The sequence below is a fragment of the Gavia stellata genome, chromosome 18, assembly GCF_030936135.1.
Source record: "Gavia stellata isolate bGavSte3 chromosome 18, bGavSte3.hap2, whole genome shotgun sequence".
NCBI classification, from domain to species: domain Eukaryota; kingdom Metazoa; phylum Chordata; class Aves; order Gaviiformes; family Gaviidae; genus Gavia; species Gavia stellata.
The window spans coordinates 8,148,142-8,292,320 of record NC_082611.1 but is presented as its reverse complement, the minus strand read 5'-3'; the positions used below and the strand labels follow the sequence as shown (position 1 = coordinate 8,292,320).

General features: G+C 37.9%; 2 protein-coding genes and 1 non-coding gene across 5 annotated transcripts; 2 read left to right on the top strand and 1 right to left on the bottom strand.

Moving 5' to 3' along the window:
• Positions 1-18,513: 18,513 nt before the first annotated feature.
• Positions 18,514-29,996, bottom strand: TMEM130 (transmembrane protein 130). Its single transcript, XM_059826641.1, has 8 exons — positions 29,939-29,996; positions 26,756-27,046; positions 24,699-24,867; positions 23,414-23,583; positions 22,686-22,770; positions 20,561-20,763; positions 19,441-19,553; positions 18,514-18,690 (listed from the first exon to the last, which is right to left on the bottom strand). The coding sequence occupies exons 1-8, from the start codon at positions 29,994-29,996 to the stop codon at positions 18,514-18,516; spliced, it is 1,266 nt and encodes a 421-aa protein (XP_059682624.1).
• A 2,218-nt stretch (positions 29,997-32,214) lies between these two features.
• TRRAP (transformation/transcription domain associated protein) lies at positions 32,215-128,904 on the top strand. Of its 3 annotated transcripts, XM_059826697.1 has the most exons (72): positions 32,215-32,314; positions 32,664-32,713; positions 37,101-37,211; positions 37,795-37,899; positions 38,599-38,682; positions 39,422-39,478; positions 40,136-40,261; positions 40,590-40,667; positions 40,899-40,987; positions 41,932-42,028; positions 42,395-42,533; positions 44,573-44,651; positions 45,695-45,929; positions 47,875-48,202; positions 48,325-48,422; positions 49,071-49,265; positions 49,777-49,968; positions 51,710-51,875; positions 53,115-53,371; positions 54,265-54,465; positions 55,547-55,698; positions 56,786-56,985; positions 57,764-57,981; positions 58,114-58,311; positions 59,006-59,266; positions 60,270-60,431; positions 61,688-61,784; positions 62,233-62,354; positions 63,826-63,996; positions 64,756-64,824; positions 67,407-67,458; positions 67,588-67,610; positions 68,723-68,842; positions 69,171-69,290; positions 69,651-69,815; positions 70,215-70,396; positions 70,684-70,882; positions 71,303-71,431; positions 72,068-72,334; positions 72,922-73,128; positions 74,002-74,160; positions 74,245-74,379; positions 74,569-74,679; positions 75,958-76,104; positions 77,352-77,565; positions 78,230-78,355; positions 80,313-80,459; positions 81,520-81,719; positions 82,409-82,530; positions 83,419-83,632; positions 84,685-84,864; positions 85,222-85,368; positions 86,065-86,184; positions 86,487-86,774; positions 88,175-88,312; positions 88,705-88,817; positions 89,310-89,445; positions 95,424-95,615; positions 100,663-100,858; positions 101,177-101,442; positions 102,203-102,303; positions 105,068-105,269; positions 106,418-106,582; positions 109,096-109,186; positions 110,805-111,004; positions 111,772-112,033; positions 119,476-119,701; positions 120,278-120,495; positions 122,303-122,487; positions 124,157-124,360; positions 125,336-125,530; positions 127,729-128,904. In XM_059826697.1, the coding sequence occupies exons 1-72, from the start codon at positions 32,215-32,217 to the stop codon at positions 128,011-128,013; spliced, it is 11,586 nt and encodes a 3,861-aa protein (XP_059682680.1). In that variant the 3' UTR covers positions 128,014-128,904. The 3 variants fall into 3 exon arrangements, with proteins under 3 accessions (XP_059682680.1, XP_059682681.1, XP_059682682.1); XM_059826698.1 differs by lacking the exon at positions 67,588-67,610 and having other exon boundaries at positions 68,721-68,842; positions 100,663-100,891; positions 110,859-111,004; XM_059826699.1 differs by lacking the exons at positions 67,407-67,458; positions 67,588-67,610 and having other exon boundaries at positions 110,859-111,004.
• Positions 32,444-32,586, top strand: LOC132318670 (small nucleolar RNA ZL1). Its single transcript, XR_009484351.1, has one exon. It is a non-coding gene; the product is annotated as a small nucleolar RNA ZL1 (small nucleolar RNA).
• Positions 128,905-144,179: the final 15,275 nt, after the last annotated feature.

The window sequence follows — 144,179 nt, the reverse complement described above, 5'->3', positions numbered from 1 at the left end:
GGTGCTCATGACCAAAAGAAGGTGCAATCTTTTAGGTTTTCCCCAGGACACTTGAATGATTACATATTAATTGTGTTGCAGGAAAGCCTCAAAACAAATCCATGTGTCTGAACAAGGTGAAACATCACAGACTCTGAGGTTTAAAACCCAAAGGTGGGGCCAGTCCAAATGTTGCATGTGATACCAACACAGAAGCCTTTATTCGGGTGTTGCCAATCTTGGATGGGTCCAGAGTTTGGGACCAGATGAAACACTCTAAGTGTGTCTTCAGGCTGTTTATTACTTGCACTGCTGCGCTGTGTGTGTAAAGCCTGCCATGTGTAGCGGGATGTATAATGACGTACAGTTCAACTTTTTTTCTTTCCTTACATTTTAATAATATTTTCAGATTAGGACAATGAAAGAGAGGAAGATGTTACTGAAGACACAATAATCTAATGAGAACTGAGGGCATTTGTAACTCTGTAGTCAGTGTGCACATAGTCCTACTGCTTAACCATGGACTTGGGGGAGTATCCTGCAAAAGCACATGGTTTAAGGATCTAAACCCAGGTTTGAAATATAGATTTATCATGTCAATGTGGAGAGAGGCTCCCTGGAGTGGTCTCCTGAAATTGTGGGCTAATTGATGCACAACTCCATATCATGTATCACGTGAAGCTCATGCTCATGCCTTGGCTTCAGTGGCCTGACCCTGACATGCTAAAAAGCTATTGAGGTGTTTTATCATTTAACTCCTCTGAAATTCCAGCCAAACTTACTCTATGTGCAAGTACCAGACAGGTAGAGTGCTTGATCTCAAGGAATTACTTCTGCTCTGTCCTTTTCAAAAACCTGCCTTGAGTGTGCTTTTAGAGGTTAAACCTTTGATGATGGTTAAGGTGATGGGCTTGTTCTAAGCCACAATCACTTAGAAATATTTGATTTGAAATGACATCTAGCAAACTTTGGGATATTGCTGTCAGTTTTATTCCACTGTTTGGGATTGTAGTCCTTCTGCAGCAGCACAGTATTTCAGGTAATTTTATTTTGTGTAGCAATGGCTGGTTGGGGCTGTCTGGCTACTGCTAATTTAAGAAATGGATTGGGGAATTTTGTGCATGGAAAATAAAAAGCTACAAGTGGATCAGGTGGTGGAAGGAAAAGCGGGTTTGCGTTTGCAAATACCCACTTGGTCCTGAAGCACTGGCACCAGAGGTGTTTTTTTACAAATCCTGATTCTTATCCTCTATAAATCAGTGGCAATTAGGAGCAACTCCACTGAAGTGAATGGATTTATCCATGCAAATAGAGATGAGATCATATTTATGCTTCTGTGCAACCAGTCTTAGCAGGGAGTGGATCCTGAGCAAAACTGAAAGACTCAGGTTTGAATGCATTTTTAACTTTTATTTTTTTAAACTAGCCTTCCCATCACTCCTGCCTCTTTAAATCCAAAATAAAATAACACATGAAGCACTTCCATAAATAATTTACTTTCTGCCTGACACCAGTCAGGGAGGCATAAAGCTTCCTGTGTGTACATGCTGCTTCTAGAGCTCAGCAGTAACTAGATCTGAATTTAAAACAAAAAATCTGAAGTTTTTTTTTCTATGAGGATGGAAGAGGTTCAGGGACTCTGAAAGAGTCAATTCAGGCCCCACCACATCAAACGCTCTCTGTGGTATTTGCAAAGGCACCGTTCATTCATCCTGACCCCTCCAGAGGGAAGAGGGATGACGTGGGGAGGACTGCCCTTGTGGTTAAGGAACTGGGTGGAACTCATGGGATTTTGGCTCAAGTCTCTTCCCTGGTCTAGGTGACGTTGGCCAGGTACAATGCAGTCCTGTGCTGAGATTTCCAGGCTACCTCCAAACAGGCTGGGAAGCAGAATAGTTGCATTGATATGTTACATCCAGGCAAAGATACCTGCTGCCCACTGGGGTTAGCTAACACAATAGGTGTGTCTAGTTTTCCCAAATGACCTTGCAAAATTTCTAAATTTCCATCCTTCACAGGGAGAGCAATTATTGAGCAAGCTGTGGAGTTTGGAGCTGTTTTTCCAAAAGTCCTGCATGCCTTTGGGCAAATCACTTAGGCAGAAATTTAGTGAAGTATTAAAGCATTTCAGTCCTATGGAGGGCTTATCTCCGGTTCATTTCAATGGGATTTAGGCTTCCACTTTCTGCTTAAGTACCTAAATCTCTTTGTGATCCATACAAATCTTAAAGTTTCTCTTTGAAAAAAGGGGACCATAAAATGTCTTGTCTCACAGGGATACTTTGAGGAGAAATTAAAGATTGTGGAAAAAAATAAAACGTTTGACTATGAGGCTATGTAGACATGATAGAGAGAATGATCATGCATTCCCTAAAACAAAATCTGGAGTACATGCTTGGCATGAGTGTTGCACAAGTGTTTCCAAGCTGGCAAGAGCACCCAGTGTCCATGTTGCACAAAGATCATTCTGTCATTTACAGCAAACCTCTAGAAAATATTTCTTTCACTTAAAACAAAAGTACAAAAAAATTCTGCCTGTGGCATGGCATCTGTAACATGCTTAGCAAGCAGCATGAGCTCTTTATAATTCATCAAAAAGGCCACACAGATAATGAAACAAGGCTCTTTGCTGTAGCTAAATATTTCTTCCCAATGCTGCTTCAAAGCGAAAAGTACTGAGATGACGGGCGAAGGGGAGCCTTGCTCCAGCACCGGGGCCCGGTGCATCCCAGGAACGAGCAGCGCACAGAGCGGCACCTGTGTCTGGGGGCACCATTTGTTGCCCTGCTCCAGGGATGCTCCAGCCCAAAGTACCAAACCATAAACCTCTCCTGCCCACCTCTGGCACAGAATTTGGGCTAAAATGTCCAAGCTGAGGCTAAATGAGTTTCAAAAAGCTGTCAGAGCTGCCTTGGTGGCTGTGCTACTGCCCTCTGCCACCACTGTGCCTTCAGCTGGGGCTGGGATGGGAGAGTTTTCTGGCTCCAGACAGACCCAGAAAATATTTCTGGAAGAGAGGGAGAGCTGGGGTTCAGGCTTGTTTTGTTTCTAGATGGCATTGTGAGCAGGGCTGAGCTGAGCCTGCTTGTGGCCCTGGGGAAAGAAAATGTCCGTGGGAAATGATTCCTTTGCTTGGCACCATTTCCAGTGGGAATCAGTGAGGATTTCAAAGATGTTCCCCGTGATGTGCTAAAGCTTGGCTTAAAAAACATGGAGATGAAAGGGCAGCCTCCTCTGGCGTGCGATGAGATGTGACAGGGTGAGCGGCTGCTGTTGCAATGAGCTGTAATGAGTTCCTAAAAGGGGACTTACAAGCGCTAAAAAGTCAAATGAACAGAAATGGCTGTGTGCAGAGTGATTTCAGCGATGCCTGTGCTGCCTGTACACATGGTGCATTCAGTCCTGCTCCTTTTCACAGCTGTGTAATTCCTTGGGGCTTTGGGGGGACCTCTGAGGTGTCTGGAAAGAGAGAGAAAGAGAGGGAGAATTGCTGCACCACATAGGTTTGCTCTGCGTGCTGGCCACCTCCCTAGCCCACTGTTTTTTCCTTCTTTGTCTTTGAAATGTAAACTGCAGAGACTTTGATACTATAACAGAAGAGGAGAGTTAGGTGACTGTACTCTACTGAAAAGCTGTTAGGTTATTTCCTAGTCTTACAGCAGTCTTTTCCAGTCTACTGTAACTATAGCTGAAGCTGTAATGCAGAGATATGGGATTTTCCATCATGTTGCATGAATTTAGCAGGGTTGTCAGGCTCTGTAATTATGCAAACTTCTAAAAGCACAATCTCTTTGCGGAGTTTGGAGTCTGTGTTCTCCCACATGCATTGTGGCAGACTTGTAGGTTTAATGTGAGTGTTTTTATCAATGAATCCATGGTTTCCTTCTCCCTTTTCTCACGTTTAGTTTCATGAATCTTCCAGAAATTAGTAAGGGAGACTAGGAAATGATGCCCCCATCCCTCTGGCTGTGGGATACAAAGTCAAACAGAAGAGGGCATTGAAGGAGAAAACACAACAGCGAAGAGCGTGACAGGATGGAAATGCTTCCACCTGCGCTACCTTCCCTGCATAAGCTCTGCATTTAATTGCAAACTAAAGAAAGGGAGAAGCAAGATCAGAGAGAGGTGTATGAAAGATTTGCTAATAGTTACAAGCAGAGTTCTGCCTTCCCTCTCCTCTCCTTGAGTTTGGAGTACGCCCTATGGTCTCAGTAACACTCTGAGCAATGTGCGGTTCTGTCTAGTGGATGATAAATGGCACAGAGTGATTAGCAGTGACTAGGAATGGTGCTACCTACCTCTGCTTCCTAAGTGGGGTAAGCAACCAAGCTAACTCTGTACACAGTGGAGATGTAGGAGTTATTGTGGCAATAACCTGTTGAGTCACTGTTTTTTATTATACAATTATTTGTGTTCAGATCTGATGCCTAAATAATGTGCAATACTGAAACACTGCAGAAAAGGAAATGAATGCAGAGAATGTTGCTCCACACGGCAGAATGTCCCTGCTGAATGAAATCTATAGCTATTTCCCTTCAGCTCTAGTTAATAAGGTTCTAAAAATGATGGGTGAACTCCTTAGGGGCTGGCGTCCCAGTGCAGTTCAGAAGAGTAAGCTGAAGTTCAGACACTTCTCTAAAGCTTTCCTCATCCATTTGAATGTCATGAGTCTTCAAACCTGGGCTGAAACCCCTGTGAGGACCCACTTCTTGGCAGTATTTCAACTTCTCAGGCTCCCACTGGAGAACAGAACTACAAAAGCACACAAAACTCACACCATTTCAAGCTTAAAAACAAAAGTTGGTGGTGTACTGGAAACAGGCAGAGATTTAGGGTGGAGGAGCATCTTTATGACTGGTTTCAAACAATGGAAAATCTCATCTTTGTTTAATGTAGGGAGTGTGGGAAGCCTCTGGATAACAAACAGGGGAGGGCTTTGCAACCTGTCCCTATTTACCCGATGTTAATCTTGCTTACGGAATATCCTGTCTAGTGCAAGACAGGTTAACACAGCCCAGCCCACTGTTACGGTCTTAATGCAAAGGCAAAACACACTCCCACGTTTGAGCTGCTGGGATTCCTCTTGTAGCTCAAGTAGCACAGGCAGATCCTTTCACACATACAGCCCCAGGGCTCAGTCCTTTTACATGGACTGAGAAACGGGCAGGTCCCTCTTCCAGGGCAGCAATCTGTAGCCAGCTCCCATCAGCACCACTTGGGTGTGGTGCACATATCCCTGCATGATGTGACCTGATCACATACAGATTTAGGCCGTGGCTTTCCATAAGGCAGCACCCTTAGGAGGGACGGCAGGTTTCCATAACAGATACAGTTTCAGTAGGAACCTTCTATTCTTAAGAGAAATACTCTTTTTTTTGTGAGAGAGAGAGCAAGCCACACAGAGCCTAGCAACTCTGGATTTGCGGGATTGCATCCCTCAACACAAGAGCTGGCAACCTGTCAAGGACAGTCTTTCAGAATACATACATAGTTTTGCAAATTGGACATTAAGCATGTCAGCGGAAACCTGGTATAAATGGGAGATGTTTCCAGTCAAAAGTCCACATGCTGCTGATCCAGGTTATCACAGTATCTTGCCCCTGGGGAGGCAGCAGGTTGCGGTTCCTGGCTCACATGAGACGAAAGGTAAGGGAACCAGGGGTTAGGGATCACTACTTCTTCTTGGCACATGTGCCTCTCAAGGTGGTGTGGAACCTTGCTGGGGCCTAGCACCAGCCTGGCAGCTTGCTGTTCAAAATACCAGCTTTATCCTCTTTGCCACCCCTGGTTTACCTTGCTGGCCAGCAGCCTCCTCTCTCTTGAGTCTTTTGACATCAGTGTGAGTTCTGAAAATCTAATTTTGTCTCAACCACACAAGACCATTTAGAAATTGTGTGACTACAATGATGTGTCAAATCCGTGAATGTTGTCTGTTTTGGGCTTTGAAGGAAAGTACATATGAAGGAGCGAGGAGGAAGAGAATGAAAATCCCCGACTTGGGTTTAAACAATGATGACTAAGGGTTGTCTCCACAGGAGTTTCCCATACGATGAGGTAGGTTTTGAAGTGAAGTGCTTTACTTAGCTGCCATTTCCATCTGCAATGTCTGGATCCGTCGTATCCCTCCTACAGGTTTCTGAGGTATTAGCATAGCTGAGTTAGCCAGGGACAAGAGACAGAGGGAACTAAGGTGACTACTTTTAAGGGAGACTTTGCACAGAGTGTGTAGAAAGCTGGAAATTCATATTCTTGCTTAGAGAATTTACAATATTGCAGAAAAATTTCTGTGTTCCTTTGAACGTTAGAACAGAGACTGGGAGAGTTCATCTGCGGTCCTTATGGAGTAGTCAGAGATAGGTGGAACATGTCCTTTATCATACGCCTATAAATGTTTGGATGCACATATATGTTTACTATATGTCTGTAGAGCTTTGAGGTACTGGCAGACCTGCAGTGCTTCCAAATGCCTGAAAAGATACAGCTAACATGGTATTCTGGCAACCTTTTTTTATAACAGAGTTGTTATAAAAGTCCCAATAAGGACAAAGAACTGCAAACGTGCATTAAAGATAAGTGAAATTCTGGGAGTGATGCAGTCCAGGGTTACTCACTTCATAAAAGCCATCTTGATAAGCGGGAACCTAGAAGGACAACTTTCAAAAGCAAAGCTAGGATTGGTCCTAGCAGGACCCCTCCTGCTTCAGTGGCTTTCGGTAGCACCCATAGCCTTGCTTGCTCTCTGGGCTTCTGAAAATGTCCAGGCATTATTGGCACAGTTTTGCAAGAAAAGCTAGAAATGCTATATTATGTGCATTTTCCCCTTAAGCCACTTACTTATTTTCTTGTCAGATTGTCTGTGTGGCAGTCGTCTTTTAGGCTATGACAGTGAGCCTAGCATTAAATGCTGTATTAAAGTATTAGAGAGAGCAGAATAATGTAAACTGTAGTTATCAGTGCTTTAGCTTTCAGAATGTTTTGCAGGTTTGCAGACAAACTGACTTCAGGGTGTTGAAACGTGAGGACCCTTGTTCTCCTCCCTCCCTTGTGGTGTCTCTGACTCCTCCAGAGCACCAAAGCTCATCCTCCTTGAATCCGCAGAGGGAAGCCGAGGAGTAGTTTCACTGCAGCTTACTGGATCCTTCATGCACTCTTGAAGGCTTTTTGATTGCAATGTTATTTCCTCTCAGAGCCAGTATGATTCCCTTTGTGCCACAATAAAACCACTTAACAATCTTTCTTCCCTTTCAGGAGAAAGGAAGCAATTTAAAAAAATATATATCTCCAGCATTTCTAGGCTAAAAAATATATCACATTTAAAATGTTGTGGCTGTGGCTTTGTAGGCTCTCCCACATCCAAACAATGCAATGTCATGCTCCAAAACTTCATGGCTTGTGAGATTCAATGCTGGGCTGGTAACATATAAATTGCATTTTTTTCAAAGTTACATTGCTGCATATCATTAGAAAGAGAAAATACTTATTTGTCCTCTGATACTGAGCACTGATTAGTAGCCATGTCAAATCTGAATTAGAAATATTCAAAATTGTGGCACTCACCAGCAAGTAAAAGGCGTATTAGATTATTTTAGAATGTTTTTATGGCTCCATGTGAGTAATTCGACAGATGGTACTAAGGCACTTGGTTATAATGCTAAAGGAATATAAAAAATGGTCTTGCTTAAAATAAGAAAGTAAATTCTCAAAAAGTTCTACAACAGTTTTACAGAAGTGTGGCACGCACAGCATAGATAAAGAATTGAATGTGACTCCGTTATGGCATAGCCTGCCTTAAAACCCCAAGTAAAATCTCATGCAAGCAGTAATGCACATTGATGAAACATCTGCATTCCATGGGTCTGTATCCCTCTTGAAGACAGATGTGTGTATATAGGTACAGGCTGTGTTTGTGTAGTGTACGAGTTAGTGAAACAGATCCAGCTGCTGTGAAATCATGCTAACTTTGAGGCATAAATTAGGTGGAAATTTTCCAGATTTGTATTTAAAAATGACATACTCAAGAGCTTTGGAACTAAACAAGCCCCATCTGTTTTCAAAATTATACAGCACTAAGAACATGCCCCAGTATACATCAAAATTCGGGATGTCGTATAAGAAACAGCAACTTCTAGGGTAACAGGAAGATTTCCAAAAAATGATTTTGTATGTCTCCTCTTGAAGCAGTTGGTTAAATGCACTCATTGCCTAATCTACTGTTTTTAGCGCTGATCATGAACTATTTTCAAGTTTTATTTTCTGATGGAAGTGTTTCATCACATCTTATGACTGAACTGTATTAGTTGGTAGGTCCTGCTTAGCTATGAGAGGGCTCACTCTGGCACCAGCCAACCCATGGCCCATCTGCTGCATAATATCTATCTTTAAAACAAATATGCTTTGGCTGTAGATGCTTCTAAACTTGTTGTGGTTGGTGCTGCTGAGTGGGAATATCTGATGATGTCTGAATTTTCCATAGCCTTTGCATCGAGTGACAGTTCCTCTTGGGATACACTTGTGAGCACAGGGAGGAGAAGGTCACTGGAAGCACTCAGCACGGGTTGACCAAGAGGAAACATTCCTGACCAATCTGATTGCCTTCAATAGTAAAACAAAAGGATTTGGGGATGAGGGAAGAACAGTGTGTGTCATTTACCTTGACTTCAGCAAGGCTTTCAACAGTCTCCCAGAATACTCCTCTATCTAGTGTGGGATATTACATTCTGGATGGACAGCCAACTCAGTGGATTAAAAAACTGATTGGCTCATCAATCCTGGTCACAGTCAATGCATGTAACAAGTGCAGTACTCCAGGGTCTGTCCTGGGACCTGTCCAGTTTATGACCTCTACCCGTGACCTGGAGCAGGTGATGGAGCATGCTTTTGTCAAGTTTGCAGGTGACACCAAATTCTGGGTGCTACCTGTCTGTAGCTTGAGGGCAGACCTGCCATTCAGAGGGTCCTTGATAGACTGAAAGGCCAGTGGGAACCATTTGAAATTCAGTAAGGACAAATACAAAGTCTTGCACCTGGAAAGAAAAAGCCTTGTGACCGTAAAGGCTCCAGAAGACAGAGCCAGACTCTTCACCAGGGTGTGTGGTGGGAGGAGAAGAGCCAGCAGGCATAAGTAGACACACGAGAGGTTCAGGCTGAGTATAAGGAAAACCATTTTCCCCATGGGGACCCTCAGCAGTGGAGCAGGCTGGCCAGAAAGCCTGAGCCACCTGGTCTGACCTCAGACTGACGCTCTTTGAGCAGCAGGTTGGACTAGAGACCTCCCGGGCTCCCCTCCAGCCTGATCTATCCTGTGACTGTGATCCTCTAAGTGTTCAACATTTTTGGGTTGAACATTTTTTAGACTTGTGGGTGGTGTAAACCAGAGTTGACCACAGCAGTCAGATCAACATATATTAGCTCAGGATTTGGTATTTCAAGTCTCCCAAAGAGTCTGGGATAGAACAGAGGAGAGCTGCAGCTCTCTAAAATGGCAAACCTGCCGTACATTTGTTGACTGAGTCTAACAGAGCTGCTCAGCTCTGCTTTCTTTCAAGTTTCTCTGCTGGCTCAAACACTGCAACATGTTACTGTTAATAAACAGCAGAACAGCGGCCACATATCTGGGGTCTGCAATAGGACGTCTGTATGTTCATTGTACCCAGGAGACACTATATTGCCTGAATTACTGATAGTAAAGTTGCTGTTCTAGGGAGAGAGGGAAGAAAACAGAAAGGTTGGCTCAAAGCTCGTGTAAACAATTAGTAGCAAGTAAACCAGGCTGTGAACTGACAGCACATCAGCTAATGCCCTGAATTCCTTTGTGTGAAGCAGCTTACTTTACTCAGAAAGCAGAGTGAGGCCCTGGACAGATGCCCTTTTGCAGGTCCGGCTGAGCCAATGGAAAATGCTATTGATCCAGATGCTCCTGAATGCTTCTCTGCCAGAGGCTGCTGCCCGTTCCTATTTGCTGGCAGAAGGGGTTCGCATGAGCATATACGCCTTTGGTTCAGGCAGCATCAGTAGGGCTGCTGCAAACTGGCAGTTTGAGTTTGAGTTTAGAGTGGTTGGTGTGAGCTGGCCCCAGGGATTTGGCTGATGTGAATTAGGAAATTCCCATGCTCAATGTGGCAGATCCAATGCAGGGACAGGGACAAGCACTGGTGAGTGCTCCCACGGCACAGCTGGGGCGGGAGGAGGACAGCCCTCTGAGGCTAATGGCACCTTGCATGGAAGAGCCTCTACCTGTGCAGAGGAACTAATGAGCTGTGAGCTCACACCCCTCTCGCGGTGCATTAGCTTTCTCACTTTAAGAGGGTGATGAGATCGCTGAGTGTCACTGCCAGTGAATGACAATACCCACCTTTTCTGAAAACTCCCTGTAATGTTGTACACAGGCCTTGATTACTGTTGTTTTTCTCCTTGGCTCTCAGGAGTACATTTTACAGAAGCACAGATGTTACCCAGAAAATTCGAAAACCATAGAATTGCCTCATACTTTTTATGCTTTTTGCTTCACTTTAATATTTCCCCGAAGGATGCTATGCCTTCTTCCGTCTCTTTCTGGACAGAAAATCCCTTTGTAATGTCCTGATACTGCTGGTGGTTTTTTCTTTTTTTAATTTAAAAGCTTGCTTTGGAGTTATGTCTCCTTCCATGACAGGCAATCCCCAGAAATTATTTTGTTTTTACATAATTTGCACGTCTGTGTTCTGTCTGTGGTGTGAAAACCAGCAGAATGCTGGTTGTTAATAATACCAACCATATATTCGTTGCTTTCCTGTTGCCACTGTGACCCTCCCAAAGTCATTGACGATTCATCATCTTGTAGCAACTCAAAATGAGCAGTGCGCAAGGGGTGAATTCCTGCTGGTTTAGCGTGGCTAGTAAGCGTCCTCATTGTGTCTTGCACCCTGACGAGTTCTTGACACTGGTGGACAGTTTCAGTTGTCTTGTCACTGAACTATGGCCACCTCTGCAATGGGCATGGCAAGTTTTGAACAGGCTCCATTTGATCCAAACTAAGCTCTCCGGAGAAGGGTAGGATCTGTTGATGATTATTTGTGACAGACGTTTGCCTGTCCTGTAATGACGTGGGAGAACAGCTCTTTAAATCACAGGACTGTCAGCAGCTGCAAATATCTGCGGATATGGGATCTGTAATCTCTCCTCTCAGACCTTGCACTGGTGTTTAATCTCTGCTATTTGTGACTGCAATTGGTCTTTTTTATAGGAGTCATGTAAAATCCACTGCAGTAAGGAATCACTGCGCATTTCTCATTTGAATGGCAGGGAATATTGCACAAATACACGTATATGTCTGTATGTGTGTGTGTATACACACACACACACACACATATAAAAATAAAAACACAGGGAGCTCTAGTGCAAACATTACCACGTACTCCAGAAAGCCAAACAGAGGCCGCAGTTAGTACATGGGATGGAGCTGTTGAGTTTTCAGGTGGTACAATAATGAAAAGTAGACGTGCCTCGGAGTCCTGGGCAGCCCCGACAGTGACACCCATGAGAGCCCAATATGTGCCTCAAGGACAGTACACCTGGAGAGATGTAATCGTTCCCTATTAAAATGCTCATTGTTTTGGAGCTGAGGACTTTCTTTACTGATCAAAGAGCTGCCTTTGATTAATCAGTTTTGAAATGAATGAATTTCTAAGTTCTCATTTTTTGCTTTTCTTAGGGGACATATTTCAAAAGCCTTTTGATCTTTGGTGATAGGTATTTAGTAAAAGGCAGGTACACTTTTACAAAAAGAACCATGGAAGTCTTCTTGTAAAGGGTGACGTGTTTAAAGCCCTGATCAGAAAACATTCAGAACACGTGTTCAGCAGGTCCATTGACTTCAGTGGGCCTGTGCACACTCATAGGGTTGCTCTTGTGCTCATTCTTCAGCAGGATCAATGGTTTTAAAAAGTAAAGTCAGGCTGCTAGTCTGTGGGGAAAAAAAAAAAGATAGCATCTACTGCAAAGGTCAGAAAATATTTGTGTGGCATCTTACACTAACAGAGTACAGGCAGCACAAATCTTTACAAATAGGCGTCCTGCTGGTACCAATTGAAATGTAGGAGGCAGTTACTGCCTCTCAGTTGTAAGTGTCATTTGATCCCCAGGGAGGCATTTAATGGATGGTATTTCCCTACTGAGAGTCCTGTCTTTTCTTTCTGTACTTCATTAGTAATAGTTGAGGGCCCTCCTCTTCATAAAAAATGTATGCACTGCTTACCTGATTTTTCACGTACTGTATTATGAAAAAGGATGTTGTTCCTACAGAACTAAATAGAACACTTTACCTTTAATTATACAGTATCTTCCTGTCTGCAAGCAGGTTTTCCCCACTACTTATTACCAAGCCAAAGAGAAGGAAAGAACAAAACAGAAAAGAGAATAAACCCCAAATAAAACAATGGCTATTTGCAAATCCACTTGCCTCTGAGCATTTCCCCCCTCCCCGTCCAAGCTGTGGGGCCTGGATCAGTCTTAAGGATACTTCAGAATGCAACTCCTATCTGCGGTGAGATCTCTATGGGCAATGGATGCCTCACTCCTTCTGCGGAGGTGGACCTGTGATATGAAACACTCATCTTACCGAGTATGAATAATTTTATCCACAAGTGAAATCTTGCAGTTGTTTGACAGGGTAGAGCATTACTATCCTACTGCTGTTAGAGGGAGAAAAAAAATCACGAGAAAGAACTCAAAATATCACAAGTAGATCTACCGGGAATAATTTCAGATTCAAAACTCAAGCTGTAACAAAACCCAAGTCTTTCCCTGGTGGCTCAGGGGGACTGTATTGACCCGTCTCTCTCCCCCAGGATCAGGGGCTGCCATTCACTCTCTGATACTGCCTTGGTTAACAACTCTCCTATTTTCCTGCAATGTTTTCACTAAAATTTACTTTCTAATAACCTTCATCAACTCCACAAGCATATAGATTATTTAATAACAGAAATACCTTACTTTAATGGTCTAATTAAATATGGTAAAACACTTTAACGTGCAAATACGGAGCCTCCCAGGAACTGCTCTGAGTGTTGTTGGGGATAGCTCAGAAGCGCAGATCTGCCTTTATGGCTGCAGGGTTCCTGCACAGGGCACTCGCCTGTGGCGGCAGAGAACATGCTGCGCTGCCTGTCATAAAGCAGTCCTGTTTGTCCCCTGTGACCCCTGAAAATGCTCTGGATTCATTGCAAATGTGAATTGCAAGTAAATTCATTACACAAGGAAAAAATCCAATGGTGGGTTAAGAAATGGGTTTTGCATTAGACACCCCCTCTCCAGATGCAGGTGCTCGCTGTAGGCCTTTTGGTGTGGTCCTGAGAACTGGGCTTTCCCACTGAAGTGAGACTGCTTACCTTTCCTTCGGACCCTTTCCACCACCCCGAGGAGCTGCTCCGCCAAGTCTGCTCCTGTGTTTGCACTTAAGCACGTGTTTGAGTGCTTTGCTGAAGCAGAATCAAACTGGCCAGTTTCAATATTGGCTTTTTTTTTCTTAAATTGAGCATGTTGTGTTTTGTTACATAGCTTGGGGTGGTGAGAAAAATCCCTTAAACTTGAAGTTAATTAGTATGGGAAGACTGTAAATTATCGAGATTGCCTGAATAAAAGTAAGGGCATTGCTATTTAATTAGCGAGTGCATTTGGATTTTTTAGATTATTTTTTCCTTTTTGATTTAATTCAAAATATTGTAAGTACTTTGCATATAATGAAAGAAGAATAGATTAAGGACAGGAAACTGAAAAGGCATTAAAAACCTATGGCATAATATTTTTTTTGCTAGTAAGTACATGCTGTTGATCAGATAAGAGAGCTTTTATTGCTGTGGTCTGTTCTCATTTTGTATCTAAACTGTAGCTGAAAAGAAGCTTTAAATGACTAATTTATATTACCAGGAAGGACTGAGCTTATAGAGCTATTAAACAAGCATGTGCCTGTTTGTTGCTTTGTCTGCTTCCCTGTTTCTGAGACCTTCCACTGAAGCAATGGGGACCTCCAGGTGATTTCAAGAAATGTTTACACTCAGCTGTGTTTTACAGTGTGGGCTGCTTTCTTCTTCATTTTCCTTAATTTAAGGTAAGTCATTGTAGATTGAAACTTCACAGTTACTCTCTTTATGGAAAATGATACCGCTTTCATTCACAGGAATGGGCCCGATCCCACCAGTTTCTAATCACGCAGCATGTGTCCCACTAACATACGGAACTATGGAACCGGGTGTCGTAGTGTCAAGTGCATTGACTAACGTACAGAGAGCTCTCTCCCAGGAGCATTACTGCCTGCACAACTTGCTCAGTCTGTCCATCCATCACCTTCCAGCGAGAGATGCAGGGCTCACAGCGCGCTGGGCAAGCGTTTCTGTGCGTAGTCATCGACACTGAGTCATTTCTCATAGCTGCTTGGGGTGGTGCCCAAAACTATGTACTTGTATTGTGAATAATATGCATCTTTTATTGAATCTGGTTGCGCATTTAGCTTACATGCTACAGCATTCCCTGAAAGCCTCCCCGGAGGCTCACGTCTGCCACCGTGGGGGTGGGACGGCGGTGGAAAGATTCCCGTGCCTTGGGAGACACCTGCTGTGCGGTCCACAAATCGCAGCTCCAGGCTGCAGGTGCTGTGCCCAGGCTCCTCTCACAGCTGGGGTAGGTAGGCGTGATAATCTAAGTTGGCGTCTGTAAAAGGCAACCTGAATGTAGTGCTTACCTCGCCCCATGGACTATAAAAAGAACCAAGATTAGGTAGATGGTTTGCATGGTTCCTTAACCTCTTTAATCTTGAATTTTATGCAGGCATCTCCATCTGCCTCTGCACGAGCAAGCTCCATATCTCTCTATGGCTCCCTTTTGCCTCTTGTGAATGGTGATAGTATCACTTCCCTGCCTCCCAGGACCTCTGTAAGTAAATGCATTAGAAATTTATTTGGCTGGGGTAGTTGTGGGAGCAGAGAAGTCTTTCACTCGTGCTCTAGTATAATTTGGTCCTGTAGTTGTGTCAGTTGTTGCGCAACTATGGTATTTTGTACAAAACCTACTATATACCGTGATTGCTCTCCTTACGCACGCTGCTGTAGGAATTACGCACACTGGTGATGAGCATACCCAGCTCTGAAAGATGAGGTCCAAGAAGTTTCTGGAACTTCTGCATTCCCCACGTTAGTGGCTGCAATTCAAAAATCCCCATTTGTAGTGCTCAGTGGGCTGTCAAAGCTGAGATCTGCAGGGTTTAAACAATTTTGTGACAGCTGCAGGATAGCACTTCAGTTTCCACGGAAACTGGCACTGGCTCTCCAAAATCAAGGTGAAGTGTTGGCTGATTATCTAATAATAATGATGAACATGTAAATATGAAGTTCTTCACCTTCCTCTTGCTGAACCAATTTCCATTCCTACAGCATCCAGCAAATGCAATAGAGGTCTTGTGAATTCAAACTGTTGTCACAGCTTGGGCTGCATAGTCTACTTTGCAGAGAAGAAAGACAGAATTCAGCCTTGAGCTGTTCAGACACTGAGCCTTATGCTCTGCTGTTAAGATAAAGGACTAATTTGTCCGCACACCTACTGCACAAACTGGTACCATTGTTTATATGAGAAATTCCTGAATAACAGAAGTTCTTTTGCTTTACTGTGTGTTTTTATACTATGCCTTTCCAGAATATTTTTGTCCTCAAATGCATTTCCTTGTAAATAATTCTCATTGCATAAACTTCTTATCTGCTCACACTCTTGCTTATCACCTGAATTTAATCGCTCTTTGGCTTTGCACTCACTGGACTCTTGTTTTGAATCAGTGAGTTTCATCGTTTTGCTGAACATTCCTTTTTCCAGGTCATTGATTTCTAAGGTTAACAAAATGAATCCTCCTGCTGATCCTTGTTACGTCCCACTAATCTCCTTGCTATGTCCTGAACCGCTCAATTACCTTTTGTCTTCAATTTCAGAGGCATTTATTGAACCCACAGATCAGTCTTCTGTGCAGGAAGCAGTTTCATATTGGATTCAGGAACATGTTCATGTGAATATTTCTCATACCCCAATTTGTTAAGGCTGTTTAAATTTTCTTGGTTAATTTGCTTCTTGACATGCCCTTTTAAGTGTACTTTCTCCACTGCTTATTTTTTGTAAGAGATGTCTTTCTAACCTCTATTCTATTCCATCTGCTCTTGAATAATATCTTCCACTATTTGATAGTGTTGACTTTCCACTTTGCAGCACTTTATCGTTTCTACCTTTCTGAATCATTTGACTCCTTCGCCACCCTTTGTTCATTTTAGGAAGAGAATAAGAGCCAATGTTCTTCTGAAGGGCATTTGCTCTCTTTTCTTCAATAGGAAATTGGGGATTTTCTTAGGCCTGTCTTTCATATCACTAACTCCATGTCCCTCTTTTTTTTTGGCTGGGGGTTGATATCCACTTTAGCCAGGTTTAGCATGATCAGTTTTATCTCAGCTCGGACATACTGGGGAGAGCACGGAGGTGCAAAACCAAAGAAGCAAAGTTCGTGGCCTAAGGCCCTGTTGACACCCTTTGAATCAGCTGGGTATTAAAGGAAAATGGGGCAGAGCGTAAGTCTTGTTCCTTTGATATGATCTTCTTCCAGCCCAAATGACCCCAGTTTTAGGTACCTATAACTGAGTCTGCTCTGTCATAGTTATTGTCTTTGCTAGGAGTGCAATATGGAGAAGAAAGGGCTTTTTACACATTCATTAGTGTGCCAAGGGGTTGTCTTTAGGTGTATTATAGCAGCAAGGGTCACATGTCTGTCAGAAACGTAATAAAAGAAGAAAGCCCAAACTAAACTTCTGGCTGCAGAGAGCCACTGTGCAGTCTGTCTAGGGCCACCATCACTCTGAGTTGCATTTTTCACATCAGAAATCTGTTATTTCCAGTGCCCAAGGACCGTGTAGCCATTTACAGAACACACTGACATCCCAGAACAAGTCACATACCTTTGGCAGTGGCTCAGATGGCTGGGATCTCAGGAATAAGCAGTAATACTGAAGCTCTCGAGACAATAGCTTCTTTGCTGAGGAGAGGCACATTTTTATCAGTGACTGAATATGACTGAAGGTAAGAGTTTGACACCAGGGCACTGAGAAGAAATACAAAGGACACCACTCCTAATCAACAAGCTTATTTATAAATACAATTTCTCTTTAGAAAAAAAGCCAAAGGAAGTTCTGCCTTGGAAAGTACTTTTTGACAAAAACTTGGTTTTACTGGATCATTTGTTATCTTAGATGACCCTATTCTATTTTGAATGTGTGAAGTTAATTAATAAAGCCCTTCTGAGGTCATGTAATTTCGTTCACAGAGGAACTGAAGCTCTGGGCTTCGCTGAGGAAACATCGAAGTTGAATGTGTGAGACGAGCACCCCGAAAACCTCATGGTAAATCCCCTCACATTCAGACAATTATCTCCGAATCCGTGCATCTCAGAAATTATGACATACTTGAAAAACCCCAAGCCCACGATACCCATAGGCTTTAAATCAGAGGTGGGGAAGGTGTGTCACGTTTAGAAAAAGAAATGGCCACAAAGGCACTTTTGTTTAAAAGCCTCCAGGGTACTCTGACATGCCTTGTAGCAGGGGGCAAAGCCTGGCTGAGCAGGAAGCTGATAATAGAAGATAGTCTGCAACAGGCATGGAGTTTACACAGCCTTGAACACTGACTATGAATTTCAATTTCATATGTTTTGCTGAGCAGCTTTGAGCTATTGGTTGTTGCTTTTTGGAAGAGGAGCTTTGGTGACTAGCTGGGTAGTAATATAAGAAAGAAAAGAAGAATGAACAGCCTGGAAAAAAAAAAAAAGGAAGCTACTTATACAGATTGGAGTGGTGTACCACTTCACAAAGTGTTGGAGATGTGGAGTCTTCTGCAGCACATGCTGCGATCCCACCAAAATACCACTAGCAGCTAGCTCTCCATGAGCAGGTCACCAGCCACTACAGTCCCACAGAAGCCCAGAAGCCCATTAATTTTAAAAAGGGGTCTTTTAAGACAGGAGGAAAAAGGACAACATAATTAGGCAGTCTGGTTCATTGGAAGCACCTAGGCCGTTCTCAACCTGGACAACTCAGTTCCTTTTTAGAACAAATACACATTCAACAGCATTTTGGGTGACTTCCATTTCCAGTAATATTGTTGTAACATAGGAAAGAAAGGTATGTTTGTCTTAAGCATTTTCTTCTTTGAAACAGACAGCAGCAGGAACAGAGAAATTACAAGAGGTAGTGAGTTTAGCAAACCTGCACTTAAAACAATCTTTCATAAGAATAAAATGCTGCATTTACAGCTGTAAATGTATACACCCGTATAATTTTAAAATACAAAGATACTTTTACTGTGTTTCAGGGCTTGCTCTTTTTTAGTTCAAAGAATGGAACGCTCAAGTGCTGAACTTAAAGTGGTTAACCTCATTGCATTGGCAGAACCAAACCATTCATGCAGCACTGGGCTTTTAACTCATCGTAAGTGAGAAAGTTAAACCCGGCAGTTGGTGTAACCAAAGTGCAATTGTGTTCTTCACACCGTGTACGTTTTGACTGGCTTGTAAAACGAATGTAGAAGTTCATGACTCTCCCTGGCAGCTTCCTGAGATGGCCGAAGAAAACATGATCTGCAACATATTTGTTCACAGCCTGACTCCGAATGAGAAGACAGGTTTTTATCAGACAGTGGAGAAAAGTCAAAGTCAGCTACCTGGAAAAGGAACATCAAAGAGATAATTTTTAATTTGGGTCCTACTGGCTCAAGTAAGTCCAGCAAGAATACTTTGGGCCAAAAATGGCACTCGATCCTCAACCAGTTTCAGTCACTCACCAACTTCAAATACACTTCTGATTTATAGCTGCTGCAAACCTGACTCACGGGCAGCCTTTCTAGCAGTATATTATTCATATTGTGGCATGTTGTAAAGTGTATTAGGTACTTTCCAAAGGGCCACGAAAGCTACTTTTGATTTAGAAGCTCATGCTTATTACAAATACGATAATGTAGCAAGTGAAAGTGACACCAGAGGTGGAAGGGAGCTGGGAAGATAAAGGTCACATACTAGGGTCAGGTGATGATTTAGTGCCACTTTAGGTAACATACCCACCCTTTTTTACCATCCTGTATCATCTCTCACTATCTCCCTGCATTCTTTCATGTAACCACTCTGAGGCAGATTCTCCGGAAGGGACACTTCAATGCAAGCACCTACTTAGGAATATTAACAAACTGCCCATGATAGTCCTGGCAACTGGAATTATAGTTATAGTTCTCCATAACAAGCCAGAAGCGTGGCTGTTGCTTAAAGTGTTTGCCTACACTGTTCAGATTTTTCCATGGAACGGACCAGACATACCAGGGAAATGCTCCTCCCACTCTGTTTGTCTGGGAATTAAAGAAGGGACATGGCTGAAAGGTATCTAATTACTATCCCAGCTCAAAGTAAGAGCAACTGAATACCTCCACGAGATCTTTTTGTTGTGTGTTACTTCGAAAGGTCGTGTACAGCACCAGTCCTAGCATTGCTGAAACCAGAGTGATGCACAGCAAGACAAAGAAAGCCGGGTGGACCCCTAGGAAAGAGCACAAGGGCACATTCCCGGAGTGATACAATACTCTGAGAAGAGGCAACAGTGAGAAGGAAATGATGTTTTAGGAGAAGTTTTCATATTTTTAGAACAAAGGACATGTGTGTAACAGGGACTAAATTTTTCAGCCCAGATCACTTCAGGTCTTTCTGAAATCTCAGAAGTGGGAATGCGGAGTTGTGAGGTTATCAGGGTCTTTCCCTTTTTACCCCTCTTTTCTCTTGAACAGCCTAAAAACCCCACACAGGGTTACACGTGTTACCCTAACTCCCCAGGGTGTTTGTACCTCTGTGGTAGCCCAAGAGGATAGGAAGGAACCTCATTTTCACAGCAGCTAGCAGCCTCCAGCGAAGGGGATTTTGCACACTTAGCCCTGAATGCACGCCAGTGCCTTCTGGAGTGAGCTGCGCTGTATGCAAGTGCTGGCCCATGGTGAGATGGTATAGCCTGGCTGTCCCCTAGGCCAGGTCCTCTTCACTTGGCCACCTAACCACTTTCTCAGATGATACAGGGACACAAGAGGGGCATGTGTGAGCATGTGGGGGGACAGAAACGTGTAATGAAATGGAGGCCTAGAAAAATCTACCCTAAAAAAACCCCATAACTAAACTAAACAAAAAGAAGAATTGAGACGGCTTAATTAAGGGAGTGTTACAGATGCGTATGTTTTCCTAGTTATCCTCTCTAACTACAAGAGCCAGACTATTTAAACTCAAAAATATGTAATTTAAGTAACTCAGCCTTCCCAGGAAACTCATTAGCTTCAAGATGCTCTTGAGACTAAGGGTTCAGCAGGATGCAAGAAGCTCAGAGCAATTACAGTAGGCACATTATAGGCTCTCCTTTCTCTTTCTGCTTCCTATGCTTTTAGGGATCTATACCAGCTTCCAGAAACCTCATCTGCAGGCTAGTAATTGTCCCTGACATGTTTGAGACTCTTGGTTCCCTGACAGGTGGGAATCTCTGTGCCACTAAGAGTAGCTGCTCCTCACCTGTTGGCCACACTTTTATTTCATGGTACGTCTGCAGCATCGTCACGCCCTTCTCCACTCTGACGCTGAGGCAATACTGTCCAGCATCACTGAAGGTATGGCTGAGATTGTAGCAGGAGCCATTAATCACCACCAGATGGCATTTTTCACCATCAAGTGGAATGCACTCGGCCTTTATAAGCCAGCATAATGCCAGCGGCGGGCTGAAATGTCAAAAACAGAAAGAAAAAAAAAATTAGGTTAAAACTTCACAAAAATTTCAGCTAAGAGCTGATGAATCACTTGGTTAAAATAGCATAATAATTTTTAAAACAATGAAGTTAAACTAAATACAAATAGAGAAGTAATTAACTGCACAATTGTTTGGTTTATAGCATTTGTCAGTTGAAAAAGTTCTTTGTGATGCTTCTATAAAAGCAAGCCTTTCAGCTGAGAGCTAAATACCTGTGTGGGTCATAGGCAGGCCACTGTGTGTAGAAAACCCTACATTCCTTCTCCAATAAAGATAAAAGGAACCTTTTTTTCCTGCCCTTCCAAGGGAGTATAGGTTGTTTTTCCTTTGTCCTTTTCACACACTGGAGATCACTGTCTGTGCTACTGAAGTACACCCGAGCCTTTTCTGATTAAAAAACCCCACAACCAAAACTGGAAAGAATGTAAGATGAGCTCTGTACAATAGACTAGTAGCTGGAAAAGGTAAATAAATTGTGAGGATCACAGTAGTCCCTTACAATAACAAAAAGGGTTTTATTTGCTATCAAGCAAGCTAGGTGTGATCCACTTTATGGCCATGTGTCTTCTCACTATGTTTACTTGATACCTTTTATTTACATTTTCAGACCCTTGTTCCAACTGATTCTGCTTGGACTCACCTTACGCACTATGGACTTTGATTCTGACAACAGATAGAGCTTTTCTTTACCCCACCTTATTACCATTTTGTTCCTTATCTCTTTAGGACATTCTCTGCTAAAGAAAGCAGCATATTTATGTGTTTAGCTCATTTTCTGGCTTTGTTTTTGATAACCCATCTCTCAAGCCTTTGTCATTGCTTCTCTATCATAAACTCCTATTGCATCAGTCCCAGTCCTGTGGCTAGGAGGTTAGGTCTGGCAAATGTTGTCCATCCTAAAACCAAGCCTGCTTTTAGGGATCTCAGATTTGCCTGTAATGGTTTTTGGCCGTTCATATTTACTTGTATGCCATCTCCAGTTTCCGCTCCTGCCAATGTGCCATTGACTTTCTGAATGCAAACAGTGCTGCTTTGTCTATTGGGACTATTTATGCCTTTGGCAAATGAGTCTGCATTGGGTGCTGTTCTCTCCATCCTACATCCTTACTAATAGCCCTGCGCTTTTTTTTTTTTTTTTTTTTTTAAAATCCAGCGTTAGCTTAAACAGCTCCCAGTAGAAGAACGTGAAAGTGTCACCCTTCTGGAGAATAAATTACTTCTGTGGTCATGGAGTTTGTATGGTGAAGGAGCTTTCCTGAGCATTTCAATGGGATTTAAAATGCTTCTGCCATACAAGAAGCTCTGATGCATTCTAAATACTGCAGCTTGAGAGAGCTTGTACTAGGATTGAGGTGCTCATGACTCCTATATTCCTATAATCCTCACTGCATGGAGCCTCTCTATCTTATTCATCTTGTGGCAATCTTAACTTTGCCAAAATTATTCCCCAAACCCATTACTCCTATGTGCCAGTCAAGGATCGCTGCTATGCAACAGGACTCTGAATACAGTTTAATTTAATGGTGGGGAAATTGGTCAAGGAGAAAAATTCAAAAGGAAGTTTTAAAATGTAATTTTTCTCACTATCTTTCTCTGGCTAGTTCTCTTTTAACATTCTCTTTACAAAGATATAAAAACAACATTTGCTTTACGTAGGAGGATTCTACTTTTCTGCACAGATGCAGGCTCTTTCAGGCTCTTTCAGGCTCTTAGAGTTCATGGTATTTCAAGTCAGGAAAAAGCAATATTCAACAGTATGTTGTTCAAAGGAAATGTCTTTTTTGTTTTAAGAAACAGTTCTGTGAGGTGCAACTGACTACTTTAAGGAAACAGTGGGGGAAAACACTTAAATAGACAATGCTTTTTGGGGAAGAAGTTGTGTTTGCTACTTACGTGCCATTGATATGAAGAGACAAACTCAAGTTTTCCATTACGTGAGTCTCTCTGGAGCCCACTACATTAATACTTTTAACAGCATCTGAGGGGAAGAAAAAAAACCATGTCAGACTCCACATGTAAACTTGAAATTCACTGTTTTTCCAGTGAAGATTTGTTTTCATAGACTTTGCAGATTTTAGCTCCATCAGTCACACAAATAGTAATACTTGCCTCACACCCAAAAAAGAAACCTAGCAGTAGAGTTTTAAGTTTTCTGAATGTTTTGTGATTTCTTTTTAATATATAATCAACTACTTTATTAATCTTTTACATTTTTACCTATGTGTTTGTTTACTCCAGAAGCTAATCAAATCAATGAAATGTTCCTAATGCTTATTTTAACTAATTTATTTTTTAGGGATAGCTGGCATAAATTAAACAAACAAATCCTCTATAAGTTACAGTAAACATTTTATTGTAAGTCTTAAGTGTATGTGAGACTTTTACAAAAGACAGTGAAACTTTTGGTAAATGAAAAAGAAACGGAATATTTTATATATTCCCCCCATTTTTTTCTGCACTAGAACAGCGCAAAGTCCATTTTGCAATGGAAACTCTTCATTGAATAATGTTGACCAGTTCTTGCATGTGAAACAATGCTGAAGTTGTATTATCACATTAAAGCTAAATTGTATCTGTACATAGATGGCAAGTTCTGAGTATGCAAAATGTTTTATAATTACCTAACAGCTCCAGAGCAGTGGTAAAATCACCAGTTTTCTGCACCGTTTCTCTTTCATGTATGATGCTTCCAATTTGCTCCCATTCAGCTATGACTTTCAGATGCACCGTGCTATTCCCCATGGTAGAGCAGTTGTAGTAGACAAAGGGTTCCTTGGTAATCTGATAAACTCTATGTGTAACATTGAAAGATTTAGAATCAAAATTGCCTTTTACCAAGTCCTTGCGTATTTCTATTTTAAAAGGAGCAAGCTCGAATATATTTTCTTTATAGACAATGCTATAGTTGGCTGTGATTCTAATTCTTCTTCATGTCCATATCAATGAGGATTAATGTCTGTGGCATTACCAATAAAACTACAATCGGTATAAGACTCAGAGTATATTTATGCATTTTTAATCAAAGAAACTTAAGATAATGCTAAAAGAATTCAAAAAATGGAATAGGAATAGTCAGTAAATTATGAAAGCTACCTTTATAGCAGGTGGACTATAAGCTAACTGAAGCACTAAGGTGGGGGAGGAAAAAAAGAAACAGAAAAATTAGTATTCAAAGACTAAAGCTTACATTTCTATTTGCATACACTTATTCGTATTGGACATATATTCATCCTCAGAGAAGGAAAATAACTGAATGTCTTTTTTCCTACTGCAGAATGGCTTAAGGGCTAGATACTACCCATGGTTTTATTTCTGATGGTTATGAGCTATGTTGGGGTTTTTTCCCCCCTCCATTTTGTTATTAGGTAAGCATTAGGTGTGTGTTAATATGCACCTCCATATTATTTGAGAGTCCTATACACTTTCAAAAGCTCCTCACCCAAGCTGTGGTATATTTACAGGTAGCTGCTCATAGTAACAGCTACTTACTGCCAAACCACAAGACAGTATACTGCTTCCATTTTCCTTAAGTGCACAAATTATTCACATATTCAACAACAACCACCTGCTAATGAAGATCTGCTGGTGTAATGATGTTTTAAAATAACAATTTACAGTAAGTTACTTTTTCCAGTTCATTCAGTTCAGCTCATTGCACACACAGTAATACACCTAGGCATATATTTGAACAAGCAATTTAAGTCTTTAAAACATCACCTTTTGTGAGTACGCAGTGACTTCTGTGCCAAAGTTTTCATAATTCACCTGGTTGACATGCTAAGAATGTACCAAGTGACAAAGGTGTATGCTTTGTCGTATGATTTAATCAGGATTTTTCTCTAGATAAGTGTCTGAATCAGAGCTATCTTGAATACTCATTAAAGCAAACAAAGTAACCACACCTACCCATCTCCAAAATCCCAGTTGTAGACAAATGATGCTGACTTGAAGTAATGACTTGGGTCATGAAGACAGAAAGAAATCCGGGTCACGGTGCTGGTGGAGGAACTAGAACCACGTGTGATAAATCTACTGTCTTCTATCTGGGCAATGGTAAGATTCCCTGTTATAAATTCTGCAGAATAATAAGGTGTGGAGAAAGAATGACAGCATGTATCACTTTCATAGTATGCTTTGTGTGAGTATCGCAACATTATTTAAAATGTACAGCATAAGTCTATCTGTGTCCTAGCCCAAGTGGTTAAGTGTATTTTATATCTATTACTCAGTGTTGTTACATGTGCTAGTGAGGCAGAGAGATTAAATTACTTATTTAGGGTTATATAATGGGCCATGATAAAGCTTCTAATAGAACTAAAAGTAATAATCCTGGACTGATTGAAGTCAATACCGATTTTTACTATTGATTTTAAAAGAACTGGGATTAACATCAAGTGTCTAGATCAAGGGATTCAGAATCAAACCAGTATACACGCCCTTCGTGTTTGGGGTGGTGGTTTTTGTTTGTTTTGTGAGTTTATGTCGCTGTTTTTTGGTTTTTAGTTTTAGTTACTTCCACAGAAGTGAATATTTGACTACTATGAATAACAGATGTGCTATATATTGTGAATACAGAAAGGGTGCAATTTTGATTTTGATGTCTGTGTGAGATCCTATGCTCAAGTTTGTTTACAAGGACTGGCAAAGGCTGATGTAAAGAAACCTCTCTAACCTATGAATAAAGAGGTATGATGATGATACACTTATCAGCTCATTATAAAATTAATGGGATATTAATTACCAGTAACAGACTCTTAACCTTGTTAACAATTCATTAAATCCGGTTAACTCTTCTCTTGATGATGCACAAGTAAGAATCACAGTTACTGCTTCAGAAAGGGGCTGGTAACTTACTAATCGGAGTTGTAATTTATATGAGTTATTGGCAACTACCTTTGGGCCTCCGTGGAATCCCTGTGGGTGCTCTTGCTTGGGGAAGGCAGAAAGGTACAATGGGATCTTACCTTTCACAGCTATAGAAAGCTTCCATCCCTTTTGCTTGTGGCATGAGAATATGACAGTGCAAAGTGAGAAAGGAGTAAGTAGATATTCAGAAAGGCAGCAGTTCTTAAGAGAGAAAAGATCTCATGTATACTTTTATAACGCTGGGGGTTTCTCAAAAAAAAAATCTCAATAGCTATTCCCCAAAATGTCAGCTATGCCCTATGATAAGCTCTTTTGTCCTCATGCATGTCCTTATCTTTGGCTGGGAGCTGGGACCGTATAAGTAGAGCATTGGGCCATGTGGTTGGAGGGACGTGGTTACTAGTCTCTGAGAGAGGGGACTGTGGGAAGTCAGCTGTCAGATCATAGTTCATGTCAATCCCTGTATCGGAGATTAGGTTAACCATACCGCACCATTGGTCAATTTGTCAAAAAATGCCAATTTATGGTTATGAATATTCCCATAAAGCTGAAATTGCACTTAGCAATATTTGGAAATGCAGCCATGACTTCACATCCAATTTCAGTACACTCAGTCAGAACTTTAAAAGAAAATGTAATGGCTCTTTTGTGCTGATAGCCTAGGGTTTTGCTATGTTATGCAAAAGGGAAAATCAGTAGATTGTCACTGCTGCTGGCCATCCTAACTTTAGGACTAGAAATGCTGGGAAGCAGTACAGGAAGCATTTTTTTAGGAGTCTGGACATCACTGAACAACGCTGATGTGTGAACTTCAGCTACTGAAGCACCTGGTTTCTAGTTCAGTTTCTCTAAGTGATAGAGGGAGGAAAACAAGGGCAGGATCACACTTGCTTCCTGGATGTAGGTAGACTACAGCATGGCCCAGTTAGTACAATGCCATCCAAAACCACCTTCAGTCAAAGGGCTACACAAACCAAACTCTGTTGGCAGAAGCCGTATTTATGCCTGGCTTTCATTTTTCTCATGCTAGCAAAGGCAGGAAGCATTCTGATGTAAACTGACTTCCTGAACACATAGAAGTTGTAAAGCCATTTTACCTGTAATCTGAAGCACGGTGACATTTCTAGCAACCGGCCGACATAACCAACAATTTCTATGAGTCACCCAGACAGATACAGGAAAAGTCCCAGGAAATTCACCGGTCACATTAATTATGGAGTTAAACCGCTGCTCAGATTTCTCTATCAGAATCAGAGGAGCATAAATCCAGTTGAAGTGATACAAGTTTGATGTGACACTGTCATTCTTCATACTTAGACTGGCGTGAACAGTAGCTTGAGCTCCTGTTGTGATGGGACCATTGTTGGTTATTTCCAGACCATACTCCTCTGTGGAAATCAGAAGAAAAATAAAAACCCAAACCTTGTTGTATCACATTTTTTATTTTATTTATTTATTTACACATTTTAACTAGTCAGCTGTGGTTATGTGACTCACAATGACACTCATCCCAGCGAAGACTTTACCACCTTTTTTTTTTTTTAACCATTTAAAAACCTGGAACAGAAACTGTTGCATATGTATATGAGTTGAAACAAGTAGAATTAAACAACATGTTAGACTGGGTCCTAGAAATGTTCATAGTAGAAGGGAGCTTCAGACTAGAACCTCACAAAAACTTTGATGAGGTTTTATAGGCAGAACTGGGCGCTGGCTGTAGGTTCAGTGTCACTAATGTTCTAACATGGTCACTAAACTTCCAGCTACTGGAAGAAAGTCAAGCTCAGCTCTAATCTCTGTCCTAAAAAAAAAGAACTTTCAAACTTAGGTAAGATTTCATCCAATAGATTCCTTTGTCAGCTCTGTTGACCCACAAGTCTCCCCCACCTTCCTCCTAACTGAACAAAAAAACCTCAGTACCAGTTTCTTCTTCTCTGTGGTCCACCACTGACTTCCTTTTCCAGGAAGGGATCAAAAATCCCAATGTAAATGAAGCTCGTACCATGCCCTAGTGGCAGATCAGTTGCCATCCAGAGGGATCTGGACAAGCTTGAGAAGCAGAACCATGTGAACCTCATGAGGTTCAACAAGGCCAAGTGCAAGGTCCTGCACCTGGGTCAGGGCAACCCCCAGTATCAATACAGGCTGGGGGATGAAGGGATTGAGAGCAGCCCTGCGGAGAAGGACTTGGGTGTACCAGTGGATAAAAAACTGGACATGAGCCGACAATGTGCGCTCACGGCCCAGAAAGCCAACTGTATCCTGGGCTGCATGAAAAGAAGCGTGGCCAGCAGGTTGAGGGACTTGATTCTGCCCCTCAACTCTGTTCTGGTGAGACCCCACCTGGAGCACCGCGTCCAGCTCTGGGGTCCTCAGTACAGGAAAGACATGGATGTGTCCAGAGGAGGGCCGCAAAAATGATCAGAGGGATGGAACACCTCTCCTGTGAGGACAGACTGAGAGAGGTTGTTCAGCCTGGAGAAGAGAATGCTCTGGGGAGACCTTACTGCAGCCTTTCAATACTTAAAGGGAGCTTGTAAGAAAGATGGGGACAGACTTTTTAGTAGGGCCTCTTGCTATAGGACATGAGGTAATGGTTTTAAACTAGAAGAGGGTAGATTCAGACTAGATGTAAGGAAGAAATTTTTTACAGTGAGGGTGGTGAAACACCGGAGCAGGTTGCCCAGAGAGGTGGTGGATGCCCCATCCCTGGAAACATTCAAGGCCAGGTTGGATGGGGCTCTGAGCAACCTGATCTAGTTGAAAATGTCCCTGCTCATTGCAGGGGGTTGGACTGGATGACCTTTAAAGGTCCCTTCCAACCCAAACTACTCTATGGTTCTATGAAACAGCAAAGCATGAGAAGTGCAGGACCTCTGATACTGAACCACCCCTGCTGCTCTGGATCGCTCACTGTTATCTTCTCTGCCACGTTTACACAAGCTACTTACTTCAGCTCTTACAACTACTGCAAAGGGCAGAGTGTGAGTGAGGTTGGGTTTAAAGGACAGGATACATTCAGTTTTTTCAAAAAACAGCAGTGCAACAAGATTAAATGACCTGCATGTGTTAAAAATAAAAAAAAAAATGCAAAAAAACCCCAGAACCTCAAAACAAAAGGAAAGGCAACAACCACTAAAAGTTGTGAATTGGGGCAGAGCTGGGAACAGGGTCTGTTTGTGTCCAACATGGAGCATGTTCCCTCCCTGCACCAGCGCTCTGCCTGCCTATCCTCTCGCCAGCGAGCAATGGGGCAACGCTGGGCAGAGCAGCAAAAGACCTGAATCTTTGAGCTTCAGAAGTTGCTTTTCTCACTCATCCATGACCTGTAATGTGGAGGGAGCACTGGGGTCGGCTAAACCCTGTGCTGCCTTTCCTGCACCCATCAGCTTGGATGGGCTGGAAGGACAACCCAAAGCATCTACTTAGTGCCTGTGTTTTATTCCACAGATTGCAGGTGCTGAGCAAATCTGGATGCAAAAGGATTGTGACAAATAACTGTAGCATTACTGCCTGAGCAAGAACCCCACTATTCCCATTTCACAAGACAAGGAATGGCCCTGAGTTCAGGTTTTTGAGTTAATAGAGAAATGGTCATGATTGGATGAAATCTTGCACACACAGGTTTCAGGTCTCTAGAAGATTCAGGCTGTCCTCTGCTTTGTTTCAGCAGAACTTGGGAAGAAAACAGCCAGCTACCTCACGCTTATCTAGCACTTCTCCTTGGAGGTTATCTTGGTGCTTTACAAACCAGGGCCATACTGAAGCCCAATAGCTGCAGCAGTTGGAGATTAAGTGGCTAACCCAAGGTCACCCAGCGAGTCACGCGTGGAGCAAGAGATTTCATCCAGTTCTGGGATTTCTTCTACCTTTCCAACCTCTCTTTGTAGAATGCAGCACAGCGAGGCTACCACAGCGAGGGACAGAGGCTGCCCAGGTGCCTTGTGACCCGCTGCGCCGGGTCAGCGGAGGAAGAAGTGCCGCTTTTGGGTTAGGAAGTGCGAAGCAGAACCCTGGCTCCCCGGGGTGCCTCAGCTTTACTGCAAGCACTGCAGCGCCGAGAATAAAGTCTAGGGAAGGGAGAGGGTGCCCGGAGCTGCTGCCATCCCCTCTCACGGCTGGCAAGCCCGGGCAGGGAACCTCCACCTCCCCACGAAGTAAAGCAGGTGACGCCTGCGGCCTGCCCCCTCGCCCCGCCGCCCAGCTGCCCTCACGCCCTCGCCCGCCCCCCAGGACGCGCTGCCCGGCGGCGATGACAGCGCAGACCGGCGGCCCCTTACCTGCCGCCGGGGCGGCGCGGCCGAGCAGCAGCAGCACCAGGCAGGTCAGCCGCAGCATGCTCGGGGCGGCGGGGGCCACGGGCAGGCACCGCCGGGCCGGGAGCGGGGCCGGTCTCGCCGCGCTGGGGCCGGGCGCTGCCCCCGAGGCCGCCCGCAGTACTGCGGCACCTCTGTCCGCGCCCCCGGGACGCTCCCCCGCGGCAGCGCCCAACCAGCCTCTCCCGGGGGGAGTTCCCGCGGGGCAGCGTTGCCAACGTAACGGGCTGCTGCAAAACCACCGGGGATTTACGAAAAATAATAAATAAAAAGCACGAATGCTGCCCATCTGCGGAGAGGGTGGGCACGGCGCTGAGCGTCTGGGAAAGTTTGTGTTTTGGTTTGGCGGCTGACACGGCGAAGATAAAGTATTTTTCAGGTTCTGGTGGTGTGAGGACGCCTCAGCCACCGGCAGTTTGGCTGCGGCTGCCCGGTGGCTCGGCGTCCAGGCCGGCGGCTCTCCGCAAAGAGTCCATAACGCGAAGTGTGCAACGGGAGCTTCTGGAGAGAGCCAGAAAAGCGGCTCTCACAAACGCAATGCAGGTTTTTTTTTTTTTTTAAGTACTTATTCAAAGCCCTTTCTTACTCCTGGCTGCATTTCTTTTTTGGTACGGACCAGCCCCCCCTCCACCGGCTTCGCTCCCGGTTCCCCGGCGCGGCTGACCCTCTTCTGCCGCCGCTCCCCCCAGGCGCCGCCGGGCCGCGGCCGCAGCGACGGGGCGGGTCCTCGGCGGAAGGGGCCCGGGCCTGCCGGGGGGAGCGACAGCGGCCGCGTCTGCCTGCGGTAACGTCTCGCCCGCTGTTAGCGGCGTCGCGCCCGGCGGTCGCTGCGTCAGCGGCGACCCCGGGGCTGAGGGGAGGGTCGGGGCCGGCCGGCCTCGCCTTAGGCAGCGCGGCCCGGCGGCGGCGGGAGCTGGCGGGCACCCTTTGCAGCTAGGGCGAAGCCGCCCCGGCGGGGCAGGGCTGGGGGTGGCCGGGAGTTGCGGGTCCCCCCGCGCCAGGGCGCGGTGCGGGGACCGGGCGGCGCCGTGGGCCTCGGCGCTCGCCTTCGCCCCGGGAGATGAGCGGGAGGCGGGCAGCAGGAGGAGGCGGCCGGAACTGGGCTCGGGCGCTTCCGTCGCGCCCATGCGCTGCCGCCGGCCTTCGGGAGCAACAAAGGAGGCAGCTGGGGGGCCAAGGCTGGCCGTGCCCGGGGAGCCGCGGGGTGAGGAGCGCCGGCGGGGTCGGCGGCAGCGCCTCGGTGGGGCCCGGGCCTGGGCGCGGAGGCGGGGTGAAGCGAAGCGGCGGGAGGCGAGGCCCGGCCCGGCGCAGCCGGCGGGGCGGAACCGGCGCGCGGCGGGGAGGAGGAAGGGGCCGGCGCCCCACCAGCTCGGCGCTCGCAGGCCTCGGGCCTCGGGCGGGAGCCGGCAGGGCTGAGGGACGGGGGGAAGCATTACTGCGGCCGTTCACGGGTGCCTGTGTTCGCAGGGCGGTCGCCTCGGCGGGGATGGGGTCGGCGTGATGGCGCCCTGGCAGCGGGGAGCGACCCGGCGGCGACCAGCCCTGCGGCGGGGAAGGTAAGGGGACGCGGGGCCCTGAGGGCAGCTGCGGGGTGCTGGGTGGAGGCGTTTGCGGGGCACTCTCAGCTGCTGGTCGCGGCGGGCGCTGTGAAGGGCGGCTCGGCTGAAGCGCGCTGTGTAGGAGAGCTGACGGGAGAGCACCGAGGTGAGGAGAGAGGTCGCCCCTCTTTCAAGCTGAATTTGATTTCAGGTTTCTTTACAAGCGAGGAAGGCAGCTCCTGGCAGCAGGACAACTTCTGGCACCTCTGGGAGTGAGTCCTGCCGGGGTGCGTCCAGGGGTAGCTGTAAGTTTGGGATCCGGCCAGGTTGGACAAGATAACAGGTGTGCGGTGCCAGGAGCATCCCTGAGTCTGCTGCTGCTCCTGGGAGCAATGAAACCAAACAAAACTCGTGAATGTTTGTGTTGTGGTGTGAAAAGCCTGGTAACCACTTGTGTCTAGAAGTGTGTTCCTGTGTTATTGAGTGCTGTACATGCCAGGCTTTGTATTTGTAAGCCTAACTAAAGTGGCAGTTGTGGTTTTGGGAAAAGATGTGTTCTCTTCAGTATGTCAAAAGAATGAATGTAGGTGATGCGATAGCTGCTGTTAACCAGCCACATAAACTAACAAATATTTTTTTATTTTTTTGTAGGTGTGTTGGTCTTGATTTTACATACTGAAGGCTGATCCTTCCTCCTCCAAGATGGCATTCGTTTCAGCACAAGGGCCTACGGTGGTGGACCAAACCACTTTGATGAAAAAATACCTTCAGTTTGTGGCTGCTCTTACAGATGTCAATACACGTAAGATACTTTTTTCTATTGAAAGTCACAGTTCTTCAGTAGTTTGTTTCACAATCGTTGCAGTATTGTTTAGACAGTTGATAAATGTGTCTTGAATTCACTTTGAATTTCGTTTGAGTTTTAATTTTTGAAGAAGCAAAGTGATGAGTAATACTTGCATGAGCCACAGTGAGCGAGCTGTGTGCGTGTGCAGTTGCGTGACGGTTGTTTGTGAGAATTGTGTGCTTTATAATTGGGCAGTGATAGCTAAACTGATAAGATCTGATTGCTTCTTTGAATAATGAGCTTAGTGTTTTCCTTCATGATGTAGTTTTATATTTAATTTCTTTGCTTGAATTTCCATTTTCAGCTGATGAAACCAAATTGAAAATGATGCAAGAAGTCAGTGAGAATTTTGAGGTAAATAAATAAAAAAAAAAATTCCAAACAACAAAACCCCACCAAAAATCCCCAACCTTCTGAAATGGCAGTCTTTTTTGTGCTCAGTGTGTGTTGGTTTGATTTCTAATGTTATATGGCTAAAATATTAGTGTTTTGTGACTTATGATTTGTATTGTTGTAAAGTCTTTGATTTTAGGTTTGTATTCAGGAATTAGCCAGGTCATTGAAGAATTACAACATTTAAACTTAGAGAGTGCTTCCATCCTCTAATCTTTATTCAGTAAGCATTTAAATAAAGGTGAAGTAATAGATTTTTCTTCCATTTTGTTGAATGATAGGAAATCTCTGTATTTAAAGCTTTCTTTTATTTAGTTCAAGTGTGTATTATGCCCTCACGAAGCAGAGGCCCCTCTGATTCCTCTGAGTAGTTCCATAGTATAAAAGTGAGGGAGGAGTTGTCAGATGTAGCATCTGACATCAGGAGTGGAGATGGCGCCAGTGACATCTTTTGCATAGTGATGGACCATCAAGTTTAAATGAGCAGCAGAAAAAAAGTGAGAAACAGGTTAAAACAACCCTGTGTTAGCAGAAATTAAAGTTTAGTTGAATACCTAGTTATTATGTGTCTGTTCTGAAATTATAGAGAACTTGTTATTTTGTAGAATAAGTTCAAGATCTTAAAATCACTGTAATTCTCTCTGTATCTAGTTTTTTAGTCATATTGCAATTAGAAAAAAGTGCTACCACTATAACGTATTCTGTCCTTACCTGCTTTATTTGAAGTGATGTCGCTTAGTCCGTGACAGGGAAACATAAATACACATTCTAGTCCTGTTTAATGTCTTTGGATATTTTTAAGTAAGCTTTATGCAAAGTTATATCCAGCAGGTGCTGGATGTGGAAAGCTGTGCCAATTTTAGTTGGGTTTTTGTTTAGTTCACATTAACACAGTGGAATAATAAATTTAGAGCTGGTGCAACTGTATTATAAAAAAAAGTTAAAAGGCTTAATCCTTGCTCAGTGTGTATAAGTGAGTAAGTAGATGTCTGTGACAGTTCCACATCTACGTGAACAGAGCTTCATATTACTGCAAATGACTATCTAAAAATATCTATGGAGTTTTGTATCTGTTTAAGATGACCTGCCATTTCTGAAACAATTTGTTATCTGAGTAAAAGAATAGTTTTAACAGCTTAGTCTAGTGATCTGTTTAGAATCTGAAGGCTTAGTTGTTTCTCTTCTCTCTTGTCTTCAGTAGGGAAGAACTTGTTCAATATTTGTTTTGATAATGTTCAAGATGGAGTAGCTTTCTTCTCTTGGAACTCGCTTGGTTCTGTAGCGTGATCTTACATAGAGAGATGATGAATTGACTTATGCTGAGGTACAGTTCTATTTGTTGGAAAATACTTGAGGGAGTAAGAGGAACCACTAATATAGTTTTAGTTTCCTTTTTTCCTTTGAAGGTTGTGGACAGTATTGTTGCACGTTCTTCTAGATGGTTTCTTCTCATCTTCTGTTTCCATAGTCTCCTTATTAACTCTCCTCTATCGCCTACTTCAACTTCCAATAGCTACTTCAACTGCCAATAGCTATAAAGTTCAGCACGTTTTATTTTTCACTTCTTTAAGTGAAAAAATACTTTTTTTCGCTAAGTGGTTGTTTGTTCGAAGTTACAGCATTCAAATTCTGTTGGCTGCATTATTGATCTGGATGTCTGTCTAGCTAGGGGTTGTGGTGGGTTGACCCTGGCTGGATGCCAGGTGCCCACCAAAGCCGCTCTGTCACTCCCCTTCTCAGCTGGATAGAGGAGAGAAAATATAACGAAAGGCTCGTGGGTCGAGATAAGGACAGGGAGAGATCACTCACCAATTACCATCATGGGCAAAACAGACTTGACTTTGATAAATTAAACTAATTTCCCTATTAAATTGGAGTAGGATAATCAGACATAAAACCAAATCTTAAAAACACCTTCCCCCCACCCCTCCCTTCTTCCTGGGCTTAACTTCGCTTCCGATTTTCTTTACCTTCTTCCCGACAGTGGCACAGCGGGATGGGGCATGGGGGTTGTGGTCAGTTCATCACATGTTGTCTCTGCTGCTCCTTCCTCCTCAGGGGGAGGGCTCCTCACACTCTTCCCTTGCTCCAGCGTGGGGTCCCTCCCGTGGGAGACACTTCTCCATTAACTTCTCCAACGTGGGTCCTTCCCACAGGCTGCAGTTCTTCACAAACTGCTCCAGCGTGGGTCCCTTCCACGGGGTGCAGTCCTTCAGGAACAGACTGTTCCAGTGTGGGTCCCCCGTGGGGTCACAAGTCCTGCCAGCAAAACTGCTCCAGCGTGGGCTCCTCTCTCCATGGGTCCACAGGTCCTGCCAGGAGCCTGCTCTAGCGTGGGCTTCCCATGGGGTCACAGCCTCCTTCAAGCATCCATCTGCTCCAGTGTGGGGTCCTCCCCAGGCTGGAGGATATCTGGTGGATATCTGCTCCACTGTGGACTTCCACTATGGACCTCCATGGGCTGTAGGGGGACAACCTGCCTCACCATGGTCTTCACCACAGGCCGCAAAAAAATTCCTTGAATGGATTTGTAAGCCACTTTCCAAGTACGTGGCAATAGGTCTTTAATTTCTTGTTGGAAACGTTCCATCCTTTCTTCCTCCAAAGTAGGACCATTTTCATGGCATAGAGTTGGGGAGATTAGGAGTCTTTCAAAATTGGAAAGGCTATAGGGGAGGTGGAGGAGGAAAAGATACAGGCAGACTTTCTTTGGAAGACCTGTGAGGTGAAGAGAAGATGTGGGCTAATCTACTGTTGATAATATCCTGTCTTGCATTGTCGTGGTTTAATCCCAGCTGGCAACTAAGCACCACCCAGCCACTTGCTCACTCCCCCCCTGGTGGGATGGGGGAGAGAATCGGAAGGGTAAAAGTGAGAAAACTCGCAGGTTGAGATAAAGACAGTTTAATAGGTAAAGCAAAAGCTGTGCATGCAAGCAAAGCAAAACAAGGAATTCATGCACTACTTCCCATTGGCAGGCAGGTGTTCAGCCATCTCCAGGAAAGCAGGGCTCCATCACGCGTAACAGTTACTTGAGAAGACAAACGCCATCACTCCAAACATCTCCCCTTCCTCCTTCTTCCCCCAGCTTTACATTGCTGAGCATGATGTCATATGGTATGGAATATCCCTTTGGTTAGTTGGGGTCAGCTGTCCCGGCTGTGTCCTCTCCCAACTTCTTGTGTACCCCCAGCCTACTCACTGGTGGGGTGAGGTGGGTTGAGAAGCAGAAGAGGCCTTGACTCTGTGTAAGCACTGCTTAGCAGTAATGAAAACAACCCTGTATTATCAACACTGTTTTCAGCAAAGTTCCAAAATATAGCCCCCTACTAGCTGCTATGAAGAAAATTAACTCTGTCCCAGCCAAAACCAGCACATGCATTTTAAATGTTTTTGTGCCTTTCTTACGATATCTGTCTGCTTTCTTGAAAGCCCTTGAGATAAAAAAACCCCTTTGTTTGCACAGTGCCTAGTGTAATACAATTTATGGTCGCGTGTTTTGAAATCTTACTGCAAAGTAGAGAATAGTAGTGGAAATCTATAGAAGGAGGTGGCTTTATATAACTTGTATGTTATTCAAGGAGTAATGTGAATAGACCCCTGAAGTGCCTATACAGATTTTTTCAAAGGAATGCTGCATTCTTATCTGTAGCTTTATTAACAGACCAGTATGCTTCTGTATAACAGATACTTCAGAGAATTGCCTAACAGCACGTACATAAACTACAGCTGAATTTCCAAATAAACCTTACAGTGGGCAAGTTAGATTTTTTTTTTTTTTTTTAAGGCAAATGCAGCAAAGTTGCAGATGGAGGAAGCTTGGTCATCTAATATTTCTTCTGGCTCCACAACAAGTGGACAGTAGTGCAAGATTGTTTTCACAGTGTAAAGTAATGCTCAGTTTGGGTGATATATGCATGTACGCATCTTTGCAGAAATAACTAAAATCTCAATTTAACAGTGGCTGAAGAGTCTTGGGAATCCTAGAGCAATGAAATGTGAGCGTACTTGTCAATCCTCCTTGTTCAAGAACAGTGTTGTCCGTCCCCCCCCCCCCCATTTAAAATAGCTGTATGTTAAGCCAATTTTATTTTCTATGTGAGGTGACAGTGTTAAAATATAAAAAAAATCATATTACAGTCTGGGATTGGAGGAAAGAGATTAATTTGTGTTTGTTTGTTTATTTCACTAATAGTGCTCTGTATTGTGTCAGCAGATGTATAATCACTGAATCTATTAAAAAGTCACTGAAAATGGTTAATAGTGGCTTTGAATGTAACTTGTGAAATGTCTGTTATATATGTCTTCCCAATTTTTGGCGTTTTTTTTTTTTCCTGTTCTTAATTAGAATGTGACATCATCTCCTCAATATTCTACATTCCTGGAACACATCATCCCTAGGTTTCTCACCTTTCTACAGGATGGAGAAGTTCAGTTTCTGCAGGAGAAGCCAGCACAGGTAAACTGTGTGGAGCATCTCTTACCTTTTTGCAATGTGTGCAGCAAACTACTTGTTCAGTGAAAAACTTGATTAACCTAATGAACTGATTTGTATATAGGCTTTGTTGTTAAAAATAGATCTGACATTTGGAGAGAAATTGAACAAGTCCAGTTTCTGAATAAGTTACTTAAAAACTTCACAAATCTGTGCTTCTGTGAAAAATGAGGAAAAACTAGGTGCAACAGAATGGGCTTTCTCACTGAAAAATGACATGTTGTTACAAATTACTGACTTTACTGTGGATTGAAAAGCAAAAGTTGAATCTATGTCATTAAATACTTAAAATTGAGTTCCTTAAAAAAAGTGCGATAATTTGCATTTTTCAACTGTAAATTTGTTAAATTTGTCTTATTCGCATATGTGGGTAGTAGGAAGCATTATGTGTTTGTATATAAGCGTATGTCTGCATGAAATAAAATGGCTTTTTTTCTTTTTAAACATGCAGAAGTATTAAGCTGAAAAGATGTTGCAACCGTTGTTGTTTTTGTGGGCTTTTAAAAAGTTCTATCGTGTCTTTATTTTTTCTTTTTTTTTTTTACAGCAACTCCGAAAGCTAGTGCTTGAAATAATTCACAGAATACCGACAAATGAACATCTTCGTCTTCATACCAAAAATATTCTGTCTGTGATGTTTAGATTTCTAGAGGTATGTTTGTTTTTCCCTCTTAAAACTGTTTCAAATTTTCAGAAAGATTTTCCTCTTCTTTCTTCATCTCCAAAAATTGCTGGGGGTAGGATTTTAAATAGCTGTTCTTCTGGAGCAAGAGTGGAAGGGCATTCTATTTAGGCCTCACCAGGGTGATATCTTACTATCTACAGGTATTCTGCATGTTCTTTTATGCCCTTTAGAAACTTGGATTTTACAAATGCAAGGAACTGTTCTCATACTAGACAAGATTCCATTAATGAACGCTTTTCTGGCTTATATAAGCTTATATATTCTGGCAGAATACCTTATTCTAGAGATTTTGGTTTGTTTCGTACTTGGAATTGAAAACACTGTCATTTGAAGCCCACAGAAAATAACTTGCTCTATGTGGAGGTATCTCAGTGTGTACATAGTCCCACTTGTGTCTCTCTGTGGGGCATTAGAAACAGGTCTGATGGTACAGTGTGGTTGAAACTTCTGGTTTTTGTTCCAGTAGTGGTGAATTTAATTTTAGCCATCCTCTAAGGCTGCAAGGTAAAGTTATATCAAAGGAAAGGCATCTTGCTCTTGCAAATTCATATTAATGAGGCACTTGTAGGTTGCTGAGATGAGTATAATTTTATAGGGTTTTGAAGTACTTATGGAGTAGCTGAAGAATGCAGCAGTAGGCTCACTAAAGATTCTCTTTTTTTTCAGACGGAGAATGAAGAAAATGTACTGATTTGCTTAAGAATAATTATTGAATTGCACAAACAGTTTCGACCAGCAATCACTCAAGAAGTAAGTCATAAATCTTGTTATATGGTATAGAACTTACTGCCATGCTCTTCAGAATTGTTATTTTGTTCAAGTGGGTTGGTTTTTTTGTTTTTTTCCTGCTGTGCTTTTATGTTGGCTGACTTGTTGGGGTAACCATGTATGTAATTTTTTTTTTTTTAAACTTAAAGTAATTTTTAAGAGAGGATTGTATAGTGCTAGCACCCCTGAGGAAAAAATAAACTGTTAAAGACTAGTTGTTTTTGCTTTAAGTGTTTATGGGCAATATGATTAGACTAAGGAGCAAAATTCCCACAGAAGGGAAGAGAATTTGTGCCGCCTTAATTGGTGAAGCGGAAATCTTGGAAAAGGAATATTATGATTGTCTTTTCCCCCACCCCCTTGCTTCTCTTCTGTGACTCATGAAGGAGGAGTATTTGAAAGTTTGCATTTTTATTCTGTTGCTTTCTTTCCTTGATTTTCTCCTAGGAAGACTTAAATGGTTTATAGTAATTACGTCTAATAATATGGTATTGGAACTATATTGAGATGATAGGTAAATCGGATTCTTTCCAAGTGCAATTCGAATTAATATTGGCAGAACAGAAGAGGAAATAGGGGAACGCTTTCAGATTCTTTTTAAATATCATGAAAAATATACTGTAGTGGTAACTAAAGATTTTATGTAATTGTACTGTTAATACAGAGATTCTAAAATTGTGAATTCTTTTTCTTGATGGTAAACCGACTTCTTCCTTCCTAGATCCATCATTTTTTGGACTTTGTGAAACAGATTTACAAGGAACTTCCAAAAGTAGTGGTAAGCTTTTTATTTCTTAAATTGCACTTGCTGTAGTCAGAAAACTAGTTTTTATTTCTTAATTTATCTCTAAAACATGTTAACATAATTACTTTTGTATCTAGTGATACAAAGTAAATACAGTTTTAATAAAAATATTTAACAAAAATATGTCTAAAAATTGAGAAATTTAGGTTTTGAATTAAAAAACCTTCTGTTTCTAGCACAATATTACTGGTATGAGAAAACTGAGGTAAACTTATATAATAAAGCACTAATCAGTTGACTGCAATGGTGTCCATGTAGCCAAATGGTGTTTTTTGAGGGAAGGGTAAGGTGATGTACTTCCCAGCAGATAGAGTTCTTCAGTGTGCTTGTTCTCTGTGGAAGCCATTGCCTGCTCTTCCTCACTGATACAGGGTATCTGTTTGAGTGTTTAGCAAAAGAACCACCTTGGTTGGGGATGCTTTTCTGCTTCTCGCTGTAGTGGGAGTGAAAGATTGCAGGATATGTGTGTAGTCCTAGTAGATGCTGCGGTGTAAACGTCATGTGCAGAGAAGAAAAAAACTGTCTGCAATAAGTTGTGGGGAAAAATTATATGGAGGAATTCTAATGAGATAAATGGCCTTTTGAATATTACTAGCATTATGACATTTTTCTTCTGCTCTTTGCTTGTAGAATCGGTATTTTGAGAATCCTCAGGTGATTCCAGAAAACACTGTTCCTACTCCTGAAATGGTCGGCATGATTACAACAATTGTGGTGAAAGTAAACCCTGAGCGAGAAGACAGTGAAACGAGAACAGTGAGTATTCTAACTGCTCTTTAACTTATGAGACTGGCTGTATTGCAATACCCAAATCATAAGGGCAGGTAAAGGTAATAGGCTTTCTTTTTGCTTATTTTTCTTACCAAGATTTATTTGTAGAAGCTGATTGAAACTTTTCAGATATTTTCTGTGCAGCTGTAATTACAGAAGTTTTATTTAATACCAAATGGTTTTGTACTTTTTCAGTGTTATTATTGCTGAATATAGCGCTATTAAAGTGAGCAGTTTATTTGAAAATTTATTTCAAATACTTTTTTGGAATTAATAATGAAACTGTTTCTAAAACATGTATTCTTTTTTTCAGCATTCTATAATTCCCAGAGGATCTTTATCTCTAAAGGTTTTGGCTGAGCTACCTATTATTGTTGTTCTTATGTATCAGGTTAGTATACTCCAGTATTTTGCATGTAAATACTTTGTATTACTGAATAGCTTGTGTAACTTCTGCTGGCTAACATGTTAGTAAAAATGAATGGAACATAATTTTGAAATTAAAATATGGTCTAAAAATAAGCCACTGAGATTTCTTCATTTTTTTTCTGATTAGGTCTCAAAAGTTGACTGTGAGTGTGACTTGTAAATTTCTCTAATAATACTTTATTTTTTTTTTAAGCTCTACAAACTGAACATTCATAACGTAGTAGCTGAATTCGTGCCCTTGATTATGAACACCATTATAATACAGGTTTCTGCTCAAGCTAGGTAAGAGCGTTTTAACAGTATTTTGATGATATTTGGGATAAACTACTTAAACCTGCCATTCAATATCGCCCAAAATATTTTTGTCTTATATCCTGTGATTTTTTTTTTTTTTTTTTTTTTTTTTTGCTTCTAGTCTTACTGCTTTTAGTCTCAAAAATAGCAATGATTATTTGACTTAAAATTGTCAGAGTTTTGTAGGTGAAGTAATTGGCAAATCTGAATATTTCCATTATGTGTCACTGATAAAATCCCTAGTTGTGCAGTAGATTCCAATTTATTATTTGATAATGTGTTTTTTTTAAATAGAGTTTCTGACAGAAATCCGTATTATAACAGATAGTATGTGATGGAGACCATGTTAGCGAGGTCACTTGCGGTTGTTTAACCTTTACTGTACCCCTAGTGATACATTTTTGCTCTTCCAAGGTATAGCTTAGGTGAAGGGTTGTGGTGTTGCAGATAATGGGCGCTGCTTTTCTTGCTTCAGAGAGAGATGTTTCTAAGGAGCAGCAAGTGGTGCTGAGCAGGGCAGCAGGAGTAAGATTTCTGCCTTTCCTTATCTGCCCAGATGATCTGAATAAGTGGTTGAAGCTTGAGAGAGACAGACAAGTCTGTAGAAGGGAATATTGCTTGGAGAAAAAATTTGCCCCAGTTAGGGGAACAGAGCCAAATGTTTGATGCTAATGTATTGGCTTGGCTTTCCGCAGAAAGTTGGAAATTGTATGGCTGCCTCAGGGCTGTGCGTTTCTGCTTAGAGCATAAGATGCTGGGAATTGGAGTGGCAGAAAGCTTGTTGAAATCAGGCTTTCCCGTGATGACTTTATTCCCTTATGAAGCAAGAACATCACTACAAGATGATGTAATTTGAATCTTCTGTGAATTTTCTGAACTGAGGTGTTAAAGAGGAGGAAGAGAATCGTAACCACTGTTCAATTTAATTTCAGGCAACATAAACTTTATAATAAGGAATTGTATGCTGATTTTATCGCTGCTCAAATTAAAACATTATCTTTTTTGGCTTACATCATAAGAATTTACCAGGTAGGTTGCATTTTTGTTACTTTGTTACTCTTAGTGCAACAGAGCTCTAGTTACTTTACAGCAGGCAAGTGACCAGCATGACTGCAGTGCATCAGGGATTGGAGAGACGAGCATTTGTGTAGCAAATCTGAAGACAGGGTTATACTTGGTTGTCCTTTCAGAAGTATTCTCATGTGAATGCAAAGTAAAAATGTGCTGTTCCCCCTGCCCCAGGCATTTATGGAATGGCTAGTGTATTTTATTTTTACAGGTAGACTTCTTAGAGAGAAACAAGTAAATTTTAATGGAATGTTATTTTGCAAATGTAAAGCAAACCTTTAAAATAGAATATCATAATAATTGTGTTCCTGTACTTTTTTATTATAGGAATTAGTGGCTAAATATTCTCAGCAAATGGTAAAAGGGATGTTGCAGTTGCTCTCCAATTGTCCAGCAGAAACGGCACACCTCCGGAAGGAGCTTCTGATTGCTGCTAAACACATCTTGACAACAGACTTGAGGAGCCGTATGTAGTAGTACTTAAAAATTTGTCTATAAACTGGGAAGATTTCAACTATTTCTGTGTATTTAAAAGGCATATTGCTTACTATTTGTTTTGGACTACTACACACTTTGGATTATTTTGGGAGTGGGTGTGATTTGATTTTTTTTTTTTTTGACTTGCCTTTTTTCTTTTTGCTTAAAAAAAATTAAATCATCAGAATAAGATGGCACACTGAACAAGTGGCTTTTCTAGCGTTCCAAATATCTGTTGTTCCAAGTAATTACCATTTGATGATAAATATTTGTGTTGGTTTGTAATTGTGCCTATAATTGTATGGGTACTTTAAAATATTAATCTGTTAACCTGAGTGGAAGTAGTTCTGTCAAAACCTGATGCCATGTTTGATTCGGCTCATGGCATTTGCTTCTAGCAGAGGAAAGCTATTTTTGGTCTGCCTGAATTAACTAGGTTTGGTGGATATGTTCTGTTTTGGCAGAATTGCAAAATTGGAGATGAGTGTACTTTGTAAAATATTAACTTCTATCTTTTCATCTTTACTGTGTGGTCCCCTTTCTTTTCCTTCTGCTAACGATTATGGGGCAGTGTGATGTCTTACAGTTATTGTTAGCTCGCCAAAAAAAAATAGCATGTTTCCTAGTTCTGGAATTTAGTATTGTGGTCATGTGGAAAGCTGTTTCTTTGGCTATTTTTCTAAAGGAATTAGCTTAATTGTTCTACGTTTAATTGTTCTACGTCTTAATTGTTCTATGTTTCTCTGCCTCTCCTTTATAACCTCTGAACTTGACCAGTTTCAACAAAATTCGACAAAGGAGTGAGGACTTAAAGATATGATGTTCTGCATCCTTTGTGAACTTTAGTGTTTGGGTAGCAGAGAAGACCCCAGTTAGTGTCTCCATTGGAGGAATAAACAGCAGTGTGAGCTTAGCAATTCATTGCCCTTGGTCAGCTGGCTGGCATTTTAGCATACATGTTGCTAACATATCCCTCGAGCCCTGCTTTTGGCTACCTGGCAGCCCCAAAGTGGATCTAGAGGAGGAAATGCTTAGAAACGTTAAGGAGAAGAGGGAACATGGTATCACAGGAGGAACGAGAAGTGTGAGGAAGATGAGAAGTGCGATATAAAGTATGTGGAGATCTGTAGAAGATAAGGCTTCAGTCATTCTGATGGTGCAGTTCAACTTACTTGGAAAAAATTAGCGTTGAGGGAGGCGTTTCATGTTTGTAGGTCTTGCCATTGGCATTATTGTTCTCAGTGAAATAATCTTTCAAATTGAGTCTTCTGCGTTGATTGAGAGTTGATTGAATATATGTGTGTGATGCATTTTGTCTGTGTGGAACTTTGTTTCTGATTCCTACAGGAGATGGGGGAAGGTGAAACTGTACTCACTCTCTCCACTGTTATCACTGTAAAGGCAGCCTCTATCTGAAAATATTTCATATCAGCAAAATGTGGTATGCACATAAATATTAGAGGTTTTAAAACCTGGCTTAGAATTCAAAAATGCTTCTTTGGTCTTGCTTTGTCACTTGATTTTGTTATTGAAATCTTCCTTTTGTTCCCTGGACCCCAAGTTGTGTGTTTTCCTCGTTATATTTTGGGATGAAGCTTGCATGATAAGATGCCAGACAAAACAGAGTTGTGTTGTACCATGTTACCCAAACTTGTCCTTTCCAGTAACTCATTTGTTACATCTAAAAAGTTCTGCAAAGTTGAAAATAGTACAAGCATTTTTTTCCTCTTTCCAGCTGTAACTGTTTTTGTTGTATCAGTGCTGTGGCTTTGACTGTGTACTGTAATGTTACTCAAGTGGCAAGTGTCAGTGGAGTTCATAGTCACAGAGGTTAATTGAAAATTTCCGTGTAAATGATGCTGCCTTTTATAAGCTTCAGGAATGAGTTTTATAATAAAACCACTTTCTGACTGAGGTTCAAATACCTAAGTTAAGTGGTTTAATGCTTAGCTATCTTATTTTGATTATTTCCTTTGCCAATCATTACGTATAGCTTTTTCTTTTTTATCTTTTTTTTTTTAATTATAGAATTTATTCCATGTATGGACAAGCTATTTGATGAATCTATACTAATTGGCTCTGGATACACTGCCCGGGAGACACTGAGGTATGACAGAAAGTTTGGAAAAGCTATCTGAGTGCCTGCCAGGGCTGGTTGCTTTCAAGGTTTAATAATATTTACCGCAGTGTCTGGATAGGGTCCTAAGTTTTTCCTTTAAATAACTAATTTTGTTAGATTCTAATACTGGAAGGGCTTCTGCTGCTGTAAAGAGCCGTTGTTGTTTAACACTTTGATGGTGCAGCACGGTAGCATGAGTGTAGGGCAAAACGAGATAAACAGGTGAATGAAAATTATGTCATTTTTTGAATTGCAGAGCACAACCAAAACAGTGGTCAATGTGAAATCAACTAATTACCTTCACAATATTTCACGAAACAGCCTAAATCTTGTGTCTGGTATAAAATCTGAATGAGATTTAAACTGTTTTGTCAATAAGTACCTTAAAAATTGCTCATTTGCAACTGAAAAAAAATAAATGGGGAGAATACTTACTTTCTGTGTCTTCATTAGTCTACTAGTTTTTAGGTGCTTTTGCTGACCAAATTAAAATATGTGAACTAGGAGAATAATTTCCTCTTCCTTAAGTATCAAGTGTACCTTTTTGACAACATGTGTTAGATTCAGAAGTATTCACTCTACTAGATGCTTAAACTTGGTATTTGAGAAGGAATGATTTTTAAAATTTATCAGTTTTCGTCACTACTTTTGAAATCACGAATCGTCAATGATTCATTGTGAAAGTGCTTACCAACGCTGCTTAAAATGTGGCTTAAAACATGCTGATTTGCTCTTAACTGTATGTAGATGAAAATATGTGCTGGGGATGTTCAGCAATGGGCGAAGAAAGATCAGAGAGGTAACGTTAGTGTTGTGGGACAGATTAATGCATTTTTGGTTAGATTATACAGGTTATAATTCTCTTGTGTAATTGAAAAAGCCTTGTGAACTCTGAATTTGCATATAAAAATAGAAAATTTGAATTTAGAATCTTGGAAGTAGCTCCAGGTAATAATTATTGGTTAAGTCCAATTAACAACAATTGTAATTGTCCTCAATGTGTTTTCTTCGTTTCTTGTTTTTACTGATAGACCACTTGCATATAGTACACTTGCAGACCTGGTACATCATGTCCGTCAGCATTTACCACTCAATGATCTCTCCCTTGCTGTCCAGTTATTTGCCAAGAACATTGATGATGAATCGTTACCTAGCAGTATCCAGACAATGTCTTGCAAGCTTCTGCTAAATTTGGTAGACTGTATCCGGTCTAAAAGTGAACAGGAGAATGGAAATGGTAGAGATATTCTTATGAGAATGCTGGAGGTATTGATTTGTTTAAAACATTTGATAATAAGTTGAATATCCTATTTTATAGTATGTTGTCAATCACATTTTACTTTCTCCTTTCTTCAGAAATGAGAATACGAAACAGCCTGCGTACTGTATTTTATTTTAATACTTCAAAGAAGGGCTTTTCAAAATGCCATGCAACTGGGATAATATCTCAAGTATAGTGGAGATGCTTTGCCAACTCAGCTTATTAATTCAGTGACTTGTTTCAAAGCAGGAAACTGAATGTCTCTGATGCTGGGGGTAGCTAAACTGTTATTATTATTTTTCAAAATTTTCTTTTAAGTTTTAGTTGTAATCTCCTTTTTTCCCCACTTAAGGGTATGTAAGAATGGTATTTTTTTTAATGCCTTCTGGTTATGTTTGTGGTTTTTAATTCTTTTTTTTATTTTTTTTTAAATCCTGAAAAATGATTATCTCGCAGGTCCTTGGCATAGCCCAGTACCATCTGTAAAAGGCGAAATACCCACGCTTTCAAGGCCTACTGATCCTTTTTAAAGGATCTTCTTATATAGAGGATTATTTTGGGGATTTTTTTTTCTGTTTTGTTATTTTTTGTTATTTTTAAAAATCGGGGATGCACCTTAAAAGCTGTAATCCATGGTGTAGTAGAAATGAAACACTACTTGCTTGTTTTAGCCAAGTTGTTAATGGGAGAAGGTTGCCTAGTGTTTCTCCTGCCACCACATGAAGACGCACTCAATTGTAGAGTAGAATACTTCTAGGGTAAATAATGGTTTAATAAGCTCATTTTGGGATGTGAGAGTACGTCTAAATCAAACTGGTTTTAACACTTCGGGATAACTGAGGAAGCCGCATAGCTGCTTGTTTTGGAAGGGAGATGTAGGAATTCTGAATGTAGTGGATCCCCTCCTTCTTTGACTCTTCCCTGTCATTGACAGACTGTCATGGTTCTGAATGCACCGGGGAAGAGATCTAGTAGTTTTAGTCATCTCCAGATTATCTGGTATTACCCCTGAACTTTTTTTTTTCCCCCTGAAGGTAGCAGTAGTTTAGAGAATGGCTTTCATCCTAAACACAAGTGATGGCGCAAGTGAAAAGTCTTGATATTATGCATTGTAGTGGGTCCTTTATTCCAGATTTCTCAAACTGAAGTAGCTTTCTAGTAGGGTTTGTCTTCCAAATAAACTACTTTTTTTCTACTTTTAAAAAAATCTGTGATGTAGTACAGTTGTTTGGTCATTTGTTTATTAAATTAAAATTTGTAATAATATGTGAATTCAGAGAAGATACATCTAGGGAAGAAGGGAGCATACAGAGCTATGGTGATAGTGGGGAAATATCTGAGCAAGCCTAGTAGATCTAGACTTTAACATCTGGGAGGTACAGAAAATTTTGAATGAAACCTTGTGCAACACATCCCTTGTTTAGTATCAGCCAAGAGGCAGAAATGTTGGGGGCCACTGTTCTGCAGGATTGACTTGCTCTCTAAATCTGATATGCTGCATAAAATTATAAATGTATAATATATACATTTTTAATACATCTGACATATGTTACATATACGTCTAAAAAACCCTAGATTTTTATACTTAATATGCCACTCTATAAATATTTACTCTTAAGGTTTATTTTAAAAAATGAATTAAAATAGCTTTTCATTTTAAATTAAATAGAATTGTAGAGAGATCAATTTTTAGTTGATGGTTTTACTAGTTTTCAGCAAGTATTTTTACTTTTGGAATTTGTTAAAAGTAAGCAAACTACATTTAAAATGTTTGCTGCCATTTGAATGACTTCAGAAATACTTGGTTGTAAATTTTATTGATCTAAGTATGCTGACTTGAAGTATTAGTATTATTAAATTTAGAATGATTTTTGAAGAGGAAACTTACTTTCTTTTTTCTTCCCCCTCTCCTCCCTACTCTTTCATTTGCCTTTCCTCTTTGTGCCTTAGGTTTTTGTTCTGAAATTTCACACTATAGCACGATACCAGCTTTCTGTAATTTTTAAAAAATGCAAGCCACAGTCTGAACTTGGGGCTGCTGAAGCCGCATTACCTGGAGTACCAACAGCAGCAAATGCAGCACCTGTTCCTGTTCCATCTCCTGCCCCAGCCACTCCAGTGGCCCCTGCGCCAGTACCTGTATTTGAAAAACAAGGGGAGAAAGAAAAAGAAGATAAACAGACATTTCAGGTCACAGATTGCCGAAGCTTAGTAAAAACTTTGGTTTGTGGTGTCAAGACAATCACGTGGGGCATAACATCATGCAAAGCTCCTGGTGGTAAAACTGCGTAACATTTAATTACATTTATCTTTTGTAATTCTACAATTAAAACTCTCTAGCATGAAAGTAAATAGTATTTTTAATGGTTAACTACTGTCTTATTCTTTATCTTCTTTCAGAAGCACAATTCATTCCCAATAAGCAGTTGCAACCTAAGGAGACTCAAATCTATATAAAACTGGTAAAATATGCAATGCAAGCTTTAGATATTTATCAGGTATGTAACCTGGCCGCATAGCACTTTTATTTATACAGTTACTGTGTGTTACAACTTTAAATAAGGTTTTATTTGTCAGCTAAAAGACAAATTTCACGTGTAGTATATTTTCATTAAATCTTTCAATTCAGCACCATAGCTACTGGGAAATTTTATGAATTTTGAAGTATTTATCACTTGCAAGGAACAAATTATTCTCTTAACAGCCGTTATTGTCTGTGTTTATGCAGGCAGGTCAGACTAAAAATAATTGTCTTTCCTGTAGTGTATTAAATTTTTTCTTCGAAGTCATAGTTTAGCTATCAGTTGAAGCATTAACACTGTTATATTAATCTTCTGTAGTTACACAAAATACTGATGAAACGTAAATGTACATGATTTGCAATTAAGTAACTTTACACTATGATATCTCCTGCTCTTGTCTTTTTTCCACTCCTGACTTTGTGGTTATAAAATCTGTGCTGAGAACACTCTGTTTTAATATTTTTATTGTCACTGTTGACTCTTGTGCCCAACTTCTAATTTTATGGGTCTTGCATGTGAAACCTGTAAAATCTCAGTTTTTTTTCAAAAGGTACTTTAAGAATAGTGGGGGGAAAGGTTACTCAAGTTCTGTAACCAATACATGCGTTTTCTCAATTGCTGTAGGTCCAAATAGCAGGAAATGGACAGACATATGTTCGAGTAGCCAACTGTCAGACAGTCAGAATGAAAGAGGAAAAGGAAGTTCTGGAGCATTTTGCTGGTGTGTTCACAATGATGAACCCTTTAACTTTTAAAGAAATCTTTCAAACTACCGTTCCTTATATGGTGGAGAGAATCTCAAAAAACTATGCTCTTCAGGTATTATGTTTTTGTTTACTTTTTTCAATTGATAATAAACAGCCTGTAGAAGATAAGGCTGAAGTGGAATTATAAATAATAATGTTGAGATTAGCATGCAAGATTTGAAGCAGTCTGTTAAAAATACTTTGTAAAGATGGGTTTTCAAAAACTTTACAAACTAAGTGATGCAATACAAACATGAGCACTTCAGTTTAGGAGATATGAATGGACTTTATTCTTGAAAAGTATTGCACATTGTGGAGTTCTTGTTTTGTTCAGGTTGTTGTGTTAATGTTCTGATCTACTGTTTTACAGAACACAAATCCTATAATACATGTTTAAAATTAAACTTGAATACTTAAGTTATATGCATGGTTGTTTTCCACTGAGGATAACCTGAATCACTTGAGTAGCTGTGGAGATGGGGGAAGAAATTCGTCTTAGTTTTCAGTTTTAAGTGGGTAGTGCATTTATCCCTCTGTTTTTTTCATTACAGCAACAATAATTCCTTTGTGGTTTCCTTTTATAGATTGTTGCCAATTCCTTCTTGGCAAACCCTACTACCTCTGCCCTCTTTGCAACGATTTTGGTTGAGTATCTTCTGGATCGGCTGCCAGAAATGGGCTCTAATGTGGAACTCTCCAATCTGTATCTCAAGCTGTTCAAGTTAGTCTTTGGCTCAGTTTCACTATTTGCAGCTGAAAATGAACAAATGCTGAAGGTAAAGGTCATTTTTATTAAAAACAAAAAAATCTGTTTTGACTCTTAATACATTCTTCAGATGTCTGAAGAAATTCAGAGTTTTATGCTGTCTAACATTTGATAGTCTTCTCGTGTTTGAACCACTATTAGTGGTACATCTTCATTTTTTCCAAATGCTGGGTCCATTGCCTTATTTATAAGAGATGGTTTCTGTGAATGTTTGCTTCATATTTGAAACTATAAAGTGATGTACTAATTCTGAGTATGACTGATACATGCTTCTGGTCTAATTAGGATTGCCATAGACCCGTGTAACTTCATGGGCAGGATATGCATATCTTCTTGCGTGTTTTTTCCCCTTTGTTTCCATATAAACTTAAGACTTTTGCTTAGACTGGAATCACTTTTGTGTGTTGGTGAATCTTGTTCGTTCACGTCATATTCAATGACATGTATCTTCAGTTAGATATTTCTGTGCTCTTGAAAAGTCTGGATTAAGGAATGCTATTTTTCCTGTTGACAACATAGTGTCTATGTATTCCAAGGATCTATTCAGGTTGATGAGATCATCTCATTATTCAGTGAGTTTAGAAATACTGAGCTTGCAGCAAGAGTGTGCTTTCTCATAAGAGTAACAGCTGCCTATATCCAGAAAAAACAATAAGATAATTGAACGCTGCTCCTTCTCTCATAATTTCTCTCCATTTATCTTTCTTTCTTCTACCTTAGAATAAACAAAATTTCTGATACAGGTAACTGTGTGATAATGGTTTCTGTCCTTAACGATTTGTTACAGCAGGATCAGTTCAGTGTGTGCTTTCTGGGTAGAACAGAGTAGGGACTACTAATTTTCCAGATTCTTTGAAAGATAGAAGTAACATGAAGCAATATTCATAAGTAATATGAAGCAATATTCATATAATCTTGCTTAAATTCTTCTCGTTTGTCATCACAATCAAGGTCATTTGGATTTTATAAGCTGGAGATCCAATTTAAAGAGGGCGATTTACTACCTTCACAGTTTCGTGCTTCTGTTACATTTTTTGTTTTAGCAGGATTGATGATATGGGCCCTGGGTAGACAATTTAATTGAATGATGAAGGCTATTTGCAGCATTTGCATAGCAATGTAGAAAGCTTCATATGTTAATAAAATCCAGAATCGTGTCACGTTTGTACCTGAACTGTGTGAATCCTTGTATTTATCAACTATTTTAAATGATTCTTGCAAACTCTTAATGTCCTCTGCTCTAAAAAGGTCACCAGTTCCATAATAATTTTTTTACTTATAAAAGTTTGCTTTCAAAGTGAAATTTTAGCATTCCCCAAAATTAAGAATTAGTGATGAAGTTAGATCTGGAGTAAATTAATATCGTGAAATGTTTTCTCTTGTCATTCTGACACTTCTGATTTCTGCTACACATCCCTAGGTTCTGTGGAGCAAATATTTTTCATTATGTCAGATTTGCAGAAGGTTTTTTGTTTTAATACAGTTACTGCTTGGGTAGCAAGCAGAAGTGATCATTTGACTAATATGTAAGAAGGGTTTAATTAAATAAAGAATGCTCTGGGTTCTTGATACTGTTCAAATACAGATTTACTTTTTAACAGTTCTTCAACAGCGGTATAAAATTACCGTGGTATCAGAGTACTTGGAATAGTTGAAGGTTTTTGATCTGAAAAACTTGTCTCATGCTAAACTCTTCACAATGATGATAAAATTGATATTTTATTAATCTTCAAGCTTTATTTTTTTTATAGCCACATTTGCACAAGATTGTGAACAGCTCTATGGAACTTGCACAGACTGCCAAAGAGCCCTATAACTATTTCCTGCTGCTCAGAGCACTGTTCAGATCTATTGGAGGAGGCAGTCATGATCTGTTATATCAAGAATTCTTGCCGCTGTTACCAAACTTACTGCAAGGTAGAACAATACCTTCTTTCCCCACCCCAGTTTCTGATCTTTTTATGTAAATAGTAGTAATAAAGTTATGTTATGTATTTAAAAAAACAAACCTAAAGCCCTAACACTGATAAGTAGCTTCTGATTTTGAGCTTAGCAGTTGATTAAATATCTTGAATGTGGCTTATTTTCATTTACTATCAGCTGCTTCAGGCTCCATAGGTTTTGCTGCTTCACAATTTCTGCTGCTTGTTTTTCTGCTTTCCATTGTGGGGCTGTTGTTTTTTTTGTTTGTTTGTTTCTTTCATTTGTTTTTTGCTATGGATAACTTTGTTAGCATAAAGCATTGAGGGATAAGAGTAGTAGGAGAAGCAATGTTGCCAGGCCATCACCGGTTTTGTGGGAAGAACATATCAGAGAAACTCTGGTTGTTACGCAGTTGAGGGCATGTGTGTGCATCTGCAAGTGCATGATAAATATAAGTGCAAGTAGTGTCAGTTTGCAAAAGGAAATGCAAATAACAATCAGTTTGATTAACTGAGCGTTTGTACTTGCAAGGACTGTGTTCTGGAGATACTGAGGATGAGCAAGGAAATGTGGAGAACTACTTAAACCTAAGGACAAGCTAATCTGAACAATTCCAGGAACCTGAAATCCTGTGGTTCCCATCTACAGCTCTGGGGGCAATTTTTGTTGCAGTTAGCAAATATGTATGTTATCTATAAATGATTATGTAAAATACACGTCAGTGTAGATGTGCTAGCTAGGTTTATGGAATATATGAAACCTTGATGGGGAGAAAAATAAGTTGGGGAATGGGTTTAGTCTGTATGGGGCAGTAAATTTACATGAACTCATTTAACGCTTCTTTTCAGGAGTCCATACGTTTTAAAAACAATCTGTTCTGTGTGGATTTTTTTAGTTGGTACAAGGCTGAGGTTTGCGTCAAATTATCTTTTTCTGGTTTTCATCCACTGTATTGAAATGCTATTTTACTGAGTCTAATATTTCAGAACATGCATAGATATTCTTTTTTTTGTATATGCATGTATGTACAAAAGCATTCACTGCATGAAATCCTTAGATGCAGGTTATAATTATGAATGGTATTATATTTCGTAAATATGTTCTTTACAGAGTTATAAGCTTTACAGAATTAAAAATGTCAGGTTATTCTGAATTTAGGAAATGGCAATTTTTGACAATAAAATGCGAACTGCCTTTTTGCCTTTGAGCATATAACTTATCAATGGTTTTCAGGACTTAATATGTTGCAAAGTGGCCTTCATAAACAACACATGAAAGACTTGTTTGTAGAGCTCTGCCTCACTGTGCCAGTTCGTCTGAGCTCATTACTGCCTTATCTGCCAATGTTGATGGATCCCTTGGTGTCAGCTCTCAATGGATCTCAGACCCTGGTTAGCCAAGGCTTAAGAACTCTTGAATTGTGCGTGGATAACTTGCAGCCAGACTTTCTGTATGATCACATTCAGCCAGTTCGAGCTGAGCTAATGCAGGTAAATATGTTGTTTCCTGTTAGACCACAAGAGGTCATTGATTTGCTAAACTTTATTAGAATTTTGTGTGAATCTTTGGTTATAAAAACTTGACAAATCTGTTGTGACAACCATACCAGTCTGATTTGTATGTAAAAAGCCAGTTGGTGTTGTGCTGTTAAACTGAAAACTGAAAAATTTAAAAGTGAATTAATAATTTCTTCTATACTCCCTGTTAAGGGGTTAAAATTAAGACTTGGGATTCAATAGCAAGAATATTTCTATGTTTATGATGAGTTGGTACAGAAAACGATTAAAATTTGTTAATTAAAAAGCCCCAAACAAACAAACAAACCCAAAACAAGAAAAGCTAATTACCTTCAGCATATCATGATTGACAGCTATATGAAATCTTATATATACAGTGAAGATGATACAGCTGAAATTCAGAACAGTGTTTTAAATGTGGTTATTTCCCCTAATACAGTGCTTGCATATACTTTAACATTAACTTTATTTGCTTTTTATATTTCAACCCTAGCTTTTTGAAGTTAGTTCACTTCAGCCTTATCTGGCCTGCTTTGCTTTTTTTTTTTTTAAAAAAAATTTGTAATGTTGTTTATCTAATATTAGCCATAAACATGAAATTACGTTTCAGTATGATAAAGATTTTCTAGCTGATCACATTAATCTCATTTAAAACTGCACTTAGGACAACCTTGTTACAAAGCACTTGAACTGTTGCAAACTGAGACTGCTTTTATTTAATCTAGGTAAGTATTTTTTGGAAGTTATGCAGGATCAATTACCCAGATAAAAGAATAAGTGTTTTCCTTGACTTTTTTTTACATTATGACTTGAAAAATTTTGAAATGAGACTGGTCTTGATCATATAACATTTAAAATACTTATAGGCTTTGTGGCGTACACTGCGCAATCCTGCAGACAGCATTTCTCACGTGGCTTATCGTGTACTTGGTAAATTTGGTGGAAGTAACAGGAAGATGTTAAAGGAATCACAGAAACTACAATACGTAGTCACAGAAATCCAAGGACCCAGTATTACAATTGAGTTTTCAGACTGTAAAGCATCCATTCAGCTCCCAATGGAAAAGGTAAGTGCTTAAGTTATTTTCTGTGCTGAGAAACCATCTTACTCAATTTTCCTTTCCAAAACCAGATTTTTTGGAAGTTTCTTTGCTTGATAAAATATGGGGTATGTCTGTCAGCTCCTGATATAAGTTAATGAATATCTAACATAGAATTTACATAGTTAAAAGTAGCTTTTAGGATCTCATACATTCCTGATTTTTTTTTTTTTTTTTTTTTAAATACCTCCCCAGTTTGACAAAGAGCCTTTTTCTGCATAATCTTGTTTAAGCGTGGGTGGTTACATTTTTATTTACAGTTGATCAGGTATTGAAATTCCTTATTTCGTGCATGCCAAAACAATCTTTGTGTGGTTTTTTTTACTTAATGTGTGTCTCATTTGTTTTTAATGTCTTCCTTTCTTTTTTGGGGAAGGATAGAAAGTATCTAGCTGTCTTTTATATACATGTAAAATAGAAATTTTCCAAAAAGATGTACCTCCCTTTTCATCGCTTTTATATCTGAAGAGATTATTTGAATTATTCTCAAATGTATTAAATAAATCTTCTTGCAAAGAAGAGTACTATTTCCACTAAGTAAATGGTGTTCAGAAGTTGCTTGCAAGGACATATCATCATGTGTGATGTAGCTCTTGATTTCCATGGAAAATATGACAAATTAATTTGTAAGATAGAACATTTCTTTTTAGTACCATTTATATATGTGTATAAATAAATGCATTCTATACCTACCATATGTAGGGATTAGGAACAGCAATTATTGCTGGAGGGAAGGTGAGGAAAATTTTCTTGAGGGGGCAGAGGGATAATGAAGGTGTACCTCACTCATGACTTCAAATGCTTTCTGACAGTGGAAGTAAATGTACCTGCCATGAAACTTTGCATTTATAAAAGCACAGCATATACCATAATAGTTTCGAGTCCGCTCTCGCAGGCATTCTCTATATTTCTTAACCTGGTCCAAATTGTACACACTTCTAAAGTTACTTTTATGTATTAAAGATATTGTTCCCTTGATTAATCACCTTATTTTAAATATTAAGAACAGGAAGTGTTTGGTTACTATCTATCTTTCTTTTCATTAAAGGCAATTGAGACTGCTCTGGACTGTTTGAAGAGTGCTAATACAGAACCATATTATCGAAGACAAGCGTGGGAAGTGATCAAGTGTTTTTTAGTAGCTATGATGAGCCTGGATGATAATAAACATGCATTATATCAACTTCTTGCACATCCCAAGTATGACAATTCTTTAAACGTAAATGTGTATGTAAAATTTATAGTGTCTTTAGAATAACCTAAATTAGAGGCAATGGTTAGACTAGGCAATGTGTTCTTCATAGGATTTTTACCTACTAATTTATCCTGCTTCCTTTTAAATCAATGCAGGACTTTGCAGTAAGAGGAATTTTGTCAGCATATTATTTAATGCCAATGACGTGTTAATGCATCATACTTTAATTTTCTTCCCCTAATCACAGTCCAATGCATAATCAGACTTTTTTTAAAAATTAATTTTAGTTTAATATAGTTAAATAGTTGAAATATTCTGGTGCTTAATTGTGCTTTAAAGATCAATTAAATTGTGATTTTTGTATGTACATCTAACTTTTTACTAAAGTGAAAGAGATGCAAAATTCAGTTTCATTTAGTGACCAAACTATAGCATAGTCACACACGTAACCTACGTTTGTCTTAGTGTGGGGGTTTTTTATTGAATTTTTTTTACATCTTTTACAATTTTAGTCATTGTTACTTAATGAGTTTATTGCTTTTAAACAACTTCGACGTCTTTGCCCGCAAAGTGTGTGCTGACTTCGAGTCTTGCAGTGTAGTAAATGTAGCTAAAGAGCATAGTAGCTTTTATAGTTTGGACTTGTTAGACTTGACACAAATATGGCTTTGCAATGAATAGGTTGTGTTGGGCAGTGATTTGATAAATAATGTTTCAGTCTTTCAAGATTAAAATCAAATGTCATTTTAAAAAAGGGAAAAATGTCAAAATATTGAGAATGACATTCTGTAATTGAGTTGCAGTGTGATGCCTGTATACCTGTTATTTGCAATATATGTGGCTTCTTCTGAACCACTGGCTTTAAATGTTCCTGACGAAATTGAGCTATCCATCATGTTTGAGACCAGTGGTTGACAAAATTAATACCGACTGAGTGAACTGGTCTAGCTCTATCAAAATGACGGGACAATAGGAGGTGGAGAAGGAGTTAGGTATCGAAAGCAAACTTTAAATCAAGTACTTGACAATGCTCGTGATTGAGCTGCCAGTACTGCAGTTTAGGATTATAATGAACCTAATTTTGTCTTTCAGCTTTACTGAGAAGTCCATACCCAGTGTGATTATTTCGCATCGATACAAAGCTCAGGATACTCCAGCTCGTAAAACATTTGAACAGGCATTGACAGGGGCATTCATGTCAGCAGTCATCAAAGATCTGAGGCCTAGTGCTTTGCCTTTTGTAGCCAGCTTAATCCGCCATTATACAATGGTGGCAGTCGCTCAGCAATGTGGTAAGTAGAGTGGAATAGAGATCATGTGGACTGTCATGAGAGGGGTGGAGAAGTTTATACTTTTTCTAATAGTAATTTGTTTTAAGAAAGTCATGATACTGCAGTTGCTTCTGGGTAGATATGCTGGTTTTTGTTTGATGGATGAATTACGTTTTAGTTCTTTTGAGCAGTGAAAAATCATTAAGCAAGCTTTAAAAAACAATCACCTAGTAACACTTTTAAAATGTTACAGCCAATGAAATAATTCCAGCTTGGAAAAGTTTGTATTTTCAGAGCATTTGTGTAACTTGATATACACAGTTATCTTCGCAGATGGTCTTTAATTGGGTTGTTTCCACTTGCGGTTTTGAAGGACTGTCAGAGGAACTAAGTAAATGTTAGCACTGCAGTGTCTTATATCTAGGAAGTAAACTTTTTGTTTGGAGTTGGACTCTATGACAAGTAATTTGGGAAAAGACGTGCTATAAGCATATCACTCTTCATTGTCACATTAATGTAACTTGAGTTTTTATGATTCTTCATTTTAATTAAATCTTCTTGCAGTGCATAGTCTAGTGCATAGAAGAAAATATTCAAGTAGATGTAATCTTTTTTTCTTCTAAGAGTGAAGGATGCCTTACAATCCATTTATATGCAAATAGACACAGTGCTTACTGGTTTTGCCATCAGCTAGTCAGAGGAGTAGTAAAATCTAATTGAAAGACTATTCATATTGAAATATCCATTGTTTTATCTTTTTTTTTCCTTTCTCTCATTTCTTCCCCAATACAAATTCAAGGTCCTTTTTTGCTGCAGTGCTATCAGGTTGGAAGCCAGCCTAGCACAGCCATGTTTCATAGTGAAGAAAATGGGTCAAAAGGCATGGATCCCTTGGTGCTTATTGATGCCATAGCAATCTGCATGGCATATGAGGAGAAGGAACTCTGCAAAATAGGAGAGGTGGCTCTAGCAGTGATATTTGATGTTGCAAGCATTATCTTGGGTTCAAAGGAAAGGGTAATATATATAATTTTTTTTCAAAAAAGTGTATTTAAATGATCTAGTTTCAGCCAATGCAATTTTGCTTCTAAAATTTTGGAGGCTACCAGGGAACTGAAAAAGGAAACTGATACATTTCTTTGTTTCCAGGCTTGTCAGCTTCCCTTGTTTTCGTACATTGTGGAACGTTTATGTGCTTGCTGTTATGAACAAGCTTGGTATGCTAAACTAGGAGGTGTTGTGTCAATTAAATTTCTTATGGAACGACTGCCACTAATTTGGGTCCTCCAGAACCAGCAGACTTTCCTGAAGGCACTTCTCTTTGTTATGATGGATCTAACTGGAGAGGTATTTAATGAGTGCATTGTATCAAATAGTATGGGGGAAACAAACTTTTGTTATTAAATTCACACAGATTGAACTCTTGCTAATCTTGATTTTACTTAACTTCAGAATGTATCATATTTGTGATAGTTACAAGTGAATTTTAGTCATTTTAACTTAAATGAAGACTTAAAGGTATGAATGAGGTCTGTTTTTTCCATGTAAATTTGCCAAAGCTGTTGGAATTACGCTTAATCTTTCAGAGTAGAAGTTGCATTCAGGTTGCATTCAGATCAGTGAAAGAACACTAGATTCACTGTCACTTGCATGAAAAACACTGTTGGGTGTGTTGTTTTTTTTTTTTCTCTTCATGTTTAGTTTGAAAGGTGTTCATCTTATCAAAAAGCTGTATGTAGTTACAGACATCTAAAGAATCATCTGCTTGACCTTTTCTCAATTGTGAATCATATGGTGACAACATTGCTAAAGGTTCCATCGCCTGAGTTCATTAATAAAGTTGTGTTGCATTGCAGCTCACGGTTTTGGAATGATTGGTGGGAAGACTAGTTGAGTGTGTGTTCTGATGAGCTTTATATGTTTTTAGCTGTTTGCAGAGGATTCGTCAAAATCAAATGTTAAGTTTGTTGACAAGTAGTGTGTAGATTTGTGATCTTTGTTCTGTAGTTTTATTTAATAAAAATAATCTATGATACCTTAGGTTTCCAATGGAGCAGTTGCTATGGCAAAGACCACGCTGGAACAGCTTTTGATTAGATGTGCAACTCCTTTAAAAGATGAAGAAAAAACAGAAGAAATCCTAGTAGCACAGGAAAAGTCTTTCCATCACGTAACACATGACCTCGTTCGAGAAGTAACCTCTCCAAACTCTACTGTGAGAAAACAGGCCATGCATTCATTGCAGGTACTTGCACAGGTCACTGGAAAAAGTGTCACGGTGATTATGGAGCCACATAAAGAGGTAAGGAGAAATACTTACTGAAAGTGAGTTTAAAGTCGTTTACCAGTTTGGATTTGCAAAATGCTTTTCTAAGTACATTTTCCCACATTAGTGAATTAAGTTCTTAGTGCTTTGATAGTGTATGTTTGTCGTTTGCTAGGTTTCATTGTTCTAAAATACACTGTGGCTGGAGTACTAGAGAGATTCATACAAGCTGTGCCTGACTACTTAGCCAGTGTTTATAGCGTCTTCAGTTTGATTTACTTCCTGAAATTATGGACTGCTTGTCCTACCAGCAATCAGACATAGGCTAGACCAGGTAGATACTGCATTTTGAACCTCAATTTTGTGTTACTCTCTAAATATGAGGCATATTGCTACGCCTTTCCCTATCTAGAAAGAGACCATAAAGATCAAGGCTGATTGAAATAACTTCTTGCTAGATACTCCTTAAAACTAATAGCATTCATTCTCTTGAAAGACAAGTAAAGGAACATAAGCCCTAAGGGCCACCACAACATATGAAATTATAGATGTCATTATTGTAGTTTGGGAACATATAGAGAAGCCCCCTAATTGATATTTTATTTTGCTAAAGGTGTTTATTGAGGAGAGTGAGAAGTTGGTGTAATGGAAAAAACTTAAATGAATGTTTTTGTGTTTCTGATGTTTTAGGAGCTTAAAATATTCTTGTTTCTTGTCTTGAACATTCGAAATGCTTAAGTCTATGAATTTCTTTGTTGTTTACAATGTTTATGTGAAGTTATGAAATATCATAGATCTGTTCACAGACAGTACGTAATCATTACAGATACTGAGTTATTTTGCTAACTGACTGTGAATTAAATTAGTTCAGAGAAATACTTTTCTCCTTGTCTAGTGATTTCTAAAGAGGTACATCTGGAGCCACAATAGCAAATGGATAGAAACATGCCGCCATGTCTACTGATGTCTTCTTAGTGGCTAGGTCTGTGGGGTCATTTGAAGAGGCTTCTAATTCAGTAATCTAAATTGCATTGTGTAGGTTCTCCAAGACATGGTTCCTCCTAAAAAGCATTTACTTAGGCATCAACCTGCAAATGCCCAGATTGGCCTGATGGAGGGAAATACATTTTGCACAACCCTGCAACCCCGACTGTTTACAATGGATCTAAATGTTGTGGAACACAAGGTTTTCTACACAGAGGTACTTTCTTTTTACGTTCTCATATTGGAATGTAGATACTTAAGTAGTGATGGTGTTAGAACTTTCATTGTTAAAAATATGTATTTTTTCTGTACATTTTAAACTTTCACTGAAATGTGTAAGAATTTACTTTCTGAAACATGAACTGAGGTCTGCCTTTACCTACAACGTAATAGCCCTGAGGTAAGCAGAATATTCTAATGTGTATGAAATATATTAAATGAACTTTGGTTTTATACTCCTAGCCTAGTAGTGCTAACTTTCATATTTAGGCCTTATTTTGTTCACGGTATATCTATTAAATAAATTGTTGTAGCACCAAAACATAGATATTGTTTGTTAAGGTTTTTGAATCCCTAACAGTTTGAGTAAAATCAGATACAAAACTAGTGTGTAGATTTAACTTAGAAAAACTGTCTAGTCCCTTGGTTTCCTAGCTGTCTTGCCCAGACATAAGTTCAGAAGGTTTTTGATACCAACGGTAATTGCAGTTATCAAGGCAGGTATTGGGGTATAGTTGTCAATGCAGAGGATCCTCTATTTTTTTCCTTAAGACAAAACCAAAGTGTTGTAGAGCAAAAAATGTCTCTAAAGGTAAGTGATATATTGGTATTGTGAAGGTCTGAATCTTAATAGCATTCTTGGGTATAGGTGCAACCTGGACATTGTTAACTTGGATAATTTTGTTTCAACCTGTTCAGTGTTTTCTAAGAAAAAATGCATACATATATTGAAAATACTTGCCTGCAAAGAGGAGACATCTGTAGGAAAGAATTGTCCCTCTGGGCAGTGACCCATGACCATTAGAATTACTAAAGATGTTTTCAGCACTTTTTTTTCCCTATTAATCTCCTTCTGTTCTCTTGCCCCTTTCCTCAATATTTTCAGTACTGTTACTGCCATTCAGGAGACAAGCTTTTCTGTAGACCTATTCTTTTATCATACGAGGAGCCTGTTTGCAAATAGATGAGCTATGTATTGGCCAACAAAATGCAAAATGGCTAATTTTTGCCAGACTTTTCTCTGGTGGCAATGCTAATGGGCTCTCTTGCTTCTGGTTCACCAGCAGTTTTCATGGGAACTTATACCCTAATTTTGAGTAAAATTTTTGCCTGCTGGTAAAATTTGGAGGTCGATTAGAGTGTTTGCATAAACTTGTCTCTTTGAGGAAACAACACTCAAAAAGTAACTGATAATACAGTTTCAAACGTGATTCACAATGCTATGTGAAAATGATTGGGGTTTTTTTTTCCTAGTTACTGAATTTGTGTGAGGCTGAAGATGCTGCCTTGATGAAACTACCTTGTTACAAAAGTCTTCCATCACTTGTACCTCTTCGAATTGCAGCCTTAAGTAAGTAAAACTTCCTAAACAAAATTTGATGTAGATAAGTGTCCTTGTGAGCAATAGGCAGTCTTCTCCCAAGATCAGCAGAAAACTTGAGCGCTCGAAGACTGATGACTGCTCTCTAGAGGTCACAGTTTAATGGAGAATAATGGGAAAGTATCACTGCTTTCTTAATGACTAGGATTTAGTTTCTGAAATAAACCCAAAATATTTTTAGATTAATTATGTCATATAGCATTAGGAAAACTTTAGAACACTGTTAAGAGAATTTCTATTCTTCTACTATTTTATGATGCCTGTTGCTTTTGACAAAGCATGCTGTGCTTTAGCTGTCTGTAATTTAAGATGAAATAAAAGAAAATTGAAGAGAAGAAATGTAGAATTAGTCGTTTTTTCCCCCCTCTCTTTTGAAATTGAGTTAACAAAGAGAACAAATTTACTTTGATATTTGCAGATGCTCTAGCTGCCTGCAATTACTTGCCTCAGTCGAGAGAGAAAATCATTGCTGCACTTTTCAAGGCACTTAATTCAACAAATAATGAATTGCAGGAGGCAGGAGAAGCATGCATGAGAAAGGTTAGTGTATTAAACGATGTTGCTTTTGAGCCCATTGTTCTCTCTGCTTTACTTCCTTGTTACAAAGCTTCTTGGGAAAGTTCTCTACAGGAAATAATGGCTGCTCTGTTAAGTTTTTGTTAGTGACATCAGTATAATTAAGTTTCTGTCATATGTGTTTTTTTGGGAGTTTGAACTTAGCCATAAACATTTCTTCTGGTTGAAATTAAGCATTACAAGCTCTTGGACAAGGACTATGGCGAGTCTTTCAGTCTTTCTATCTGTCCAGTCTTTCGGTCTTCCTGGTTGTCTGGTCTTTGTAAATGTATCTTCTTTTCTAAATAAACAATGTCAGTCCTTCCCAGCAGTTTCACAAATGTGCGTGCCTGGGTTTAGTGTAAAAGCTTTTCTTGTGTTTTGTCTTTGTTTCTAAAAGAAGTGGTAGACACCCCATAGTTTGTTTTGGAAAATTAAGCATTACAGCAGAGTTAGACTCTGTATCACGGTATGGCAGTTACCCTAAGGAACAGGACTGGCTGTACTTTTTAAGGTCAGAATTAGTATCCTTACGTGGTGCTACACTACACTGTCTGTTCTGTGGATGCTAGGTTGTAGTGTAAAAAAGCTGGAGGGACAGGGAAAAGGATATTCTGTCATCATGATTTGTTGCCCGGTAGATACGCCTAGTTCTGATTCAGCAAGATTTTAATACCATTATTCTAAGTACAGAAAATGATAATAAAAATACTTATAGCCTCTTTGTAATGGTGCGTAGATTGGCTGGCATGTAACAGGGAATATAACTACAGTATAGTGGTTTACATTTGTTTAGGCTATTGCCTGATTAGGTCAGGTGTTGTCTTTTCATGTCACTCTGGTCATGAAAGGAAATGTACTTATTTTTTATGGCTTGCTGACAATACAGTTGGGTTGAGAGGTAAGAGGGATCAAATAAGGATTGTTCTGACCTATGCATTTGGTATAAAATATTTTCTGATTATTTTTTCCTGTGATAAAACCATGCCCACCGGATGTTTGGTTATGACAGGAAACATTCTCTCTGGCTGCTTGCAGCCAGGTTCTCTTGGTCTTTTATGTTACTCAGTATGCATGCAGATTGTAACACAGAAATTTGCTCTGTTGCCTTTGGCTAGATTCACAGGCAGTTCTTAATAAAGCAGTGTCTAAGTAGTTTGTCCATGGCTGTGTATTTAATTTATAGCTATGGCAGTTTTTCAGTCCATCTGTAATTAAGATCTCCTACTTGATTATTTTATGGAATATCTTACTGTGCTTCAGAAATACTTAAGTGCTTCCCAAATCCATCTTGTCACTATATATATTTCCAGCAATAAATATTGTTTAAGCTATTGCATTCTGAAAGTACAAAATAAAAGAAGAAAAATCAAGTCAGCAGAATTTATTTTGAGAGATGCTTACATAAAAGTCGCTCAGCTCTCCATCTGTATCGTAATCCTGTACTCTCTTGCAGTTCTTGGAAGGAGCTACCATAGAAGTTGATCAAATTCATACACACATGAGACCATTGCTTATGATGTTGGGAGACTATCGAAGTCTGACACTGAATGTTGTGAATCGTCTGACATCTGTCACTAGACTTTTTCCAAACTCTTTTAATGATAAATTTTGTGATCAGATGATGGTAAGCCCAGTCAAGTTTTCTTTGGCTCCTCCAGAAGAAGTTTTCTTTTAGCTAATATTTGTATTGTTGAAAAGTCAAAGAACAATTCAGTAGTGACTCAATGTATATATTGGGAGTAAAAGATTTTTGTTTTACAATTAATAGAAATTATTTTTAAAACATTTTGAGTTAATTTCTGAAGAAATTTAATCCAGAAAGTTAAGAGGAGTTCTTTTCTAGTGAAGATATACCTAGTTATGCTAAGATCTGCTTGGACAAATTTATCTTCAAGCAAGGTGCCAGCAGTATAATATACTAAGGAAACCCTTGAAAATGTTTTACTTCCTAGTGGGCTAAGTCTGTTTTGGTGTTTTCTTGATTTATAAAATGGTGGAAGGTATTGCCCTTCTTATTTGCAGTTTTTAAACTGTGTGTGTGAATTGTTTATCCTTTTGCCATGGATATTTAAGTATTTAAATGCATACGTATCAAGCAAATCATTAAACCAGTGTATGCCTATCATCACTGTGTATCAGACTTCAGATTTTTGTGCCTTTTAGTGTATGTACTCTTATAACCTCTGCTTTCTTGAATATGGAGAGGACTTTCAGCAATAGTAAACTCTTCAATCTAAGGGAATGAAAATAACTAATCATTTTTCCATTTGTTTCTTTCAAACAATCATTTCTACCTCTACTACTTTTTTGTAGTATGTGCTGTCACTTGCTAAAATGAAACAGTATAATTAGAAGAATAATACTAATTATCCTCTCTTTATAGCAACACCTGCGTAAATGGATGGAAGTTGTAGTTATTACACACAAAGGTGGACAACGGAGTGATGGAAACGTAAGTTAATGAATGCTTTTATGTGGGAAGACAAGAAATAAATAGTATTAATGTTTTGGAATTGAAGAACTCATTCCGTTGTAAATTTTGCCATAACTGATTACACACTGATGTTTTGTTACAAGCTAATGAAATTATATATATATTGAATATTTGTTACGAATCTTAGTAAGAGGAGCTTCTTATCTGCTGACAACGGTTACTTTAAAGCCTATTCTGTACAGGTTGGTGTGGGAACAGCTCATTGATTTTTATTTTTTTTTCCCTCAGGATTTTCTGCTTAGAAATCTGTTCTTCATTGGAATGGCTGATGAGCTCAGCAGCATAATCCCTCTTTTTTCACTAATATGCTTGATGTTCATAATAGAGTCTTTTGAAAGTTATACAGAATAATAATATAATCCCAGTTAATTTTAAATATCATTTATGAAAAACAAGTTCAATATTTACCAGTTGAGATTACATTACAATCTCTCTCCCACCCAAACTAATGGCCTCAATGTTGAACTGTGGGAAGCTGATCAATTTTCTTATAAATGGAAAATTGCACAGTGTAATGACAACACTGTGTGCTCTTAGCAATATGGCACTGAAGGGAATTCCTGCTTCAGTGGTGTTTCATGTAGGTTACCAGAAGTCCCATAATTCTATTAAGATTTTATTAATAACTTATATTAAGTGTTGAGATTTATTGTTGCAAATAGGAAAAAACTGGGGGGAATTTTATTAATTTCTTTGTTTTTCAAATCTGAATGAAATTAGATTGGCTTTTTATTTCCCTCAAAACATGGAAATGGCTTAATGGCTTTTCATTACTCTTTCCTGTCATCGCAAAGAGAGCTTTTAAATCTGAATTTAGTCATTGCTTTGTATTTGACCTAGATGTTCTCTAACGGAGTAGAATTTGTTTCTTATGTTTAAACTTAAAAACTGTGCATTTTTCGGTTAAACACCTTTTATTCACGTCAGAGTGGTTCTAAGGTCTTCTTATTCTTCTTTGAGGATTCACTTTTCCTCAAGCCTGATGATTACAGATATCTTGCAGACCTTTTTATAGCAATAGTCTTTCAAACCACAGTGTGGCACCTCTAGAACAGTTTTTATTTGTCCCTAAATCACATTTAATTGTGAATTCTTCTGCTTTTAATGTCTTCTGTTGATGTTTTCTATGTAGCTGTGTGTTTAGTCTCCTAAACCTAATTTTTTTTTAGTGTTGGTTTAAAACCTATGTATGTTGAGAGGGAGGTGCACACCAGACACTTGAGAAGGAATCTAGTGTCACATCTTGAGGGAGGAGAAAAGTCTGTGGAAACATTTTCAAATAGAATTGTGTGACTGCAAAGCTGATTGAAATACTACTTTTTTACCCCCAGTTGTTGCTCTAAAGTTTCCTTGAAAATAAAAACTCTAGGAAACTGAAGGAAACTGAAGGAGGGCACAGGCAGTGTGGTCTTTATACAATTGCTATGGCAGTCTGTGTTCATATGTCTGTATGTACAGTGCCCTGTTGCTGTAATTGTATCTTCTAAATGTGGAAAAACTAGGATGATGAAACTGGTGGTCAGAGTTACTGTAGCTGGCCTTTCACTTACTCTGCTTACTTCTTGACCATAGTGAGATTCCAAAATCTGAGATACGTAAAAGCAATGTTGGGGAGTGTTTCTGAAGTAGGTTGCATCATTCAGACTGAGTGAGCGGTTAGATCTAGGAGATGGTAATCACACAGCGGAGAATGGAATTGGTCAGGAAAGCCTTATGTTTGCTAGTTGAAAAGGTACGGAGTACTGTTACAATAACTTTTTTGACCTAAAGAGTTTTTTTCTTTTTCCAGCAGCACATTATGAAGGTGCTATTTGATGGTGAGGCTGGTGTCACGCAGTTTTCCAGCGTAGTGCATGTAGTGGCTAGTGAGCAAGGCTTCTTAATGAAACAGTCCAAAAGTCTATGGAATGAGTTTTCATATGTAAACGGCTGTTCTAGAAAAACTAAAAACTTCAGACATTTCAGTTAAAAATGCTGCATAATAATTAACTATTGTAAAGATCCACGTTGATGCCAGAATAACTAAGCTCTTCGTTCACCTAAACAATTTTACGACAGTGCTACTGTGTTCCTGAACTGTGACTTGGCTGCTTAGATAAATGAATGAATTATAACGTAATAAGTAGCGATTAAGATCTAATTCATTAGCCCAATGAGCAAAATCTTTGATTTAAGTCCCTTCTTCCTCTCCTCCTTGCCTCCCAAGGAAAGGCATGTTTGGTTTTTTTAGGTCATGTCCAGTAATTAAAAAAACAAGTTTTGAATAGATGGTTGCCGCTGACTTTCCCTCTCATGAACAGTGGCACCATGGTGGAAATTCTGCATTACAGCCTATTAGAAGGACTGTATAGCTTGGAAGTTCAAGTATTGAAAGTGGTTTCATAGTTGATGCTGGACAAATTTGTCATTGAAGATGCTAAAATATTGTTTCCCCAACTTAAATCATCTCTAGTATCTTTTTATTCAGTACAAATATTTGAGAAGCTATGTCTAAACAATGTACAAGTAGAAGAAAGGATGCTTTTCATCCTAATTCTCAGGAGAGCGATTCAGAGCATGGGAGATACTCATTGTCTCCATTCTTTCAGTTTGAGATGAGAAAATAACCCTACTGAAGTCAGTTTCTGACTGCAACCTGAAGAATAGCATTTACTGATTTGTTGATTTATTTGATATTTTTGTGGGCTTTTTCTTTTCATGCTGTGACTTCTGTTTTGGTTCAGCCTGCTGCGGAAGGGGTAGAGGTGAGAAACTCAGTGGAGGCACCAGGAAGTTCTTTGTTGTTGTGGTTTTTTTTGTTTGTTTTTATTCTTTTTCTTTCTTTTAAACTGTGATTTGTAAGTTTTATTGTTGTGTTTTGGGCAGAGTGCATTGTGCCTTTGAGTGCAGTGCTGTGAATTGTCTTCTGTTTGTCTGTGGCAGAGTTGTTTTGATAACATTGCTGTTAAGGATGTTAAGCATGTTTGTACTAGGAAGAGCAGGATTTTTAGTTTCTGTGAAGGCATGAGTGCTTTCAAAAGACTTTATACGTGTTCTCAGTCCTGCACCTCAAACCATGAGAGTAGTCTTGTGGGGGGTCTGTCTAGGCAGATCATGTTAAAGGAGTGGGAACTAACACTTTGTGCTGAAATTCAGTTGAGGAAATGCAATGCACTTGATAATATTCTTTTGTATACTGTGTACTAGAAATTGGGTTTAGAGGGATGATGAGGGTGGATATTTTTTGTTTTTTGTTTTTTCCTTTCCCTTTTCTTACTGAAGAAAATGCCCACTCTGGTTAACTGAAATATAGTCCTCATTTAAATTATACAGTGAAAGAAAGCTACTAAATTATTTTGGACTTCAGAAGAATTTAATATCTAGTGGGAGAAGAGACCTGACTTTTCTTTGAAGTAACCAGCTGTTTGCAAGATAAACTGAACAGTGCTGTGAGAAAGCTGCCTGTCTTTTTCTTCATGTTTAGTCTGGGGTTGTGGGGTGTATATGAGAAATTTTATTTAAAAGGAAGGTCTGGCTTTTTGATGGATGAGCCACTTGGTGTAGTGCAGTGAGCAGTCCGTAACTCCCCCATCGCTATTATTATTACACAGTGTTTAGCTCTTACATGTAAAACACCACTATACTGACAAAGAAAATAAAATTAAACCATGATATTACAAGGGGGGAAGGGCAGACTTCTACAAGAGAATTTTTCTCCATACATCATGGTAAGTAGATGCTGTATATATGTTAACCCTTTGTGTTTGGTTGCTGGCTACGCTAATATAGAGAGGAAAAAAAAAGGTAGGATGTGTGATACTGTTTTTATATATTTAACTGGTAATATTAATTTAATCGTGTTTCTTTTTACCTGTAGGAAATGAAGATTTGTTCAGCAATTATAAATTTATTCCATCTGATCCCAGCTGCCCCTCAGACTTTGGTTAAACCTCTGCTGGAAGTTGTTATGAAAACTGAACGAGCAATGTTAATTGAGGTAAAAGTGGAAGTTAACATTGCTGATATTTTTGCTTTATAGTATTCTTAAACATGAGTATATAATAATTATAATATTTTAAACATGGTGTGGGAACATTTGCTATAATAAACAAACATGCTTTTCAGGCCTGTTAGGAGGTGTTAACATTTGTCTTAGACTCTTAAAAGTGAAGTTTTGAAATTGTTAATAAATCCTCTTCATAGAAGTTCTGAACATTTTGTATCTGCATAAATGTCAAGTCAAATGTATTTTTCTGAGTGCTAGTAAATTAGTAGAAAATACTCTGTACTCTTCATTTTTAATTTAAGCTTTATGAATCTTTCAGGCTGGCAGTCCATTCAGGGAACCACTGATAAAATTTTTGACACGTCATCCATCCCAGACTGTGGAGCTGTTCATGATGGAAGCCACTTTAAATGATCCACAGTGGAGCAGAATGTTTATGGTAAGCTGTGTGGGAAGGGGAGCAGGAAAAAGCCGTCATCTTCACAAATCTGATGCATGAAAAGTTTTTAATCTTTTCCGTCTTTTTTTCCCTGTATGACCTTGTAGTCCATAATCATGGTCTTACGCTGACTGTAGGGCGCCTATTCTCCATTTTGTATTTGTTTGTCCTGAGATGTTGATTTTACACCTTTCCAGATCATGTTAGGATTATTACTGAAGCTGTAGAGGTTATTTTTATATATGTGAAATATAACTTCTGCAACTTTAGTGAGGAACATAAAAGCTACAGGATTATGTAGCCTTTTGGTATGTTTGCTTTTAAAGGTTGTTAGTAAAATTATTTCTTCCCCTTCTTCAGAGTTTCTTAAAACATAAAGATGCCAAACCTCTACGAGATGTACTGGCAGCTAATCCTAACCGATTTATCACTCTGCTGTTACCTGTTGGTACCCAAGCAGCTGTTAGACCTGGTTCTCCAAGCACTACTACAATGCGTCTCGACCTTCAGTTTCAGGCTATCAAGGTATTAATTTATTCTTGTTTGTCTCTGCACTAGGTGATTAAAAACCTCTTTAGCTACAGGCCTGTTACATACAGGCTTTCAATTGTGTGTGTACGTATTACAGCTCATAGAAAAAACACTTGTAAAAATGTAAAGTGTTTGTAGTCAGAGTCTCTCTAGGAAGGGAAAAGATACTCAAATAACTATACTTTTTTTTAATCAAGTAAGATACCAGAGGAAAACATGGCAACAGAAACTTAAAAAAAAAAAAGAAATTCCTTTAAAAATTGATCTAAACTAGTTTTTATTTGACTCTTTAGAGCCCTTAATTGACCTTAGAGAAGTGCTTTTATATTATTGTTTCTACTCACAGATCTGTTACTTGTTGACTATGCATTTGTCTTATTTTGCTTTTGACAGATCATAAGTATTATTGTTAAGAATGATGAATGTTGGTTAGCAAATCAGCATTCCTTGGTGAATCAGCTGAAACGTGTATGGGTGAGTGAAGCTTTTCAGGAGAGACATCGTAAGGAGAATATGGCTGCAACAAATTGGAAAGAACCAAAGCTATTAGCATATTGCTTACTGAACTACTGCAAGTATGTAAAAACATTTATTTCCTATAGCTTGTATACTACTTTTTTTTTTAATTTTGAAAATACTGTAAAGGTATACAGGGGTACTAAAAAGGGTTTGCAGCTATTGAAGAGGAAGTTTAATATATTTCACAATACTGCCATTAGCTCTAAAACCATGCCTGTGGTACTGCCTGCTGTTGGCTCTCTGCTCATTTAAAACCGAGATTAGTTTCTTCACCAAGTCATCAGCATAGTAGTTTGGTTGGGTATTTTTTCACAGCAGCTTTTTCTTTTATGTGTTTTCACAGAAGGAATTATGGTGATATAGAGTTGCTCTTCCAGTTGCTTCGGGCTTTTACGGGTCGATTTCTCTGCAATATGACTTTCTTAAAGGAATACATGGAAGAAGAGATTCCCAAAAACTACAGTATTCCCCAAAAACGGGCTTTGTTCTTCCGGTTTGTAGACTTCAATGATCCAAACTTTGGAGATGAGCTCAAAGCCAAGGTAACTAAAGCAATTAAATCAAAGAAGCCTGGTATTTAGGTTTAATTTTCTTCTTGGAAACTAGGGCAACAGAACCCGCTTACTTAAATGTCAACGAGTTTGATAATTGGCAGAGCCATTTAGGTGAAAATATCATACCTGAAGAAGAGCAGTAATAAACAGAGACAGCAATTCATCTTGCTTTCAATGCTTACTATTTTAGTTTACACTTTCTAAGAATCTTTGCCCTTGGAGTGGGGAAAGAGGGGGGGAAAAAATCTTGTGTGTATCTGTTTCTTAAGGTTTTATTTATAGCTTCCTTTTGTAATGCAGTGTGTGTGTCTAACATGAAGGTTTGCATGTGAAATTACTTGAATGTTGACTGCCATTAGAAGAATCTGATAGTTGAGTATAACTTGTTTTTTTATTTATATTCTGTAGGTGCTACAACATATCCTGAATCCTGCTTTCTTGTACAGTTTTGAAAAGGGAGAAGGTGAACAGCTGTTGGGACCCCCAAACCCAGAAGGAGATAATCCAGAAAGTATCACTAGCGTTTTTATAACAAAGGTAACAATCCTTGCTTACGTTTAAGTTTTTGAAAACTAAACCAAGAAGTTGTTCCTCAAATTTGGCTTTTCAATCCTGATTTGAATTGGTTGTGCTATTTCTAAATGCTATGATCAGTTATATCAAATCGCATCATAACTTTGAACTGTTGTGAGATTCATCAGTAGGATTGGACTACAATTTTCAGTTTATGATGTCTTTGACTTGAAAGTCTGTCTTTGGAATTACAGCCATCTAAGGCCATTTCTAGTCTTTTTCATATGCAAAGCTTACCATGACTGAACATTGGTATCTTTGTAATTCACTTGGGTTTCATTGAACCAGTTAGCAATTATAAAATAGGTGTTGTTGAAGATGAGGGTTGGGTTTTTTAATTTTTTTTGATAGGTTAGCACTTTGGAAGTTCCTAGATGTGCTCATTCATTATTTAAAAGTTCTCACCTCAGGAGGTTGTTTTGTGGGTATTAAACTGAATCAAAAATGTGGTTATAGTTCTTATCTTCTTAAAAAACAGTCAAAAAGCAAAAACTAGGACTTTGCTTTTATAGATAATAAAGTTGGTTGGTGGTGGGTTTTTTGTTTGTTTTGTTATTTCTCACCTTCCTCCTCTCCTCTTTTAATCATCTCTGGGACTAGGTACTTGATCCAGAAAAACAGGCTGATATGCTGGATTCCCTCAGGATATATCTCTTGCAATTTGCCACACTTCTGGTTGAGCATGCTCCACATCACATTCATGACAATAACAAAAACCGGAACAGCAAACTACGACGCCTAATGACGTTTGCTTGGCCTTGCCTCTTGTCCAAGGCATGTGTGGACCCAGCATGCAAATACAGTGGACATCTGCTTTTGGCACACATCATTGCAAAATTTGCCATACATAAGAAGATAGTTTTGCAGGTATTGATTGTGGGCTTGTATTCATACGTTTCAGGGATGTTGATAAGTTCTATAGTGTGCTTTCTTTTATTTTTAAAATGCAGAGTAGAGGGTACACAGTGTTTCTGGATACTTAGTATACAAGTAACAGTTAAATTCATATGCAACAAACAAATACAGACACAGCAAGCCGAAAATTAGTACAAATTTATTTGGGGATAGGAGAGTATAGAAAGAAGTTTGAAGGTGAGTGAAAACGGAGAGGGTAAATGGGACAATGAAAAGTCCTTTTGGTTGAATTAACAAAATTGGTAATGTTTCTTCATTTAAGAGAGACAGACATTTCAGTTGAACCACAATGTGGGGACCAAAGGAAAACTTCCAACTGGACAGTGGAGAGGGAGGAAGAAAAAATGAACTTAGGGGAGACAAAAGCATATGCTGTCTTCTTATGATGAGGAAGTATCGTCATATATTTACCTAATTATGGGCCTTTAGGAAAAAATCATGTTGTTTAGAAAATGTGTGTTGTAGTTTCTCTTTCTTTATAAATGCTTTGTTTTTGTAAATATGTATAATGTTAATGTTGATCAGAAACTGCTGTTTAGGTTTTTCACAGTCTTCTAAAAGCTCATGCAATGGAGGCCCGAGCTATTGTCAGGCAAGCGATGGCTATTCTGACTCCAGCTGTGCCTGCTCGAATGGAGGATGGACATCAGATGCTGACTCACTGGACACGAAAAATCATTGTGGAAGAGGGTCATACGGTTCCCCAACTAGTACATATTTTGCACTTGATAGTACAACATTTCAAGGTACTTGCACCAGTTATTCTGGTAGTCACTGTATCTCACATATCAAGGAGGTAAACTGCAGTTTGATTAGAAAGTAATGTATTCTGATTTATGTGGTTTAGCTTCAAAAGGCATCAGCTGTCTGCAAAGATACTTATGTAAAACTGAAAACAGCTATGAAAGTTAAATAGCAAACCACTTATTAAGCTTTATCATGGTTGAAGTTAGAAGTCAAAATGTTAGGTGAAAGTCTGCAAGATTAATTCATTGCACGTGCATTAGCAGCGCTCTTTAACAGAGCTGTGAAGATTCTTTAAGAGTTGTTTTTTAAAGTGCAGAGCAATATTCTTTTCCATCCTCCCGTAATCCTGATTTGTTTGACTTCAAATATTCTGTGGGGTTACCTAGTTAACTTTTATCTCCAGCTAATGAATGTTGGGAAACATTAAACAAATGGGGGAATGCTGCAGAATGTCAATATAGGAGTGTTTTTGAAAATGCATATTAAAATATGATCCAAAGTGACAGCTAGCTAATATGCATTTAAGTCCCTTTTTAGGAATCTATGCCTCAGTGCATTTTGAAAAAAATACCTGAGTGTGTTCAAATGTGAGTTGCAGCTCTCTAAAAGGATGGGCAAAAAATTGGAATAATTGGTCCTCGAGGAAAATCATGTATCTTCAAAAGAACATCTTCATTTGGGTACATGAAATCAGTAATCACTACTGAAAATTGTAGCCGAAATTTTATTTTCAAAGCACCAGTTACTTTTCTGGATTACAAAATTTGAATGTGGTACAGATTAAGCAAACTTTGGGATTATTTCGACTCTGTAGTTTTTGTGTAGAATTTTATTGGTTAATGGCTAACATGACTGTGAAACCATCTTTTCAGGTTTATTATCCAGTGAGACATCACTTGGTTCAGCATATGGTTAGTGCCATGCAGAGACTGGGCTTCACTCCCAGTGTTACAATAGAGCAAAGAAAATTAGCTGTGGATCTTGCTGAAGTAGTTATTAAATGGGAATTGCAAAGAATTAAAGACCAGCAGGTAAGAAGTCTGAATAAACTGGTAAAGATTGAACTGTTATACAGTTAAATGCTTTTTTTAATGTGCACACTGCTGGTATTTCAGCCAGATTCAGATATGGATTCAAGTGCAAGTGGAGAAGGAGCAAGTTCTGCCTCATCTGCTGTTAAAAGAGGATTGTCTGTTGATTCTGGCCAAGAAGTAAAACGATTCAGGACAGCTACAGGAGCAATAAGTGCTGTAAGAAAAATTCAGATTTTGTTCAGAGGCTCTGAAATTATAACCCGCAATTTAGTTTACTTGTTTTTTCCATAACTCAAAACTCCCTGAATTGAAGGGTATACTTCTAGAAAATATTTAAAATTTGTTCTGCTTGTTGTTACCCTTCTTCAACGTTGCTTATGGTTTTTGTGTTTTGTATATATGCAGGTATTTGGACGTAGCCAGTCCTTGCCAGGAGCTGATGCACTTCTTTCCAAGCCCATTGACAAGCAGCATACAGATACAGTTGTGAATTTCTTGATTAGAATTGCTTGCCAGGTAGTATGTTTATTCGGATATGCAAATACCAATGAGGCATTAGTAGCCAAAACCATAAACCCCTCTTTTTATAAGAGTCCTTTTATGCTTGGATTATTCTAGTGCTTATATACTTTCTTTTGCTGAAAGGTTAGAAACTTTAATTTGAAGTTGTACAAAAAGTAAAATGTTTTTATTCTAAGGAGGAAAGAAACTGAATTTGATAACCAGTTTCTGCATGTTTTTCATTTCACAAATGATGGATATTGTATATGAGAGGTATGCTTTAGCTTCTTCTTGTTGGCATTGCATGTTTATAGCTTGATGCAGGGAGCATATATTTTGAAATTAAAACGTTGAATGTGAACGGTTGCAATCCAAATTCTGAAATTGAAAGAGTCTCCAATTTACTGTGCTGTTGACCACTTCTAGCATTTTGTTTGTTCTTTACTTTCTCTTTTCAAGCAAGTACTATATCAGGAGTGACATGATTGAAATAAATGTGACTAGCAGAATTTGGCTGGAGCCAGGCAAAGACTTCAGAAAGTTCCCATAAGTGTTTTCTTTTAATTCATTTATATATTTGCCCGATGCTGCAAAGTATGCTTGTTCTGTTGCCTAGATTTAATGGCAAGAATATTTTACCCAAAACCTGAAGAATATTTAGAGAGTTTAATAGGGAAGACTATGTCAATTACGTATCTAAGGATAATGATTGTAATTGTATTTTCAAGATCAAATACATGAATTACGTTTTTTCATGCAGCATGTAGAACTAAAGCTTTTCACGAAATTTTGTTAAGAATTAACTTTTCTAGATTGGGGAAAATTAGCTAGGTGTAGCTCAAAGCTGACAAATTTTATGGCTTCTGCAGCAGACTCAGCTGGTAAGTAATGTAGGACTATATACACCACAGTCCATTGCATAGAATAGACACGCTCTTGTATAAAGATGAATTGAGTAAAAGGTGATGTATGTTTATGGTACCTTGCAAACAGAAAAGATTAACTATCTTGAGCATGCTCAGAGTTGTAGTAATAACGCGTGGATTAAACTTCTTTTCATATACCTTTGATGGGTGATTTGGGGTAATTAGCTAGCAGTTCAGACACCAGTTCTGAAGTTTACTATTAGTTGACAGCTTTTTATGCAGTGAAATACTCTGTGACTATGCTGATAAAACTACTTGAGCTCATCCATTTCAGAAATAAGAAATTATATGCTTACTTGGAATGCATAATAATTTAGTGAGTTGGTTACAAAAGGGTGTCATTTTGTTAACTCTGATTAATTGCTAGGTAAATGACAACTCAAACACTGCTGGATCTCCTGGGGAGTTGCTGTCTCGCCGCTGTGTCAACCTTCTGAAAACAGCTTTACGACCAGATATGTGGCCAAAATCAGAACTGAAGTTGCAGTGGTTTGATAAGCTGCTAATGACTGTGGTGGGTAACGTTCTAATCCTGTAGGTCTTCAGGTTTCACTAGCACATATTTGGTTGAATACTAAAGATAATCTGGATACTGATTTTACAGTCTTAATATTTTCGTCTTTCTAGTGGAATACATATATTGTTAAAGCACGTGAATTGCATCAGTGGTTATAATTTGTATAGCTGCAGTACTTACAAATATTAAAATAGACTTAGGAGCAGGTGGAGTAACTTCCTGTATTACTTTGATTTTGAAGTAGGTTGTAGTTTGCTTGTTTGGATGGCCTAGTGGTTGTGGGTTTTTTGTTGTTTTGGTCTTTTTTTTTGTTAGTAGGAAGTTTTACAAATTTATTTTATTGGTTCCTAGTTTTCTGACTACGTTATGGGGTAAAACGGAGTTTGCTGAAAGGCTAGCTTCCTGTATTTGATGATACAGCATATTTTGTTTATCAGCTGTATGCTTTTTGCCATATACTAAGTTTTTCTACACCTGTTGTATTTGTATCGTACTATTTAATAGGCTAGCAAGTCTTACTGTGTTAAATTTTTAGGAGCTCTCTTGATGTCACTTTTCTGTTCCTTTTGAATAAAGTAGTAATATATTCTACCTTTGGAAACTTTAAAATGTCTAAGATTACACGATAGGATATAGGCCCTTTGGAACAGGAATTTTGTATCTTAATTTTGTGCTACGTGGCATCAGTTATTCAGGAGGTTCAGAAAAAAGAATAAAGCTGCTGCAGCGAACAGACTAATTTACTATCTTAATGATAATTTTGTAGGTTTACAAAGATACGTCTATGAATATTTTATTTTCATTATTTTTTTTTTCTTTAGTTCCAAATATCCCCTTTTCTAACCTTTAAGCTCTAACTTAGCGTAGAATATGCCATTTTAACTCGTCACTGAAGGCCTGTCTCTGAAGGATATTGAAAAAAAGATAAAACATCGTCCTCTGTTGAAAGCATTTCTAACCAGCAAGGTTGTGGGCAACTTTCAAAACCGAGGACTACAAAAAAACATCAGAAGGAACATACTGTAAATGCCTAAGTAACATTTTTATGGTTAGAGATTTTATAGTGCCTTGTATTTAAAGTTTTGTATTGCATGACTTATCCAAAAGATTGACATGAAACATAGCTAGTGTAGAAACTTCAACTTTATTACAGATTTTCAACAGATTTGATCTAGACTTACTAATCTGTGTAATACTTGTGTGATTTCCCCCACTCACTCCATTTTTGTATGTGTTCTCTTTAGGAACAACCCAATCAGGCCAACTTTGCCAACATTTGCACTGGCTTAGAAGTCTTAAGTTTCCTGTTAACTGTACTGCAGCCCCCTGCTATCCTTAGCAGCTTCAAACCCCTGCAACGAGGTGTAGCAGCTTGTATGACTTGTGGAAACACCAAGGTTTTGAGAGCAGTCCACAGTTTGCTTTCTCGTTTGATGGGTATTTTCCCTACAGAACCAAGTATGTGGTATTTTCGAAGTGATTAAGGGCAGGGTGAATACACTCTTTGGAATGTGCTAATATTCTGTTTTATGATTCCTGCATTTAATGGTCCATTTTAGCTTGCACTTTCAACCTCTGTTTAAAAAAGGAAAAGCTGAAATAAGTAATCATGTGGAATACATCATTATCCATTGACATAAAAGCTTAATAACCTGTGGCTGTCATAACTTTAGTTCAAGAAATGCATGCTATAAATTAAATGTATTTTTGCAATTATAATTTTTCAGCTTCAGAAGTGCATTTTTTTAGTTGTTAAGCTTTGCTGTTTTGCTAAAACAAGGATGGGAGAGAGAGTGTAAAAAAGAAAGACAATAGGTAACATGCTGTGTCTTAATATTTCCAATTTAGATAATCTTTTCGTAAAAAAAATAAAAATCAGTAATCTAAGACTTCTCATCAAAATGAGTTAGTTAGTAGTAGCGGTACACTATTATAGAAGACACATTGGTTGTATAATAAAGAGGTTTATATAAATGAGGGATCTGCTTGTGTTACCTTGGTTTATTAGCAAGATAAAGTTCCGATGATGGTGTGGATGACTGTATGTTCACAGTGTAATTGTTCCTTGCCTGTTCTGTGGCTAATATTACCAAAAGTAAACACAACTCTCTAAACTGTTCAGGTACCTCAAGTGTAGCTTCGAAGTATGAAGAACTGGAGTGCCTTTATGCAGCAGTTGGAAAGGTTATTTATGAAGGACTTACTAATTATGAAAAAGCCACTAATGCTAACCCCTCTCAGCTCTTCGGTAAGTTTCCCACATATCTAGTAGATGTATGTAGAGTGCCCGTTGATGAGTATGATCTTTGTCACAAGCTTTTATTTTCCGTAAGGAAATTGAAATCTGGTATCATGCAGAGGAAGCTGTGGGAAGCATTTGGAGCTAGCTTGAGAGATGAGCTTGGGATGTCTGTCATCTGTGAAGAAAGGGACCAGGGGGTTCATTGTGTTCTGTCTTCTCCTGGTAGCTGACTTGGGAGCAATTATTGGAAGCAGGGAGCTGCAGCTCTGCTAGATGGAAGTCTTCTGTATTCAAAGTGCATAGGAAGAAGATGCAGCATTCAGATTAAGCAAAATATAAAGTAAAAGTTACTGGAAACTTGTTACATGGAAAAACCAAAATCCTGTGGGTACTACTCTGAGATACAATAGAATATTTCAAGGAATCTGTGTAAACATTCTTACATGTTATTGCCTTATACTTTCCTTTTCAGCTGTTTTTAAAGCCTCATTTATCAGCTGATTTAAATAGTGTAGAAAGATTTATTTATTTATAGCTCTTGAATTCTCACTACATAAGAAATTACAAAAATACTATTTTTTTTCTTGAGTGAGCAAATCTGAATTTTTAGCATACACCATTCTGAAGAGCTGAAATGTTCTTCTTTTCTTGTTATTTGTACTTATTTAACTGGTAGAGAACTCAGCTACATAATAGAATGACAAAGATATATTGGAATAATAGAGTTTGGCCCAGAACTGGCTGTGTTGGTAATACAGACCTGAAATTGCACAATTTTGGAAAACTTGTGTATTTAAATGGCAAATGTTCTTCATTATTCCACTCTGTGATCTGGGTAGATAGTTGTAATTTCGCTTTGGGAATTGCCTATTTGTCAGATGTCAGGGTGTGCTTTACAACAAACTAACCAAGAAAGATGTTTCTTACACTGTGTCCACAGCTCGCTTAAAAGCAGCACTACAATCTAATCCTCAGGTGGTGCATATCTTATTAATTCTGTGTTTAAGAGGCTGAACTTTGTGTGCCAAATTTTCTGCACGTCTGAGCAGGAAAAGAAAGAAAAACTTTTGAAGCAGCCATTCAATGAAAGAAGCATGCTTCTATAAATATTGTTGTAGGCTTTTCTTGAATTATGAAGTTGCAATAAGGAAAGGGATAGCTGTAGATTTTTTAGAGGGTATGGTTTGACAGGATGTATGTACTTTTTTTTTTTTAGAGTTAAGTATTTTAAAGCATAAGTATTGCTAAAACTGTTTGGTTTGCATGTATATGGATAAGCTTATATTAGGATAGGCATTGTTAACAACTGTGTAATTTGAAGGAGCTGTGATCTAGTAGGCATTGTGCATTCTTAAACTGTGCTGAAATTAGCTGTTTCAATAGCGTCAACTTTTTTGATCTACAGTAACTGATTTATGAAACTTGATTAAAAGTTTCTAGATCAGAAAATCAAGATTGTATAATTTCTTTGAATTTTTTTTTTAAATTACTAAACCCAGGCCTATTCATGTAAGAGTTTTGCTACTTCTTTGCTACTAAACAAATGTGCAACATTAGTAGTTTCGTGTTGCCTGGTTAACTGTATTATTTTTTTTTTTAAGGCCTTGGAGAAGTAACTGCTCTCAATCTCTCTCTTTCTGTCTTCCCTTTCTCCCCCTTGCTCTCCATCACACACTTACATACGGAACTTTCAAACATTTTGATTAATGCAAAAATAGCTTTTTAGTCTTGGACTAAAGACTAAAGTTGAGACTGAAATTTTCCTTCAAATCTATCCAAATTCTAGTGTTTGTAACTTGGGTAGTCCCATGCTGCTTTTATGGCAGGACAAAATACAGCTAGAAAGTTTTCCTGTGTTCTTTGTTCTTTCATAGAATGAGAACATCCACGTTGAAAACCTATATCTTACTCAGGTCACGCTCAATAAAAGTTTTACTTCCTTAAGTATTTTTTTTATCTATAGGCACTTTAATGATTCTGAAGTCTGCGTGCAGTAACAATCCCAGCTATATTGACAGATTGATTTCAGTTTTTATGCGATCTCTGCAGAAGATGGTCAGGGAACACTTAAACCCACAGGCTACAGCTGGAACAGCAGAAGCAAATACAGGTATTACTTAATATAGTCTAAGGATTTTAATGATTAGAAGTCTTGTATTAAAATCTCTTCATCCTAAAGGGATTCAAATGATTTTGTAGAGTTTTGTGTGCATTATTACATGTTGAAAAAAACTTCTGCATTAGTGAGAAATATTACTGAAGTATTCAAGGATAAAAATACACTGAGTTCCTGTTACCTGCTTAATATGTAAATTTCAGTATTAGCCCAAACATTTCAGTGAATGGTTAGTGAATATTTGTTGAGCTACAGCATATATAGAAATACTGAAATTCTTCAAGAGTTTATAGTGTCGAGGGGAGAGGGGCTGAATTTTTAATTTTTTTTGATTCTCCCATGCTTTTTTTTTTATGCCTCCCTATTTGATAATACTGGAACGACTGTTTGTGAAATTAACTTATTGGAGCTGATGCTTTTGTTTTTATCTTAAAATAGCATCTATTTCAGTGTGTACAATTCTGTCTGTCATCAAATGAATCACTGAAAAAAATCAGATGTTCTTGTAGAAGAAAATTTAGTGCTAGTAAAGAGCACTGTCATTTATTAATGAATAAGCTACTGAAGAAAATACTTCGAAAGAATTGCTGTTGCTAGATTCCCAGCCCATATTTTAATTAGGTAAATGAAAACTTTGCAAATTTTATTAACACTGAGAAACAATTGGAAAATTATTAAACTTGACAGATAAGCAAGTCAGGAAATTAACAGAAAAGAATAGGTGTGCTGCATCATATAGTATTTCTTTCACAAGTTTAATTGTAGTTTTTCAGTACTGGGGTTCTGTAATACCTTTTACCAAAGATTTACTGAAATGAAACCACACAGGCTTGCCTTTAGGATGCTTTTTTTTTTTTTTTGGAAGGAGTCTGCCTCAGTTGTTTAGGAATGGAAAGTAATAATTCTGAAAACATTATTTCTAGGCATATTTTTCCAGGTAACAGATACTGTTGTTGCTATTTTTAAAATTACAGTAGCTTATCTTGAAAATTTATTTACTTGGCGTTTTATGGGTGTATACACAATTCTAATCCTTTTTTTGCATTTGTAGCAGGTACAAGTGAACTGGTAATGCTAAGCCTGGATCTTGTGAAAACTCGCCTGGCTGTGATGAGCATGGAAATGAGGAAAAATTTTATACAAGCTATTCTAACATCTCTCATTGAAAAATCTACTGATGCCAAAATTCTTCGTGCAGTGGTAAAAATAGTGGAAGAGTGGGTGAAAAACAATTCCCCAATGGCAGCTAATCAGGTAAATTGGGAAGATAAAATCATTATTGCTCTCAAATACTAAATAACTATAAGCCACTGTTAAAATTAATCAGTTTTTGACAGTGAGGTTTGTAAGGATCTGTTATATATGTTTAGATGCCCTTGATGAGGTTTGGAATACTTTGCATCTCCTGTTAAAGTAGCTGGAGTTAAAGATGCTTAGCATTTTATAGACATTTTATATTAGGTGTTTGATCTCAAATGCTATTTTGCCGAGAACTTGTTTTAAAGTAAAAGTTTTAAAATATGTTTCACATTAACTTGGATAGAGAGATTCTTCAGGAGGAGGATGACTAATGATGGTTTAAATTGTGTTATTCCTGTAACATGTTCTGTCCTCCTCAATTTGCCGTATTTTCTGGTAGAGTACTTGACAGTCGAGTGCTGTATAAAAGGACCTACACTTTTTAAAATATACGTTACATTTTTTCTAATCATTAAACAACTTAAACCTGTTTTTAGTCATGATTTAAAAACTCTCTAGCATACATTAGAAGGATAAATGCTTGAGTTATTTTTCTTTTTAAGAACTATGACCTTCTACCAAGCTATTTTTCAGTACTTCAGAAGAGTGATATAAAGGATGGCTGAGGTGTACTTTGAATGTGCAAGTTCTCTGCATGTTTTAAGATGAATTGACAAAATTAATCATGTCTTCTTTTAACACAGACACCTACTCTCCGGGAGAAGTCCATTTTATTAGTGAAAATGATGACTTACATTGAAAAGCGTTTTCCAGAAGACCTTGAATTAAATGCCCAGTTCTTAGACCTTGTTAACTATGTCTATAGGTAATTATAGCAATTAATCATTTATTGCAGCGTATTGGTTCATAATTTGTACCATATATGACCTTTATAACATGCCATCAATCTTTTTAGGTCTGAATTAAGTGATTTCCCCCCCCCCCCCCCCCCCCCCCAAATGCATAATCAATTCATTTCATGGAGACCACAATACATATTTATGGAAGACAATTTGAAAATAGAAGTTCCTTAGAAAGGATTTTCTTTTTGGCTCTGCTAAAATATCCCCACTGCCCCAACCTCTTCCTTTCCCAAGATACCAGGGAATCCTCGTAGCTAGTTGTATTCTAAACACTGTAGTGACAGCTGAAATCTTCTGTCTTTTCACATCTGTAGGGTATAAAGATTTCCAATTTAAAAAAAAAAAAAGTATTGTAAATTATACTTTCAGGAGAGTTACTTTGCTAGCTAAACTGGCAGGTTTTGTAACATGATGAAATAATTAAAATAGTTACCTTTTCAAAAAATGCCAGAAATTTAATTTTGTGCTGATGAATCACTTCATTTTTGAGTTACTGTTTGCTGCTATTCTGTCTTCTGGTTACCTATGCAAAGTCCTGGTGTGGACATGGTGGTCAGAAGTTTTTATCAACGAATATCATTTGGCATTTCAAACAAGATACAGATGTGGATGAAATTGTTTCACAATTACGATAAGATTTTTATCCTGAAAGAGTTTTTTATGATAGTTCTGGGGCAGTTTTCTAACAAGCAGCAATATTTTCTTTGCTGTTTCCCTCAAAATGCTGCACCTGGATGCACTATGTGCCCTTCTACAGAATGTCGCCTTTTTTGATTTTTAGTATTTTATATACAGAACCTAGAAGGCTTATCTTTCTAATGTCTCTGTCATTTCATCTTTATTCGTTTTAGGGATGAGAATCTTTCTGGTAGCGAACTTACTGCTAAACTTGAGCCAGCGTTTCTTTCGGGTTTGCGTTGTGCCCAGCCGCTCATACGAGCTAAGTTTTTTGAGGTGTTTGACAATTCTATGAAACGTCGTGTTTATGAGCGCCTACTTTATGTGACCTGTTCTCAAAACTGGGAAGCAATGGGAAATCATTTTTGGATAAAACAGTGCATCGAGGTAGGGAAATTATTTGTATCAGAAATACAATTCTAATTCAAGAAGTATGTTTTATTCCCCATTTTTCTTGGCTGTGTGTAAAAGCATTATGCAGTGTGTGTCTTGTATGTATTATTTGTATCTAAGCTAAAAATACCAAGTATGTTGCCTCAGATACTTCCAATGGTACTTAAAAATAAATACAGTGTCTAAACCACGAGATGCTGATGCTTGGAAAGTGGCTTTAATATCAACCTTTAAAATCTATTTTCTCTGCGAAAAGCTTAATGACCAGATTAATACTTATTAAGAAAATCCATATCTTATAAATGATGGTGATTATAAAAAAATACAAGAATTGTTACAACAGATGATTTCAAGAAAACCGTTAAGGCTAGAGTGTCTGCTCTGGTGGTATGGCAACTGTTAGGCCAGGATTGCATTGAAACAAAATTGCTTTTTTGGTTAGTTTATTTAAAGCAAGATGGGACCAAAGGTCTCCTTTTTCTTTTTTTTTCTTTTTTTTTCTTTTTTCTCTTTTTTCTCTTTTTTTTTTTTTAAGAAAAAACCACAACAAAACAATTGGCATGTTAAAACATGAGTTTAAAGTGACTATGAGGATAACTTTATACTCTTAAAAGTATTAGAACTCCTTCCAGAGAGGTAAAAAACACCATTGTGTTTTTTTTCCCCCCCATCCTTTTTGGGAGGACTTTCATTGTAATAGGGAAGAGTCTGTATGCATTAGCTGATTGAGGACACTAAATATACGTGTGAAAAAGTACAAAATACAGAATTTAGGCATAGAAGATTCCTATTTTTTCAGCATTTTCAGGAGAGGTTTGAAAAACAATCTTGGAAGTATACTCATGAACTTCAAAATGGTGACAAAATGCGATCAGATTAAGATGAAAATGTGTTAGTGTGTTTATTGAATAAAGGTGATAAATAGGCCTTAAATGTATTATTGCAACTTTTATCTTGTTGATAAATATTAAACTATAGTGACGTTTTCCTTGAAATACTACAGTAAATGTATATTTAGAAGCTCTTCTTGCTTTTTGATATCTTAGCTCCTGTTGGCAGTGTGTGAGAGAAATACTACAATTGGGACAAGCTGTCAGGGTGCTATGCTGCCCTCTATCACCAACGTTATCAACCTTGCTGACAGTCATGATAGAGCGGCATTCGCTATGGTAACCCACGTCAAACAAGAGCCTCGTGAAAGGGAAAACAGTGAATCCAAAGAAGAGGTAACTTACAGAAAATGCTGTAGAAAAAGAAATCTTTTTGATGGAATATAGCTCTTCCTACTTTCTCATAAAATAAGTTTGGAGAATATGTCTTGAAGATGATGTGCACAGATTGTTCAGTATATCTTGTGTTTAATACATTGTAGTTTAACCATGCATGGGTTTCTCAGAACTTGAATTCATTCATTTAGCCTTTTCTTTACTATAGCAATTCTATATCTGAACCCGAAGAACTAGCAGAAATAAACAGTGAGACCTGAAAGAAGTTGGTTGGAAGGGTATTTTGTATTTGTTTGGAAAAAAAGCAAAAGTACTTAGAAAATATCTGCATGCTTTGAGTTGTTTACTTCTGTATAGGATGTTGAAATAGACATTGAATTGGCTCCGGGAGATCAGACCAGTACACCTAAAACTAAGGAACTTTCTGAGAAGGACATTGGCAATCAGCTGCACATGTTGACCAACCGGCATGACAAATTTCTTGACTCTCTTCGAGAAGTGAAGGTTGGTACAGGTTGTTGGTTTCCTGACAAATCATTTTAATACAGAAATCTTCAAGCTGGCGTGATGCGCTTTTTTTCTTTTTTTAATCTCATACTTCTGATTTTTTAGCTGATGTTTTTTTCTGTAGACATCTCTCATAATCTGATGTAATTGCTTACTTGCATAGGGTAAAAAATTCTTAAGCCTTCACTGAATTGTTAGTTGTTACTGTATCCCTTTCCTACAAAGTTAGATTTCGTCCTCCTCCACTTGTACGTGTATTTTAACTGTTCAGTTAAGAAAATAGCGGTGGCAAAGACAGGGTATAGGATCAAAAAAGTGTATTGGCATCTTACGTTTGAGTAATTTCTAAGAAGATAATTTTAGCTGAAAGCTATGTTGAAATAATTTTTGCAGCAGTAACAGCTCTATCCAATTAACTTGATCATTCCTATTACCAAAGTAATCAACTTCTTTCCTTTTTCCTTCTTTTTTTTTTTAACGGTTATAGTAATGGATCAGAGTCTCAATCAACATGAAAATAGGATTAAGTTCTTGTTACAGCAGTCTGTATTGCTAAAGGAAACATTTTTGATATGTTGGTTGGAAAAGGCATTTGCATTACTGCTTAAACAACTGTATAATTGTGAACTGTTTTTCCATAGTATTAATTGTATTTTTCCCATTTATTATACATCTCTTTCTTTTTGTTTCTAGACTGGAGCGTTGCTGAGTGCCTTTGTTCAGTTATGTCATATTTCTACACCATTAGCAGAGAAAACTTGGATACAGCTTTTTTCACGACTTTGGAAAATCTTGTCTGACAGACAACAACATGTGAGAATCTCTCTCTCCTCACTTACAGATTCCTCTTTGTAAATGACTGGTGTTTCAGGAAAAAGTATTTGTGTGATAAGTGACTTGTTCACTTGCTTTGAGAAGTTTGCCATTCTTTGTGACTTGTAAGTGCTGTATATGTCTAGCAGTACATCTTTTGAAATAAATAGAGCCCTTCAATTTACAAAGAGAAATACACTTATCAAATGATTGTTCCCTGTATTAACAAGATCTTTAATCTATATTCTCTAATTGAAGAATCTGAATGAATAGATAACTATTCTTCATATTTTTTCTTCTAGGCTCTAGCAGGTGAAATAAGCCCTTTCTTGTGCAGTGGTAGCCATCAAGTACAGCGAGATTGCCAGCCGAGTGCACTGAATTGCTTTGTGGAAGCAATGTCACAGTGTGTTCCTCCCATTCCCATCAGACCTTGTGTCCTGAAATACTTGGGTAAAACTCACAATCTCTGGTTTCGTTCTACACTGATGCTGGAACATCAAGCCTTTGAAAAAGGACTCAGTCTACAAATAAAGCCTAAACAGACAACAGAATTTTATGAGCAGGAGAGCATAACTCCTCCTCAACAGGTAGTTATATTAATTGAGATACCTTATGAAATGTGAAGAGAAAAACACAGTGACAGTGTAGTACAATAGTATCATAGAATCATTTAGGTTGGAAAAGACCCTTAAGATCATTGAGTGCAACCATAAACCTAACACTGCCAAGTCCACCACTAAACCATATCCCCAAGTGCCACATCTACACGTCTTTCAAATACCTCCAGGGATGATGACTTCACCACTTCCCTGGGCAGCCTGTTCCAATGCTTGATAACCCTTTTGGTGAAGAAATTTTTCCTAATACCCGGTCTAAACTTCCCCTGGTGCAACTTGAGGCCGTTTCCTCTCCTCCTATCACTTCTCTCCTCAGAAGAGAGACCAACACCCACCTCTCTGCAATCCCCTTTCAAGTAATTGTAGAGAGTGATGAGGTCTCCTCTCAGCCTCCTCTTCTGCAGACTAAACAACCCCAGTTCCCTCAGCCACTCCTCATAAGGCTTGTGCTCCAGACCCCTCACCAGTTTCGTTGCCCTTCTTCGGATGTCTTTCTTGTAGTGAGGGGCCCAAAACTGAACACAGTATTCGAGGTGCGGCCTCTCCAGTGCCAAGTACAAAGGGACAATCACTTCTAAATCTTTGTGTTTAAAGCTTGTTAAAGTAGCGTTGATTTTTTTTTTTTTGGTGAAGAAATTCCTGTCCTTATGAGTTTGTGAATACAGACACTTGCAACATTGACTCCTTCGTGTCTTACTTCTCATGCTTTTCTTTCATCTGTCATTGATATTTTCATATTTTTCTCTCTTTCTCCCTCTTTTCCATCTGCTTTTGACACTAATTCTCTGCAGTGCTATAGAACAAGAGGAAACCATTTCTTCCCCTAGTTTTAAATTTTGAGTAGAAGTCTGTATCGTCTCTGTCTCCCTCAAAGGGAGTATGGTTTCCCTAATCAAGTCTGTTCATGTGACCTTAAAGAATTATTACCTAAACAAAATTGAGTTCCCTGTAAACAAGTGCTGTTTTGTTTAGTTTGTAGTTTGTCAGGTCTACCTTGTCATGTTTGTGATCAGCTGAGGAAGCTAAATATTACAGATTCATTTTACATTAAAGACTGAGTTGTTGGCTTGTTAAACAATTTTGTTTTCTATGATTTGATCTGATATATTAGGGAAGACAAGCAAGAATCAATGTACAAGTCATAGGGTGGTTTTTTTTTTTTCTGTGTGGCATGTAATGCAGTGTTGTTCTTCGTACTTGGTTGTTACTAATTGCTTGCCTTCTAGAGTTTTAAAAAGAGTTTATATAAACACTTCTCTCTTTCTATGTTTTTTTCAATTTGCCTCAGTGTAGAACATGTGGTTTTGCTATCTACTGTACTTTATAATGACAGCTTGACTGTGGAGAAATATGTGTGCTTAACATTCTAGGAAATCCTGGATTCCCTTGCTGAGCTCTACTCTTTGTTACAAGAAGAGGATATGTGGGCTGGACTATGGCAGAAACGCTGTAAATTCCCGGAGACAGCAACAGCTATTGCCTATGAACAACATGGCTTTTTTGAACAGGTACGCTTTTGATATTAGAAACGATTTGGGTAGTTCTACTGTCAGGATGAATATTCAGGTCAACAAGCAAATATTCTGAATATTAATAAACAACTTCAGTCTTCTGAAATAAAAAGTGCCACAGCTTCTGTACGGGCTGAAGTAGTAGTTTAAGGCTATGCAATACCTAGATAAGGTGAGATTTTTGAGCACATCCATCAGTTTTTCATGACATTTGTAAAGCTGCTAAATGTTGACTGTGCGCAGGAATGAGTTAACACACTCACTTTACTTTTTTTTTTAAAGTTAGAATTTATAAAAGTTTTCTTATCTTTTTTTTTTTTAAAGAAAAGAATGTTGACTTAATGTGTATGTAGCAGATGGAAAAATAAAATGGTTTGAATTTTATTTAGGCACAAGAAACTTATGAAAAAGCAATGGAAAAGGCTAAAAAAGAGCATGAACGGAACAATGCTTCTCCTTCGATCTTTCCTGAGTATCAGCTCTGGGAAGACCATTGGATTCGGTAAGACTTTAAAGCTGATGTGGAACGAGTATTTTTACCCTGCAATAGAAGTAAAATACCCTGCTGGTTTAAAGCATTAGTTACAAGAATAAACTTAGTTGAGGACTTAGCTCAGATATAAAGGAAACTTAGGGGAATAAAAAAAGCTATTTTTTACTCCCTTAACAAACCCTCAGAAGTGATATGCCTGAAGTGTTACAAAAATGTAATTTGCTATTGGTGGAAACAGACTGGAGCTAAAATTTGATTTTCCTATTTAAAAAGATTGTCTGGGAGACACAAAATGTAGCTCTTCTCTGTTCACAGATTTCTGTATTATAACTGGTAATAACAAAAAATTTTCCTGTCTGGATAAAACTTTTGCAGTCTTGCAAAGCTGTTCATAGACAAAGAGATACGCAGATAATATTCTGATACACAATATTTATAGTCACTTTTATTGAAATTTTATTTTTTTGGTAACCAACTTGACAATAATTTTGATTTTCTTAGTTGCTCAAAAGAATTGAACCAGTGGGAACCTTTGACAGAATATGGCCAGTCAAAAGGCCATATAAATCCTTACCTGGTACTGGAATGTGCATGGAGGGTCTCAAACTGGACTGCTATGAAGGAGGCTCTGGTGCAGGTGAGAGGGCTTTTTATGCTAATGTTTAGTTTCTTTGTTCATTTTACTGATTACATTTCTAACAAGTCATCATTACAGTTCATTTCACAGACACAGTGAACTGCTCTTTGGAAGTTTTCTTTGATGTCCCAGCACACAGCGGGATTTTGGCAATTGAAGCATGTCATTTCAACAAACTTGGTTCTCTTTTCTATCTGTTTATAAATCTGTGTTATGTAAGAAATTTAGCCAGGGCAGGTGAAAGATATGGTGGATGTTAATGAGGCATTAAAAAGCAACAAATGCTTGCCACAGAAGTGTGTGCCAGCAGGGATATGTGGAGAAACTTAAAATGGGACCCTTGCAAGTATATGGTATTATCTACAATAATGCAATATTGGGGAGGGACATTTTTTGTATTTTACACCTTTACGGGAACAAATATTCCTTATCTGAAAGGGAATAAAGTATGAAAATACATCTGTTGTCATCTCCCTGTCTGTGGGCAACATAACTATGCTTCCAGGTGTAAAAGGGCAAAAAGCCATTGCCTGTGTTGTTTTTGTTTGTCTTAGCACCTGAAAGGCAAAGCCAAAGTGTTCTCAACTTTTACTGTCAAAACTTGAAACTGCTAAACACAATTTATTCTTTTCATCTCCACAGTACATGAAGGGGAATTAAGACACGTATGAAAATGTGAGGGTCAGGGACTTGTCAGCTTAATTTGGTTTACATTAAATACGCTAGTGTATCTGAGGAATATTTGTAAGGCTGTGTTTCAGGATCCTTGTTAAAAAATTCCTGAAAAAGCAACACATGAAATCTCAGTTTCAGTGTTGATTTGTTGGTGTGGCTGGTGTACACTGCAGATATCAGTAGTTATTGTTTTAATGAAGACAGTGACAAATTTAAAGTTCTTTATAGGTGGTGGGAAATGTATTGAGATTACTTACTTGGCACCTGTTGGTTTTCTTGTTTCTTGGATTTTATAGCCATGCTTAGCAGAAGCATCATCATAGAATCATAGCATCGTTTAGGTTGGAAAAGACCTTTAAGATCATCAAGTCCAACCATTAACCTAACACTGCTAAGTCCACCACTAAATTACGTCCCTAAGTGCCTCATAGAAGGTTTATATATGTATAATAGAAGGTTTGTTGTTCTTCCAGTAGCAATGATTTTCTGTACTGTCTGTCTAGGGATTGCTTCCTGTATCTGTCTTCTATTGCTTTCTTTCTAAGTACTCAAATACTTTATTACTGCAAATTATCTGCTAGATTTCTAACTTTGTTCTCACTTTGAGTCCACTTTAGTTCCGTTTAAAATAAGGGTCATTTGATTTTTGGAATGTGTCCATTACATTTAATTTTAAAATATCTTGGGAACACCAGAGGTTGGAGCCAGTGCGATCAAGACTGGAAAGTGGAGATCTAACAAGAGATGAGGGACAAGAAGACCAGGTAATGAACCTCAGGCAATGAGCCTGAGATTGAGAAGAATATGAGGTGAGGATGAAGGAGGTTAAGAGTACAAATTTGATTAGGAGTGGCAGGCTTAACAGGGTAAATAGACTGAAGCAAGAAGTTGAAGAAAGTGATTTCCTTTGAGAAAGTATAAAGGACTTGGTAGAGGAGAGAGAGGGTGTTGCAGGGTGCATCAATGATACTGGCTGTGCAGGAGAGAGGGTTTGAATTCATTGACAGAGAGATGGGGATTGGACTTGAACAAGATCACTGGGATTACAGTAAGGGATAGGTTACTTCCTGGGGTGAAAAATACTTTGATTTTATGAAAGTAGGTTTATAAAGTAAATAGAATCATAATGCATAAGCACAAGGGCACGCTTAGCTTTTAGATGATTGACTTCAAATGTGTTCCCCAAACAATTTTTCCTGTGTGTAATCTTTATACTGGAAAGCATACAAGTGAAAATGCCAAGACCACTTAAAAGAAAGAGTAGGCTTTTGTGAAGCGACACTGTTTAAATCTAGAGTCTTTACTGAGAAAAAAACAATAAAGCTAAAAAGTGTTTTTATCTCCTTTCAAGTTGTGACAATTAGTGGTAAGTCTTGTGCTAGAAGTAAATATAATGATTGTATAGACTTCTAGATATATATGTTTATGACAGAAAGTGCTGAGGCTTTGAGATAGCACTGCTAGTAGGAGTTGTTTCTTCTAAGTTCCTTATTTGATGTTCTGTGGAATCAGAAAAATTGAATTTGTAATTTTTTGATGGTCCAAGGTTTCCTCAGAAGCTTAATGCATTCATGATTATACTTTTAATGTAAAGTTTACAGAGTCATAAAATAGTTTGAGTTGAAAGGGACTTCTAGAGGTCATCTGGTCCAATGCTCCATTCAGAGCAGGGCCCAAGCAGATCAGGTTGATTTGTCTAGTAGAGTTTTAGTATCTCTTAAGAATTGAGATGCCACAGCCTTTCTGGTCATGTTTGTGATCTGAAGGAGCGTAGATGTGCCCTGCCTGTTATATGTTGTTTTAGAAACCAGCACAGTACTTAGCTTCTTTTTTTAGAAACTAAGGAACATGTGTATGGCAAGTGAGGTAGTTATCATCTTCATTTGGTAAGGGATAAAATGCTTTGTTTGTACTTCCCTGCTGTTGACCTTCCTGATTCATTACAGAGTTCATTATTGTGTTCTGCTTGTAATTCATTTTGCTGAACAACATGCACTTGTAAAACATTTAACCTTCCCTTTGTCTTTTCCTGGGTTTCACTCATGAGACTGTGTATTCTGTGCTATCCGTGTGCTCGATGAATGAGTACTCCCTAAAGGTTTGGCTGTTATGGAACAGTTTGAAGGCAGGGAGCAAAGTACATACAGAAAATAACATTTCGAATCTGGAAGATCTTTTTTCTTTCCAAGTGTTCATAAACATTTTCTTTTTGTGTGTGTGAATAAAATTTATACGGCCAGGGAAACATGCTGAAAATGACCCTCCACTTTCTGAAAAGGTGCAACAGAAAATAGGGAGGGAGGTATTTCTATCTGAGAGCAAATTTTGAGGAATTCTTCCATGTGCAAAAAAAAAAAAGGCCATATTTAGGTAACTTCCTCCTTATCCTCTCTTAGGTGTCATCTTCCCAACTGTTTTAAGAACCATCCCATGTGAATAAGCTGGTGATTATTGTGCTTGAGGTTGCTGTAAAATGTCAGGCATCTTGGGGTTCGTGGGACAAATGACAGAATTCTGTGTTGGAGTCACCAGTAGACTTTTCTGGGATTTTTTTTTTTTAAACTTTGTATGTGGTATCACTGTTCTATAGAAGATTGAATTTAATTTTTTTTTTTTTTTTTTTAAGTTTTAAGGAAATATACTCTCTTTTCATGGTAGGTAAAGTTGTTAATGTAGAAACATAAACCAGATGTAGAACTGAAATCTGAAAGGTGAGAATACTGCATTAAATCACAAGTGGAAAGGAGCTTGCTGATCTTCATTGCACTGTTGCTATGTAGCGTGACATTACTGGAATTACTCTGCTAAAGATGCCAGAGTTTGGAATAAGGGGGTGAATTGCATATTTAAAATATAATTTTACTGACAAAGCTCTGAGCAGAGCCTTAGGCAGTATTTTTTTCATACTGTAGAGAGCCAGAAGCATTAGTCTCTCACTTCATTGGGGTTCATTGTTTCATCAGTACTGTTTAAGTTTTGAACCAATACTTACCAGTGAAAAGTATTACGTGTCAAATTGACAGTTGACTGTCTAGTTCCATAATATTTGCAAAAGATAAAACATGATTATGAAAAATGCTGAGCATCCTTTAATTCCAGTATCTTGCAGGATTAAGTTCCTATATACAAAATATCCTAACAGCATGCTTCATTGTGACAACTGAGTCTCGCATGATAAGTATGCCGAGTTGTATGTCTCTCTTACTTTCTTCAAAATCAGACTGAATATTACATTTTTTTAAATGTAGTATGTTTATTCTTCTGCAACACTTTCTCTTGTCAGAAGGGAAAACAGGTGGATGCAATCAGTATGTTTTGCTTTAAAGGCCAAACTATGAGAACAGTAAAAGTTGTTTAATTAATTAAAGGTGGTGTTGTCTTTTGATGGAACCTAAATTAAGGGTGTCCAACCATTGCAACATTTGAAATGGAGTTTTTCAGTATTTGTAGTACTGATGGTTCAAATTAAATAGGTGTCTCTAAAGATGGATTTTATAGTTTATCAGGCCATGTGAAGCCAAATCTATAAGTAGCAAGCTACATATGCTGCAAAAATTACCTTATAGGTTATATTTGAATTTTAATTAACTTCTTTTGTTCTTATAACAATTGGTATTTTGTATCCTATTTAAGTATGCAACTTCGGTGTCTAATTATATAAATAATATTATTTGAGAAACGTTTAAAGTCTGAAATAAGAACTGTATTGTACAGTATATTATAAATCTTCAGTTCCAACAGAATTAAATAGATCATGTCTGACAGGTTCTGGTTTTGGAGATTTGCAAGTTGAGTAGAAGTGACAACCAAGAGTAACTGCTGATATGCATTAGCTACAGTTATATTAAATGAGATATTTTCAGTAATGAGACATTTACTAAATGACTAAGGAGAAGATGCAGCAGAAGCCGTAAATGGAGCTTTTGTGGCTCTACTCAAATTCTTGTAAAGTGTTAGGATTTGCATAAGTGTTAGGATGTGAAAGAATAATTGATTGTGTGCTATACTCGCTACTCCAATTTTACTGGTATTCTTTAATGTGGCTGTTTTTTATCAAGTTCCATGGTTGATTCACAAGAGAGGTCAGAAAGGATGGCAAGTATATATCAGTTTTCGTAAATCTTTGTGAAACATGTTTAATAATCTGCCTATTGAAGTTGAGCTATTAAAATAGCAAGTGGCCTTTGATAGGACCCAAGACTCATTTCCATTTGCTCACATTGCCATTGTGTTTAATGATCCAGTAGATAATGTAATAAAGAAAGAGATTATTTTCACTGTGTAAGTGTAAGGTTGCTACCTAGCAGTTTCTCTTTGCTGGCTCAGGCGTAAAAGTCAGTTGAGGATAACAGAAATAACAGTTGTAATGGTTAAGATACAGTATATCAACAAGAAGATAATGCAGAGGGGTTTCTGTGTTGCATGTCAAACCGTAAAGGGTTTGATGTAAAGCAGAAGAAAGAGAAGTCAAAAAGTTCTAGATTTAAGGCCTACAGTGTCAGCTAGTGAGCGTTGGCTAAGTGCAGGTTTACTGTAAAATACTCACAGAATTTATTTGCTAGACAATTTAAGGATTTTGCTGTTTTTAGTTGGCATATTTCTGCTGTTCCAGGATTTTAAGAAAATGGTTTAAAATTACTTTTTACATGATTTTAGCACTATGACCTGGCTTTGCACCTGTACTCAGAAATTACTTTGACATAAATGGGAAGGTTAGTTGTAGATGACTTTATTATTAACTGTTTATTCTCGTAAACTTCGTAATTGCCCGCTCTAGGACATTATGAAGTATAATGCTGGCATAATGTGCTGACATATAGGGATGGGATCCTGTTAAGTGAGAAGTTGACATTACTTGTTCTGGAGCCCCTGAAGCATTTCAGAGGAGTATGTGTTAACTGCTGAGAAGCATCTTTTTTCTTTATACGGGGTGAATTGGTTTGCAGTGAGCTTCATGCTCCTGTTGCAGGACTACTTTCAGTTTGCTCAGCTGTCTCTGAGCTACACTACAGTTGTCAGTGTAAAAATACCCTAACAGCGGGTTATATGCAGGCACTTTTGCTCTTGTGCTGAATTTGCAATTTATTTGCTATCCTGCCCTTGCCAATAACTTTAATAGAGCCAAAACTCCTATAATGACAGAATTTTTGATATTTTAGTCTGATATTTTTAAAAATTGAGCTGAATTTATAAAAAAATAAAACTGAGTGTTTGCTTAAGAAGGCTTTTAAAAAAATAATTTTAAAAAATCTGCATTTGAGTATTAATAATCTTTACTAGACTTTTTTCCATTTCATTACCAGGTGGAGTTGAGTTGTCCAAAAGAGATGGCATGGAAAGTGAATATGTACAGAGGATACTTAGCAATCTGCCATCCAGAAGAGCAACAGCTCAACTTCATTGAGCGTCTGGTAGAGATGGCGAGTAGTTTAGCTATTCGGGAATGGCGAAGGCTTCCTCATGTAGTCTCACATGTTCATACTCCCCTTCTCCAGGTAAGAATGAAAAGTTTTTTATTGCCAGTTATTTTCCAGTAGCAGGTTTCAGGACTTTTAGTAACTGTGAGCGTAAAATATTTTACTGTATAGTACTGATTGGTTTTTTGTAATGGTATTTTTTTGTTAAAAGTTGCAGAATGTGCATTTTTATTTGGATTTCTTTTAAAGTTTTTATAGTTTACCTGAATCTGTTCTGTTTGTGGCATAGAGAGGTAGCTATATAAAAATTGATCGGATGGCTCAACTTTTTTTGTGGGCAAATGCATAATGCACTGCAGTACTTGGAGATCTTGAACATTCAGTGGGTTCTGAAGTGAGGTCCATTTTGGGTGGGTATATTACTACATTATGTTATGTGCAGAAGTGTTGACATAACCTCCTAAGTATTCTTTCCAGTTAAACATGTTAAATGCAGTAAGGAATTTTGTCAACTGTAATGTACTCCTATTTTTTTTTGTTTGAATTTTTTTTTTTTTTTTAAAATCTGAGCTAACTGTTAATGCCCTGTAAGGGAAAAGCGTATTTAGAAATGCTGGTGTTCTTGAGGAGTAGTGTTCTGAGCAGGCTGAGCAAGTTCTGAACATCCCCGTGCCTTAAGCATTAAGGTCAGAGAACCAAAAACTGTAAAAAGTCTTGTTAGTGAAGGACTTCTCAGGTGAGCACTACTACCTTTAGGAAAAATACTGTAGGTTCTGGCCAATGTGAGCCTTACCTTTTTTTTTTGTCTTTTCTATATGATATTGCTAAATGTTTTGATTTGCATCAGGGGAAGGAAGTAGGAAGGAATCTAGGCTTTAAGTATATCATATTTCTCATTGGACAGGGAGCTAATTGTATACAAGTTCCGCTGAAAAGGTGAGTGGGTTCTATTAGATAAAGTACCTCAAAGCTTCATGCGTTGGTCTTCAGCTTTATTAGTTGTCCAGCTAGCTCATTTGGCAGGTTCTGTTCAACATTACATTAAAATCTTGTAGTAATGTTGTAAAAAGAATTCCCATGTTGAATGCCATTGCTTCACAGAGAGATGTTGTGGGTTGGGAAGAGTCATCTCTGCTCCCCTCATCTAATCTGATGCCAGCTACAGGAAATAAAATTCCTTTGGTCTGAGCGGAAGGCTGTATTTCAGTAATGCCCCTCATCTACATGTGGGTGCACGTTGTCCAAATTTAGCTGTGCTGAATGAAAAGGTTATTGCTTCCAAATGATTGGTTCATTTTAATTCCAGTCGGCTGTGGAGCACTCATGTGATAGGTCAGCTGGAAGATTTGAGTCAGTGCTAACCTCTGTCAGGGGCCTTTTGCTGAACTGAGAAGGAATGGACTGCTTGAATCAGAAGTGGATGGAGCCCTATGGCCTTCCTAGTTTGTGATCTGAAAGAGATCTAGATGCTTTCTGGACAAAAATGAACAAAGCAAGCATAAAGTTTTGAGAGAAGCTTGTTCCTAAAGTAGGGGCAGAATTCTGGCAATGAAGCAGTGAGCTGGCCTTTTCAGAATGGAATGAGGGACAGCTAATGAATTTGGGGTTACAAGAACTTCAAAAACAAACAAAACTCCCAATACCTCCCCTGAAAACAAATGAAAAAACTCTTCTTAAAAGTTGAGTATTACCTAATCTTAAATAGCATAATTCTTTGTCAAGAACACTTAAAACAGGGGAAGAAGTTTGTAACTTGAATTTCATACTGTCCTGTAAAATTACTGCAGTGTATTGCACATGACTTTTAACAGCGCTGATGTTCAAATAAACTCTTGCATGCATCCTTGAATCTGTGACTTATAAAGGATGAGTAACTTTCCAGTTGGATAACCCAGTGCATACACAGAGGATGGGCAAAACTAATATTTTTTGTGCCATTTTTCTACTTTTTTCTTTACTCTGTTATCTATTTCTAGGAGAAAGTAGAGCTCGCTGGCTGCTTCTGAATCATAAAAGCATTTTGCTCTCAAAAGGGGGCATGCCATTTTCTATTTCTCTAAAGGAGCATGCTTGGAATAAGGAAAGTAAAAGATTACTTACTTTTCTTTCATTCTTGCTAAACAGGTTCTTAGTGCTTATTTAAGTACACCATATTTTAGCCCTCAAATCATTAAATATTACAAGGCAAAGAATGTACTATTTTCCAGCATTTATTTAAACGTAAACGGGATTAAAGATGCTCTTCACCAGGTACATCTTTATTTTGCTTGTGAGAAATCTTTTATTTTGTTCATGCAACATTGACAATTCTATTTCAAGACAGGATGTGTTTAAATCCTGTGCTTTTAGTCTTTTCTTTGGCATACATGTTACTCGCAAATGGCCCACTTAGAAAATTAGGGAAAAATACTTGTTCTTGTCCTGTCAGGAAGAGCTTGTAAGAACTTGAGACCATTTTTTTCGGATCTCTAAAAATACTTTTGTGAAGCAGCTGGCACAACTTTGATAATATAGAATATGCATTTTAATTATTATGTGAGATGAAGTAACACTTATTACATGGTGAAAAATGCATGGCTTATATCCTTTGCAACTTTTACACATATTTCACCGTAACAAAAATGGACTCCGGTTTCCTTTTGAAATCTATGAAATGTCAGCACTTACACAGCATGTGATCTGGACAAAACATGCCATGCATTTGTCATTTAGGCTGACTGTGTCCCTGTTTCGGTGTCCCAGAAATGCATACCTGACGAAGATTAGCTCTTGTTACTGTTGAGGGAACCTTTCATCTGTGGGGGAGAAATTCTGGAATATGTCTCAGTGCAACCCAATCTGAATTTTCATAACAGGGATGCATTTCTTGATGGACTATTGCTCAGAGAACTATGAGTGAACCTTACCTGTAGAAATGCAGAGGATCTTGCTTTCTGAGTTCTGTTTGATATAGTGGCTTCTGTAATTCTGTTTAAGATCAGTAGTTTTACCCTGCGTTGTTATGCCTGGTGTGTTTCATAAGCAACTAAATCTGTGTGATCTAAGGTACCTCTACTAAAATGACTGTACTTGTGGATAGAGCTTACACAGCAGCCCGTACCTCCGTACTTTAATATGAGTCAATGCATCAGATAAAGTGAATAAATACAGAAGTTTTCTCCGTATTGAGAGGAAGTTGTCAAGTAAATAGGTACAATGTTTCATTTGTTTGAGCTGATACAATACAACTAGAAGTCGTCTTGATGAAATTAATTCCTTCCTGCTAATTTTTCATGGATATTTCAAGTTTTTCCTCCCCTAAGACTGGTGGTATCTGCAGCATGGAAGGATTAGTATTGCTAAATAAAGTATTTAAATGCTTTCAGATATCAATTAGAGCAAGCTTTTAAAATAATCTAGTATGTATATATCCCTCATGAAGAAGTGATAAATTAGTCAATGACTGACAGAGGTACAAATGCAGCCATGAATTTGCACTGCAGTAATTACTTTTTTTTAATATCAGATAGCGTGTGATTAAATACCTGTGAGAAAATTAAATTTAAGTGATGAATTGGTGTAGGATGAAGGTTAAGCTATTGTGAGAGCTGATACTGAGGTGATTGTAGGAAAATATTACTTTGTTTAATTTATTTTATTTCAAGAGATTTCACTCTGTAAATTTGGACTGCCTTTTTTTTTTTTAAATAGTTATCTTATTTGGTTGATTAACAATGAATACAACTGCTATCTGCCAAGAGGTAGCTTAGAGAATACTACATTGGTTTTATTGTACCTCAGGTAATTAAATTCCGTTAAAGTTTCTGGGCCTTTTCTTCAGGTTGTTGAAGTTCTAACAAAATGTCTGCTGCCTTTAGTAGGTTTGAGATTACTGCCATCTCCTGTTTGTTCCTCTCATTAATTTGAGGATAGTAGATATCAGTGAAAAACCATACTTAAGTAACTTCTCAAAGCTAAGGTCTTTGCAGAATATGTTAGTAACACCTTCAGGAGCACACAGGTAGTATTTCTGTACATTCAAGTTTCTACTAAGAACTCAGATCATGACCAGGGAATTTATACTAGTAAGTTCTGTTAAAAGTTTCAGTTTTTAATTATTAAAAGTTCTGTTAAAAGTTTTGTTTAAGGTCAGTATTATTACTTCATCCTTGTATTTAGCACACTCTGTGTATATGTGTGTGTGTGTATATATGTATGTATGTATATATACTTGTGCTTTTCTATGATGAGGGTTAATGCAGCAAGTGCAAACCTGTATGCTAGAATTTAATTCTAACCTGTGTTTAGATGTGTGTGGGGAAAAGGATGGGGGTGAAGAGAGAGTGTAGATTCCAGTAAAAACTGTCTTTCCTTCGGTGTTTGTGTTTTTGTGGTTTTTGTTTTGTTTTATTTCAGGGTTTGTATTTTTTGTTAAAGAAAAAAAAAAAATGCTTCCTAAAAGCAAGACACTACCATTTGAGCGGTAATTTGTGAAAGCACTTGCAGTTAAAAAGAAAAGAAAGGATGAGGGAATTCTTATCTTAATACTTTGAAGGAAAGACATGTCATAGTTGACCAAAGATAAACCTAGCAAGCAAACCCATGGTATTATAGGAAGAACACATGAAATACAGATCAGTAATGTCTGTTTGCAACCAAGTAATGTTAGGGCATGTAGGTTTTGTCAGAATGAGGCGTGCATGAAATAAACGGCTTGATACTTGTACTCCATCCCTGGAGAAGAGGCGAGCCTGAAGTTATGCAGGGACCTTTTGCAAGCATGTAAGAAAGTACTTTATGGCACCTGTATTTATTTTTTAAAATAACTTGTTTATTAAGACTAGCAACCCATTGGTATAAATTCTGTGCTGGTGATTCAGTGGATGAATTCAACATTTTAGTCAATTCCTAAAGTGTTGAATCAATCTTACGGATTTTTTTTGCTATTTTGTTAATGATTAGGTTGGTTAAAGGTCATCTATACAACTAATAGACAGGTCCCTAAAACAGCATAAATAATTTCATCTTTACTTGATCATTTAAAGGTGGCATCATTCATAGAGATCTTTTTCTGACTTTCTAACTGAAATTGGCCAGCTTATTGTACTATCCTTTATGATAATTTATATTGTTTAATGTTTTCTAGGCAGCACAGCAAATAATTGAACTACAAGAAGCAGCCCAAATAAATGCAGGATTGCAACCAACTAATCTGGGGAGGAACAACAGCTTACATGATATGAAGACTGTTGTAAAGACTTGGAGGAACAGGTTACCTATTGTGTCAGATGATTTATCTCACTGGAGCAGCATTTTCATGTGGAGACAACATCATTACCAGGGTAAAACTGCCTGGTCCAGCATGCATTCATCATGTAATTTTCCAGACAACACATTGTTTGAAATAAGTTCTTTGTTGTTTTTTTTGTTTGTTTGTTTCCCTTTTTTGTTTTGTTTTTTTGTTATTTAAACATACAAGAATGTTGTTGATTTTTGTCAAATGTTTGTTTTTATTCAATTTCCATTTAAGTGTTTCATTATCTTAAGTCATCGTTTCATATGTATTGCTGTGTAAGATATTTCATATGTATTGCTGTGTAAGATATCGCTGTTTATAGAATTTAATTTATAATGACAAACGTCTCATGTTTTGTTTCTAGCTATTGTAACTGCATATGAAAATAGTTCTCAGCATGATCCTAGTTCCAATAATGCTATGTTGGGCGTTCATGCTTCTGCATCAGCAATTATCCAGTATGGAAAGATAGCTCGAAAACAAGGGCTGGTCAATGTAGCTCTGGATATACTGAGTCGCATTCATACAATTCCAACTGTGCCCATTGTGGACTGCTTTCAGAAGATTCGCCAGCAAGTTAAATGTTATCTTCAGCTGGCTGGAGTCATGGGCAAAAATGAATGTATGCAGGTACGGTAGCTCTGTCTCTGAAGTTGTTGTTGGAACTTGAAGGATTACAGGGGCCATCAGATACATTGATTTAGATAAACTGGTTGTATACAGAACAGGGTCTGAATTCCGTTGGCCATGTTCTACTGTGCATAGAGTGTTGTTTTAAGTAGTGCTGTTAGTCAAAAGCAGTCACTGTCCTCTTTGAAGTGAATTCTGTGATGACTATATTAAAAATTAGTCAAATAAAAAGTAAAGGGGAAATATGTTTTTTTTGAAAACCTAGAAGATAGATAAGTGGAAGGGACTTTGAGAATTATATTATTTGCAATAGGAAGAAACAACACTATTGCAAGGCTAAGTGAAGCTATAAGTCAGTTTTTAGTGTCTGACTCATGAATGATGGATGCTGGCATGTTGAATTGAAATCGTATGTGTTGAAAGGAAAAGATGTGATTGTAGGCAAAACCTACTGACATATGATTATAAGGGGACCTTATAATAATAATAATGTAGTAGAACATAATAATATAACATAAAAATCAAGGTGGAAAAGATAACCCATCACCTGATGAATGTTGTCTAGTATCTAATAGTTTTGCATAGGCTAGTGGAAACTTAAAATTGTTGTCAGTTCAGATTTTTTAAAAAGAAAATTAGATATTAGAAACTCATGCTATTAAAATGTCAAGAGAATATTTTGGCTGGGTTTTTATGGCACTTTCATTTTATTAAAACCTTCCATTTTAGAAGGCTTTTCTCACTAAGGCTTGTTTAACAGGGTCTTGAAGTTATTGAATCAACCAATCTGAAGTACTTCACCAAGGAGATGACTGCTGAGTTTTATGCATTGAAGGGAATGTTCTTGGCACAGATTAACAAGTAAGTATGTTGGCTAGAAGAGGCACTAGCACACATCTGAGAAAAATGCAGCTGAAGTATTTCAACACAGTATTTGAGCAGGAGAGTTGTTCCATATGTTTATACCAGCCTAAAATTTGTCACAACTATATAAGAAAGTAGAAGTATATGTGAGAGTTCCTTTGCAGTTTGAAGATGTAATGGTTGGTCATATTTCCAAGTATTGTAGGAAAGAACTAGTTAAAGCAAACATTGCATGAGTTCTTTTTTAAAAGTTTTATATTTCAAGGGGTGAGATGGAAAGAGGCAGGGAGAATAGGTTTGTCCAAAGCTTTGCAACTTAAGATACACTTTCCCCCCCCCCAATTCTGTGAGTACTTAGACAAACTGATGTCTAACTGACGTCTTAGTGTAGTTGACAAAAGAAGGTTGCTTTAATTATGTTCTTAATGTAAATATCCCATCTGAAACCAAGGGAAAAAAAAGTTCAGTCTATAAGCTTACAGCTACTTAAACAAAATCAGCCTACCTCTTTGTTTCTGTCATTTCTATTTCATTATTCATTGTATATGTCCCAGTAATAGCTGCAAATGGTCAAGGCATAGCAAAATGTGTGGTGGCATAGTTCAGAGTGCTTAGACAAATCCTGTGTGCCATGCAATATGGAAATGCAACACTCATTTCAGATAATTGAATTGAAAAGACTAACGTGATGTGCGTTGGAGACATCTTTGTTGCAGCAATTAAACATGTAGGTGCAAGCCTCGCTTTCACACAACTACTTTTGTAATATTTTTGCTTTATGCTGACAGGCATCTTACTATTTTGAGGAAGATCTCTCTTTAATTCAGTAAACAAATATCTCAGCAGTCAAATTTTGTTCAGTGATGCCAAAAAACCCCTTCAGATTTCAACAGCTTTTAGTATGCGTGGTATTTAATGGCAGTATTGCTACATGTTACATACGGGTGCAGTAATTCCTTTACCACTACACTGTGGACACTTACGGAATGAAATCCATAGGTTTTTAAGCTGTACACTGCAACCTCTCATAGCAATTTAAGTCAGGTAATGATGACTATCTTCTTCTGTGGATACAAGAGAGAATTTTAAATAGGCAGAATGTAATTACTTTGGAAAGTGCAATTGGCTTTTTTTATGGCCATAAGTGAGCTTAATTTCAGTTGAGGTGTAAAGAGAAGGAAGTGTACCTACCCCATCTTTTTTTTATTTTTATTTTTTTAAATTCATGCAGATAAAGTAAAAGACAGCTAAACTGTCTCTATTCATTCTTTTGGGATAGAATGGATAAAGGTTTCTGTTTAAAACATGTTTCTGATGTACTTACAGTTTCTTAATTTTGCCAAAAAACATACAAGCATTTTTTTAGCGCCGCAGTTGAGGTCAGGAATTTAGGGAGTTTACTGTTAGGAACAATGGCAGTGTTAAACCTGAGAATGTGTGACTACTGATTACCTGCGTGTCAACTAAACTGGAAGTTAAAGGTCACCTCTGCTATTGCATCTCCCTGTGCTGCCCATTTGCTGAGCAAGGTGATAGAAACCATTTTAAAAAAGTCATCTCGGGTGTCAGGAATGACGGATTGTAGAGAAGGAGAAAAGAAAACTGACTGAAAAGCCCCCTTTTTATAAAGGGGAAGTAGTGATACAAAGTCATCTATCAGGCTGCTGCTGTGGTAGTTCAAAACCTCAAGCTAGGGTGTAGAAAGCCTCTGAAAGCAAGTAACATAGAAACTAATATATACTCTGAAAGACAAAGTTGCTTTCCTTTTTATTGTTTTGCCTCAACAGCTAGTCATTTTAATTTATCACTGTAATCCTCCAAGCTAATATTTTATATAAAAAATACTTTACAGTTAATTTAAAAAAAAACAGTCAAACAAGCATTACATTACTTTTTTACTGTTTATTTCCATGCTTGTTCTGTAAGGGAGAAGTGGAGCGCTTTCTAGTAATAAGGAATCTTGGAATGCATTAAAAGTTACTTCATTTCAGTAATGTGTATGTGAGTTTTCTCATCCTTTATTTTTATGCCTGCAAAGTTACATGGATTCAAGGGCTGTATATATATTGGGATGAATCTTGCCAAATTTTGAACTAGGAACACTTGAGGAAACCTAGAGAAGACTTCAGAAGTATCAAACAAATAATTTTGGTTACCAAGAACTACATGATTAACCTTCATATTCCTTCACTTTTCCTGTTGAAAAATAGACTTCTAAAGCTGTGGGGATGAGGAACTGAATTTTTCCAGATGACGTTGATTATAAATTTTTTTTATGATTTGGGTGGGAGAACAGTAAATAAAGATGTAGTCCTCCCAAAAGATAGCTAATATAATATATATTGTTATGCATAATATAATGTTGCTTTTTCTTATTCTCTTTTATGCTCAGGGGAGGAGTACTTCTAAATGCGTTTGCTTCTGCTCTTCTTGTGTTATCATTCGTTCTTCTTTCTCCCAGTATCGTTGCTTGGGTTGCAGTTGCAGTGCACTGGAAGTTTTTAGGTTTTTTCAGGGAGTGTCTGGATATCTTAGATGCTTAGGTAATTGTTTCCATTATGAAGCATTTATTTTCATAGGTGCTGAACTTTAAGGAAAGCTGAGACAAAACAGTCATAAGAGACCTCACAGAGAACTTAATGGAAAAATATCATTGAGTAATAAGAAAGTAATGGAGTACCCTATCAGAAATCTGACTCTTACCTAAATTAGTAACTTTTTGTTAGTATAAAACTAATATTCTTACTTGGTCACAATGCAGGTCTGAAGAAGCGAACAAAGCTTTTTCTGCAGCTGTGCAAATGCACGATGTGCTAGTGAAAGCATGGGCAATGTGGGGTGATTATCTGGAGAATATCTTTGTGAAAGAACGTCAGCTTCACCTGGGTGTGTCTGCTATTACTTGTTACCTGCATGCATGTCGTCATCAGAATGAGAGCAAATCAAGAAAATACTTAGCAAAGGTAAGACCTAGATGTTTGAGAAAGAATTGGAGCTCCACCCCTTCAAAAAAGGCTGGGATCATGTTCAGTGCCCAAATTTGTGCAATTAGAGAAGTATCAGTTACTGATGGAAAGCTTTAATTTGGACTGAAAGTCTGCATATGGTTGCTGTTGGGTCATTGCATATAACTCATCGTGGGTTTTTCTACTTCGCTGGGATGTCCGGGTTGATTTTTTTTTTTTTTTTTTAGGGTGTGGAACCTCTTTGTGGGAGAAAGGGGACAAATCATATTCAGCATTTCTAATACATAATGCAGTGAAATATCTGTGGAAAGGCATCCTTTGGTGCTTTAAAAAGTAACATAATTTGATGTCTGTTTATTATTACTATGGATAATTCATATTAACTTTTACCTCAGTATAGCATTTTATTCCAAATAGGCTTTTTCTGTAAATTTTTACTCTAATTCAACAATTTCAGCCAAAGTTCTTTGTGTTACGTATTTCCCAGTTTGGGGATATTTACTTGAATCTCTCTTATGAAGAAAATCTCAAAGATGATAGCAGACTGTGGAAGACAATCTATTTTGAACATGAAACAAACACAGAAAATTTTTTTTTTTTTAGATTGAAGGTGGCCTCCATAGCACTCTGACGTTTATTCTCCCTGTCTGGTTGCATAACTGTTAGCGATTTTTAGTCAGTGCTTAATATATTTGCATTTAAATTAAATTGTAGAAAAAGTGTCATTAGGGGTGGACAGTTAAAATAATTAAAAACACCCAAAGAAATAATCAAGCTCTTGCTTCAAATTTATCTGAATAGCATATTTTAAGTTCTATAAACACGCCTCATTTTCCACCCATTCCCCCAACCAAAAGCCTAAAGAACTTGTGGAATGCAGTCATGTTCATTGGCTTTTTTCTGTCTTGTTTCATAGCAAGTAGTACACTTAAATCTATTTTTTACATCCTTTAAATATTATTTCTAAGGGAAAAAATGACATTGGCCAGGCATAATGAATGTAAGTTCTTGTGTCTGAGGAGGCTTTGACACTTACAAGGACTCCACTATCATATTAATAAAGTATCTGTGGGTTTTTTCTGCATCATATGATTGACGTGTCTTAAATTTAGGCCCTGAGATGTCCTCTTGAAATTCTCTTTTAGGTTCTTTGGCTACTGAGTTTTGATGATGATAAGAACACTTTGGCAGATGCCGTAGACAAGTACTGTATCGGTGTCCCACCCATTCAGTGGTTGGCCTGGATTCCACAGCTGTTGACATGCCTGGTTGGCTCAGAGGGCAAACTCCTTCTGAACCTCATTAGTCAGGTAGGTACAGATGATGATCACTAATTCTTTATTGTCTGTAATCCTTGTTTTCAAGATGAGATCGAAATATTTTTCAAAGCCAATTAAGAAAATGCTAAGCTTTAAAAATGCTATTGTTTACAACTGTTGATGAGTTAAGAAATGCTAATTTCTCTCTATAAGTAGAATATTTTAAACTTCAAAGTGAGTGTTACTTAATGAGATTAAATGCAGTGAAATTGTATGCCATATGTGCATGAGGCATTATAGCTTTCCCTCTGGAATTCTATTGATTACATTTTTCTGAACATTATAGAACACATTTAGAAATATATAGTTAAATGCTTGTAACGTAGGAGGAGGGATAAGGAATTGGTAGCTTTAGTGACAAAAGGGCAAACTATTTAATTAGTTTTAAAAAACAAGGCTCTGTCTGTCACCATCAGAAATCTTTACCGGGGCTTTGTAAATTTTCACTTGAAGTTTAGCATGACAAATGGTTACACAAATAAGGGATAAGGTTTAGGGAGTTAGATGAAGAAACTGACTTCCTGGATTTGTACCTCTGAACTGGCAGATACGAGTTTTGATTAATCTCGCTTTGGCATTTTAGGATTTTACTGCCTCTTGCTGTCTGCTCTGAAGCAGAATCTAAGAATAGAACATATACCTGTATCTCAGTATAAAGTTGGTTTAAGCGTGTGTGTAGACTAAGGGAGAATAAGTGACTAATTTCTGTTAATGTATTTTTAGATACTGTTTTGTTATGGCTTAGTGTGAACAGGGTTCAAACATCATATTTTCAGAGGTGTTAACTGTTCATGGTCTAACTTCAGCTCTGTTTTAGCATGCACACAACCTGGAAGCATTTTGATGTTTGTTCATTCAGGTTGATGTAAAACAATTGTGAAGTCGTGTTAATGTACAGGTGAACATACGAAGCTGTCTCATTAGCCTGTACCCCAGGCCACTTCTGTCTGCCGTACTCCACTGTTCCCTGAAAACTGGCAAAGGACAGCTGTTGTGTTGAATTCCTCACAGTATTCTTCTTTCCTTCCCCCCACTCTTGATTTTTGACATACAGACTTGATCCGCGTGGGTCCCTTCCAACTCAGGATCTTCTATGATTCTGTGATATCCAGCTCCTTTTATACTATCCCTTGTCTTTGCTCTTTCAAAGCTCTGAGAATGTGTCTTTTTGTAGAGAGACCATATGTCCTTGTGTGTGTGCATGTGCATTGATACTTGTGTACATAAATCTAGGTGAATATGTGTGTGCGTATGTATACATATGTTTCCTTCCCTCTCTGTCTGTAAAATTAAAATGAAACTTTGAAGACACCATGCACCCAAGCAGCTTAAGAAAGCGAAGTAGTTAAGGCAAAATTTCTGATGCATATGGCTTGGGTATTGTCTTGCAACACCATGTGCTCAGCTGTTTCCTGACAGAATACAGAAAAAACTTACTTCAATGAGTGTGGAAGCTTTTTATTTGTTGAGATCTGTATAAAATTTTAAAAGTGAGTGCCTACTCAGAAGTCCTACTGTAGTTGGAGCTTAGGCTCATAAGTATCGCAGGTATTTTTCTTTATCTTGCCTTTAAATTTCAGGTCCATAGAAGGAATATAAAATAAAAAAATCACCAATTTTTCTGTGTTACTAATTTAAAACTCTAAGTTTGCAGAAGTACTAGAACCTAAACCTTAACAATTCTTTTCAAATAATTTACTCTTGAATTACAGCATGAAGCATATGTGTGTCAGGTTAGTAATCTGCCATAAATATCGTATTACTGAACAGTTAAATGCCATTGCAAAATTCCTACCATTTACCATACCCATTTGGACAGAGGAAGAATCAATGATTTAGTAAAATTGTGGCTGGAGAAGCCTCTAATCATGTCTTAAGATGTGCTCTATCGTGGGTAATACTTAAACATGTCATTTCTTTTCTTTTAATAGATACTGAGATTTACAGATTTCAAAGGGGATGCTGAATGTTAATATCTCTGTAGCTTTTTTTTTTTTTATGGAAACCATAAAATCTTTTTTACTTTTGGGTGAAATTGGTATCCCCTTACATTAAGTGCCACAATTAGGTGGAGTGAAGTTACTCTCTAATGGGCCGCCTTATCAAGTATCATGGGGCTCACTGGGAATTGTGGCCTAATTTAAAGACTAACCGCTGTCATTATGTCTGTTTTTCTCCCATTATGTACATGAGTAAGATCTTTGAACAGGCCCAGCTGTTACTCTGGCATTATGCTGTTTTCAGGTTTATTAGGCAATATGATCTGGAAGCCCTAATTATGTAATGTCCTAACAGTGTGTGGAGGGAGCTACCATTTCATTCTCTTCGGGTTTCTGTTACTGAAAGAAGCTTTAATTTCCTAGTTTTCCATAAGCTTTTATTTAAAACAAGGAACTGATTATTACTTATTTGCACTCATTTACACAGAGAATCTGTACATGTTGATCTGACCTATAGGCAGTTTTCCTTAACTGAGAAATATGTATATGTGTATCTCCAAATAGGTGGGAAGAGTCTATCCCCAAGCTGTGTACTTCCCTATCAGGACCCTCTATTTGACCTTGAAGATAGAACAACGAGAGCGCTACAAAAGTGGTGAGCTTGAAAATGATCAAATTGTTTCAGCTCTTTGTAACTTAGTTATTATTTTGAGTTTCATCTAATTTTAGTGGGAAAATAGATTCTCTAGAAAACATACCAACTTACCAAGGCTAAGGAAAAAAATTTTTTATAAACTTTGCTTTCATTAATTTGTTTCTGTGAAGTTAAATATACAGATGGCTTCAGCTCTCTTGAATTTTCTTGAATAAAATATTCACCAAGAAGAGTTTAATCTCCTTCATTCTCACGCCACCTTAATTATTGAGAATCACATGTTCTTTACTGGATTTTTATTTTTAAGAATTGGTGGAGAGGTAGAAAACTCTTGGATTACAAATACAGAAGTGTCATAGTTTTCTAAGATGTTCTAATCTAATTCTGATTGGAAGCATGAACTATGCAACATTCAGTTTCTTTTCAAATGAGTCAAACGTCTAAAAATAATTTAACAAAACATGAGTTCATGTAACTCAAGTGAGGTAAACTGCTTTCTTTGAATAATCTGTACTTTAATGTCTCCATAATAACTTCTTGTGGTGAATTTTCAAGGAAAATGAGCATATAAGTTTACACAAAAACAATTTTAGCTTTGAAGAAATGTTTGGGAAGTGGGTAGAACATTAAGCAACTTGCACAACACTTCCTGCCCCCCCCCCCCCCAAGAACAAATCCTATTTAGAATTATTATGTCAAATGATTCCACAGAATTTAATTGTTCTTTTGTCTCATATAATCTCCTGGGAATCCCAGGAGAGCTACTTGAAGAACCCTCCCTTCTGTTCTGCATTCTTTGTTACAAAGTGCATTGTTTATTTAATTGCCCATTTCACTTGGGAATTGGTTCACTAAATTTCTGCATAACATTTTAAAGGGCACTAATTAAATAATATCTTACTTTTCTCTGGGTGCGCCTCTGAAGGAGGAGGAGATGCCCACATACTATAATACTTCACTACATTCCCATCCAGCCACAGAGGTTTCTGTGCCAAATATGTCATATTGCCACATGCCCATTTAGCGATAACCAGTAAAATATTTTCCTATAGGTTCTGCCACAAACTACTGCTCTGTCAGTGGGTTGTGTGAAGTAGCGGGGGGTCATCTGATAAAGCAAAACTCTCTGCTTAATCCCTGTCTGATGTCATCATAATGCAAGAGATCAGTTGTACTAAAAGATACACTCTACAACAATTTGTGTGTTGTTGGCACCAGCATGTTAATTATTCAGTTATGTGTGAGAGATCTCCCAAAAGGGAGGGGAGCAAAACCCCCATAATTAAAATAATTTGATCCTATATGAAACAATGTCAGTTATGTCAAGAGCATCGTTTGGTAGTGTAAAAGCTAAGGCTACACCTCCTGTATGTTTTTGAAGAGTGTTTATATTGCTCTAAGTTTGGGAAGTCTGTACCATTGAACAACATTTGGAGAAGAGTTTTCTTTCTAAAAATCAAATTTTCTGAAATTCAGTAGGTAATACATGATTAATACTTAATGCAAATCTAAAGCAAATTCTTGGAACAGTTTATTTTATAGGCAGTTTATTGATAGAGGCATGTATCAAGTTTATGAAAGATAATTTTTTTTTATTTTTTTTTTTTCCACTTTCCAGATTCTGGGCAACAACAGCCAAGTTCAGTTGGAAATCAGTCCCACTCTGCCTCAGATCCTGGGCCAATCAGAGCCACTGCACCAATGTGGCGATGCAGCAGAATTATGCATATGCAGCGAGAATTACATCCAACACTTTTGTCTTCTCTGGAAGGCATTGTAGATCAGATGGTCTGGTTCAGAGAGAATTGGCATGAAGAGGTATTTGGCTTTAATACACCTTCATATGTACCTATAATCTAAGGAAAAGTTAGCTGCAAAGTATTTATCTAGAATTATTTTTAAACATTAAAACATAACTATTTGTTTTGATTAGTAAACTGATGTATTTGTAGAAGTGATTGGTCTGATGGGAGTTTTAAGGAGCTTGTTTTTTTCTGGAAGCAATACAGAGGTTTCCCAAAATTATTAACTTGATGAATGCCTCTAGGATTTAAGCTTTTTTTTTTGTACTGACTGAAAATTTATATTCTTAAATTAAGTTTCACAGATACTAGTTTCCTCCTTGATTTGGTGGTCTATGACAGGTGGTGGTTACTGTCGAAAGTTTGAGTTACAACAGAGAGTAAGATGGACATACCACTCCACTTCTACTTGCCTCTCAAAGTGTCGGGCTATTCTGTTCTGTCTACCTAGCACAGTGTTTGTTTGAAGAAGGGTTCCTCATATTGCATCATTTTCTAATACATCGCACAATATTAAATCTAAAACTTAGCTACTGTTGGAAGAGCAAGGTGTACTTTGTGATGCAGCATTTCCACTGCTCAGTTTGTTCATTTGCAGTGCTAATAAGAATCAGTGCTGTCATTCTGATTGACCCTCTGATGCAATTTTTTGATGCAGTTTTAAATAAATGTTTCTGAGAGGATAACTTTACTATATAAAATGCAATGTGGGAATAAATCCTTGGTGTCAAATCAGAAGGCCTAATTTTCCTGACTATTTTGTCTTTTTTTTTTAATCCTCAGGTTCTTAGACAACTGCAGCAGGGCTTGGCGAAGTGCTATTCAGTTGCCTTTGAGAAAAGTGGAGCCGTTTCAGATGCCAAAATCACTCCTCATACACTAAATTTTGTCAAGAAGTTAGTCAGCACTTTTGGAGTAGGTCTTGAGAACGTCTCTAATGTGTCCACCATGTTTTCTAGTGCAGCCTCAGAGTCACTAGCTAGGAGGGCACAGGCAACAGCTCAAGATCCCGTGTTCCAGAAGTTAAAAGGGCAATTTACAACAGGTAAATGTTTAAAATGTTTCTTTAAATGTAACTTCTCATCTCCAGAGAAATTTCCCCCCCCCAAAGTTCAATTGTGAAGGCATTCTGCTTTTTTATTCTTCTTCTGATATTTTTTCTTCAGAGAAAATATGGAAAACAGCACCTTTCTGTCATTCAGAAAACCTGAAATAGTTTGTCTATTCCAGTCTTCTGTGGAATAATAAAGATAATTCAAGTGAAAAACAGACATCAACTTAAAGAATGAGTGTATTCTTGTATTTTTGTTACCTAAAACTGTGGTCAAATCACATATGTGTTTAAAGATAAATTAGATTACTTCACTATAATATTTTTGCAATTTGCATAGAACTGCCTCCTATAAATGAGGGACAATAATGATCTCTATTTTACGGTGATGCCAGAATTTAATGAAACTTTCACTGCGGAACTCCGAACCGACAGTACTGTGTGAAGTCTTTCAAAACAGCCTACTTCTGATGAGTAAGATTACTTTTAGTGTTTTTGATAACTAGATTATAAAAATCCTATTACAGAGCTTTACATCATCGTTACATAAATTGAATCAATAACTTTAATCAGATCTAATTAAAAAGATACTTAAGGGAAGTAGCTTTTTTGCATCTTTCATTTTCTCTTTACCAGTGGAGTTACATGTTTGAGTATCTGATGTTGATTTAAAATTCTAAGAAAGGCTTGTGTACAGTAGAGTGTGGTTTTGATATATTTGGTGAAAAGCGTTAAGGCCATGCAGGTATATATGACAGAAGGTGATACTGATTGGCATCAGTGTTTTGGATTGCCAGGATTTTGAGTTTTGCATAAATGCCTATCTAAACTACATCAGCTTTTCCTTAAAGATAACTGTAGAATTAGATGAAAATGAATAGTTAAATATAGGTGGTTTTTGTTTTTTTTTAAACAGAAGAATTCAAACTTCTTAGTTATTCAAAGCTGGACAGATAGAATTTTTGTGAAGACCTGGGTTTTCTTCTTTTTCTGAATCTACTTTTCTCTTTACCCTAACTGGATTCTGACTTAGGTGATTCTGGCGTGAGTTAAAACTCTATCATCTTAGCTTTTATAATGAGTTTAAAACTACCCCCTTTCCACATCAAGCTGGTTCCTCTGCAGAAGTGAATCTTGCATTGAAAAGTTACTCTTTTTAGAATTCTAAGTTACATAAGATTGTCTTAACTTAAAATTATTTGAGGTCAACACAGCTACTGAGCATTTACAGAGTTTGACATGTAGACTTGCAGTGTTTTTTCAAGCATTTTACTGATAATGTTGTGAAAATAAGTGAACTGATGGGAATCTTGTGAAAGTAACTCAGTTGTAGATATGACCTATATATCCTGTGCACGCTATGTATTCATGATGTCCTTTTTGAGGCACAGCAATTGTGTGACAGGAGACAATTAAAGTCCTGAACCATATGATGAAATTTTTAATGGCTGAAGTGTACTAGGGAGGGAAATGCAAATAGAAGCATTTTGTGTGTCTTTGACGGAAGCTTACAGGGAAAAAAAAAATATTTAATACAAGTTTAGACTTGCTTTTCATTTTTAATAATGCAATAGTAGTCTAGTCAGTTTTTATTGCTATAAGTGTTGTTGATATGCTCAGTTTTTGTTGGTTTTGAGTTATTTTTTGTCTGTCATAACCTCTTAGTTTCTTTTCTTTGAGTGTTAGAGAGATCTCGGGTTTCAGAAGGCGTAAAGGAAGACTAAATATAACACCAGGCTCAAGTCTGCAAAATCTAAACTAATGTTTCAGCACATTTCTAGAGAAAAAAATATGAAAGTTTAATTACAGTTCAGTTAGGTTTTAGTTAAAATAAAAAATGGAGATGATTTTTAGGTTTTATATGCTGTTGTGTATTTTCTGCATGTCTTTATGATATATAAATGGCATTTAAGGTTTTCAGGTTTGCTATCTAATCATATAATTTATAAAGAATTATATGGAACAACATATAAAACAAAGAACAGCAACATAGGCCTGGGCATAAAAATCATGTAAAGTCATAAAATGCAAAGTGTTTCTTAGTAAACTTTGGTTTAATAATAAGTAATTACTTTCTGTAGTTTTTTGTTGAAGAGTTCATGTTTTATTTTTCAAGTATGGTTAAACATGAATGTCTACAGGATTAAAATAATTATTTTGCATAGTACTAGATTTGATTTTATTTTAATCTAATAAATTCAATGTTTTAATTCACAAATGAAGTGTGGGAAAACAGAAGAAATTAAACAGATCGATATACTTAGGCATTTTTGTAATTTAATTCATTATGCAGAAAATGAAAATAAGTTTTTTATTAATTTTACAATAACAGTAAAATGTACATAAATGAATAGGATTGTAATTACTGTACTAAAGATAGCAAAGGCTGTTCTAAAATTATGAGAAACCATTTGTAGGTCATGCCTACTTTTGTCACACTAGAACGTTCATGTTTGTTTGTTTTTCTGATTCTCAGTATCAGTTGCGTTTAGATGATGGACAGGTAATTACAGTGGTTGCCTTCCATTTCAAAAGTATCCAAGCTGAGGAGCTGTCTTGGAGTAAACTGTTTTCTTCAGTTATGTCCAGATTAATGTTGACAGCTATGTTTTATAGATACTTTCAACTATGTTTGGTTGCATACTATCTTCCACCAATGTCTGAGTTGCATCTTGATTCCTGTTTGGAGCCATTGGGGACTCTCACACCATTTCTTACATTCTAAATACTTTGTCTGCAGCCATCTGGACAGTTGGAACTCTGACATGTCATCTTTTTCCATCCTAACATTATATATTTTAGAAGCAAATTTTTCTTTGAATTTTTTTTTTCCTGGAACTTCAGATGCATAGTTCTTTGACCATCTGTTCTTTGTTCCTTCTCTCCTTTTCTGCTAAGCCTTTGACATCAAAGAACAGGCAAATGCTGAGAAATGCTCCCTTTGAGAGCTCTCTCAGCAGTAAAGCGAGGAGAAAAACTGCCTCAGTTGTTCTTTTGTGGGCAGATGATAGTTTAAAGTTTGGATCACGCTTCTTTCTGCAACGATCTCTCCACTGAAGCTGAATACGAATGGAAAATTCCAAAATATACCCTTAAAGGGCAAGATAATTTTCTTGAGAGTTTTAGCACACAGCACAATGAATTCTCTACTGCGAATGGAAACTCTGTAATCAGACGGAAGCTTCTAGAAGTCCTACTGTTTCTCTGAAGTGTGGGGAGAGAGCTCTGTAATTAATATTCAGCTTTTTAAAGGATTTTTTTTTTTTTTCTTTTCTGAAGAGTGAGCATAGCATCACTTGGGTAGCTCTTTCTTTACTTCTGTCCGGAGTTTTAGATAATAGGTTGTTATCCAGATCAAGAGATTGGAATTAGCATCATAATTGACCTTGGCCTGGTCTTTGCAGTCTTGGTTTTCTGGAGCTAGCTTCTAAACCAGAAGTCCTGCTTCATATTTCTGCTTACCTGTCACTGAGATTTTTCATGTTTGGTGCTTTCCAAAAGTTCCTGTGAGATGAAAAAGAACCTTTGGGAAAGTACAGAGTATATAAATGTCTGAATAATAACTTCAAAAGCAAGACAGCTCTTCTGTCTTGGAGAATGCTTGGATCTTCTTCAGTATCATATGTATAAAGTACTTGAACTGCTCTGCAAAGCTAAGCTTACATTTCAGTCTTAAGTGGCATCTTACAGGATGGGTGTCCTGGCTCTTTAGTTGAAGATCCTTGGGTCATGAACTTTAAGTGTAATCAGGGTTTGTCTGTGGTCAGAATAATCTTTAAAGTCTTGCAAATGAAAGACTGCTTGCTTGAAAAGCATTAATCCATCTGTTACTTTTAATTGATTAGAACTATTTTCTGCCAGTGTAGCAGAAAGGGGTTTTTTTAGTAGTTAAGTCTTAGTTTGGAGGTGTTTTCTTTGTTTTTTAATGCTATGTTAATGTTCTGTAGGTCCAGGGTTTTGGGGGGACAGGAGGTTTGGTACTCTAATTTTGCTAACTCAAGTGTATTCTTTTTTTGTGTTGCTTCATGAGAAGTGATGGTACAGCCCTCATTCAGAAAGTATGAAGCTTTATCTAGTTGTGTTAAGAACCATCAGGATTTTTTAGGTCTGTCTTGCTGGCAGGAAGATTGTGCCCCCTGTTTGTCCTTTCATTGAGATTGGCAAGAACTTGCCAATTGTGCTGGGTTGGATGGAATCAGGTAGCAATTTTTGAGGCATTCAAGACTTTGAATGAATGTGTGTGTTTGAAATATATATATCACACTGTAAAATCTTTAGCAGCATTGAGAACAGAGAGCAAGCTTCTTCAACTGCAGTCTGTATCAACGGTCTTCTGTGAATACCTCCATTAAAGATGAGGGGGCAAGCTTCCTACTTTGTTTAGGAGAAGATGGTGTAAGTAGCAAGGTATTTTATACCAGCATGTGTTAGCTTGAGAAAGATATTCTCCAGTAGCAAGTACTGAAAAAGTGGATTTGTTTGAAACAAAAATACTATTTATATATAGATTAAGATGTCTGCAAAGTAGAGAGACTTTGTACGGAAATAATGTCTGGTCTTGTATTTCCCTTTCTTCCAGCTGAAGTGATTTTTCTTTTCAGATGGGCTCTCTGTGACATGAGCAAAAAGACTAATTGAACTCTCCGTCTTTCCCATCTGCTGCTGGGAAACAAAACAACAACAAAAATCCTAAAATAGGCATTTCAACAAACTAGAGCTATTCTCGTGGTGAACTGAATGACTTTTTTTGTAAGGAATATAAATCGATGCATATTTTTACTACTTTAGTGATTCACATTAGCGCAAAAACTAGTTGCAATTTGGGGATAGTTTGCTGCACTTCAGGGATTCAGGAGATAAATGATTCAATAATTTTGTCACTTTCATGAAATGATTTACTCCCACTGCTCACTAGAGGGTAGGCTTGGGATTATAATAAGAGTGTTTTACACTGATACTGCAATAGATGCACTGCCCATACCAGGTAGAAAAAGAAAAGGGAATATTACAGAGTTATACTAATTTGTAACATCTATAAATATGAAACTGTATTTTTCATTATAGACTTTTTTCTTATGGAAGTAGGAAGGATTTTGTATGTGCTGGTTTTTTTTGCTCTGTTTTGGGCTAGTAGACTTAAGATTTTCACCAAAAGCTTTTAGCATACCTGTATATTGTGGATACTCAATGCAATATGTTGGGTTATGTGTTTTCTGATATTTTGTTTAAGTAACAATAACAAAATGAAAGGAATCCTAGGTTGCATTATTTTATTTGGTACTAGTATGCTGTACATGTAAAGCAGAGAACTTGGAGAACAAGAGTGTATGTATAGAATTATATGAACTCTTCTGGCTAAAAGAACAGATGTTCTAACCTTGTTTGTAGGAGTAAGTCTTGTGGATAATCAGAGTTTTCAGTGGTTTTAATTGTGGTTGAGAAAAGCTTTCATATGCAGTAAGTAATAGCTGTGTATTTAATAGTGCGCGTGTATTTAATTCACTGTTAGCATACTTGCGTATAGATGCTTGTAGCATATTTATGTCGTCAAATTAATTTTCCCTCTGAGCAGCACTCATGATTGTTTTGTTTTGGGTGTTGTTTTGTGTCAACTTAAGAAAATATTGTGTGTATGTAACATACTGAAACATAGATTCTGCAATAAGATTCAAACTCATTTTTGAGACTGTGTTAATTTTCTGTTGTATTGAACCATAAAGAAGATTCTGTTCTGCTTTAGCTGTAAATCTCAGAAATACTGAATTTGCATTCACCGTTTCTTTCTTACCGTTGCTTTTTCACTTGTAACATGTTGAACTTAATAGAGTCTAAAAGATGCCATTTTATAGAAATGATTTTTAAAAATTCAAGTCTGTTTAGTTAACTTGCACAATTTGGGATGCCATAACTGATGAGGTTTACAGAGAGAGCAGTTTATCTTCTTACCTGATTCTGTTTAATCTCTCATTGTTGTGGTACTGAAGTGCTGAACCATAATTTCATCTGTGTATGTGGCTTATTCATTTTCTCTCTTTTGGGAAATTCAAACACATTCGTTTGTTTGTTTGCTGTGTTCTGAAACTGTAGTGAAAGCAGTGTTGAGAAGGTGGCATTGGTGTTGGCCCAGAAAATGGTTGATAGTTGCAGTGATTTCTGTTACAGAATTATCTGCACAGTGTATTGAAGACCATGTATTGACCTTGAGAAAGTTCTTACTTCACTTGTATGTGGGCTAGAGGAGATGTAGTTCCATACTGCAGTACTGTTGTGTTGCAAAGCAAAGAGCAGGCTGTTTGCATAATATTGTCATTTTTGCTTAGGCTGTCATATCTGTTCTTCCTGTGGTAGCATGCAATTGTTATCTAAGCCAGGAAAGAATAAAGAAATTTCTTGTAGCTCAGAATAGGAGACTAATAGTAATAGCAATTTTACTACTTGTCCTGCAGTTGCTCATAGGTTCTACACTGTATCCTCAGTTGAGGCTTTTTCATCCCTTTTAAAAGTAAAAAACCACCACTGATTTTAAATAAATAAATAAATTCTAATGAAACAGGCAGAAAACTGTAGTGCTAGACTGTAAAATAAGCTTACTTTGCCTCTTTCACTAAATGGTCTAATCTAATCGATTGGTATATTACTGCTTTCTTTCCATGCAGTCTGCCTGGTTGCAGTATATAGACAGTTAAATACAGTAATAGTACTTAAAATTTTCGCAGTATGTTTTTCTAATGTTTGCATGACTATAAAACAGGAAAATCTTGGGAAGTTTGTTATTTACTAAATAATAGAGAATATTTTAGAGCTGTGTACAGAAAAGAGGTGGCAGATTCTGACAGGTTTAAGTTCTATATAATTTTAGGACTTTACTAAAAGATTTTCTATAGAGGTGAAATATTCAACAGAGCCTGTCTTTAAAAGGCAGCACAACTCTATGCGTGTGTTCAGTTTGCACTATTGAATTGTATGATTTGTTCTCCTCCAGCATCTACTGTTGCAGTGGTATTGCTATTGTGTGATCTTATACCAATTATGCTCTGACTCTTCCGTAATGATTCTTGTGTCTCTTCTCTGTTTGTCTGAACCTGCTAGTTTTCCTTTGTGTTTAGGGTTCATGGGTAGCCATGTTTCTCTGCTGGACTTGCTTGGTGTAGTATGCTTTCCTTTTTTTTTTTTTTTTTGTGCGAGTTGCTGATTGTAGTAGCTTTCCATTTTACTGCAGTATTTGCGACCAGTGTGATGCTTTTCTACATAACTCATGTGTGCTGTATGTGGGACTCCTTAAAGTATTTTTCTTGAGGTCATGTGGCTGAAAGAACATCTTTGAAAATACGAACTTCAGACACGTGATAGTTAAATACCCCATATATATATATATACACACACCCACACCCCCACACACCCCCTCAGCATTTCAAATTCTATATTTTTTCTTTTAGACTTTGACTTCAGTGTGCCAGGGTCAATGAAACTTCACAATCTTATCTCTAAACTGAAGAAATGGATCAAAATTCTGGAGGCAAAAACTAAACAGCTTCCGAAATTCTTCCTCATAGAGGAAAAGTGCCGCTTTCTAAGTAATTTTTCAGCTCAAACTGCAGAAGTAGAGATACCCGGAGAATTCCTTATGCCAAAACCAACGCATTACTACATCAAGATAGCAAGGTAACCTAAAAATACCTTTTGGTATTTGTAATTCTGAAAACACAGAAGGAAAAAAACCACATTTGTCCACTCTGCAAAAGTAGATGTCGTGTACATTTCATGTATTTAAATTACATCTATAGAGTCATACTTTGGTATAACATCTTTACTTTTTTTATTTTATCCTCCTTTGGTAATTTTACATTGCCTCACTAAGCAACTGTACTGTTATATGAAGAATATATTTGGTTTTCTTCTATGTTGATATAAGTTGAGATTAGTTCATCTCCAGTAGTTAATACAGGTACTATTCTTCAAAATAGTGATAAAGGTCTGATCTAATGATTAATTTTGCACAAGAACTTTGTTTTCTTAAAAACAAACAAACAGAAGAGCTTTTTGACTACAAAATAGAAACCATGAGCTAGCTGGATAATAGAATTGTACCTTGTAATACAGTTGCACTGCCTGTGGTGTGGGGGGTTTTTTGTTTGTGGGGGGTTTTTGGTTTGGTGGTTTTTTTTCCCCTCTTAACATCAGGATTTACTATCAGAGGACATTAGCTCAGGTGCTTTAATATCCCTTTCTTCCTGATAGGTTTATGCCCAGAGTGGAGATAGTTCAGAAACACAACACTGCAGCTAGAAGACTCTATATCCGCGGCCATAATGGGAAGATTTACCCATATCTGGTGATGAATGATGCTTGTTTGACAGAGTCTCGTAGAGAAGAGCGGGTATTACAACTTCTTCGCCTTTTGAACCCCTGCTTAGAGAAAAGGAAGGAAACCACAAAAAGACATTTGTTTTTTACAGGTACTGAAAAGAGACGTTTTATATAATTTTTAAATATATGTTATACTCAAAGATTATAATTGCTGAAGTTTTGACAGCTACTAATCCCTGATAGTGAAGTTTTTGAATATTCAGAAGGTAAATTCACGTCTGTCTAGGTGGTTAGTCTTTTCTGGCATTGTAGTGCCTCTCTGAAGAAGTAAAGTTGATTGCATGTGATCTAGGGTGTTTTCAGGAGAGCTTACGCACATCATTTATGGTATAAAGTTCAGTTGTGAATAATATATATAAGTCAGAGGCATGCCCATTGGATTTGTTGCTATGGAAATGGATACATGTACTTCAGAAAAAGCATTTAGAGACAATTGGGGAAGGACAGAACAAAACTTTTTCTCCCCAAGTTGCAATATATGAATGTTGAATGTCTTTTACCTCTTCCACATAACACAGAAAAAGAAAGATTTTTTTTTTTTTTCTGTAGAACTTTGAATTTGATATATAGTTAGATATATAGTAGCTGTGTAGCTACTTCATATTAATGTATAAATACTTTTCATTTCAGAAAGTCAATGAATCAGTTACTAACTTCCTATAAATGAGTTCTGTACACTGCATTAGTCACTTCTGATGATCCTTGGTGAGCAGGAAATAGATTATGGATAAGGAAACTTTAATCAAAGACACTAAGACAAAGCTGCTACTTTGCTGTTGTCCTTTTAAAAAGTGCTGAGATCTGATTTTAAAAAAGTGTGGTTTTATCAGTCCTCCTTTTTGGGTTAATAGTATCTATTGACATAAAGTTGCTTTCATGAGCTTAGGTGGCCAGATAATGCACTTACAGAGCTCACAATGCATATTTGAGTTCTAATTTTAAAAAGACCAAAATGTACAAGCCAAAGGATATGTTATAACAAAAGGTGAATAAAGTATATACATATGCGAAGACAATTTTCATCACCCTGAGGCCAAAATAACAGAAATGCAGTAGATAAAGCCTTGAAAGACATGATAAACAAGGCCCCTGATACAGAAATATATCCTTTATTTAACATGATTAGTAAAGTAACATGTTTTCCTTCAAAGAGCTGTTTTTAAACTATAGAGGTTTTGGAAATAATTCTGTACCTTGTGGTTTGATAGTATTTGAAAGAACCTAAAGAACATTGATTTGTCTGCTGCCAGAGGATAATGGAAGCAGACCAGAAGAAATAGCTCATTAACACCCCTCCTGCAGAATGCATTTTCTTTAAGATTGAAGAAATTACATCAAACAATTTTAAATGCATTAAACAACTTTTCCCCATATTTCTGAGGTTCATTATTATAGCTGCTGAGGGAAATGATGAGAGAACAGTTTTGTTGGTAACTGGAGGTTGCTGTCAAACAGTACAAGCTGGGAAAAGCTAGCTATGGAAGAGGCCTTCTCTGTCTTGATGTAGACGGGGATGCACATAAGACTCAGTAGGATGATAGATCTGTTGAGCACCATGGAAGTGCAAATACGTTTTTTGCAAATTTACTGCTCATCAAGGAAAAGCTCAGTCAGTGGCTTAAGTTTTCTTATTATTGAATATTTTGCTGTGTCTTCCCTACGTTATTTTCAAATACTGTCATTTAAACATCTATTCCTCAGCTATGTTCAGTATGTGTAGTAATAGTTTTATCTTGATACACTTGAGCTGATTATCACAGTCATGTTTTAAGGGCTGATACTTGCATGCTAATTCCTCTGTTAGTATTTGGGTTATGGATTAACTGTTCTGTTTTGTTTTGCTCTCTCTGTCCCCCCTGCCCCCATCCTCTCTCACCCTTCTCAAATTACTCCTAGTCCCCCGTGTTGTAGCAGTTTCTCCACAGATGCGTTTGGTTGAAGACAATCCCTCTTCTCTTTCCCTGGTGGAGATCTATAAGCAACGCTGTGCCAAGAAAGGCATTGAGCATGACAACCCTATTTCTCGTTACTATGACAGACTGGCAACGGTCCAAGCACGGGGGACTCAAGCTAGCCATCAGGTATTAAAGATATAATGAATTTTAATCAAGGGCTTTTCTTGAGGACTCTACTATACTGCGTCCAAACACGGCCCTCCCGCCCAGGCCCCGACTCTTCATCTCTCATTAGATGTGAGACAGATATATTTTGCGGAGGTGGTGTTTTGATTTTTTGGGGCTTCATTTTGGTTTTGCTTAATGTATTCTTGGGAATTCTTGTGTCTCTCTGGTATTTTAAATTATCTTGGAAAGCTTCAAAAACGCTGTATTTGTTTTACTGTAGGATGTTTTGGGTAACTGCAACTGAAAACAGACAAGGCGTTGATTTCTCTTTGGCCCTTTCGTACAGTGCTTTGAAAATAATTAATTGATAACATGGGAAACAGCATTCCTAATTTACATAAGCAGTTACAGCGCGGTATGTGATGCAGGCTTCTCCATGTTCTTCTAATGCATCTCCTAAAATTGCCAGTAGATTAATTTCATCTAAGTCAAATAGAAACAGTTGAGTAATCTCATTCTAATAAATGATAGTACTCAGAAAGAACAAAGCTCCCTCTCTCTGTAACCTCCATCAAAAATCCAACTGTGATAAATAAGGTTATTTTATGTGTGTATTTTTTTTAATCTTAAGGTTAATGCAAATTCTTGCATAAAATGCCAGTCCCATTTCAAATATAGCTATTAGAAAATCCAGTGTACATGTATCACAGACATAATTTAGAGAAACTTCTTTTCAGGCTTGCGTTTTTACAAAATAAAATGAAGTGTTATGTAATATCTGTTTCTATTTTGAGAATTTTTCCTTCAGGTTATGAAACTCTTTAACAGCCATTTAATTGAAGTCAGTATGACTTTCATGCTTTCTGGTGTCATAGAAGAGATCCTAACTTTTTTTCTTTTTCTAATTAATTAGGCTAGTATATGCTACAGTAATTAAATATTTTGGTAGATTGCAAATGTTTACATTTAGGGAAAAAACTGTTGCACAGTGTTCATTTACAGAAACAGTTGAATACAGCTCTCAGCTTTTATCTTTTTATATTTTTGACGTAATTTTGCTCATGTAATGTAATAATACATGTTACAAACTACCTTACCCAGTGTCTTTCCCTATCTTGTGTAATAAAAATCCTTTACCTTTTATCCTGTATATGAAGAAACCATGCAGAGAGCCATCTTTATGTTGCATGCTTTGTAGGTTTCATGTGTAGTTTCAAATCTTGCACTGAAGCTAGAAAATAGTGAAGTATGTTCCATTAGTTTCTGTTAGTTTCCCATAAGGAGGAGTAGCATCATGAGTTGAATGTCTCTTTAGCTGACTTCTGATTTTCTTGAAAGTCTTGAGTAGAAGATACTTCAAATATGGCTATGTAAATTTCAGTCTCAGGTATTCTGACGTGGCTGTTTGCAGTTCTCATGCTTATATGGTTTTATTAAAAATTTAGTCTTTTCAGATAAAGAATATTTTCTAGCTGTGCAGAGGATGGGCTAACAAAATGTTGTGTGTTTTGACAAAGAAGTCAGGAAACAGTGTTGGATTGAAAGCATTCAAGTTCAGGATGTTTTTCCTAAAATGGGATACAGCAGTTGAGAGAAGAATGTTGGTGTTTGCTTTTGGCATATTTGTCTTGTTGCTAAGAAGTGTATTAAAAAACTATCTCTTTCAACTAATGTTTTTCATATGTAGGTTCTCAGAGATATACTTAAAGAAGTACAGAGTAACATGGTGCCGCGCAGTATGCTTAAGGAGTGGGCTTTACATACATTCCCCAATGCTACGGATTACTGGACTTTTCGAAAGATGTTCACTATTCAGTTAGCCCTAATTGGCTTTGCAGAATTCATCTTTCATTTAAACAGACTCAACCCTGAAATGCTGCAGATTGCCCAGGTATGCTTTAGTTTGTTCTAGATGCATGTGGTTGTCTTTGATCAAATGGAAATTTGGACTATACTTTTGAAATGAGTCAAAGTGGTAATTCGACATATAATTAACAGTGCATTTCAGTAGGCTTTTCATTTATAAGTGATTGCACATCATGTAGGTAGTAATTTAAACTGCAGTCCCTGCGGACATCAACTCTACCTTCTGTGGTGAGAATTTAGAACTTTGTAAAATCGTTCTTAGATACTGGAACTGTTCATGTAAATGACTGATAAGTCTCTCTTTTTAGTCCTCCTTCAAATATATTGCTTTGAATATATCTCTGTGTCAGAGATTTAAAAAACCCAATAATTAGTGTTTCATTTTCTTAAAGAGGAATACCCTTTTTCAAATACTGTTATCTTTTCAGCATTGCCATCATGTCAAGCTACAACTCCTATTAATAGTGATTTTTCTGTTTTAACCCAACATTTAAAATGAGGCTTGCCACCTTAGTAGGGCAAAGGTGGTATATATTAAAGTCTTAATGCCCTTTTAATGCATGGAAGGCTATACTCTGTATACCAATTAAGATTCTTTAATCCCTCTAGATAAGCGTTCACATGCTTACTCAGAGTGAACAATGCATAGAGAATGCTTACCCAGAGCTGGGATATATAGAGAACAGAGATCTGTCTATCTGCATGACTCCTTGTAGACCATGCTACAGAATAATCTATTCCTTAAGTTTGATATTACAATAATGTATATTTAGTGAGGGGTTTTGGACACACGTTTTGAGGGAAATACATACCTGACTTTGTGCATGCCTTTAATTTTAACTTTTTTTCTCAAAAACTGTTTGGCTGAAAGAGTGAAAAGCTGTTGGAGTATTATTTGTACTCTTAGTATTAACAGTAAACAAACATCCAACTTATTTTGGTTTCATTAATGAAAAACTGTTCCTGTAATTACTTTTGTGCATCTTGCTTTTAAATCTAGGATACTGGCAAGCTAAATGTAGCTTACTTTCGCTTTGACATTAACGATGCTACTGGAGATTTGGATGCCAATCGTCCAGTTCCATTCCGGCTTACACCAAACATTTCTGAATTTCTCACCACCATTGGGGTGTCTGGTCCACTGACTGCATCTATGATTGCAGTAGCTCGCTGCTTTGCACAGCCGAACTTCAAGGTTTGTATACCTTTTGAAAGGTTGTTTGCAGGCATGTTGTATTTGGCAATTTATAAACTAAACAGCACTTTCTTGGTTAAGGTAAAAACTGAATCGTCTGCAATTGTTTTTAAATCTTACCCTAAGGTCATTACACAGGCCAGCTAAAATGTTTGCAATTTGCCTTTTTGGAAAGACTAGGAGGAAGATAGGTGTAATTCTACTCTTAATTTAATTTTTTGTCCAAACATGTTAATCCAGGCTGATTGTTTCAGTGGTCTAGCCTCATAAATCCTTACAAATTCTGGCAGTGGTAAATAGTAAAATGACAAATGCAACATCATTTAAAATCTTCATAATAATCTGTGAATAGAAATGTGTCTTGGCCCTTTGTTAGTGAAATAGAATGCTAAAGATATACTGTTACTTTGATGGATTCTAGCTCATAGCAGGGTGTAGTTTTCTAAAGAAATTGTCTAACTTCCTTTTAAATTCTAATGCTTTCCAAAAATGAGGCATCTTGCACTTAGGCAAGCAATTTGGACCAGAAAGACATTGCACAGAACGTACTGTAGCTATGGTGTGAGCTAGTTACTTTTTAAAAGATAGAAAATGTCCTACTGTGATTTTTTTCTTTATCTGTAATACAGAAAGCTGTGTTAGAATATTTTTTAATAATTCATCATCTTAGCTTACAAAGCCATGTCCGTACGTGCAAATGAATTTGCAGACATAGCCTGTAATTTCAACATCTTAATGATGCATGCCCAACTAGACTTGCCACATCGATTTGGTGTGGCCCACCTCGAGTACTCGCAGTTTTGGGTGCCTCAATATTAAGACGGGCATCAGACTATTAGAGTGTGTCCAGAGGAGGATGACCAAGATGGTGAAAGGTCTCAAGGGTAAGACTTATGCAGAGTGGCTGAGGTCACTTGGGTTGTTCAGCTTGGAGAGGAGAAGGCTGAGGGGTGACCTCATCGCAGTTCACAACTTCCTGGCGGAGGGGGAGGTGCTGATCTCCTCTCTTTGGTGACCAGTGATAGGACACGAGGAAGGGGAATTAAGCTGTGTCAGGGGAGGTTCAGATTGGATGTTAGGAAAAGGTTCTTCACCGAGGGAGTGGTCGGTCACTGGAATAGGCTCCCCACGGAAGTGGTCACGGCACTGAGCCTGTCAGAGTTCAAGGAGCATCTGGACGACACTCTTGGTCATATGGTTTAGTTTTAGGTAGTCCTGTGAGGAGCAGGGAGTTGGACTCAGTGATCCTTATGGGTCCCTTCCAACTTGAGATACTCTGTGATTTCTTGAAGATCAAAGCACAGGTACCCATTTATTCTTTTTTGGAGCGATGGGTGCCCAGCTCAGTTCAGGCATGTGGTGATTATTGCTTTAGATTATATGTTTTTTGGACTTAAGAGGAATGCTTTTAATATTTTCTGCATTTATCTTTTTTACAAATGTCCATAAAATATATTTAATATGTGTTTCTGTATGTTGGCCTAATACCTATATGTGTTATAAAATGTTTTATTTGTTATATGCAAACAGTGAATTTTCAGACTGGATACCTAAAAGTTTGTTTTAGAAGCTCAAGACTGTTGGAGTTGACAGATTAATGTTAGTAACTCAACTCAGCCATGAGAAAAAATAGGAAACTATTTGTTGCACGCATTTCTTTTTCATCCAAGGATAGAACTGTCCTATATATACATATGTATATACGTATATACATTATATACGCATGTATGTATGTTGCAGTCAGTGTTCTTTCCCTGTTTGGCAGAGAACAGTATTCCCTGAGAGCATAAGCATTGTGCAAAAAACCCCCAGCTTTGCAAAGCACTCTTAATCTCTGCACAAGACGTCTGTTCATGTGTGTGGGAAAAGTAATGTATTTAGTGGAGTCATTTAAAAATAGAATGTACATTACTGTATTTGTGTATGAATATCTTAATATATGTTATAGTTTATGTGATTTTTCATTTCTGTAGGAGTCATTGTGTTGTGTTTTCATAATGAAAGCTTTTTATGAAAAGAAACATCTTGAGAAGAAATAGTAGAGACAGTTGGAAGCCACACTCATCTTGAAAAGACTGAGATTCCAATACAGGACCAAAAGCATCAAAATGCCGTTGACTAAAATCTAGTTACAATTCTATAATCCCTGATGGTTCTTTGGATTAAATATAATAGTCTGATTTTTCTTCTTCATATAGGTTGATGGCATCCTAAAAACCGTGCTACGGGATGAAATAATTGCATGGCACAAAAAAACACAAGAGGATACTTCCTCTCCACTCTCAGCAGCTGGGCAACCTGAAAATATGGACAGCCAGCAGCTGGTTTCACTAGTTCAAAAAGCTGTTACTGCTATCATGACTCGACTTCATAATCTTGCTCAGTTTGAAGGAGGAGAAAGCAAAGTCAACACTCTGGTAGCAGCTGCAAATAGCTTGGATAATCTCTGTCGTATGGATCCTGCCTGGCACCCCTGGCTGTAACTTGAAATTTTCAATAGCTTTTTTTGCTGCTGTTTGTGGTGTGAGCCATATATTGTGTTAAGAAAATGTGAAAAAAGCTTTCCAGACCATGACTTACCTGTCACACTGCATTTTGTCAGTCTTCATTTTAATAGTGTTTGTTATCGTATTATGACAATTTTAGTGTTTTTAATTTCACGAGGAGACATTTCCTCCTGTTTAGGAAAGGTTGTTTAATATGCAACAACAGCTTTCACAAATAGCTTAAAATGAAGAGAGGAAACTTAAATAATGTACAGAAAAATCTTATTTTATGATGAGGACTGTAAAACTATCACTGTTAGATTTAGGGTCTGCCATTCCTAATAATCTGCAGTATATAAATTTTTTTATACAATAGTAATTATTAAAAATAAAAAAGACAGTATTCCCAGTTACTGAATTTTACTTTGTGAATTATACTGTCCCTTCATTATGCCAAATTGAAGGCACAAATAAATACTCTTTAAGTTTCATTCAAATTTACATGAGCAAAGTTGGTTTGTACAGAGAATTTTGTACCAAATGTATAGAGGTGACTTTTTGTTAGGCACTGAGAAAGTGATGATCAAATTGTGCTAGCTTTTCTTGGAGCACAAGCTATGTACAGTAAAAGTGTAAACCATTTAGAGTATTTGGTTTAGTTGTTGACAGTGTTTGGGGGGGAAGTTTATAAAAAGGATGGAAAAAGTCATCCTTTGATACATGTATTTGGCTGTAATAGATAAAAAAAGTAAAATCTTATAAAGTTCTCTCTTTTTTATGTTTAGAATTACAATAGCTTCTTTAGAATGGATCTGTTTCTTTGTAATTTAAGAAAAGATCAGTTTAATGTTTCACTTGTCTTTCTGTTGTGTTAGCGTTTTTATAAAACTTGGGTGTTGAGAATGTTAAATTTGTATAGAGTGATTTTTTCAAAATAAATATTTTGTAAAACTCTCTATGGTATTCATTCCTATTTAGTCCATAGTATAATATTAAAAATATTCTAAATAAAAAGACCTAAAAGCAGATGTAATCCTTAATAAATGAAAACAGCTTCTGTGTTAAAGGGTGATGACTGTATTAATGAGATGTGGATGTGATGTTCTTATGTATGGTGTTGAATTTGTTTACAGAAGAGCTGCAAATAGGAAGTATGTATATGACAAAAATTCCTCCCTAGCCAGTCAATGTGTTAACCATCTTTAAACAGAATAGTCTATTTTCTGTCTACAAGAAATTCAGCTTTTAAGTAATTGTTCAGAGGTCAAGATTATCTCTGCAGATGAACTCTGTTTGGGGATTTCTGCTATTCCCACAGAAACAAAGATGATCTTGCTTGCTGCCGCAAAGGATGGGTTGGTCTGTCTGTCTCTTTTTTAATAAGCAGTCAACAGGTGGTTTAGAGATTTCAGAATAATGTGAGAGGCATAATTGAAGTTAATCACCACCATTCAGTAGTGTACTGTCTGAGACAAGGGGAATTTCAAGAAGCCAATCTGATGATTTTTCCTGGGTGGGTGAGCTCACCTGCAAGTTAACAGATGAACATCTAACTCACTGGTTACGAGCACATCAAGGCTTGCGGTAGGTATGGCTGTAGTCAAGCCATTATTTAAAAACAAAGCAACATGTGCTTTCCATAGGTCTCTTACAAAGTTCCAAAAAGACCTGCTCCTTTCATCTTTGCAGCCATTAGCAGAACCAGTCAATTGATGTGAACCTGAGCGTCAGCGTTATGCAGGGGTACATGTCTGTCTCTACTGTTCATCTTATACAACAGTTCTGCTAACACCGTAAGCAGCACTGAACCTGGTGCGGAGAGAAGTGAGGCTGATGGACAGAAAGTGCTATGTATGTATGTATAAGTGTATATATAAATACACACAGAGAAAGAGTTTGCATCCATGACTGTAACTTGAACTCAAAATTGTTAAGTTGATGAATTTAAACCCATTTGAAGGCTAGGTGTTAAATAGGTTTTTACTGTATATTTGGCTGGGAGGCATCACTTTGTTCATATCAGACGGACCTCAGGTATCAGTTATTTGCTCAGTCTTCGTTACCTTTCAGGTGGGATATTGCAGTGTTGTACTGGGCATGAAGCCTTTGGTGGTTAGTACAGAATATTTTGCCCTATGTTAGTTATGCATAACTTACAGTATGTGCCAATTAAACAGTATATAGGATAAAGTATAGTTTTTCTAGGCAAATTAACAAATTTGCACCTGTTCTTTACTTTTTGACTAGTTACAAGCTCATCTAGTATTAGAAATGAAGATAACTTGCACTCCAATTTAAATGCATTTTTTTTCCCTTGGTATATAACTATAATATAGCAGGAAAAATAAAACGCAATTCTGAAAATGGAAATTAAGATAATATTGACTTGTAAATGAAAAGGAAAGCTTTACCCTTAGCTCTCATAAAGGAAAGTAAATGTGCAGTAATGAATTTATGGAAAAATGTCATATTTTTAGAGAAAAAGCCTGGGAAATAATGTTCCGTTTTTGTTGAAAAATACAATGCAGTATTAAGGAACAGTGATAAATTTAGCTTATTCTGTGTGGGAGTTGTAATAATCTAATCCTAGAAGTTTTGGAATAAAAAGCGAATTGGAAATACTTGTTTGCTAGCTTAAACTGCAACTGCAGTAATGCATTATATGTTTCTCTGAAATTATTTCACATAGAGGATTTCCCATGCAAGTTTCTTTTAAATTCTTTCCTAGGCGAGATGGACCAGCGTTTTCCCAGCTGAATCACTACTGCCTTTCCCATTAGTTGGTTTGAGGACCTTAGCAAGAGCAAAGGGACTAATCAAGCAAGTCATGGCTTTCCTAGGTGTCTGCCTACTTCTTCCCTGGGTCCAGAAAAGTCAATGGCAGATAAGGTCCAGCAGAAACAGATGGTAAGCGTTCAGCCCTCAAAAGTTTAAAAAAGAATGGTAGCCAACTGGTTGACCCTGAACCATAGCCACATGATGACAGGTAAGGCAGGTCAGTTTGTGGACTTGAGAGGCAGGCATTTAGATCGAGGGGATCAAGCCTTTCTGCTTAACATAGTTCTTACGTGGATCAAAGGATTTGCTGTGGGATTTGGCTGCGAGGAAGAGTTTATTACTTCTCACCAGATACTTTTTGTTCTAGATTATGGTTCTGTTTCCTTGTATGATCAATAAAGCATGGCCCCTTTATTCCCACACTTGGTTTGTGTGCTTGTTATGTATCGAAGAGAGGATGATAGATGGAGTCATGCTGTATGCCAGTATATACAAGTGGAAGCTCAAATACATGAGTGGTAAGGATTATATAAGGATTTGGAAAACAAATGTACCTTTTTTTGTCAAAGACTTGCTTATGAAAATCATGTTAGTGAGAAAAATGTGAACTTTCTTCTTGTAACACTTCCTGCATGTGTCACAACATACTTTATATGCAATCATTCACAACTAAGCTTAGTGCTTTCATGACTTGAAGGGAATTGTTGGCTTCCTTTTATTGAAGATTGTAACATTTGTAGCTGTGAAGTATGGCACGTGCTGCATCAGAGGAGTTACAGTATTTTTTCCTTAATCATTTACATGTCTTAGATATGTCTGACTTTGAGAGATGACAGCATTTCCTGAAAGGAAATCATCGGATAATTCAGCCACTTTTCTGTTTGTGATAGAAATCATAATGAAAAAATGAGAATATAAGTTAAAAGAGACAAACTTTGTTGTTTTTAGATTTATGACACCTCTCTTGTTTATTCAAATATACTCCTAAAAGAAAACTGGGGGTGTGAGGGAGCAGTGCTAATAGGGAAAAGAGAGTTATTTTAATGAGGTCCCTAATGGTGTTAATGTGCAGATGTTAATACTTGGTTCTCTTCTTTCATGAGTATATGCTATGGATTTACCTTATTTTGTGAGAAGGCTTACACAGTCTTAACCCAGAGTTTTACCACTGGCTCCAAGGAGGTAAATCCTGAAAGCTTTTAGTTATACATGAGCATTCTTCAGAGTCTGGAGGAAGTCTTCTGACATATCTTGTATGATCAGCAACCATCCATTAGCAGGTAAGTGGTTTGACATAGTACACTATATGAAGTTCCTGATTAACTTCAAGAACACGTGGGATGTATCTTAGCTGCAGTTAATTTTTTATGATTATAGATAAGGGTTCCCTCTGTCTCATTTGTTCAGATATTTGCTCAATATGCATCTTGCTGAGCAGATACTTGAAAGTGAAATACATTAATTGTCAATTCACTCTAAGTGTTCCCTTTAAGGTTTCTTCCCTCAGATTAGGTATTACACAAAAAAAGCCCATGTTATTACTCCGTAAAATCAAACACTTGAGAATAAAGAGAGAGAGAATGTAAAACTGTCTCTGAAACTGTGTGCATGGGCATTATGCCGTTCTTAAAATTCCTCCTGTTGTGTTTTTGTTTTTTTTCCTCTGTAGAGTCCTGGACAGATTTGGCTGGGTCTTCATGAGGGTAGCTAGTGACCTGTCCTTGACACTAAAGTTGTGCCAGCCATATTTTAAGTCTGTATGAAATGCATAGAGATATACATGTTGGTAGACTTTCGCACACATACTTGTGTTGGTGTGAAGTGGGCTTTATGGTAGGTCGCTCGAGTGACAGAAATATTAGTACCTAAGAAGCAGATTTGGCCTGAAAAACTAGACAAAAACATGAGCTGGAGATTTTGCATGGAGAATAAATAGTTGTCAGGTTTCTGAAATTATACTGTATTATTTCAGTCTCCTGATTTTTATAATCATGTTTGGCTCCATCTTCATTAGACAATGCTGCAATTTAACCATTTATTATTACAGTCTGCTCTCAAAGTAGATTATCAGAATTCATTTGCTTAAGTGAATTATACTCCAAACCAAAATAATTTAACATTAGTTGGGTGTTTGAGTCCATCGTCTGAAACTGGTATGCTGCTTTCCTCTCCTGTAATTGGGCTGTCCATGAATTGTCAGATACAAAGAGAGCAAGAGAGAGATTAGTTATTACTGGAAGAAGATGACTCAAAGCATTTCAGCAGCAGACAATGAAAGCTCTGTTTCGTAATGGCAGTAGAATAAAGTTGCTTTTAAGGCTTCGATCTGTTTCAAATATGATGTATGAAATGTTCTTTTGTGGTGTAGAAACCTATTCAGGGAAAAGAATTCAAACTCGCAGGAGCTTTTAATCAGCTCAGTGTGGGTGCATTTCACATTTAAGAGGTTCAAGAGAGCACATGTGAAACAACTGGTGTCTCGCATGTGATTTATCATTGTTCCTTGGATGCGTTGGGGCCCTGGGCATCCACGTGCACAGGCACTCTAGGCTCACTCTAGGGTGTTAGTCAAATGGTAGTGCTACATGGGATTTCTTTGAAAGGAGGACTCAAGGTGCTGAAATGCATGGAAAAAAAAAAAAGTTGGTCTGAAATTGTTAACTTAGAATTTCATCTCTTGATTGTGGCCTTTTCATTTGCTCTAAATTAGCACTGCCTTTTCCTGAGAGTTTCAAGAAAAGAGCAGAGGAAATGCTATTTCTGTGTCAGCCATATTGTGTCCCCTCTCCGCTTTCAAACGTCTCCTTCTGCTGTTATAACCTAATGTTTTACTTTAAGAAATCTTTTATTTCTTTCAATTACCCCACAAAAAACACCACATGAGTGTACTGGGCATAAATGCTAGGGTCTGGGTAGCAGGGCCTGGAGCAGTGTCCTGTGGCGAGGAGGCTGCAAACTGCCCCGTGCCGGTCCCAGCCGGTTCCAGCCAGTTTGGGAAACTGGCGGGAACTTCAGCCACTCAGGGAGCGCTGTGGTGCCATAGCTCAAGTGTGCCTGAGGGAAAGCAGCAGCTGTGAGGGACCCCACTATGGGTGATCCATCCAGAGCAGAGGAGCAGTAAGAGGCGAAGACGTGTAGACGAGAAGAGAAAGAAGCACCATTACACACTGCCTATGCCCTTATCCAAGGGACTGGGAGGGACTGAGTGGAATCCACTGCAAAAACGAGGGACGTTGAGGCTAGGAAGCAGGGAGGAGAGGTGGCAGACTGAAGCTGAGCCTGGCGAAACGGGAAGAAAGGTGCTTCCCTAAGGATTTGTTTCGTTGGTTGGTTGGTTCCCCCCCCCCCCCCCCCCAATAACTGAGTCAGTAATTAAAGTTTTATGTTAATTGGCAAGAAATTAAATTGAGTGAAATTCCCCCAGTCCCGACTGTTCTGCAGCCTGGCAAGTGCCTTTTAGCTGTGGTAACTTACTCTGATGGCTGTATCTTGTACAGTCAGGACTTTGAAGACATTGTCATGGAAGCTTGTTAAGGGAGATTTTGGCGCTACAAAAAGTGGTTACTATTTTTTTTTTTTTTTCATTAGATGATGCTTTTCCATCTGACTCTGCTGAAGCACTACCTGTGGTTAATATGCTCTTGGAAAATCTTTCCTGAGCGAGCTATAAAACTTGTCCTGACCTTGTCTAATCCTGAAAGATCGTATCCTGCTTCTTATAAGAAATGAGGTGCGAACTCTGCAGTCATGGCAAAATTTCAGGTGGGTCGCGATGTTCTGCTATGTCTGCGTTTCCAAGGGAGAAGCAATAACTAGTGTGGGTGCTTTCTCCCATCCTGTATTTTGGCAGTGTAGCCTTTTGGATTTACAAGGGCAAAAGTTGTTTATTTCTTGTTGTGTTCAACAATGTGAGCCTCTTTAGCACTTTGTACGAATACGTATCTTGCCATTTAATCGGTGCCGGTTGGATTTCTCGGAAGAAAACTCTAACGGTCCCAGAAATCAGCTGTTGTAACGAAGTGCCAATAAAACCCCTTCTCCAATCCACCTGATTCTTGTGCTCCTGAATGTGGTATAGACATCTATTACATTTAGAAGTGATATTAGCTTTGGCTTTTAAAAGTCATGTGTCCTATGCCCTAATATCAGGCCTTACTTGCTGCCTGCAGCCTAATTTTATTTTTTTTAGGAAAGGATATTTACCCAGGCTCTAAGATGCTGTCAGAATTGTACCTTAATCAATCAACCATCGCTTACCCTCAGTCCAGCCTCCGTGAACCATTACAGTACCAGCTATATTAAAGAAGATTTCTCAGTCTGTTATCTGGGAAAGGACAGAGACCTTTGCAGGCTCTTTGTTTCTCTTGATACTAACACATTAATTATTGTCTCTCTCCGCTCCTTGCTGCTGTTTGTAAGAAGTTGGCATTAAAGAATCTATTCTGCTTATTCAGCAAGAGTTCTCATCAGTAGCAATTCATAAACCACTTTACAGTGGGTCAGTGTTGCTTAACCATCCCTTGAAGCAATACAAGTGGCACAGAACTTTTAATTGAGGTCTGGTGGTGTCACTGAACTGTTGTTTCATTGTGTAATAGCTGTCCCCATTCCTTTCTGTAATAAAAAAAATAGCAATTATCAAGTAGAGAAAGATGCCATATTAAAATCCTGTAAATTAAGTGCACACATTATTGTAAAGGCTATTTTTTAACATCTCATGCAATAAACTCTATGCTATCCTAAATTTTTTTTTGCTTGAGCATGTGAAGGGACTACTCTTTGTCTTTGTGAGATTCTGGAGAGGACTGGCAGTCAGGACTTCAGGATTCTTTGTCTGACTCTGAGTGATGCACACTCCAGTATGAAGTAAGTGGGGGGGGGATGGGGGAAGATTTGATACTTTTGATACTTGGGAGTGGGGGATTGAGGGAGGATGACAGGCAGGTTGTAAAAGGTATTTGCTTTGTAGTCTGTGGGTGAAAAATGCTGCTCTCAGTTAAAATAATCTTTATTGTTAAGGTACTGCAGTGTGGTTGGTCCAAACTCAATTTTGTTGGGATTAAATGAGTTTTGAGACACTTTTGTGGGACTTTGTCCAAAATTCTGTGATCTCCCATAGCCTCTTTACCTTCTTCTCCCTTTTACTACACGTTTGACAATGCTAGCAGAGATTAAATGTATGGACATGCACAGGTAGGTAGGAGACGGCAAGATCACAGTAAAAAAAGTAAGTGGGGTCAGATGAATTTGTCTTCCAGGCTGTATCTGGTTTCCAGATGTGTAGCTAGATGCACCCTGTGTGAGATGTGTTGCTCTTGCTTTAGCCTTTGGAAATTTCTGGAGAGACAATAGTATTTTTTTTTTTTTTTTTAGTATTGCATATAAACTCTTGGTGGAAGTGTTGGGTGGGTGTATGGGATTCTGACTTTCCAGAAAGCAGTTACCGCATATTGTTGGGTGTGGTTTGTAACTGCAGTGGTTTTCTCTGTAGGTAAGAATGCATGGAGGAATGTATGAATGATACCTTGGTGAAGGATTTAGCAGTTTCTCTATGCAAATAGCTCATCTTTATGCGCTCTCAACTTGAATTTGAATGACGCCCAGAATCAAGATTCCCCTCTAAGGAACGACACCTTCCTCTTGTGGTGGCACTTTCAATTCAAACTAGTTAGTTCTAGAGTGTCAATTGGCATAGAGAGCTTCACTCACACACAGAATCCCACAGCCCTGCTTCAGAATTACATGGCATTCAGATGAACTAGACTAGTTTTAGAGGAGCCAATCTGACAATAGGTAACTTAAACCAACCGCGCTGCAAAGATATAGTCTTAATTGTTGAGTGTAGCTATAGATACTAAATGGAAAACCTTCAGGACATTACGTACTGCTCATGAGAGGTCCTTAACTGACTGCAGTGTGGCATTAATTTAATCCTTAACCTGTGAATTAAAGACAGTATAGCAGAAGAATTATCGTGCAGACTAGGCCAGTCTTCCACAGCTCTGACAGTTCAGTTCTTTCAGCAAAACCTCTTAATAGGCCTATCAAAATATGCATTGTGATCTTTTGTATTCTGGAAATGGATCTAAACCCAAAGATTTATTAAACAGAGACGCGAGGGGACTGAAATAGTGGGGACCCTTCCTCTGACCATTTGCTACCTGGTTTTGATCTGGTGATTTTGGAAAAAGAAAGACTCAAACTTCCTGAGCCTTTCACAGCTTTGCAAGAAAAATAAGCATTAGTTTGGGGTGAAATGATGACTTGCTTGTCTCCGCTTTGACTGTTTCACTAAGCTGGTATGTTGTGAATGAGATAACTATTGAAAATACAAAAATGCTTGTTTCATTCTTTTTGTGACAGCTGTGATGCTGTAGAGCTGTGGGATGGTTCAGTACAGATATGAATTCTGTGTTCAGCTCTCAGAACAGGCTATTACTCGCACAGGGAGAGTTACCTACTAAGTCCAGTTTAGCTTTCATTCGGACATATTTTTTAGGAGTTATGTGTACTATGTGATTCATCAGTTCTTTTCTGTGACCTGAATGAAGTCCTTAAAATGGTGCTTTGCTGTAGTCATAGTTACATACAAGGGCGCTCGGCTTTGTTTGTGAGCTGTTTTGCAAATCCACCTACAACAAGATCTCAGCTTTGGTAACTGTTTTTAACCCTGGACATGCCTTCTTTATGAAATACGTTCATAGATTGATGCAATACTTGTTCTTTAATGGGGCTGATTTAATGTCAGTTTAACTCAATTTAGTGTCTAAACCCCCACTTCTTAACTGAAAGTTTTATTCTAGAAAATGTTTTGTAACTTTTTAGGCCGTTGGTGAGTAATACTGGATACTTGGTTAGGTTGTGTTTATGTAGCTCTTGGTATTTATTGCAGCATGATAAGCAATGCTTGAGAAGAGGTTTTTCACCAATTTTCAGTCCTGTCTTTGTAAAATAAGAGAACCATAGATTTCAGGGGTTTTGTTAAGAGCAACTGACACACAACTTACTTAATGGCATAACTCTTCATTCCAGATTCCAATTACAGAATCACTAAGGCTGCAAAAGACCTGTAAGATCATCAAGTCCAACCATCAACTAACACCACCATGCCCATTAAACCATGTCCCACAATGCCTCGTCCACACGTTCCTTGAACACCTCCAGTGATGGTGACTCCACCACTTCCCTGGGCAACTTATTCCAGTGTCTTACCACTCTCTCAGTAAAGAAATTTTTCCTAATATCCAGTCTAAACCTCCCCTGATGCACCTTGAGGCCATTTCCTCTCGTCACTTCCTATCACTAGTCACTTGGGAGAAGAGACCAACACCCACCTCTTTGCAATCCCCTTTCAAGTAATTGTAGAGAGCGATGAGGTCTTCCCTGAGCCTCCTCTCCTCCAGGCTAAACAACCCCAGTTCCCTCAGCTGCTCCTCATAAGACTTGTGCTCCAGACCCCTCACCAGCTTCGTCGCCCTTCTCTGGACACACTCCAGCACCTCAATGTCCTTCTTGTAGTGAGGGGCCCAAAACTGAACACAGTATTTGAGGTGTGGCCTTGGCAGTGCCGAGTACAGGGGCACGATCACCTCCCTACTCCTGCTGGCCACACTATTTCTGATACAGGCCAGGATGCCATTGGCCTTCTTGGCCACCTGGGCACACTGCTGGCTCATCTTCAGCCGGCTGTCAATCAACACCCCCAGGTCCTTTTCTGCGGGGGAGCTTTCCAGCCACTCGTCCCCAAGCCTGTAGCGTTGCATGGGGTTGTTGTGACCAAAGTGCAAAGCACTGATATATTTCCTTTGCAATGAGAAATATTACCTTCAACTTCTCAGTGTTTCTCTCACTTTTAAATGTCATTTAGTCAAAGAATAGTCATTAATTTGCTAAAGAACAAAGTAGCTTTGTCAGATCGCAGCCTTAACAATCTCCCTTTTAGTTACACAGAATTAAGTGTAGATGAAGAATTGGTATTATCCATCGACTGCAGGTCATTCTTAGAGGAATGCAGCTGAATGAATTGTAACTGAGTTTACAATGCCTACATCTGAGGAACTCTGGTGTCCACTAGCTAGGGCACAGGCTGGAAAATGTCAAGTTCTGTTTTCTGTTTCTTATTCTGCCATTGACTCGCTTGGTCGTGTCAGTTAAGTTACTTCACTCTTGCCTGCTTTTGATTTCCCTGTCGCTCTTTCGCCTTTTCCATAAAGGGAAAAGCTTGAACAGTGCTTGGCACACTGAGAGGCCCAATGCAGGACCATGTCTCTGTGTCCTTGCTATGTAAATAATATGTTGCTCTTCAGCTATGGGCAGTTTCATTGCCCAGGAGCTAGATGCAGACATAGAAAAGAAACGTTGCCCCTTTTACCTTTAGCAGAATTCTTCCCGTTTAATTTACATGTGTTAGTTTAGCACTTCCGAGGTATTACACTTTTCCTAGAGTGGAAGACAATACAAACACACAAGTTAATTGCCTTAGTCGCAAAATTTTTCTCTCTGTATTTGTAGATTTGGTTAACAATTGTATTCCTATTTTGCCTGAATCAATGGTAAGAACTGCACACTTAGAGTTCTATGATTCACCTCTCTACACGCTTTTAATATTATTCAAAAGTAGCAGGAATAAATGCTGTCAGTTGAAGCAGTAGATTACAGAACATGAATCAGTGATAAAAATGTGCAAATGGACCTGACATCAGTGGTGTAGCTGAAATCTTATTCCATGATTGCTCTTAGGGATTTGTGGTATCTGTCCCCGCCATCTTTAATAGGTAGCTGTTCATGAATCAAATACAATTTCAGTCAAGAAGCAGCATACCAGTGGGAGGAACTGTATGAACATAAATTACATAATTATTATTCCACTTGCTTTTATGCATTTAATCACAAAAGAGCAGAAGCCTGAAGATAAAAATAAACCTTAAAGGCATCATAATCCTAAACAACAGCAGCAACACACCAAAATGTGCCCTGTAAAATATAAAAAGATTAATAAGAGAGTGATCAGGACACTTCTTAATTTATTTTCCTCTCTCATGATCATTAGGAAATAATACTAAATTAGCTTACCATACTTGCTTATACTAAGTCAACAATTCTTCAAGCAAAAGCTGCAGAGAACTGGAAACTTATTGGGAAAAGGAGATATGTGGATGCACCTCCTCTTATTAGAGGAGGAAAAAAGGGGGGGATTTTTATCTGTATTTTCTTAGGGCAACTGTCACTGCGTGATAGATATAACCTGATGCATTCCTGTCTGCCTGAATTTGCAGAGAGCCTGAAACAATAGATCTGAGGTGAAAAGTGCTTTCTCTTTTCTAACTGGTTGCTAACACCAAGGTGTTAGCAATGTGAACTTTTTTAGGTGTCAGCATTGTGAACTGTGTCCCTGTTTATGAAAGAAGAGCAAGAGTCATGCAGTTGCTTCTTGTCATCCATGGACAGTTTATCCAGGCTGTAGATTTTGTCATGAACACAGATGCATGGATGTGTATTAGGGATAATGAGTGTAGCGATAAAGGAGGGTCAATAATATTAAAATCTTATTTGCATTTCTCAGAAGTGGAATATGTCCCAGGGCTTGTTATGGGAGATGGGGCACAAGAAAGTTCTACAACAATAGTGGAATTTTATGCCTTCCTCAAGGGCAGCTCAGCCTTCTTAAATTCAGAAAATCTATTCTAAACCCTATCATGGCTATGCACAAACTTTTTCCAACAAAGGAGCAGTACTTTCACTAACAGAGAATACAATATGTTTGGTTATAGTTGCCTTTATTTTTAATATAGGATGGGCTGCAGGAATAATAAGTCATTGCATGGGATATGCCTAGGTCCCATTGCACAGAAAACATCCGGTCATTTAGCTTAGAAAGTATCATGATCTCATGGAAATTGTCACAGTAGTCTTGTTGATCAGTATTAGGATTCTGAACCTAGTTTACTGATTCCCAGCGTAGATTCACTTCACTCAAGCTCCATTCAGAACTGGATTCTTGAACAACCTGAAGGAAGAATTTATTTTTGTAGTCAGTGAACAATCAACATGACATTAATTCTTCTTGCCTTTGAATGGATATTTCTAATATTTTTTCCTTTTTAGGTATATTTCTAAGACTTAGCCTGCCTTGAAGCCAAATACAGAAAGCAGAATAGATGTTTAACTGTGGGAGCGTAGAGTATGTCAACAGGTGTGGCAGAAAAGTGAGTCTTTTGCAAGAGGTTAGAAGCAGTATATCTTAGTCTATAGCCACTGGCCTAGGAAAGGAGACATTTTGGGTTTTGTTGTGGCAGTTTGTTTCCCGGTGACTTTTTGCTCTTTTGGGAGTGATTTTGACTGTTTACTCATTTTTCTTTGGGCTTCTACATAACTGCCAGTCATACCTAGATGAACCATCTTGGTATCTATAAACTACAGCACATCTGTTTTGTTCTGAACAACACAGTATGAGAACCTTGAGCCACCTGCAGACTCAGAAGCAGTGTAACACTGTCAGCTGGATGATCTGTCCAACCTAATTCAACCTGATGAAGGGTAAAGCTTATCAGCTAAGGCAAAGCCACAGGGCACTTTGGTCATAATGCTTTCAGAACTGCAGCTGGTATTGCCATGTGGCCCTGCTCTGAGATATGTGGGTGCATTAACACAGCCATAGGTTCCCTGTGGTGTGTGAATGCAGCTAGTGGGTGAGGCTTTCCACTGTGCACTACAAACACCCCTAGGTCTTGCTGAACGTCTCAAAAGGGCAGAGAAGAAACATACAGAAAGTTGATGTAGCCATAGATTGCTGGTCAAGACATTAACGACTTTGTTTCACTTCACCGTACCACAGCTGGGAACAGGCATAGCCCTTGCTCCTCCGTTTTATATGACTGCCTTTAAGTGTCCTGCGAACATACACATTCAATAGGAATGCATTCCCATTATCTCCTCTGCAAGAAAGGAGCAATTCTTGGGTAGAAGATACATGGCATGTTAATAAAGCTGGCTGAGGAGTTAACCTCATTGGAGAAAATGACATAGGAATCTTATTTTTGTTACTTTAATTCTGTATACATCACAAACAAACAAGCCATAACGGGAAAACCATTTTATCTATATACTGTGTCAATGGTATGGAGATTAAGGGCAGCTGAATTCTAGCACAAGCACAAAATGTTGGACAAAGTACTCCTATACAATTTAATCCTTTAATCCATGCAGTAAATAAATGTTTTTGATGTGAAACACAATCATTTTGATCACAGCAGCAGAGGGGAATATTTTTTCTTCTGCTGCTTTATGTAGGATAAATAGGAAACAGACTGATGGAGGTTTGACAGATTAAGCCTTATAAATGTACTCTCTTACTGTCCTTTAGACGAACTAATCTTTGGATAAGGGCACTGTTATTAGCAGAATACGCCATGGCTCAATTTCTTATCACTGATCTCTTGAGTATGACAAGTATTCTTCCAGAAGAGTTTTGGTATTGATATGGGATAATGTAGTATTTTTCTGAAGCTCAACTCTTTAAAGTGGTCTATGAATGTCCACTTGATAACTTTAAGGCTATGATCCTGTACATTTCAGTACTTGTCTCAGTCACGCTTCAGATGTGGTATCGCATCACCACTGTATCCTGTATGAAGTCAGAGTTCACCCGCTCCATGTATTTGTGGTACATGTTAAAATATTTGGGGATAAAGTTTTACCACACAAGGTAAAACCAGGCCAAAATGTCAGCAGAAACTGGTGAGAAATACAGGGCAACCAACTCCAAAGCATTTCATTAGTTCACTCAGATTTTATGAAATTGTTTTGTTTTCAGAAAACAATATAATGTCTGTTCTTTTTTAACCATTTTCAAATGAAATGCATTTTGATTTTTTTTTGTATTTCAAAAAGACTTTTTATTTTGAAAATTTCATTTTCAAACTTTAAAAATGGTAAAAATCTAATTTTTTTTCTTTTTTATTTAGTTCAACCAGAAACAAAGAGAGTTGCAACTTTTTTTGTGAGGTGCAGTTGGGGTGTTCTTGACTTTACGAGCATTCTATTTCATGTCAACCTAATACCAAACCATATATTTTTAGTTTTGAAAACAGCAAGCAAATAGAGAAGTTGTTTTTTGTTACTGTGCTATTGATAGCTTATAGTTGCAGCTGATTTGCAGATGATATTTTAAGGAATATCAAGTTGTTACTGCATGTCACTGGGCTATATTATGCTTTGGGGCTGTATTGCCTTGGGGCTGACCAATAAAAATAATTGTGATTCTGCTACAATGACGGGGGAGCAGATCACTGTGATGTTAAAATTAAAGAAAATGAGTTATTTTGAGAGTATGAATTTGCTGTAGATTAAAAAAAATATTTTTGGACTGAGATGCATTTAGCAAGGACAGATAGACAGAATTTGAAAAGATTAATCCAGAAAATTATGAATCCTTACACATACTAAGTGCAGCGTAAGAGAAAAAGTACTATTAACTAAGTTAGTCATGTTCCTACACTATAGGGGAGCATTTGTGTGGTACATATAAAAATGAAAGAGGTGAGGAAAATTGAGATGGTTCATTCTAAGCTTCTTAGTACTTGCTATCAATTGTCAATGGTAACACTATCTATAGATCTTGTGACAAGAGCTGCCTTCCACTGGGTGCCATACAGGATTGGGCCTTTGAAAACTCTAGGGCTAGAATTGATGGTTTAAAAGTGAAGGAGAACTTAAGCAGGATGGATTATAATAATCTGGTTAAATTAATTGAGATCTAAATGGGGCAGGCCTTTGAACATCTCCTGAGTAAATACTGGCAGGATTTAAGAAGTATTGAGTTTATTTTGTCCTTCAGAATTACTTCTTGGCATCTCTGTTTTATGTTTGCAGTGCGGCTCCTTGAGAACTTTTGTTTATTAGTTACTCCTTATTAATTACAGTAATGTAGTTCTGAAGTCTCATGTGTAGTATTGATTTGTTTTAGCCTATTTGATTAGAAAGGCTATTGGGACCCTTAAAACAAATTTTCTTGTCTAATGACTGTGCCTGATTTCTTTCTTTCTTGGTTTTGCACCCCAAACCTGTTGTCCTTTTCCAAAGTTTGGAAAGCATTATCCCAAATCACATATGGTTCCAGCCTTGCTGGCTATAGGAAGCTTATTTAAATTCTAAGTTGTTTGTAATATCCTTTTTCTTGAAATATGGTAGAGCAAATTATCTCAATTTATTTTTCTTTAAAGAAAAAAAAAGAAAAGTTCATGGATCCAATTTTATTTTTGATATAATCATAGAATTATAGAATGGTTTGGGTTGGAAGGGACCTTAAAGATCATCTAGTTCCAACCCCCCTGCCAAGGGCAGGGACACTTTCTGCTAGACCAGGTTGCTCAAAGCCCTACCCAACC

Coding starts and splice junctions, on each gene's coding strand:
- TMEM130 (XM_059826641.1), bottom strand. CDS start 29,996: ATGCTGCGGCTGACCTGCCTGGTGCTGCTGCTGCTCGGCCGCGCCGCC. Junction 19,554..20,560: donor AATAAAAGTGTGGCCAACAG/GTGAGGAGCAGC, acceptor GCTCTTTCCTAG/GGGTCCACCCGGCTTTCTTT. Junction 18,691..19,440: donor AACAAAAAGATCTCGTGGAG/GTATTCAGTTGC, acceptor TTCCTTTTCCAG/GTAGCTGACTTTGACTTTTC.
- TRRAP (XM_059826697.1), top strand. CDS start 32,215: ATGGCATTCGTTTCAGCACAAGGGCCTACGGTGGTGGACCAAACCACT. Junction 48,423..49,070: donor AAGCTTTAGATATTTATCAG/GTATGTAACCTG, acceptor CAATTGCTGTAG/GTCCAAATAGCAGGAAATGG. Junction 82,531..83,418: donor CTTGTTAACTATGTCTATAG/GTAATTATAGCA, acceptor TATTCGTTTTAG/GGATGAGAATCTTTCTGGTA.